Raw genomic sequence first — 142589 nt, 5'->3', positions numbered from 1 at the left:
TCCTGGGTGTGATTCTACCATTTTCGGGAATACTTTAAAATTATTCTTAATCAGACGTCACTGCCTCCTGTAAGTTAAAATATTATTTTCCAGGACTAGCATGAAAAGCGTGCAGGCTGCTGGTTAGGAAAAGTCAAATCTAAACAGTCCTTTTTCAGTTTTCACTGCCAAATAGGAGCAGTTTCTATACAATGATAGGATTTAAAATGCAGTGGAGCTAGAGGTCTGCTTCCTACAACTCTGCATAGCAATGATGACCTCTTAAATATAATCAAGAGCCCATGTTGCCCTTGGTCTGCTCCAGCTTTGGGTTTGAATTGCAAATGGGGAATGTGGGATTGACCTATTGAGAGGTCATTGCGATGTGTGTAAGGTTGTTCTTTAATATGATTGTGGAGATTGAATGGGGCTCTATTCCCGTCCCTTGTTCATTTGTGGTACAGTATTTCAAAGCAACAGAAATAGTTTTCAGAGGACCCTTATGACTGATAGCAAATAATTGTTAAGATACAGTGTGGTAGCTTTATTTTATACCTGCTACACACTTTTTTAAAATATAGCAGCTTTTTTTCATTTCCCAAATGGAGCAAGATGGTCAAGTCACTCTTGTTACTTGGCCTGCTTTGAAGCCTAACTGCATAGAATTAGGAAGAAGGAGGAATGTGGATGATACCATCCTCAACTCTCAGTAAGAAGAACATAATTTACTAGAGTATCTCAACATAGGCAAGACTGGACAATCCACAGCTTTAAATAAATGATCAGGCATTTCACAATCATCACTTATTCAACGTTATTTTATTTACTCGATCTGGCTGTGCTCACTAGCTAAAGATCTGTTATCCTGCCTATTGCAAATGCGACTTTTCAGGTTATAGAAAATAACTTAGTCCCTCTGGACAATGCCCTTATGGTCTATTGTATGTATTTATAATACATAGATTTTCTAGGCTATTAAATAAACAAATCATTAGAATAATAGGAAGGCATTCTGCTAGTTAAATATGCAGTTATTCAATCTAATGGATATATTTTACATCTCTTCCTCAGCCGAACATATAGTCTTAGCAAAATGTTATGTATTGAGCTACACTCTGTCATCTATAGATAAATGTCTATCAGGGATGGTCTAGACAGTATTTGGTCCTGCCATGAGGGCAGAGGACTGGACTCGATGACCTCTCGAGGACCCTTCCAGTCCTAGTATTCTATAATTCTATAGATCTGGCAGTGGGATAGCGAATTCATACTTCAATTTAGCAAAAGACATACGCAGATATTTATTAAATGGATGCCTTTCATCAGACATCACTGGAGTGTTTTTCCTCTGTGTTTTATTTCGTGTGGTATTTTAATTGCCTCTTCTTTCCATAAGCAACATCATGCGGTAATTTCTTTCTGATAGGGGTGTGTGTGTGTTATTTCAATCTTACGTGGATGATTTCTTGTTTTGAATACCATGCATAGGTATGGCTTGCTGGCTTCAGGAAACCTTCTGCCTCTAGTCTTGGCAAGTGTCATGGACAGCAATAGTATTTCAAAGTGAAATATGATGACAAAAGGCTGAGGAGATTTTAACTTTCCTTGACATTGCTCCACATTGGACGTCTTACATTTTTCTGAAAATTCTTGGGCCGGGGTAACGTATCTGAGACTGATTTGGTTACTTCAGAGTTGTGAGAAGGTTCAGTGTCCCAGCTTGTGGTATCCCTTTCTGGGCTTCCTCTTCCTTAGTGAGGGTATTGTCTCCTGTACAAGGCTGTTTGTGAACTGATGCTGCTACACACAGATGTGATAGGAGTTTAACCTTAATTGCTTAATGCCAGACACCTTACTAGTCAGTGTAGCCGGCCAGAGTAAGTCTAAGGTCTGACACTGGGTTCCCAAAGTACAAAGGATGCTACACAGGTATCTGTCAAACACAAACAGTTTATTTCTTGACAGCTAACAGCTGTGCCCCATAAATGGAAGAACAACATAACAAAGAAGCGGCATATCTTATGTCCCTTCCTGCAAGCCTGGGACCCCGGGTAGGCTGCGGACGAAGTGGGAGGTTGTCTCAGCTTCCAAGGCACCGGTACCCAAAGCCCATCGGTGAGGTCTTGATTTGCTAGGTTCTGAGGCAGCCTTAAATACAGTTTTCCTGTCCTGTTTGGCAGTTTGGAAATTTCCAGGGCTTACTCATTAGTGCTGATGTAGAGCTTAGCTCTTAGTTATTGATCTGGTTCTGATATGGATCTTCTTGTCCTTTGGTCCTGTTTACGTGATCAGTACATTAGGGTAAACAGAATTGTTTATGCATTCCTGCCCTTTACCTTTATCTTATACGTGTTCTTGCTGTACTGGCAACAATGCTTATCTTAAGTGGCGTATGTTCCCAAAGACTTGCTTCTGGTTCATCATATATAGGGAAAAGGGAAAGGGGGGAAACAATGCAGGCCTCACCACCCCCAAACTAGCACATACAAAATTCTTCCGCAATTGACCACTACAGTCAGTCATTTGTACCGCGAGCTCAGGGTCTAGGTTCCATGCGTAAAGAATCAGATTTCTTCAACTCTGGCACCTGTCATGAAGGCAGACACATTTTTCAGCCAAGTACGTTCTATTTGTGATGACCGAGAAAGTTTTGTTGACTTGTCTGCTTATTTGGGCACCTTTACAAATACTGAGGTCTCAGCCATTTGTTCACTGGTAACTGGACCGTGAGGGTGTATCTAGACTACAGGGTTTTTTCAAAAAAAGTAGCCTGCGTCTAGACTGCTGCCACGTTCTTTCGAAAGTAAATCGAAAGAATGCAGCAGGTTTTTTTGACCATGGAAAACCTAGTTTTCCGAGGAATAACGCCTTTTTTCAAAAGTGCTCTTTTGAAAAAAGGCACTATGTAATGCAAACTGTGCTTTTTTGAAAGAGAGCATCCAGACTGCCTGAGTGCTGTCTTTTGAAAAAGCGGCTTGCTTTTTCGAAAGTACTGGTTGTAGTCTACACGCTCTTTTTCGAAAGAATCGTTTTTGAAAGTATCTTTCGAAAAAGGCTTGCAGTCTAGATGTAGCCTGAGTCAAAACCTGATGATTTTCTCTCTAATGAAATCTGTAACAGGCCCCTTGGCCATGTCCTCAAACAGAAATATGTTAAAATTAAAGGCAAAATGTGGGCTAATGTATTCTCTAGCACTGGAGAGGATTCTTACTAAATACTTGTGTCTCTTCTAATGCAGTGCCATCAGCTGAGAACTGTAGCAGACCCATACAGGGGGAAAACTTCAGGGATTTGCAATAGTCTCACAGCTTTTATTATGATTTGCTCCATTAGTTAGGAGTCTTCCTTAAAGCTGCTTTTCCTTTGCTTTGTTTTTAGTTTGCATTTTGCTTTCATGTCCATTTTATGTTTCAAAATAATATATACTACATTATTGTGCGTTCTGGGACTCCAAAACTGATAAAGTCCCCTCTTGCTCACTTCTGTAAGTTGAGGTTCTGTGTCTTTTGCAGAAAGCTTTTTTTCTCGGAATAGTGTTTGTCGCTGGCCTTGTTCCTATATACAGGACTCGTGTTCTGTTTTACACCGAGAAGGTGGTATTGTGCACTCATAAAGAGTTTCCTTCTATGGTTTCATTTTAACAAGTTATTAATTTCCCCACCATTCTTATGCCCATGTTGGTGAACCATTGCTCCACCAGCTGGATCTAAAAAAAGTCTCACTTTCTGTGTGGAGCACAAAGCCCCTTAGAAAGTCCGTCCAGGTTTTTGTTTCACTTGACCTAAACCCGTTAGGTCAGTCTGTGTCCAAAAGAACCATTTCTAATTGGCCATCAGCTTGCATGTCTCATTATTGTACTTTAGCAATACTGAAACTTGAGGGGGCATGTCAAAGATCACTGCATCAAAGCACTGTCTATGTCAGCAGCCACCCTAAGGTCAGTCTTGCAAAGCTACAGTGTGTGGTGGTTTCCCTCTATATTTACCAGGCTTTATTTCCTTAACGTTGTTTCAAAGCGATTTAAGATTTGGATTCACTATGTTGCAGACTTTATTTCTCTACAGATTATACCAACTCTTTCAATCTTCTCTCTCTATAAGACGTCTGCATGTCTTTGTCTTTCTCAGGTCCATGCTTTATGTTCTCTTCCTATGTTATACACACCACACACACTCTCTCTCTCTTTCTCTCTCTCTCACCAAATCTTGCAACCTAGCTTGAGGTCCTAGATCAAGAAGAAACTGATATTAGGCACAGTTGTACATCACAGTTGTGATGCGTGTACTCTTCAAGGCATAATCAGCATTGGCCACACATGGGCTCAAAGGCAAAGCTCTTAACTAACAAAGCTGTGAATTTGCTTGTTGAATGCAACCACACCTGAGCTTGTTTCCACAGACACAGAATTCTGCGTAACAGAATATTTAAGTACATAACATGCTATTAAAGGTACCAATTAAATGTGCAAAATCCAGGGAAGCTCAGTTTCTTCAATTGCATTCGTACCTTTTTTTGTGGCGTAGTCTTTATTCTCACAGGGTATGTCTACACTACAGCGTTATTTCGAAATATCTTATTTCGAAATAGTTAATTCAAAATAAGTTACTTTGAAATAACATAGCTACACGCAAAATGCATTTCGAAATAGCGTTTTGCTATTTCAAAATAGCGTGTCCACACTGAGCAGACGCTGAATCGCATTTAAGGCCAGCCAGAACCAGGTCTGGCAGGACATCAGGTCAGGAATTACTTTGTGTGGCTGCCGCCTGAGGCTATCTGCGGCCTGTGCTTAAAGGGAGGACGCCTCCCCTTCCCTCCGGACAGCTGATTCTCAGCTTTCCCTGCTTGCTTGCCTCAATGAGGGACAGCAAAGCATTTTGTCTCTGCACGCTCTGGTTGCCCTCACTCAGGACACCACAGCACTCTGCAGCATGGAGCCAGAGCTGCCCCTGGGCACTCTGGTGCTTCTCGTGGATGTGTTGTTGTGAGCCTGGTTGCACTTTCTATGGGCTGCCATCCGGGAGGTCCATTGGGGGCTGTCTGTATCCAGGAGGCCCTGCGGGAGAGCTTCCACCCTGAGAAGCACTAAGAGCCTCCCTGGTTTACCCCACTGGGGGCTTGTGCCTCATTCCTCCCTCACGTATATCCAATTATCTCTCTCCCCCCTCCCCCCCCCCGGCGTAAGCCCCTTCCTGATGTCAGATAAAATACATGTATTTTCATGAACACAAACTCTCTTTATTTAACAAAACTGGAGGGGGTGGAATGAAACTCTGGTGAGACTGGGGAAAGGAGGCAGGAAAGGGGAGAAGAGAGGGTGGGAGAGCGGAGGGGGAAACCTGGGAGGAGGGAGCTGGAAGGGGAAAGCACGGGGAAGAAGGGGGAGGAGAAGTTCAGGGTTGGGGGTCTCACCAGACCAACTTGATTGTCATGCAAACGTGCTCCTGGGTTCGCATGTGGCCTTTGGTGGCCAAGCTGGCAGCTATCCTGCCATAGACGGCCGCGTTCCTCCGTCTAGTGCGGAGATCCTGGACGTTGGGGGCATCCTCCCCAAACTTGAATAAGGTCCATGATCTCCACCCTAGACCAGGAAGGCGCCCGCCTTCTCTGGGCCCTGGCAGGATCCTGGGAGGTGGCAGACTGCTCCTGGGGAGCGGTGGAGGGCTGGCTGCCAGTGGCTTGCTGGCTCGTGTTGGGGCCACTGAGTCAGGGGCAGTGACTGCTGGCTCTGGGCTGGCAGGCTTGGAGCTGGCACATGCACTGTGGCCAGAGTCAACCCCTTTAAGGACTCCTGGGAGGCGGGAGGGAGAGGAGTGTTCTTGGTTGAGGCTGAGTGGCCACCAGGGCACCCTGGGAAGGCTGGAGGCCCCCTATTGCGATATAAGTGTCTACACAGCACTTATTTCGAAATAGCTATTTTGAATTTGGCATTATTCCTCGTGGAATGAGGTTTACCAAATTCAAAATAAGCATTCCGCTATTTTGAATTAATTTCGAAATAGCGGTTTGGCTGTGTAGACACTAGTAAAGTTTTTTCAAAATAATGGCTGTTGTTTCGAAATAACTTTGCTGTGTAGACATACCCTCAGTGATGGAGTTAGAGCTACGTTAGCCCTGCCTTTCAAATTTCTGGCTTTTGTCCATATAAGTCAGACACATTTTGTTTAATATAGTTGGTAGTTAAAGTTTGTTTGCAGCATAATTATTTTATGGGGTTTTCTGCACATAGACTATGATAAAGAAAATACAATTAAATGTTTTTGCTTTTTAAAATTTTCCATACTTTTGGTCCTGACATCAAAATGCTTAATCAGTTTATGCTCTAGTATCTCCTTTCCGCCCCAACGGTTAATCAGGAATATTCCTGGCCATGAAATTCACCGTTTTCTACCACGCAGGACATTGCTGAGAATGGATGTTCTGCAGCACCAGAAGAGTCCCTACCAAGACCAGCTCCTTCCCCATTGGTTGAAAAGAAGGAACCTAAGCTTAGAGAAGATAGAAGACCAATCACAGTTCACTTTGGACAGGTATGTGGTGTTAGATTTGTTTAAATTATATGTGTTATAGATTGGCACAAATGTTTAATTGAAAGATTGTTGCAAGGTCACTTTAGTCTTTTCATTCATTTTCGCAGGTCGTTTTCGGAGTTGTGTTGGTTTTTTGCATTTCACCTACACATTTGGGAGACTATCATATTATGTGGTTTCGTTTGTGTATAAGATATTTTCCTGGGGCAAATTGTATTTTAGATGAATTTGCAAGATTTTGTACCATTTATTTACATCAATGTAATAACAAACTATTCGCTTGTTCCATTAGCGTGCAGCGTGCTACATCCCGTTAGTACAACAGAGTACATTATTTAAGGTGTCTTCAGTTATCTAAGCAGATCATTAGTGTTAGCACAAAACATCTAATTATTATCACTTCAGCAGACTTCAAAATTTAAAAGCAATGAACTCCAGTGGGGAAAAAATCAATTAATAATTCTTTAATAGTGCTCCATATTTCAATATCGACAGTTGAGCTCCAAATACTAGCTATCCTTATTATGTTTCTGACGATGTGTCTACAAAAAATAGCTGGTTTTATTCTATCTAATCGTGTAGAAAATGTTGTATTAAATCATTACAATTGGAATGGAAAAACATGTAGTATTCACAATCCACTTTCCAGCATAGCTTACATTAACGGTTTGTGTTTGTAAAAGATATTTTATAGTCACTTTATTCGGTGTGCCTGTTGTTTTGCCTTGTTTAATCTATGAGGCTTATTAGAGCACAGAAATGACTATCTGGTTTCTTTAACAAACACAAATTTAGAATTAATATGGTTAAAACAGTGATTTTTCAGAAAATGAAAGTTCTAAAATGACAGGAAGCCATATTTTTACATAAACAAGAGCAATAGTAGTAAAGCATATGCCTAGCAAGTTAATATAACTGATTTCTTACTATTTAGGTATTCAATCATATCTGCATATACTTAAGCAGTAATTTATTACAGCATCTACTTTTCAGTTTTCCTTTAGATCTTTCTTTTCCTTATTTTAGAATTTGATTGTACGCTTTTAGGACTTCGGCTGTTGTGCTAAATGCAGGTTGTAGGAGGTTTTCTCAAATAGATTCCATTGCAATTAATTTTTTGAAGTGATGATTTATCCTTTATTTTTCAGCTCTAATATAGTTGAGGGATTTGGAACTACTGAAGAAATGCAGCCATCTTTAGCCACCAGGAAAACATTGCCTTTCCTTAAAAACATTCTGAAATCCAGGCAAACCCTACATTTTTTTGTGTTTGGGAATTCCTTCCTCCCACCCCTCACATTTTACATTTCCATGAGCAGTGGATAATCCCAGCACTGTGGTGGATTACTGAAGTAGATAATCAGGTGAAAAGTGCTTACCCAAAGTCATAGGCGGGGAGGGGTATGATCAGTTTCAATTTTTTTTTTAAAGATCTCTTTCTCTTTGTCAAAAGAAACACGCATCAGGTTCAGTGAACCAGCAGTGGAGGCGAAAGTCTCACTTGCTAAGTGCATATTACTGTCATTACATTACAAATGTCCATTTCCAAAAAATTGTGTAACTTGATAGTGGTAGGTCTGTCTTGTTTGCTCAGACATTCCTTCTGATGATAGTGCCACACGCGATAGACAGATGAACAATTCTTCCCTTCAGGTGAAAGGTGTTCAGTTTTAGGAAATATAAATTAAGGCCTTGAAAAAAATCAACTTTTACTCTTTAAATGATAAATGAACTCTAACTGGTGATTAAAGGGGGAGATGTTAGTGTCACTTTTAACTCCTTGTAATATAAGTGAGGTGGGGAATCAATTAAAAAGGCATGAAAGCTGCTGGAATAAGAGCTGTTTGTGCATTCGCAGGCCTTATACACTGGAGAGGATGAAAGAGGCTTTTTTCTTATTGTCACTTGCTTTCCATGTCTGCTAGTATTATGCTAGTGAATGTGGTGAAGGCAGAATTTTTTAAAATGCATGCATGTGGATTAGGGTCAAGCCCTGTGTATCAGTAATGCAGTTGGCTCACCCATACCTCTGCAGCGCCAGAGCCTACCAACAGCAGCGAGATGCCTTAATTGAGACATGCTGTCAAAGTGACAAACACATTTGCATATAGTCTATTTATTTTCGTTGGAAAGGTCTGCAGTCTGCTGTTGGTTGAACATTCTTAATCAGCTTGCTGTAAGTGAGCCGGCAGCTAGCTGTCCTGTGCTGGGTGCTTCTCTTCATTACATGACAGATTAGCTAAGGGGGGATGGGCTAGGAAGCCAACAGCAACCCTTAATTTTAACTCATTGTGTCTCTTTCTATTTCGCGTTCGTTTCTTGCATTTTCTCATATAGTTTTGTGTCCATGCTGGCAGCTGTTGAATTGCAAAAACCAGAAGTAAAACATCATATGAATTCTATATATTAAATTCTCACCTGTTCAGTTCTGTTGAGAATTGATCCAGTCATATTATCGAGCATTGTAACTATTCGATTTTGCAGCGCAGTAATTTTTAAGATGTGTTTCATCTTGCTTTGCAGTTATGTTTCAGGTATCACCGGAAGGGGGGGGGGGCGTTTAATCTGAGTAGATACTTTGATTGAATTGTTGACTGCTGTTCCTATAATTGCCCAGAGATGGGAAGAAGCTGTCCTTAGTGCTCATATGAATGACAAAATTGTGTAATGGGTCAGGCTAGGATGGGACAGTTCCAATCCATTTCCTCTCATTTTATCTCGCCTGGCTTCTCTGTTGTGTTTAGGATTGTGGCCGTTGTCCTAACTCTGGGTGAGTCAGGTAAAAGGCACTGGGAGCCCGGACAGCTGCAAGAAATAGTCATGGCAATAATTGCAAAATTGCCAAGTGTTTAATCAGTGGAGAGAAGGGAGAATATGTTTTTAAAACACTTGAGGGATGCAAGAGAGTGGATCTTCGCCTTATTTCTTTAAATAGCTAAGAGTGTCTGCCTGATGTATCACTGCAGAATATTACCTCTATCAACAGCTTGCTGGCGTTGATGTTGACAGGAATTGCTTTCTCCCCCTGGCTTTAAAGCGTTAGCACAGACTGCATGGCCCATTCTAACATAAGTGGATGTGCCCCATTGCTGCCATGGCTGCAAATGGGATCGTTCGTTAAATGGATATGGCCCTCCGAATGCCTGTACTGCACCTAACAAAGCTTTGGAACAGGGCTGATGAGAGCAGCTGTAGCAAATAGCGTTCAGGGCAGGTTTGCTGACCTAGAAGTTGCAGTGTTCTCCCCCCGTCTCTCTCCAGGTAGATGGCACAGGCTTATCCTTTGCCCAGGTGGAGAATAAACACTGTGGCTACGTCGACACTGGCCTCTTCTTCGGAATAGCCATGCTAATTTAGAACTTTGGAATAGGGAAATGCGCGGGGGATTTAAATACCCCCCGCAGGATTTAAATAAACATGGCCGCCGCTTTTTTCCCGGCTTGGGGAAAAGCCGGAAAAGAGCGTCCAGACTGGCGCGATCCTCCGGAATAAAGCCCTATTTCGGAGGATCTCTTATTCCTACTTGAAAGGAAAGAAAAGCCGGGAAAAAAGCGGCGGCCATGTTTATTTAAATCCCGCGGGGGATATTTAAATCCCCCGTGCATTTCCCTATTCCAAAGTTCTAAATTAGCATGGCTATTCCGGAGAAGGGGCCAGTGTAGACACAGCCAATATGAAGTGGCAAATAATCATACAAACTCTTGAATTGTTCCTTGTGACTCATGTTGTCAGTTCATAACAGGTGACAGGTGTTGTTCCATTTGTCACCATGGTGTGTTCTCCACTTCTCTCTGCTATTCACACGGCAGTCTTGGGCGTTTGGCAAGACACAGACCTGGAAGCAGTTGGACGCCGTATGATACAGGATATGGTTAGAATGTCTGGGAAGAATTTTAACCAACTTTTGGTTTTCTCCCACATTGGATGCACTCTTGCCAGCAAAAGTACTGCTGGCTCTCTCTGGTGGCTCATAGAACTCATCCTTTTATGTTCCAAATAGGGAGTGCCAGCTGCATATTTTAGATTCTGAGTTTGTGTGTAATGATACTTGACTTGTGAGCTTTTGCTGGGGCTCCGCTTCCATCACTAGTGTCTTACTGTCGCAATGATCAGCACCATCTAGAACTTACTGCCGAACAGACATAGGGCTCTGCCACGTCACAATTTTCATAATTGATCAGCAGATGCGTTCAAGTCTGGGTGTCGATTCTGATGGATTTCGGACGATATGCTATGTGAGGAGCTTCTAATTCCCCTCCATCCTACACGCAGACCAATTTATGAAATGTCAGGCTACTGGGAAAAATTAAGTCACAGCAATAACTCCAGTAAAGACAGGGAAAGAATGCTGCACTTCCTTCCTTCCTTGGTGTGCGTTTGTCTGTACAAGGGGCATTGATTTGCAAGGATACCATGACCATATCAATGTGCCTCGTTGTACATGTATTGTTCTTGGCAGCAGAGATAGCTGAGTGCCTCCTGAGTTCTTTATGGCACTGCTGCAGGAGGTTAAAAATGATTGGCCTCATTTAGTACGGGGGGAGCAGTGGCCGAGAAGGGTTAAGTGACTTGCTTCAAGGCCACACGGCAGTCACTGGCCACGGGGAGCTGAACACACCTCTGAGTCCCACAGTGGGGCTCTCACCTCAAGGCCAGCCGCCTTCCTTGGCATGTCATTTGAAGTCTTAGAACACGCTCGTCTTGAATAGCCCAGTCTCGACAGTTGAGCTTATCACCTCGTGGCCACTGGGCGGTTAGGAAAAAACAAACTCAAGTTCGCAAAGTGACAGAGTTGCCACAGCATGAGCGAACAGCCAGCTGAGAGAGAAGTGAGAGTCACGACACGCTCCCAAGCACTGAGACACAAAAATCAGGCGATTCTGATTATGGATTCAGTGTTTCCTGAATGTGTTCTGCTTTTCGGTGACTACTAGTCTATTGTCAGAGAAAAGGGAGCAAGAGAAAATACCATTGCCAGTGACCGAGGAACTCTGTGTATATCCAGCATCATAAATATTTTGGACATACTTTTTGCGAGGGTGCTATTCTGTAATTACAGTATTGGTAGCTGACAGTGGGCAAACTTCATTCAACATTGGATTTGGTTTTACTCGATCAGCTTGACTGGAAAGGGAGTGCCCTTGCTCGCCCACAAAACGACCTTAGCTTCCCAAAGCTCCCCTCTCCTCCCCCTTTGCCATTCTTTCTACCCCTTTCAGGTTCTGGGAGTTTAGTGCTTTCTCATACCGCCAGGAGACAGCTGCTCCTGGGATGAGTGCTGCTGCCTCAAAGCCTGTTACATGGCTCCGAGGTACCTCACCACAGACGTTTGGTGCCATTTGTGTAATTAAGACCTGCGCTGTGGCATCCAATGGGGATGATGCTTTTCTTCCATCCCCTGTGAAATGGATTGATATCACCTGTTTGTTTCCTAGCCACGTTGCAGTGGTTTGTGGGAAGTTTCCACAACAGTTGCAGCTTGTCTTGCATGCTATACATATCAGGACTGCAGCTTATCCTAAGCCCGCCAGTGGTCGTTCGCTCTCCTGTCTATATCCTTGCGCTGAAATCCTTCAGGTCCCGTCTTCTGCAGATGTCAGCCAAGCAGTTAAACAGGCCTGCTCGTTTCTGTGCTTTGGGACAGCACACCCCATCTGAAGTAGCTGAGGCTTTGAGCAATCCAAGATTAGAGCTAGGACATCGCAGCGCCTCAGGAAATGGCTGAGGCACCAGCGCAGAGTAGCTCTGTGATGTGCTCTCACCGAACTGTTACCACCTACTAAAAGGGCTGTGACATACTTGCCCAGCTGAAAACTTCTGTGTGACCGTCACAGCCAGGCTCAGACTGTGTGAGACTCTCCTGGGTGGAAGGGCTACTCCAAAATTCATTTAAAATGGGCCTCTCTGAGTTATTATAAGGCGCTTTTAGTGAGCAACATACGTTGACAATTCTTTCGCACGTGTTTAACTTGGCACTGTGTGGAGGCTTTTGTTCCAAGGCAGAGGTGGCTCTGGAGCCTTCTTAGAGTCACTTTTCCATGTAGCGAAGCATTGCTCAGCCGCCATGCTGCGGGTGTGCCCGCGATTACTGGGATAAACACTCTGGGCCATAATCCCGCCGGGTGTCTCCAGCAGCTCAGCTGAGAGGATGGATGCTGCAGGCTTTCAATACTCTCCAATTGTTCCAAATGCTTCCAAATCCTTGCTTGCTTTGTGTCCAAATACATTGTGATCCGGGGCGGTTTCTAGGTAACTCTTATGTGGTGGGCCTGAAATGATTGGCACCTGAAGTTGAGCACCTGTCAGGATCCGCTATCTCCTCTGCAGCCGCGTTGGTTTACGTAGACCAACACAGCAGGGAGAGGGTGCCAAATCTGATAGCACAGCACAGTCAAACAAAACACCTCACAGCAGCCGACTTTGTCCCTTTCCTGAAGGATGGAGTTGTAACCCACGAAACTGTTACCCCAGACTGCTTCCTGCTACCCTTCTGCCCCCGCCCACAGCACACCTTCTGCCTGGCTGCTCTGGCTACCCCCAGCGCCTGCCCTGGCCCAGGGCCTCCCGCAGCTAATTGTCTGCTGCTTTGGTTGAGAGCCAGCTGACCTGCAGAGCTCACTCTTGTCCCCCGGTCTGAGCCGCTGGGGCGTATCTTAACTAGGCACAAGTGGGACTGTAAAGCACCAGCCTACTCGGGCAAAGTTCCTACCCTGCAGCGCTTACCCCATTCACAGCACCGCAGGGTACGGTACAGTGCAAACCCAGGCTGACGTGGCCAGTCAGACTAAACCATTGGCTGCTGGGGAAACGTTCGGCCCCTACTCCTTTCGTGCATCACTCCACCAGAAGCAAATTACCCTGGCAGTTCTAATCACATCGCCGATTGTTTGTAGCCAGTATGAATGTATTCAAGGCTGCATGGAATATTGTTGTTATCTGGGAATAGAATTATTCTTATTTCATTTCTGTTTTCAAAAGGTGGAATTCAATAAAATGGAGAGGGAGAAAAATGCAAAGGACTTTTGTCAAGTGCCCATTTGTTAAAGATTCAATTGTATTCCATTTCTCATGTAAATTAGGAAGAATTAACATTCTGGGGAACCAATTTTAACCGAATTTCAGGAACAGTGGAATAAATTGAAAGGGTATTCACATTACTAAAGCAGCCTATCTGTGAATCTAAATGGGCTTCCCACTTACCCAGAATGCTCTTCCGAGTTGGATTCTTATTGGCAATTAAACTTTAGCGGCATGTAGGCTCGGACGTTTCCAACTCATTTACTGTTCTGATTCTTTGGTCTAAGGGAGCTAGGCAGGCACGTTCCTTCCTCCTTTATGGCCTCCCTCTAGAGGTGCAGAAGGAGCGATGCTAGTGTGACAGGGCAGGTTTCTTCTTTGAGAAGATTAAACACCATAAGGAGGTCAGGGAGGGAAAAAGAGAACAAGGCAGCTACATTCCAGAAATGCAAAACTGGATCAAGACTGCCAGGGGCAAGCAGAAGGAGGGATTAGCGCCAGCGTAAAGGAGATCAAGTGAGGAGGGGACGAAGGCCGCTTTACTGGACCATATAGTCCCTTTCACACACAGGTGTACCGCAACAATAGCAGAGTTCCCCTTTGTCTCGGCAGGAATTCTATTGCAGTGAGAGAGCAATCATAGAGGGAAGCAAGTTCACTTTCTAATATTCAGGCAGTTGTTATGTTGTGGGTTTCAGAGCCAGGCTCCCCCTCTAACCACACAAGACTCTCCATTCTCTGATGGAATAGACAGCTTCATTAAGGAAGCAACCCTCCGTCTCCTCCCCACTGTGGACGATGTGGCCTCCCTCTTCCGTTCTCTTGTACTGGAGTGTGGGTCCCCTCTTCCCTGTCCCTGGTGCTTAGGGCAGGCTTAGACTAATGTGACACAGACAACGAGAAGTCCTGTGGCATCGTATAGACTCACAGATTTATTGGAGCATAAGCTTTCGTGGGCAAAGACCCACTTCGTCAGATGCATGACGAAATCTGTGGGTCTATAAGGTGCCACAGGACTTCTCGTTGTTTATGTAGATTCAGACTAACACGACTACCCATCTGATACGTGACACAGACAGTAGGACCCCATTCCTGCATTCAGATTAGCAGAGGCAAAGGTGTCTGTCCACGCACGTGCATATTCGGGATCAGGGCCCATCCAGTTTGCCAAGTTTGTTATTCCAGAGTCTTTAAATGAAGCTAGTCTATAGTGCTGTGCGGAATAAACGTACTTCCCTGGGTTCAATGTAAGTCAAATGCTATAACCCTTGAATCAGGATGGATGGAGGAACACAGTCATTTCGCAGCCTTCCTAGGGCTTTGACACAAGATATGGCAACTGTAACGTTTTTGTAGTCTCCTTGTTAGGCCTGTTACTCTGAGGGACCCCTAAATCACTTGCAGCGAGTAACTTGGTACATCACTGCTGGCGTGTGGAAATGTGTGTGCGTATGCATAAGCTCGTAAATCAGCATACAGGAGTTTCTCATGTGCAACTGATCAAGTGAGTATGTGTAGTTAGACCAGAATTGTCAAAATTGACCTCTGAGCCCCTGGATTGAATGGAAAGATTAAAAAGGGAGTATGTGAAATCTAACATGCAGTTCTTATGCTGAGCTCCCTGTGATTGCTTGTTTGGCCAGTTGTTTTTGGATTTGCCTTTCAGAGCCAGGGCGGATTAGCACAGAGTAAAACTGTTACCAGGCGCCATCCTAGACATTAGAAGTGACTTTTTTTGTGTGGTGCTGGTGGAAGGGATATTGCCCTAATAATACAGACTTCCTCAGCAAATGCTGGAGCCGACCCAGGCAGATAGGCACTGCGGCTTTTAGAACTCCTTAAATGAGAGGCCTGCTTATTTCAAGCATCCTGCCTGCTAGAGAGGAATGGCTTTTATAAAAATAATGAAGTATGTAGCCGTCTGCTGACATTCATTTAAAATCAGCTGGGCTGCATGGATTTCCTAGATTTGAATTCGGATATCAGGTCCATTGGTAGCCCTGTGAGAAGCTGACAAAGTGACCAGCTTAAAAAAAACCGCCCAGCCACAAAAAGAACTGTGTGGCTTTTTTCTTTAGTTTTAATACCACATTGCTGGATTTTCCACTATTTTAAATGAAAAATATATGCAGTTAGCTCTGCGTTGACAATGTCCTTGAGGATTTGACAGTGAGATTTTCCAGCAGTTGCTCTTCGTTAGAATCCTGGTGGTGTTTAATAAGGCAGCCGAACTGCTGGCACCTTCGGTTCCTGTTTGTTCTCCGAGGGCTCAGGGGCTGCTGCAGTAAGCACATCGACCAGAGCTGATCATTACAAGGGCGTACGCCACCATGAATAAAAATGTCACACGTTTTCCCATCTCACAGCGGTACAAAATGTCAGTCCTGTCAAACAGACATTGCAGGTAGCTGTGAGCAGTCAGTACAAATTGGGAAGCCGAACATTCCCCCAGCTTTCTGATATTCTTCATTTGAAGCAGAAGAAAAACAGTTGTTAACCTATTAGCTGTGATTTTAAACTCTGCTGAGACAGTGGATGGATAGACTTTCACACATGGGAATAAATGTATTCCGGGGGTCCGGGAATTTTGAAACCCTGCTTTTCATCCATTTGTATCGGAAGGCAGCTAAAAGAACACCGCTGTCCGTAGACACTTGTCTTATTTTGGAAGAGGCACATGGAAATTTGTGAAAAATGTTCATCACGCTCATACTTCAAACCCTTGCCCCACTTGTTTTACCTGAGCGCATGGCTTTAAAAAGCTCCTTACTGCTTTAGTTAATGACCTAGAATGGGAGCAGTTTGGTTAGCTAAGACTGTGTTCTCCCCAGACCATCTTCCCTGTCACTTGCCCCTGTATTGGCTTCCTCATATCTTCCATACTAATTGAAGTAAGTGAAAGTTCTGTTAGGTTTGAAATTGGAAGAAGGATGTTTGACTTGCCCTGATTCTAGGGTTACTCCCCTGTGCTCACATACAGCATCACAGGCTCCAATGCTGCGTTGATACCTAAGTGTAGGATTCAAATTTCACTGTGAGATCCAGAAGAAGCTGGACTGAGTCTGAGTGCCGAGGGGCACAGAGCCCTTATTATAACACCAACAACTACTGTAATAAGAGATGGGACACGGCAAACTGCTGTCAAAATCGATTTCTTCGAGTGAAGTGTTTGCTTTGTGCCAAAGTCCCTCTGTAATAGTGGATTCTCCTTTGTTTCACTGAGCTGTTTCACCATGACTGATGCACGCACATCCGTTAGTGCATTGTTGCAACCGTAATATCGGAAATGTATTAACAGCTCTAGCATGTTGCATGAGAGAGGCTTGGAGAACGGGACCTGTGCCAAAGCTCCTCAGAAACAAAACGGCCAGAAACTGGATGGCCATACCAAGGATGCACTTTCTGGGCTGAAGGTTTAGCTGCCTGGAATGTGACGCGTTTATCCTTCTGGTGTCACGCCTCTTTGCACGGGAACAAAACGAAAATCCATGGGGGGATAATTTGTGCATGTTGTAGGGTGTTTTGTGATAATGAAAGCCTGGGGTTCCGTGGGCACCTGTCACCCCTGCACTGGGGCTCGCACACAGAACTGCATCCTTCTCCACTGTCTGAGAAAAGCTATCGTTTGGCCATGCAGTGGGAAGAGACGTTTATAGTGTGCTGCTAGCTGCAGTCAAAAATACATTTAAAAAAAATAAACTACAGTAACCAAATGGCCAGAGACCCAAGTCACCTCTGCATCCTCTCCTCTGGTTTCTTTTGCTGCCTTTTTTTACACAGCATGTGAACTTTCCCATCACTGGAGCTGGTTGCATGGGAAGTAATCAGACATCTTGACAAGCCTTCAAACCACAAATGCCACTACAAATTAACCACTACCACTACAAAATACTCCTCCTGTCAACAGCGTATAAGAATATGTGCTACTTTAGGGGCATGCACTGAAAATGTCTGCTCAACACAGCTCACACATGAAAAACTATGCATGTGTAATTCTGTGAAACGTAACAAACTGCTCTCTTCTCTGGATCATTAAAACAGTATTTCATACGCTTCCTGCTGAACTCTAATGAAAGTGGTGTGCCTACTGTTTAAAATAGACTTGTGTTTTAAATACTGAATTGATTTTAAATCCGAATGCTCCATAGAAATAGTCTAAGCAATGCTCTTTGGATTTTCTGTCCCTGAATTCCGGCTCCCTCTCTCAGCCTAAAAGGGGGTATGTTAAATACTAAAACATGGAAATGTAAAAGAAACATCCAGCTATTCTGTGATGATTGGAAGAACGTGGGATTTATGGCTGTTGTTCGGGGTGGGCAATAATTTTTGAATGGCGGCCACTTCAGAAATGTTTGAAGTGGCCCTGGGCTGCCCCAGAGGGGATGGAACCAGGACCCATCCATGGTTCCTCGCCTACAGACCCTGATTGGTCTGTGGGTGGGGAAGTGTATAAAGTCTTTGCCCCGCTCCCTACCCCCCAGAGAACCCGAACAGCTGACTGTTCCTTCTAGGCACCCCTGGCATTGGGAGGAAACCTCATGCGCTTTCTCCCCTCTTACCCTCCCCCCCCCAGATCAATCGGGGCCTGAAGGGCGGGGGCAGCACACACAGTCTGCCTCTGCCTCTGCCCTGCAAGGGAACGCCGTGCTTAGTCACCCGCTGGCTGAGCAGCAGCTGGTGATTCACTCTCAGTGCCGAGCCCCTTGCAGGGTGGGAGGAGACTTCGTGCACTTCCCCTGCCTCCAAACCCTAATTGGCCTGGGGATGGGGGAGCGCAGAGTCTCTCGCTCCCTGCCCTCCAACATGTGGCACTTAGAGTCAACCCTGGCGGTTGGTTCTAAGAGCTGCATACTCCCGTCCCTAGGCTCTGATTGGCCTGGGGGTGGGAGAGTGGTAGGACCTCTGCGGGCTGAATCGCCCTTTTGCCCTCCCCGGTGTAGCTTGTGTGCTTTGCCATTGATTCCCCTGGGAACAGGCTTGTGACCCGCTCATCCTAGGAAACCACCGAGACGGGATACTTTGGCTTCCGCTGTTTCTGCGTTGTGGGGAAGATCGTTAATAAAAACAAGCTTCAAAAAACCCCGTTCTCTTGAGGGGGGAAATATCCCTCGTACGTATCTCAGTGAATGGGCTTGCAACACACTCATGATGGCTGGGGCCCTGCTGACATTGATTGAGGCCCCTCGTTCGGGAATAGGGAATATTCCCAAGCGCTTTATTGGTCACTATCACTGTGGAAGTACATCAGGACGTACCTGAGTTGGTTTCAGGCCAGGCACCCTTGCAGGCCCACAAAGTGTTGATCCTTTGTATTAAACGAAGGAGCAAGAGGTTTGTAGAAATGTTCACTTCCCTCTCCTATCCTCCTCCAGTTTTACATAGTGGGAGCTGCCTGGCTAGAAACCAAGGGAATTTTCTCAGTCCCTCTCATTAAGCTAATGAGAGAGTTTAATTGAGAGTCTTTCTCCTCCTCCTCATAGGTTCATAGCACATCTTTAGGACAAGCTAGGTGAAAAGGGAGGTGTCACCGTTTTTGGTATCTCTTTAGTTACTTGTGCTACCCTTCCTCTCCTTTAATGGGACTGAAGGAAGGAGATCGCTGTTTAAAACACAGATTCCTGTTCCTAACTTACGAATTAAAAATATTTATAGTCATGTCATCTTGATTTGTGAGCACTGCATACACTAGTATGTATAAAACTGTGCACGTGATACTGAGGATAAAGCAGCTGCCTCATAGATTCCACCTACTTTCCCTACTGAATCTTTTTGGCTTCAGTACATTTTTCAGTGTGATTATTGACTCCATTTTTATTGTGTTTAGTTAGTTCCAGAATCAACAGATTCAATCCCTTTGAAAGAGAGTAAGTATTGATAAATTCAGAACAGTCTCTCTCTTGCCCCTGTGTCGGTCTTTAAAATACATTAACATTTTTCAAAGGCATCCTGTGTTTTTGAGAGAGACACGATTTTCATTTAGAAAAACTCTGCAGTGGAGTCCTTTAAACATACCCCCACCACCTCTAGAAAGAGAACTTCTGTGATTATGATCAAATACTTCTTACTGCATGTGTCAGTAAGCAGAATTATTTTGTTAACAATTACACCCTGCCTTTGTCTATAGCTTTTTCTAGCCACACTTGTTGCTGCAAATGAAATAACACCTCTAATCTACTGATAAAGGCTCTGATTTCAATATTGTTTTTGAAGAATAACTGCTGTATCTCAACAAATATTCCCAGCTATAGTTTGAGATAATATTCTGTGCACCAGCTGTTACTTCACACATTGAAAATGATCTTTTATTTAAAAAAAAAAAAAAATTCCCTGGTGTGAGAAAATAAATAGCTATATTGTGAAAATTCCATGGATTTAATATAAGCTATTTTATTATCTGTTTGGTCATATCATTTTTAAATTTGTGCACTTTGCATTGTAAAAATTTCTAAGCATTATTTCCAGGCACCTTATGGTTTAAAATGACTTGTCCAATAATTAGTAAATCAACACCCATGATGCATCTTAGATTTCATTTTCTGTGAAGATGCTTACCGTCTTGTCCCTTCCAAAAGGTTTGGAAAAACAGATTTCAGAAAACATCCAAAATAAGAATGAGTTGGTAAATAGATATGAGTAAGAATGTCCTAATTTAGACTTTTTTCCCTTCAGAGAAAAGGCTGTACAGTAAATGCATTCCAGAATATGCCTCATATGGTAATTTAGCTGCTTTTAGCAATGCAGCCATGCACTGTATTGTACCCATTCATCCATGCAGCACAGGTAATTAAGTTGATATTCCAGCACTAGTTCCCCTACTGACCTTTTAGAAACAATGTGTTTTGCTGCATCAACAAATTAACTCCAATCAGATGCTATTCTAGTAAATATGATCTTCATATACTATGAATTTACTTACTTATCCCATCCTGGTGACACATACTAACATCAACATTGAAAATGAAGGTCTGGCAAAGGGCAAATTACAGTTATCTTCTGGTAGACCTCAGTGTCAGTTATTTCCTAGGGCATTTACCCTGGGTTTTGTGTGTGTGTGTATGTGTGTGTGTTGTGCTTTGTATCATTGATTTATCCATCATAGTTGCTCATAGAAGGTGCTTGATCCTGCTGTGAGGGCAAGAGACTGGACTCAATGCCCTCTCGAGGTCCCTCCTGTTCTAGTGTTCTAGGATTCATTGCTGTGAAAGTCTAGGGAACCTTGCTGCTGTAGACATGTGCTCTTGCCTTTTTATCAGAACACTGACCAGAGTAAAGGTCCAGAGATTAAAAGCCTGTTAACACAAAGCTTATTTGAGTTCAGGGTTGCGGTGTGCGAGAAGAACAGCTGTAGCATGCCACAGCGATCTGGTGTTCCAGCACCACTTAAGTGAAGATGATGAATTCAGGATCAGGCTGTTGGGCCTAGCTTTGAATTGCCATTACTTGGCAATAGGAAAAAATAGGAAAAAAACAAAAGCTTCTAAAGCTGACGTGACGTCTTCTTAAAGTGGCTTCATGTTTTAACAGTGCGCAGAATAGGCTGACCAGGAAAGCCTCATCAATGGGGCCATTTTAAACGAGATGAGATAAATCACTAAAAGTAGTATTGTACGGTGCAGTGGTGTATCTGCAAACGGATGGACTGATGGGCCAGTCTCTAATAGCTACGTGTGCATAGAGGTAAGCTTCGTCACTCAGCCCTGGAAAAGCTCTCCTCATAAGAGCTGGATGGCTATGAGGGTAAGCATGTGGTTAAAATGAAACTTTATAAATGAGATCTGGTTAGAAAATGGGTACTTTCCAACACAGGGCTCTGAGTGGAACAGTCATTTGTTGGTGGATCAAAAGTAAGTGGTACTTGAATTCAATCCAATCAATGTGCTTCTTTCTCCTACCAAAGTGCTCACAGAACTCCCAGCTCTCTGCTAGCACCCAGTTCGTGTGGTTCACTCCACCGCTGCTTGCAAGTCTCTCTACCACCCTGCCCCCTCAGTTGTTAGATCCAGACTTTGGGGTTCAGAGACACTCAGAACAAAGGAAGAATTCACATACCCGGTCTTAAGCCACCCTTGCAGGTGCTGTGGGAACTTTGTCACTTCCTCACTGCAGTGGGTGTTAGTCTGTTTTGTGGCTTTGTTATTCCTGGAATAAATACCCCTGGAAATAGAATTGCCACATATTGTTCTGCCTGTTCAGGAAACTCCATGTTTAAGGGAATGCATTGGTATATCTAAAGGGTATTTTCCTTAGAAGAGTACTTCTGTTGCTCCCTCCCCCAGTGTTCCAGCATACCATGTACTTTATATACTGGCTTGCACATAAGCAGGTCTCTAATTTCAGTTATATATCAGGGTACGTCTAAACTACATGGCTCCGTCGACGGAGCCATGTAGATTTGTTGTTTTGGCAAAGGCAAATGAAGCCACGATTTAAATGATCGCGGCTTCATTTACATTTACATGGCTGCCGCGCTGAGCCGACAAACAGCTGATCAGCTGTTTGTCCGCTCAGCACGCTAGTCTGGACGCTCCCCTGCCGACATCAAAGTCCTTTGTCGGCAGCCCCGGTAAACCTCATCCCACGAGGAATAACGGGGCTGCCGACAAAGGGCTTTGATGTCGGCAAGGGAGCGTCCAGACTAGCGCGCTGAGTGGACAAACAGCTGATCAGCTGTTTGTCGGCTCAGCGCGGCAGCCATGTAAATTTAAATGAAGCCGCGATCATTTAAATCGCGGCTTCATTTGCCTTTGCCTATGTGTCTAATCTACATGCCTCTGACAACAGAGGCATGTAGTCTAGACACAGCCTCAGTGTCCCGTAGACAAGCCAAATATGTGCTTTCCGAGTCTGTGCTTTAAACATCACGCGTGCATGCCAAGCGACTTTTCTCGTTTGCCATCAAGTTGATGCTTTTCTCCTTGCCCTCCTCTGCCACGCCTCTCTTCCTCCCCCTGTGGCCTCTGATTTTCAGCCTGCATCTCTTGGCTTATACAGCAGTATATATGGTAATTCTAGTGTTCACTTGCATGGATTTCATGCTTATCTCATGGAACAAAACTGATACTTGCACACAATGTGCATTGGCTTGTCTCAAATCAAGCCTTGTTCTAGCCTTAGGCAATTTGGAGCACTCTCAGAATACTTTCTGTGGCTAGGGAAAAAGCAACGCTTCCTCCCCTCCCCCAGGGCCGTGCATCTCCGCTCCCATCTTGACCAAGGAGTAGCTGGTTAAGATTTCCTATGGCATTCAGCCACGCTGCTGCTCATAGGGACATAAGAATTCTCATTCTGTTAGATCGGGGCCATCTTTACCAGTATCCTCCCATCAATATAGGCCAGTACTGGCTGCTTCAGACCAAGTGCAAGAAAGCTTATGGTAGGTCTGGGTAATAACGCTCGGGGAAAGTTTCATCCGAAGCTCCAATGGCAGTGAGGGGTTAGCTCCTCTTCCATTCCCTGCTCTGGTAATAGCGTATCACTCCATTCTGTGCTGCCTGCAATCCAGGCTGTCTCTACCTGTCAGTGAGCCTCTGCCTTGACTGGTGAGACCAACTCGAGAGGTGGGAGCGACAGTAAAGTTCTTGCAACCCATTCGGTGTGTTTCCTTTCATTGGTGAAACTGGCTACTAGAGGGTCCCCTGGAATGAGGATGTGTGTCTACTGGGGAGCTGGGCTGTGGCCACCAAATGCATTTCCCCATGCCAGTGAACAGCCATTTCATGGGAATGCTGTGATTAACCCGTCCTGGGTTGGCCTCCAGCAGTGACGTGAGATCACTATGCAGTATGGCCCTAATCTAGCAAAACGTTTGCACATGTGCATAATCTTAGCTCCTCTTCCCTTGTCTGCTGAAAGAATGCAGCGAGTGGAACAAAATAGCACCGAAAAGTAGCAGGGTGAATGAACAGAGAGCAAGGGGAAGACAGTATAAATAAGCGTTGCCAGATCTTGTGATTTTTTTATCATGATTCTTGCAATATTTGTCGGGGGGGAGGGTGTTTCTTAAAAACTCCAGCTCCTGAAATCGTATGATTTAGGTCAGAAGCTTGCTTTTATTTTTATAAAAGTAAGATTTTAGCCCTCCTAGCTGCTGAGAAGAGCTTGAAAATATGACCCAAGTTCCCCCTCAAGGTCCAGAGACCAGAGTGACAAATAAAAAAACCCCAACGTTTACTTTTTGTGTCTCGTAATTTTTAAGCCATTTGCACGAGTGTTGAGCTCTGACTGTTGAACGGGGCTGGCAATGCTGAAATAATGCTAAGTGATACATGAAAGACGGAAGAGTTAATTTTTTTGTGAATCGGGAAGAAGAAGAAGAAAAAATGAAATCATTTGTTATCCCCAACTACTTCAGTTACCGCTGCAGGGGAATATCTTGGGTGCTGTCATTCCTCGGTGTGCCTCCTTTCAGTGCCTTTTCTGCTGCATCTCTGATTTGTATGTGGAGATTTTGCAGCATCCGTTAATAATTCCTGGAGGGAAAAAGGGGGGGTGCAGAAACAGTGCGTCCTCCAGCATGATTGGAGGGATGGCTTTCAGGCCTCTATAAAAGGAATTAAACCTGCTTTTATTGCCATTGCCTTTCTTTGTTAGCAAGTGACAATATGAACAGGTAATATAATGAATCCCCTGTCACACATTCTTTCCAACAAAATCACCAAGTGAGTAATAAAGGTGGGCAAGTAATGTTCAGTTGTATGTATCTTTGCAATGGCTATGATCAATGTATTGATCATCTCAGTAGGAGGTAATCCTAGGATGCTGTGTGGTCAGTCTCTCTCCAAAGGTGTTGCCTGTTTTCGGAAGATTTAACAATATAACTGTTGTTCTGGCTCCTCGGCTGATGCTATTGATGCTTGCAGTGTTTTCTCCGAAACTTCCCTGGATTTTGCTGGTGCAAAGCAATTCAGATCCTAACCCAAAGAGGCTTTCTGTAGTAAAGAAAGGCACATTGTGCAATGAACTCATTCTGAAGAAGTGGTAGCATCGACTTGTATTGAAAATGTTGCCTAATATCATATTACTGGGGTTTTACTTGTGTTAGGTAAGAAATTTTAAACCTGTTTTGTTTTAAATTCGAACAGCTGTGGGAAATAAAATCACTGACCAGCCTAACCTGCTCAGTCCGTAACATCGGGGAATACACTACAGTTTCCTAAATCACTCCTCCTCCGTGGCAGTTCTGTCATGCACTACTCTTTACGTTTTCTACACAACGAAAAGCAAAACAGATCTACGGCAGGCACGCGGAAATGTAAACAGAAACACAGTTGCTAGTGATATAAAAAAATGCTGTAGCAATCACACAGTGCTGCTACTCTTCAGTGAGCTATAGGTTCGCTAACTAAGGTAGTAAACGCTGTGCCTATGAATAGGAAAATAGATTGCAGAAGGTCTGAAACTGCAGCAGCCTAATAAAAAATAAGTGTCCCAAGCTCCATGAAGAAAGTTAAATATAATATATATCTAGGCAGAACGTTGGCTCAGGCTGGACGGTGTAGGAAGAGGGATTGGAGCATGGGGCTCATCCCAAGGAGACGTGGGGTAGAGGGGAGGGATGATCAGTGATGGTTGGGGTAAGAAAGCTGCATGCACTTGGAGCCAGGTCACCTTACTGTGAGAATCTCTTGTTCCCATGGTGACTTTTGTTGGAGACGTTTCCAGGGATGGACTCTGACTTCAGCTCCCCTGTCCAGACTTCTCACTTGTCAGCGTACGGAGAGTTCGTGCTGCCTGGCATCTCGGAGCCACGAGTGCAGCCGTCTGGTCAACTGGGAAGGAAACGAGAAAGTAAAAACTTAGCGGCTGCAAAGAGTGTGTTTGACATATATTGACTAGGGGCAAGAGACCAGAACGGGCGCGTGTGGGTGATGGAAAGGGGCTGGATTGCAGAGCCAAGGCAGGGCAGCGTATGGGGAGAGGAGATGTCCATCTGCCAGCCAGAGCCAAGGGCACTCCAGCAGAAAGCTGAGAACTGCTGCCGAGTCAGTGATGGAAGCTATCCGGTGTGTGTCCTTTCTCTATACGGCTGCCAGAAGTCTCCACTGCAGTGTGTGTGGCGCTTTTTAAGGGGTGATGCAACTGTTGCTCTTCTCCCTGGCAAACATGCATAGAAATTCCCATATTCGCGTCATTGCCAGCTTGCAGTCACTAGAATGACATTCCAGTCTAGTTTTTTATCAAGTCCTCGGCACTAAAATGCACCTGGAATATGAAGAGTCTTTTTATTAAGCTTCCTCGCCCATGGCTGGCTTGAGTCTCAGTTCTACAGAACAGCCAAGTACATGCACAATCTTGCTTGTATGAAGGTGGTGGTTGTGCTACGTATAACCAGAGGCAGCAGAGTTGGGGGTATTTCTAGTAGATTGACATCAGCAAGGAATTGGCCACCACAAAACTGAAAGGACCAGAATAGTCCCCTTCAGTTAACACGCTGACCTTTCGCTTCTGGAGACGCGTGTCTTCATTCCAAAGTGCTCATGGCTCTGAGGGATTCCCGACCGTCCTTATTGCCCATCTCACTAAGCCAGCGCACAGGCTTGCCCTGGGGGCGTGTTGGCTCCAAGTTAGGCCCAGGATGGGGTGCAGCCGGCTGAACTGCCGTTGCAATGACAGAAGAGAGGAAGCTTGCACAGAGGCTGTCCACTCTGTCCCGGCTTTCGGCATTGCTCCAAGCCCCTGATGAGCAGAGCACTTGAGCTGCTCAGCTTAAGCAGGTGGAGAGTCCAGCTGATTTTAGCAGATTTACTGAGCCTTCAGCGTGTTACTGGTTCAGGGCCTTTGTCACATTAGGTCAATCTACACAGCAATTAATCACCCATGCTGGCCTGGATCAGGAATTAAGGCTTATGGAGCTTGGGCTATTGGGCTGTGTTGATGCTTGGGCTGGAGCCCGAACTCTGGGGCTTGTGAAGGCCTGGGCCAGTTATAGCCATGCCACCAGTCTCTTCTTCCAGTCAAGATGTTATGAGCGCTAAAATCGCTCGCAGACTCTGAGGGAAGCAAAGCGAAGTCTAGTGACCTCCTCCATTTTTCTTTCCCAAAATGTCATCCCGTGTATTCGAAATTCCCACCGATGCCGCACTTTGCTTGTCCTTGAATCACCGTCTTCGGACAGTCTACTCCAGAGAGCTTTGCGTGCTAAGCTTGATCTGATATAACTTTCATCTACCGAGGGAGCAGTCTGTGCCCTTACCAACGCAGAGCTCTTCTACTGTTGCTTTCTCTTTATCGGTCACGATAGCGTTCCTGTGTTTGAAAGGCCGTGGGACTCGCTGAGGTGAGTGTGGAGCAGAGGTTAAAGCACGTGCTGCTGCCCATCTGGACTGCTATTGATACAAACACAAAGGTATTTTCATGTCGGCTGATTATATTTTCATGTACTGATTACTAAGTTTCCACTTTGATACAGCAGCAAAGAGTCCGCCCGCCTCGGCCGCCTCCTCCAAAGATACAGCGTTCATCTAGGCCCGTGAGTAGCTGGTAGTTTTGCCTCCCTGCCGCCACTTAACACTGCCTGAATTGCGCTCTCAGTAGCATTACTAAATCTTGGTTGTCTGGACTGTTGAACCTTGCCAAAAGCAACGTGAGAATTATGCTCCTAAACTGCCTCCTTCTCTGCTGTGGCGCAACCTTGGGACCTGCATTTTATTCTGCTTTTCTTTGACAAGTTCTGCAGCTGCAGGTCAATTCTGCAGGTAGCTGATGCCACTGTTGTTTTTCCTCTTGTGGTAATTGTTTAAGCCAAAACTTCTTCTCGCCTGGCATAAGTTTTTAGCCAGTGAGCTTTTGAAGACTTGCATTAATCTCATAAATATGAAGGAAGCAAAAATCTGACACTGTTATTTGTTTTCCCCAGGTCTCGCTGTAAATGCATTGGGATAGATTGTTAAATTTTTCCTCCTAGAGTACATGAGTTGGATAGGTCTAAAGAAAAGGGAATCTGTGTCCGGGCAGTTCCACATTGTGTCCTGGATAGAAATGTGTATGATGCTCATTTTAAATACTAGCTGGAGATTCATTTAATTATATACAGTATAAAAAATTTCAGGCACCAACATCTTGATAAGACCAAATGCGTGTTTTACAGAAAAACTACACAGAAATCAGTGCGGCACCTGTGTTAGGCAAGGAAATGTTGTCTAAGCAGTTTTCTATTTTAAACACTGATTTGTAGCCATACTGTTGCATGTTAACTATTCCAGATGCCTTTAAAAATGGAGACTCTGCTAGATCTGAGGCAGTGACTGTTATTTACCAAAGGAAATAAGTGGGTGTCAGTTCAAGCTGACAGTTGTTTTTGCAAGAAACTAAGAGGGTACTTAATTCTATTTAGGTTTTTTGCCCAGGGAGCATAATTTCATCATAAGGCAAATGCTTTCTCTACTTGCTTCCTTATATAATTTTTTAAAGAACAACCTAGCAAGTTTTCAAATCTAGTCTTGCTAAAACTTGTTAAAGAGGTTTAATCTCTGTGATGTGCAGGCAAGCAGGTTAACCAGTGCACATGGGTGTGGGCTCACTTTTAACCTTCGGTGCATGTTCCTAGTTCAAACTTAAGCGGCATGATTTTTTCTTTGTGCCTGCGGGTGTTCAGCTTAAGAGTCATTGTTATGGATTTCTGCATTGTACACGTCCTTTCTACAGGTATAGACGGCAGTGCTAACTTGGCTTATGCATCTCCTTGGTTGTAATTGGTATCGGAGACCCTGCAAGATACACAGGAACACGTTTTCCCCTTTTTCCTTCTAAAACCAGCACTTTACATTTCTCTTGTTCTGTTCTAAGCTGGTGTATTGTCATCGGGCTATGCAGGGACTTCTGTGGACAAAACGCTACTGAACAATATTGCTTCCATTTGAATAGTGTTTTATATCAAATAAGATGTTGCCAAGTTTGTATAATTTCTCAAACGTAGAATGTTAGTCATCCTCGGCATGATGTGTTTGTGTCAACTGTCTTTTCTCCCAAAGTGATGGATAAAAAGTTGGGCAGTAAAACTAAAATCTCCTCTTGCATTCAACAGCCTGTGCTAACAAATGCCACTGGGATGCTGGGTTCGTTAGGATGAAAATCTAGATAGAATAGCTCTGGATAAATGTGTTTCTAGACCTTTTGTTCCAACAGCTATGCAAGTATGACTTACACATCGTATTTGCATGGACTGAGAATACAGAGCTGCTATACTTTGGCTTCGAGGGATAAGTGGCGGGGGGAAGAGATATCAAAATTAGTTTTTAAAGTTGATTAAATCCATAAATTACATGTTCATTGATACGGTTGTTCTGGTTTGAATACATAAAACACACTTTCTAGCCTGAAGCTAAAAGCTACAGCGTGCTTTTCCCTCCCTGTACTTAGATGTGTTGCAGAGGTAGGTATCAGGAAGTCACTTGTCCAGGGTGGGGACTCCAGTTACCCTGATTTCTGTGCCAAAGCCCCAGTACCACACAACACTCCCTCCCCTTGCCTGCTGCCAGGAGATACCTGTCCTCCGCAGGCCTCTGGGGGTCCGCAGAGTGGGTCTAAGTGGTTCGTGAAAGGTAGCTGTTTCCTTAGAAGTGCATTTCAACCTGTAGTTGGTTCACTGACCCTTGGGGTCCACAGGTTAAGATTTCCAAAGAGATGTGCACCTCTGTTCCAAATTTTTAGGGGTCTGGAAATGAAAAGAACTTGAAAGCCACTTCTTTATGCAGATGCTAGGTAATGGCATTTATGGGGAAGGAATGTCTGTAGCATGCGTCACTGGAGTAGTTTCAAATAAAAACACAGTAAGGAAATGTATAAGAAATAACCTTTTTCTATTTCACTGTTTGGGAATGAATGCTGCTCCCTGACAAAGGATCCATTGTTTATAGTGGATTGGAATGAAACTTCTGTCAATTAAAGAAAAGCACTTGAAATGTTGCATAATAATGTGTAAGGTGAAGTGGGGAGTATTCTGTGCAAATGTAACCCTTTTACAGTAGGTGTTTACCCTTTCTTTCATGGACACACACTTGGACAGTCGGATTTTCTAAATGCTTATGCATTCAGCACACATTTAACCCAGACTGCTTGGATAGATACAGCTTCAAATCCAACAAGGAATTGGCTTGTTTCCTGACTTTCCCCTTCAGCCTCCCTAGCGCAGCGCTCTAAATCCTTCTTAGCGTTTTTCCCCAGACACTGCTGGGCCGGTAACACTAGAGGAGCCATCCAAAGTCATCCCCCCCTTGAGTACCACCCAAAAGGTGAAAGTGTTCCCAGCGCGATGACAAGCCAGCTTTGCGCATCATCTTCCAGCTCAGGCTTAATTAAACAGCTTTCTTTCTTCCTTTCTCGCGTTCCCTCTCTCCTTCTCCCTCCCAGTACCCCTCTTGCTTGCCTCCCTCTCTCTCTCTTTCTCTGTTTTATCATCCCTAATGAAGCAGTCTTCTCCATCGATCCTGCTGATTGCCAGCCCATTCTTTTTGTTTGTTGGCACTGAGCCATTCAGCTGCACTCTGACAGCTCAGCTCGTCTAATTAGCTCTGTTGTTCTTTTCCCCATGTTTCACCACGTTGCAAGTTCAGTGGAAGTTGCCACAAACTTAATCCTTCTATTCCTGCCAGAAATTCACCTTCTTAAGTTGTCTTCATTGTGGAAAGGAATGGTCTTGTGTGGGGACTGATCTCAGAGACCTTCGCATCTGACCTTTCTCTAAACCCTTCCTCCACCCCCCACGAATAGCAGCGGTCCGTTGCTGAACTTCGCCATCATTCCTGCTGCGTGCCGTTACTTTGAAACGAAAATACCAAAGACAGTAATTTTCCTATTACCTTGTTTGTGTTTGCGTGGAGCTTGCAAACCCTACACACAGGATTCAGTGCTTCTTCCTGAGGTGCAACTGGGAGTTTTAAATTCCTACAACCACACTGGACAGCGGGGAGAGACCATCATCTCTCACTGCAAACCAATTCACCGGTCATCCAAAGAGCATTTAGGTTGCAGACTTTTGTCGGCCTCCTAGATGCAGAACTGCAGCTGTTACGAAAGCACAAGCTTAGGGAGGGCAGAAGTTTAGCTCTTGTTCCTTAACGTTATTTGAGGGCTTTGGAGATTCCTGCTGAAACCAATGTTAGGCTAAGTGAACAACATAGAGATTTGTTATGAAAACAATTGTTACCTTTGGAAAAACTCCCTTGGAGAAGGTGATCTGTACTGCCTGGCCCTGACCCTGCAAACACTTCGCTTGACACATGCAAGTGGTCACATCGACTCCAGCAATTCTGCTCACGCGAGAAAAGTTAGGTATGTGTAGAAACGGTTGCATGATTGGGGCCAGTGGTTTTCCATTCCCTAATTCGACGTTTGTATATTTCCTGTTCTGTGCCAACAAAAACAAAGCAGTGTTTCTCAGCATCAGAAGACGATAGTTAGGCAGCTCTTTCAGGGGCAGGGAACCATTTTCGGGTCGGGGACCACTGATCCACAGAAAAACGACACACAAGTGAGAAGCAAAAAATAAAAAAATAAAAACCCCTCACTGACATGGCCCCCAACTCAGAAGGAGAACGACACTCCCCACGTTCCCCTGGCACACCAGGGCCTAGGGGGAGCCAGCCTAGTAGATTTTGTGTGCTCCATCCCCACAGTGGGGCAATGGAGGGGCTGGAGCACCAGCGCAGGTTTCCTAATGCTGGGGATGCCCTGAGCTTCGGGGGCCAGATCCAGTCAAGCAGCCCCCTGGTCCTGAGGTTTCCCACCCCTGCTTCATGGCATTGTGGAAATGAGTAGTGATTTTCATGCTTTCACCCTTATTTTCTCTCCTTCACGTCTTTCAGCCCTTTCTTCTCTACACAGAAGCAATTGCTAAAGAAAGTCAGTCGGTTTATTACCAACAGGCAAACAAAAGGAGCATGGTTTTGGAGTTGAACCCTGGTCTTCAGTACAATGTGCCACAAAATACAAGACTTCCCCATTTTCAGCTGAGCGATTAAGCCTTTCCGTGGTGCACCCAATTTGGCGACTCAGTCAGATGATCTAGTATTTGTTCATTCATTGCACGGACAAGTGAAATAAACTTTTAGTACTTGGCTAATATCCATCAGTCAGTGTATTGACCTGACTTTCCAATTCCTCACATCTTCAGCATGATTCCAAACTGACAAAAGCATCTACAGAACATTTTTTTAAACATGCTTTTAAAAAAAAAAAAGTTGAACCATTTTAACCCTTATCCCAGACAGCTAAACTTAGATATACATTTGCACAACTCCCTGTATTTTAAAGTCCGTTAATGAGATGGACCGCTAGTTCTGTTTAATATAGATTTTAATTCTGATTTTAGTGTGGCACAGAAATTCATAAAATTGCAAGTGGGATTCTGAATGTCGAAGTTGGCAGTGGATCAATTTTTGCAGATTTGATGTGGATTGTGTCTGTTGTTTTGATGCTTGTCAGAGTATTTGATGAAATGTCTCCATTGTGTGTATATAATAGGTTCGTCCTCCAAGACCTCATGTCGTTAAGAGACCCAAGAGCAACATTGCCGTGGAAGGGCGAAGGACTTCAGTTTCCAGTCCAGAACAGTAAGTATTTTGTTGCTGCATTTCTCGACATCTGCTTGAGCATGTAAAGGGCCTGGCATTTGTTTATAATTAGCGCTGGTCAAAGATAGGAAACACTTTCACAAAAAAATTCTGAATTTTTATTACGAAACAGAATAGTTTTTCATTGTTTAAAAATTTGGGGCAACATTATAGATGAGAGAAACCTTTTTTTTTTTTTAAGTGCCAAAATATCTAATTGTTTTTAAAAAAAGTATTTTTTTTAAAAAAGCTTTTTGTGAAAGACGTTTTTTCATTTATAAAATTCAATCTACAATTCTGACCAGTTCTGTTTAGAACCTGCCATCATCGACTGGCCTTGCCTCGGAACCAGGAAGAGTTTTATGAGGAGAAATTTAAGGCTGGTTCTATGTGATTGTTGAAGGCCAGTTGAGGTTCTACAGAGAGCCTTATAGGGAAGGCTTTATAGTGTACAATGTGTGTTGGGTAGTTAACATTTCATAATCTCTGTAGATTTGATTGAAAACTTCTCTAAATCATTTTTATAAATAAGTTTCATTCCTGTAACTAAAGGATATCGCACACAAACAACCCACAGGCATTGCGTTCCAGCTTCTTTTGTTGTTCAAAACAATAATGCATCATCATCTGTTATCCCGAACAGAGAAGATTTTGCAGATTTGTCAATGAAAGCTACCAAACAAAGGACTTCATAGAAGATACAGATTTGTTGAGTAGTTTATTCAGTTGCAATAGCCTTTCCAACCTGTAGTTAAACTGTAGGCCACCAAGTATAAATCTGAAGAGAGAATATATATCCCTCTTTAGTAATGCAGCCTAAAGAACACTTACAATATCCAACAGATGTATTTCATGTAGCATCAATTTCCACCTTTTTTTATTATTTAGCAAATTATTTAGAATGTCAATGTTTACACTACCTCCGATTGCAAAAGAAGCGATCACATGGCACTTCTGTTTGCTTACCAAAGTAGTCTGCTAGTTTGCTGCACTCGAGTGTCTCAGTAAGTAGGTGGCCTTATTTCAGTTCAGAATTGGGAAGCCAGCTGCCAGGAACCACTGATCTTAGGCAGAAAACAGTGTTCTGAGCAGTACTGTTCATGTCATGAGAGAGGGGCTTGGCACTCGCCGGGTGAACATTCAGGCAGCAAGGTAAGAATAGTGGACACGAAAGTAAATATAAGTTGCCTGAACCAGACTTACAAAACTAAATGTATATTTTTTCCCTTGGAATGTCTTTAATTGAACGCTTGAAAAGTGAACTTACTTTCCATTTCTAAAATAGCCTTGATCTTAGCTTTCCTTTCCAGCCACTGTCCCAGTAAGCATCCATGTCCTGTCCAGGCCATGTTATTTGTTTGTTCTCTAATTTGAGATGATTGGTTATCATGGCAGTATTCTAGGTTGCAGATAACTGGTAAATCTGAAACTATTTGAAAACTTTGAACCTGAAAATACTTAGCTTCTGTGAACTTATTTGTTTTCAATTCTGAAGAGAGAGAGAGTGTCACTTGTAGTTTATATTCAGCTGGAAATAGCTGGTCACTTTTAAACCAATGCACAATCATCCTATATTTTTTATAGTGGAATCTGATTGCCCTCTTGTGGAATAGATTGCAAGTCAGTCCAACACAGGGGTTCGCGTGGCATATGGTGCTTTGTGGAAGGCTCTACTTGCATAAAGATTATAGTTTTCATTTTTACATAAGGAAATATATTTTGTGAATCATTTCATTAACATACTGATCCTTGAATTGTTGCATGACTAATAGACTGCAGGGATAGGATAAAGGAATTAGTGTAACTACCATTCATATTTTGTAGGAAGGATTACACATTTTTGGATTAAGCTGCCTGACTTGCTCCTAAACTTTATTTACCTTTCATGTTGAATGAAAATGATATAAGATCAGGAAATTTGGTTGAAAGAACTCACCAGTATTTGACGTTTATACCGACCAGTTAAATACAAATACCGTTTCCATTCCAAATGTTAATTTTTTACAGGTTAGTTTGCTAAGGATTCCTGAAAATTCACCAACTGAAACAACAAATCACTAAACTGCTGTATTGTGGAAATGGCTGTGAATGCAAAGTGTGTTGATGATTCTTTGCTGCCATAAACTGACTTGTTATTTAGGCTCATGCTCTGGCAAAAAAAAAAATCACATTTTGGCATTTCACTGCAAGAGGAGTTTTTTACATTTTATGTGACCATCAGGAGCTTGGAGGTGGGAAGGGAGTTGCTTCTGGTGCCAGTGACATTTGGTGTGTGGTGCCAGTATTTTTCTGAATCTTTCTGATCTGTCCCAGCTTCAGTGTTTCTCCAAATCCAGATGTCATGTCACAATAGCAGTTGGACGTATTTTCCTTCTCTCCTGTCATCAACTTTAACTGGCAGGATAAACTTTAGCAAACATAGGGAGCCTCCAGCCAGACAGTTAATCCTACAGTATATAATAGACTAGACACCTTGTAAAAATAATTCAAACAAAAACATGCTGGCACTGGGGAGATGAATGAGAAAAGAAAGAGGCGGCAGATGCCGCTTCAAGGTGTTGTGATAGAAGATGGCAATCTTCACCAGAGAGCATGATATGTGTGGCTCCCGAGCATCACCTCGGGCAAGATCTCAAGCCAGGATTAGTGGTGTGGTGGTGTCAGAAATATGCCGCATCTTCTGCTTAATAAGAAAGCTAATATAAATGGCTCGTGCCTTTGAAGCGTGGTTGGGCAGGTGCCTTTGACCAGGAGGAGACTCATTAATCCTAACCGCCCTCCTCACTATTTACCCCAGAACAGCATTTTAAATAAATGAAAAACATTTAAAAGAATAGCTGACCCTCGTTAAAAAGAGGACCTCATGGCCATTTCCTACAAGCCATTATCCTTTGCATTTCCCAGGAGGGGAGAGTGCTCTTGTGTCTCTCTGAAAGGAAACCACAAAGACAGGATTTCTTTCTAACAGCTTACACTGCTTTTCCCTCTTGCTTGGTTTTGGCCCATCTTTAGGTTTTGTCCTTCACGTTGCACTCAGGTGAAACTAGACTAATGCAGCCTTCTGCTATTATCATTCTAATGCACGCAGAAGAGTTCCTTGCTGGTCAGATTTCTCTTGAGGCCAGTTGTCGGCAGAGTTGAACAAAAGATTTGTTTCTTATCCTTTATCTGTAATTTTCCTCTGCCTTTGCCAATGATACAGATTTGTCTTCTGTTTCTCTCTTCAATGACCAGCCAGGCTGCCCTTCTTTTGTAAGGGTGAACCCTTGTTTCACCTGGCGGTGAAACCGAAGGGTTCCCAGGCACCAGCAGGAATTCTTTTTCCCCTCCTCAGGCAGATTCCATTTTGTTTTGAGTGTGTCCCCGTCAGCTCTATGAATGGGCTGAAGAGGAAATGAATTGCCTGTTAATGAAACCCACAGATGATACCGAATGGGCGGGAGGTGCAAACACCATTCAGGTCGGGGGAACAAAAACAACGGGATCGAGGCAGGCCAGAAATATGAATGGAATGTGACAAAATGAGAGTCGGCTTTAAAACATGGGAGTCTTTTGTCCAAAGATCATGCAAAGTCAGTGCGTGTGAGAAACCAGTAAGGCAATAATGCCTATGGAGACTCAGGGTGATACAGGACGGCTCACTAGATGTGAATTCGCATAGCGATGTGGCAGCAAAACGAGGCCGGTTCAGTTTTGGTGTGTAGCAAGTGGCGGGGCCCTGGATCTTACTGTACAAATCCCAATAGCCCCCTTGTTTGTGGAAGTGACTGTACGGCTCATGGCACGTTTGTGTTCCGCCCTGCAAGCCCCAGGGTTGGCTGGTCTCCCCTGTGGGCCCAGGAACGGAGAGTGCAGGGTCCTCTTCCAGGAGAATCGTGGTGTGTCAGGCAGGTGCTCGTTTAGCAGGGAGGGTTCAGCTTCAGCCAGAGACGCCCGACCCCCACTCGCCCCAGAGTTGGGACACTGGAGACAAGTCGTGACAGCCGCTGGAGCCCTGCTGAACCCGCGAGCTCCCGATTTCAGGAGCTGTTTTGTGGGCTGAGGAGACTGGTTGAATGGCAGGGGAGGAGGGAGACAGAGGGCAAAGAGCAGGGGGCTGAGCAACAAGAGGGGCCCAACTGCCCCATGGGAGCTCAGGAACTTCACAGAATGTACTGTGCAACTGGACAGACGTTCTCCTGCTGGGATTCATGCCTGTCCTTCACAGGCAGAACAGAAACACTCTGGGGTGCTGCTAACCTCGCAGTGGGGGCGGGGGGAAGGGCCTGTGTAGAGGAGCGGCCCATCGTCAACCCCGGAGGCCTTGTGGGGATAGCTCAGGTGCATTTCCAGAAGAACTAGGGACATTCAGGAGGAGAGACGACTGAGAGATGGTGGGCGGGAGCAGGCAAATAAATATGTTACCATCGAGCATGGACACTTTCTCCCAGGAAGGAGGAGATACCGTGAGAGGCCAAGCTCTGGAGTTAGTTATGGTTGATGGAGAACTTTCTAAAAATAACAATTGACGAAAAACCTTCCAGTGTTTCTGCCAAAGCTATCACAGTGTCACCCTGTGAAATGACCTGGTGCCGGGGATGGCTCCCTGTCTGTTTCCCCACCCACTGCCACCCTGTTCATAGCTTCTTGTTTTCCATCTTTAAGTGAGGCTCTCCACTTCTCAGATGGGACCCTGCAGTCCAGGAGCGTCACAGCGAGGCCCCAGGCTAGACGGAGGGAGATCTTTGGGTGTGACAGCGTCGTCAGCAATAGCTACAAATCATTCTGAGTCTCCTCAGAGTGAAAGCATTGCTTCTGCATTGTAGAATGTCCTCGTTCTTATTGCCAAGCAATAAATCGTTCCCGATGGCAGAACGACCCTTCCCCAGCAGCATCTTCCACACAGGGCCAAATGCTTCTCCCCTCGACACTGCCAGCTGGAAGGTGAGAGTGGGAAGGTCTGAGAGATGCAGGAGTAGGGACGTGAACGACTAGTCGACTAGTCGCTCCCCCCAAAGGAGGAGGAGCCCAGCTCGGAAGAGACAGTAGCTTAGTTTATGGGAAGAATGATTTGGATGCAGAAGGATTTGCATTTCCTCCTGATGACACGCGTAGCAGTTGGGTTGCCACTCCGTTCGCCAGGAGCACAACGCCGCCAGTGCTGACGTGTGCTTCCCGGCTCGTGGTGAGTGGTTCCGGTTTTGTGTTTCCCATCCCTTCTCTTCCACATCCCTTAACCAGTTCTGCTTTCCTGAGAACTTCCCCATCAGACGGACCCTTCCTCTCGCCCCAGCAATCCTGATGCGTGTGCTGCTGACTTTGCCTGTGAGCAGAGCTGTGATCTGCAGGTTTCCAACGTGTTTGGAAAGGGAGATTCTGCAGTAATAATACTCTGTGTTTCCATGGGAAGGGCAGAGTGCGTTTGGGACGCAGTAATGAAAGAAACCCAACCAGAACAAGGAAATCCCCCGTTTTTCTTTCCCGTCCCCCGGAGGCGTGCTCGTGAAGCCCAGTGGCGTCATTGGAAGTGACTTGGCCCTCAGACAAATAGGCCCATTTTGCCATGCGCATAGTACACTGGGAAAGCCCTCTCTTTCTCCAGGGCAGAGACCTGATCCTGAAAGCTGTGGGACCCTTGCCCGAGGAAGCTCTGGGGGAGCAGGTATTTGGTCCATTTGCTTCCTTCCTGCAGGTAGAGCCTGGTGTATTCTGTTTCTACTCTGCTTGGGCGCGTGCATTGTGCAGGACAATCTCCTCAGACTGACACTAAAACGAGCACCCTCCAAACCATGCCCAGAAATCTCTCTGCCCACAGCTGCCATTCATGTGACTGGTTAACAGCCAGAGCCCTGGGAATACTTACATGGGGGTACGAATACAGGTTGAACCTCTGTAAACCAGGACTTCCTGGTCGGGCAACACCCGTGGTCCAGCAGGTCCACAAATGTTCCAGGACCAGAGAATCCTGGTGTAGGGCTGGTGCCTTGCGGACTGGCAAGGTTGAGGGCTGCTGGCAGCTCACTGCCGGTGGGGCCAGAAGCCAAGAACACCGCAGCTGAGAAGCCAGGTGTGCCCCAGTGGGGCTGTCCGGCGGGGTTGGGAGCCTGGCATGCCACAGCAGGGCTGCCTGGAGGGGCTGGAAGCCAGACACGCTGCAGCAGAGTGGCTGGGAGCGTTGTGCTGCAGCTGGGCTGGTAGTCTAGGGTGCCAAGCGTGCCCCAGCTGGGCTGCTTGGTGGGGCGGGAGCCTGGTGTGCTATGAGCTGGGTTTCCCAGCAGGACAGGGAAGAGGGGGCTGGGACTGGCGGGGCGGGGGACCTGTGGCTGGTCTAGCACTGTGGAGGTCTGGTAGCTGGGGAGGCAGAAATACGATCCCACATCCGGGACGGGTCAGGTCCCGAAGGTGCTGGACCAGAGAGGTCCAACCTGTCCGTGAATCTACCTGGCTGCTTATCTGATCTAATTCAAGTCTCTTGTTCACTGGAAACTGGAAACGAGGGGGGATGGGAATCTTTCTGTGCGTAACTCCGTACACATGGCGTCCTTCCATGATGCACTGAAACAGCTGAATTTCCCAACCTGTGCCTGCCCCTCATCCCACTTCCTCCCCAGAGAGAAATGCAATGTCTTAGTTGTGCAGCACTAGTTACATTTCCCTTACTCTGTAGGGAGTGCGAGACCGCCGGGCCCAGGCATCTGCGGATAGGGTTAGGAAATGGACCAGGAGCAGGGGAGACCAGCTGGCTTCCTGCGGTCTTGTTTCCTTCTGCCAATTACAATTGTTTCATTTTACCAGTGCCCCCGGCAGCAGGTGTTTTTCTGCCACTACCCGCAGGGGGAATCTAGTCCCATGCATTCTCCTCTGCGATGCTGCTAAAGAGAACGACAAAGGGAAGCCCAAATCAGCATCCCGATAAATGTCAGTATGGAGAGGAGTGTGGCTGTTCCCTTCCATCAAACTCCACCAAAATAGCACTGACACTATGGCAAACGATTTACTAGACTGTGAATCTCCCTCCATGCTCGTATGTGGCAGGGCTTGTAAGGAGGAGCCTGTATTCAGTAGGAGGTTTTTGTTCTCTGGTATATTGGTTGTGAGTGACTCCGATAGCGGCATTGTCCAACATCTCCGAAATGCCAACCCAGTCTTTGAGCCTTGCATCTTCTTTCCAGTGGGAGGAGACGAAAAGTACAACGTTAAGGAGTCCGGCAAATAGAATCCCTCTGAGCCATCCTCTGAAAAGCCAGCTACCACTCAGGCATCCTTCTTCAACATTACGCTTCTCAGCGCACTTGTTTAACACGAAGGCATAAACTAGCTCTAGATTTGTGCGTTAGTATTTCCTGCCCAAGCAAAGAAAGTTATTTCCCGAGTGCATGTGTTCACTTTGTAGCGGATCATTGGTTACAATAAAAAGCTTGAAAAGGTTCTGATGCGAAGGTAGTGATGGCACCTTCCCAAAGCACATGAGTTGTTGCCGGACTGACAGTCTGTCGTTATGCCCCACGCATTATTAGAGTTTGTGGGAAGTTATTTCACCCATGAAAAAGTCAATGAAGTGATTTTATGTAAATGATGTTTTTCATTGGGATTTTCCAGATTTTTATATAAAATCAAAAAACTGAAAATATCTGTTTTCAGCCCCTGAAAAACTAAAGCTTTTAGATTTTCAGAAAAAAAACAACCTAACATTTTCATCAAAAAGAATTTTTAGACAAAAACAATGTTTCCTTTGGAAAAAAAATCTGGTTGATCCAAAAAGCCGATTATCATCAGAAATTGTTTTGATGGTAAATATTTAACCAGTTATTATGGAGGAACATCAGAAAGTTGGGTCGCTTTTAGAAAGGACTCTTAAGCACTCCCCTGCTTGACCTGGTAGGCTACAAGGAAAGCTCTGTAGCTAGGGGGGAACCTCAGAAGCCATCCCGTTTGAGTTTCCTTTGGCCCAGCAAAGAGACATAAAACAGGTGATTGTTGTGCAGCACTTGTCATCTTCAGAGCACTTTGCAAACAGCCCTCACGGCCCCTCCCCTGGCAGGAGATTCATGCAGAGAGGCTACTGAGCTAATTTTCAGAAGGGCTGAGCACCCCGAGCCTTGCATGGATTGCTTAGCATCTCGGACAGGCAGCCGTAAGTGTCTTATTCAAGGGCTGCAGTGAATCAGCGGAGAGGCAGCGCTACGATCGGGTACCACTAGCCCTTGGCATGTGCAAACCGAGGCCGTTTTGGCTCACCATTCTGGGGGGAGATGTGTGACCCATGACACTCTCTAAACACAAACCGAGATGTGTATAGAAATCACTAAGGGTGCATCTACACTACATTCCTCTTTCAAAAGAGAAACGCAAATGAGGGAAATTAAAAATGCAAATTAAGTGCTGATTTACAAATCTTGCGCTTCATTTGCATAATCTCTTCCGATTGCTTTTTCAGAAGAGATTTTTTTGAGGGGAGAAAAAAAACCAATCTAGATGGGGTTCTTTCTAGACTGCTTTTTTCCTGAAAACATCTCTTCCGAAAAAGTGATCGGATGAGATTATACAAATGAAGCACGAGATTTGTAAATCAACGCTTCATTTGTATTTTCGATTTTGCTCATTTGCATTCCTCTTTCGAAAGAGGAATGTAATCTAGACTCACCCTAAGGGGGGCAGCTGGCGAGACTGATATTTATTTCTTAAAACTTGATTCTAGTTTAATTATTTCTGTCTCTGACCCTGCAGTGCGGAGACCTGACATTAGCAGGGGTCTGGCTCGGGATAGGCCCTTTTCATTGCATGTCGACCTCTTTTGCCTCTGCCTGACCTGTCCAGGTGGCCTGCTGAGCACAGTGGGCTTCCAGGGAGAGCGCTAGGTTCTGCTTCCTTCACAGTAAATATTGACTCGCTGGCTTCCAGGGCACTCAGAGCGGGTGGAAATTAAAATGGAAAAGCAGAAGGTCAAGCTCACAATTAACAGCAAGTCCAGAGGCTCTTTGGCAGGCTAAACCAACATCACTGTCTCCGCAGCCGTTCGTTACGACTTTGAGAAATTATGCAGGACTAGCTGCACAAACCCGAACGCCTTTCCCATTGGTGCATGAATGAAACCTTTCTGCTCTGGGGTCGGGGGCTCACGGCACTGAAGTTAGCTTGACATCAGCAGGGCAGCTCAGTTAAACGGGGATAGTTTATCAAACGCGTGGCATTCCACTTGCTCTGGCCAGCTGCGTGGCGCCTCTGCCACGTGGAAGCCACTGGGTAGGATGCCGAGGTTTCGTGCTGCACCATTGTTAGCAAAGACCTCTCTTGGGGAGGGCGGTAGGCCAGCCTGCATCCCAACTGGGCAAATGCAACGGGACACAAATGAATAAATAAAATCACTGCAGAATATTTAGAAAGATCTGCAGCCTGCCGTCCTCCCCATCTGCATGGCAAACAGCTGTCCTGCAGGAAGCTAGGCGCAAAGAAGGTGGGGCCTTGAAAACAGAAGCCCATCTTGGGACTGAAGAAGACAAACGAAGGAAGAACCATGCCTCACTCTTAAGTGACCCTCTGCAGTAGTGGCTTTTCCCCTGTTGCACAGATTTTTACAGGGAGGACGAGGAGTGTGGGGCAAAGCTGTGTGCTTCAGACAAGCGAGTTCTGACCCGGCCATGAACATGAGGGACTCCTCAGGTCTGTTGCTCAACACAGTGACTCTGGAAAGGTGTTTGAAGGAACGTGGCAGGGAGTCCTTTTTGTGTTCACGTCTAGAGCATCAACTGTCCTTCACAGCTTTCTTGTGAGCACGCACAGCAAGTCTCAGGACTTGGTGGCATGCGTGTGATCTTACACACAAAACTTAAGCTTTTCTGTATTTTATATTTTCCTCTCCAAATTCTGAGTTGACTTCTGTGGCACAAAGACAGTTTGGGGCCATTGGCACTTGCACATGAGAAGAGATGGCTTTCTCTGGGACTCCAGCACAGCTGGGTCAGGGTCTAGCCAAAACCCAACATTTTTAAACTTAAAATGAAAACACCCTTAAAGCTTCCCAACTGGTATCTTTCCTCTGCTGTAGATAGAATTTGGTGGTCACTGGTATGTTCATGGCATGTTTTTCTTACGTGAGGCTAGTCTTGTTTAAAGGCCGGAGAGAAGCGGTAGCAATCAGAAGGAATGCCACAGGGGTTTGATGGCAATATCTGAAGGTGTAGATGCCATCCAGGGCCCTCCCCATCCAAAACTCTAATATGGAGGCTTAGTCTTTCAAAAGTCCCCTTACCTTCCTGTTGCTTAGTAAGAGAGCATGATCATGGAATCCGATGGGGTCTGGTTCCTGGTTCTGCCGCCAGCTTCCTATGTAACACTGGGCAAGTAACTGGAATTCTGGGCCTCCCTTTCTCTGTCTGTAAATTAGTGAGAATCTACCGAACATATAACCTGCCTTGGCAAAAAGATCTGATATTTGCAGTGGAAGTGTGCTCTGTGCAGGCTGGTATTGTTTGAGATAAGCAAACAATGTTAAACTAATATCTCCTGTTAATTGCAGTGCTGCATCTACACTATCGTAAATTCAGCCGTGCAAGATCAGGAATAGCGTTGCTCCTCGTGAAAAGTGGGAGTACTGAAATCAACATCAGTGGCCCCTAAGGACAACGCTACGGCTTGGTAGTGTGGACACATCACTTAGAAAATCAGCCATATAAGTCCTAGGGTAGACCAGGCCCAAATGTACACAGAATTCAAGTTGTTACCTCTCATTGGATGTTCAGGTCACATGCTATTGTTACTTGACTGGATGAGTGTAACTCTTTAGATTTAGATTTCTAGTAAGAATTTTTGTGTTTGTGAATGAAAAATATGCTTCTCAGATGCTTGTTCACTTAACATTCAATGCTCCTGGGATCATTCCCACCAGTAAACTCATGTAAAGGTGCCAGAAACTAATTACAAAAAAATCAAGCAACTATTGGAATTTTTTGGTAGTATGCATCCAGCCTGAATTATTTTCCATGCTCTGCAGATAAATATTTCAGGTGATGGATTTGTGCTTTGTTCGTAATCTCTGGTCTCCATTTCATATTGGTAACAAACAGCCTACACATCCAGACCCTTACTCTCTTCATATTTACTACACCTAAGAGGGACAGCATCTTTAATTTCCTTGAACAGCTGCACAGGAATTCCAAGAATCTAGAAATATGTGAAACGTGGGTAGCCCGGTGCATGGAAAGAACAATAAAAGTGGGTCCACACTGTTCAGTGTGATGTGTGTAATCAGAAAAAAAACCCAAATCGCTTACTACAATATATAAATTAAAGTTCCCTCTGTGTAAATGAAATAACCTTTTAAAATGATTATAGAATTCCCTTCATTAATTCCCAAACCCCAGTGCTCAGTGATTTTCTGTATTTTTATCTTAAGTACATTTAGGTGTCAATTAAATTTGAAATATCTACATTTGTCAGCATTTCATTTTTGGCCGGTATGATGTGCTGCTGATTTGTCCATGCATCCTGACACATGAAAAAAGCTCCTGAGATGCAGATCTTCCTCATTAAAAAATAAATCCATACTATCATAATGGTACGCAGAGCCATGGAGCGCATCCCTGGCTTTATTGCACTGTGTTTCTGACATGATATTTAAAAAGGAACAGCCACGGCTGTCAGTACTGTCATATGCTAGTGCTAACTGAAGACATGTTAAACTAAACATTAGAAAGAGATCAGCAAGTCATCTGCATGGTAACTCAGCTTAGAGATTAGGTAGGCAGGAGCGGGTGCAGTCATGTGGAGATGATGAGGGTTGTCGTCGTGACGGACAGGACCCTTTTTTCCCTCTAAGACTACAGCATTGCCTGCCTTGTAGCTGGGCTCGCTGTGACCTGCCTTTTCAGAGACAGCTCTTTGTGTATGAAATCCTAGCAAGTCGTGGGTGGTAGACTGCAGGATCGTCGCTGAATTGGGTTAATGAGGGAAAGGCGCTCTTTTTTTTGGATTCCGCTGCCTCAAGCTAATAAAAAATTTAAACTTGGACATTTTGGATTGTTTGTCCCTTGTCTTTGACAAAAATCTTTTATGGAGCAATAGCTGCAGCTGAATTTAAATAAGTTTTTATTATGAAATCCCACTATGCTGTGTAAGGTGCCTTGCAGCCCCCCAAAAAAGGGGGCTATTAACAATCATTAAAGCTTCCATCTTAGTTATATTGATCTCCATTGAAATGCAGTGTATTAGCTGGTCCACCAGTCTGTCTTTTGAACTGTCTCTTTCAAATTAAATATACTTCCATGTTGAATTCATTCCAATTTGAATTTCAACAGATCCTAGCCAAGCAAAGGGGATTATTAGTAACACTTTGGAAAGGAACTGAATGGGTGTATCTGAAATTCACAACCTCCAGCCTCTAACTGCACACAACCAAAAGGTTGAATTCCTCAGGAAAAGTCTGTGGAAATCCAGAGTTTCTTCTGGTTTCTGTGAAACCCTTGTAGGTTTGCTGGGATACTGTCAAATGGTAATTCACGTGCATGAAAGAGAAACCGGGGTTTATACATGAGTCAAGAAAGGATAAAGCATTTTTTTAAATGTCTTTGACTGTAAACGTCTGTAAGGTTAGCCCTTCCGCCAGCGTCAGTTGCAGTGTTCTTGGATATATAAAGGTAATGCCTGAAGGAATTTGTTTCAAACATTTTGTAGCATATGTAGCTTCAGCACCAGCCCTTGACTTTCCCTCAACTGTCCATTACCGCACGAGGAGGGGAAAAGCTCAAGTGACCATTCTAGCTGGAGTAATCTGACCACCCCAGGCCCAATGACTCTGGCCTAATTGTGAGTAAATGTTTATCGCAAAAATCACAGTGGCCTCTCAAACCGTCTTGAGATGCCCATAGATCCCAAGGTTCTGCCTCGCTTCGACGTGCTTTTAGCCCCTGTCTTTCATCTAGGGAAGCTTACTTTCAACAGAATAGTCCAGACAACAGTGCTAAGAAAGTACCGATGGCTAATCTCAAACACACGAGCCACCAGGCATTTAGGCATCTGTGCCGTAAGGCTAACAAGTGTTTCTCTTTCACCACTGCGTCCAGTTCTGATTTCTGCGTATTAACCTGTAACATCAACTGCTGTAATTTAATGTGCAAACATGGTTCCCTCATCTACGAGATTAAAAACCTGCTCCTCGCTGTACATGCTGGACCCTACTCTGCGCCCACTGAAGGAGCAGGGGTTTTGCTGGTTACTTCAGTGCCAGCAAGAACAGGCCCTGATCTTTTGATTTTTTGATACAGCTTTGTGCTCCTGACAGTGTCTCGCTATTCACGGAGATAGCTGGGATCTTTCTCCATTGTGTGCAGCAGATAAAATGAACATGGCTGGGCAGAGACCTCATGGGGATGGCTGAAAATGACGCATGCTTTCATAATCCTATATGATTTATCATCCCTTCCCTCGCCTCTCCCCTCTCTTTCATTGTTCAAGTCATCTGGGAATTAGAAGCAGACCTGAAAACAATGCTGTAAAATAAAGCTTATCAGTTGAAAATGCAGAGCTATGTGGTTCATATTTTAAAATTGAATCTTTTAAATGTTTCTTTTTGGGGCATATTTGTTCTTTAAAATGATTTACAAATATTTCCAAGCAGTCTTACATGTTTGTTTCATAAGTGGCTTAGCCTTGCAGGGAGGCATGGCAGATTTGTCCTGTTCTATGTACATGCACACTCTCATGTTTGCTGCTAATTTTTCATTGCTCTTTTCTCTGTTGCGTCCAGTGTATTTCCAACATGGGGGCACTCTACCATCTCCACTTTTCAACTGAGGATCACGTTGAATGTTCAAAGTACTAGTAGCCACTTCCGTTTGCCCGGGAGCATATTCAGTAAATTATTACTGCTTTATACTGAAAAGCATAATCTAGCTGCTTTAAGGTTAAATAAAAGAAAATAAAAAAGCCGTTGACAGCTACAATTATGAATGGAAAAGTATACACAAAATCAGTGTCCTTGAAATCTTCATTCTGTATCTTGTTCTCAGTCACGTGCTTTCTCTTTTCTCCATGTCCCCTCCTGACTATCAGCCCTGGGAGGTTTCTGCAATTTTACTATGGCTCCAAATGCAATAATTGCAGCATTCCCCCAGGGCATTTACTATCCAGGTAGCCAGCTATACATATGGAGACACAGTTATGAGATTTTCTTTGTAATGGGACTTTGTCATTTTCTTCCGGGGCAAAAATAGTGGGCCTGGAGCTCTGATCTGTGTACTGTTGTTAGTTTGATGACAGACATATACACTCACAATCTATATATCTACAAGCGCATAGACAGAGGTAGTGTATGTTTATGTGTAGGCACTGCACATGGGATCAGCTGGACAAGACATATATGTTTTTATAATAAATAATTATTTAAACCGCATCACAGAAAAAAGATTCAGTATAAAATCTTACTGGCAAAAACGGTAAGCCACCATCTCCAGCAGAAAGATTGTGCATTTATCACAGCATATAACTAATGGGGAGAGGGTAATATATCGTATGTGGACATGTGCTGTATAGTATGTGTATAATACATACCCCCTTCTGTAAAGCAGCACCTGGTAACAACAGTACTTCTAATATGAGCAATATTAAGACATTTAGCAGACAGCATTTCTGGGAAGACCATGATCTCAGGTAAGTAGTGCAGTGCAGCATGTACAATGAGTTGTGTGGCTTTGGGACAAGAAGGTTTGCCCTTGATCTGTCCTCCTGAACCCACTTTAGCAGTATTCTTCTGCTTATCCTGCTTGGTAGCTCAGAGTTAATGTCACTACATTGTACGGTGAACCTGAGAACAGCTCAATGGAATAATCTGGAAGGGAGTCGGATTGGTGGGTGGGAATTGTGGTGTGAATGTTGGTTTCCATCCTAGCTCCTCTTACTTTGGTGAGGGGTCTGCAGTCCCAGGACCTTTCCCCAAGGGGCAGCAGCACTGACTGTTGTAGAGGAACAGTATTTGCTGCCAGAAAAGTGAAGCGGTGCACTTCCTCCTTGGCTTTGGAAGTCAGTTGAGTTCAGAAATGATTGCACCCTGGGTAGCTTGGTTTTCCCTTCCTTCTGCAGCTTTGAATGTGACAACCTGATAACTTCCTTTTCTCTTCCTGTTTCCTTCAGCCTTGTAAAGCCCATGCGACACTATACAGTCTTCCTCTCTGAGGATTCTTCTGGTGATGAATTTCAGCAGGAAGAGGATCCTGTCTCTGCCTTCTCTGAAAACTTTTTCTTCTCTGCTCCTTTTGAATGGTCCAGTCTTTATTCTTTCATTGTATTAATTCAGGCTTTGAATGGCAATTTTGTCACCAGTACAGACTGCTGCTTCTGTGCTTGGATTTTTAGAGTTTTAGAACCTTTTGGGAACACGTGATGACTTTATTAATATTTCTCCTGCTAACTGTTCTGACACTCAGAGGCATGCAAGAGCATGGGTACTGCATGAAGCACTGTGCTGCTGTTGCCCACAATGTAGGTGCACAGCTTGTCCTAGCATTGGTGATTTGGGCTCTGTGGGAGGTAACCCGCCATCTAGCTCTTCCTTCCAGTGTGTTGCTTTCCCTCCTGTCTCCTGTTGCTCTTCTGCATCCAGGGCTGTTTGTCTGTTATGAGTTGTCTTGTGGGCTTCTTCTGCTTCTGTGCAGCCATCAGCCTCCTCCAGGTCCTCCCTCTTACTCCCCACATCTCTGTTCCATCCCATACCAAGTCCTCAGTGGCTGGCGGAGGAATTCCCCCTCGGTTCCTCCCAAAGCCACAGGATTTCCAAGGCTTCTCCATGCGTAGTGTGTTCTAAAATGACACCAGAAATAACCAAAGTAGTTAGTTGATTTTGTTGTTATTGTCTGTGACCTTAATGAAACTCCCGTTTTATTAACTTAATGTGAAGTACTTCATGGCAAGAACTTTTGACTTTAATGTTTTATAAATTCCATTTTCAAATACAGTCCCAGACATCATTTGTAAAGGTGATGACAGTTGTGATGCTTGGGGTTTCATAAATCAGCATTCAGTCTTATTTAACCTTAGTGTTTGTGGGTCTTGAGAAGTGTATTTGTGTGATACACCTTGTGTGTGCTTATTTATCTGTACCCTTCCAATGCTTCTGAGACCGATTTTCAAAGACTCCTACAGAGAATGTGTCAATCCTAAATGTAGAGAGCTAGTCAGCGTTTTGGGTTACAAATGCCTGCATGTGAATTTGGGCATCACCCCTGGGATTTTGAAATCATTCCAAATCACCCACGTTTGAAAACTAGCATGGCTGTCAGTGTCCATGGATTTAGTCCATGGACTAGAATGAAGCAGACCTGTGTAAAGTAGTCACACCTCTTCAAAACTGGAATGATCATGCAGAAAAAAGCTCAGGTGAGGTGAAGTGGAGACTCTCCTCCGTTTGTCATTGGCTTTTTGAAGGCACCTCCTGGGAGGGCAGGGAGCAGCAAAGCCTTGATCCAAGGGATTGATCCTCATGGGCCAGTGGGAACTAACTAACCTTTGTTGAGGGTTCAAAAAAAGACGTTGATTCCTACGAAATCGAGTCCTGTTCAGCCTTGCAGCTCCATGCACTTCCTGACTCTGCCCCAATCAAACAGTCAAGGGCAAGGTGTTGGAATATTGGGAGGCAGACTGTTCTTGGACTGTTTGACATCAAGAGCATGAAGTACCTGAAGTCGGGACAGTGCCTCATCACCAGCAGTTTCCCCTACGGAGAGATTGGCATGCAGTCAGATCTGAGCACGTCACCAAAACAAGTCTCCCTGTGACTAACAGCGGTGGTTTGTGCCTGGCCTGTGGGAAGAGGCTAACGTGGTGGTGTCCCGAAGATGGTGTGCTCTCAGAAATATTCTGATGTGTGGCCTGGGGACCTCACTGTTGCTGCACGTGTGGAAAAAGTCAAAACTTGGAGTAACAAGAACGTGACGGAGAATGTCAGCTTGCTCTCAAGTGGGCAGCTAGCACCACGGGGAGTTGGGAGGGACATAATGGAAGCCAGGGCAGCTGACTCTTTGAGGATTGGAGGTTGAATTCAAAGACCTCTAATAGTGGTTAAGATTACCCCATAATGACAGAGCAATGCAGGAAGACACTTCAGGCCCCCGTGAGTTGGCCATCTGAGGACAGAAAGGAAGATCCTGCATTGCTTTCGTGGGTAGGGAGAAGACCCTGGAAATATTTAATTCACAAAGGAGCCACTCTGCAGTATTTTACCAATAAGATCTGGTGTAAATGAGTTGTGGGGATGTTGTGCAGGAGATTCAAGATGGAAATCCCATTCACAACTGTAAAGTCCATGTTTCATGTGCCTCCACAATGGGCCTGATCCAAAGCCCACTGCCATCAGTGAACTTCTCTCCATGGACGTCAGTGGATTTTGGATCTGGACCTGAGTCATTGTAACCAATGCTGTGCTGCATTTCGACCCTCATAAATCCTTCCTGGTTGCCCCAGCTCCTCTTCATGCAAACCCGAACGTGCATTTCACAAGACATGGCATCAGTTCGTTCTTTATTGCTGCTCAGGAAATAGTTTCTTCCATAGAAGTCATTAGCTAGTGATGTGCACTATTGGGTGCCTCTGTCTTGTGCATCTTTTCCTGGCTGCACTGCTGGTTGGATGCCGGCATCTGTATAATGGTGAATGAAGCCTGGTGCACTTTGCTCAAAAATTTGCATGATGCGTTTTATGTAAAATGATATAGAATTGTTTTATATAACAGTGTAAAATATATTTTAAAAATGGAAAGAAAGAGACGGATTTTTCCCCATTACATTCTCCACACACCCATATATTTTCTCTTAATCCAAAGCCTTGTTTAAATGCCACCGAGACTGGCTGCTAATCAAATGCCAGTCAGCACAGAATTGCATGTCAGGTCTCATTATTAATTGGATGCACATTATACTGCTGTTCTCTCATACGCAGAACTGATATGCAAATCCAGTGGTGTTCAAGGGATGTTTTTCTGACGTACATATGAGAAGTGTATTCTAGTAACCCAGGGCTTGGCTGTAAATGTAAAATAGATTTCCCCATCATGGACTGCAGTGTCTCTTGATAAGATGACACCAGTATAATCATTGAAACTACACACAGTCCTCCCAATTACTGCAAGAAAACCCCATGAATTACAGCCGGTGCTGAGTTAGCTGGAATGCAGAGAATGTAACTGTGTGCAAAACACAAGAGTATTTGCAATTGAACTTTTTTACTGGGAATATCCAACTTCCTGCATAAAACAACTATGTTGGGCTGGCTCACAGCCAGTCACAATGAAAAGCTAGTGTCAGATAATACATGCTCAAAAGAGCTCTGCTTAGTGAGGTTTTAACCACATCATCGCTGCTTTTTCAGTCCACTTTCTTTTAAATACAAGTTGAGGAAAACTATTATTTTTTCTGAGGGGACAAATTGCATTTGACAGTATCCCTTTAACAGAGGGAGTGTGTATATACATTTCTTTCCATTTAAAAGCCTCTATTCTTAAAAGTAGTCTTCCTCCTCCCCCTTTACTCTAAACTCCAGTGGAAAGCGTTTTTAAAAAGCCAATCAAAAGTTACCCTACAAATGTTGCAGTGTTGCCACTGAAGTTTTGAGAACCTTTAAGTGATCCTGACTTGTCTAATTTATTTGTCCTAGCTCAGAGAAATGGAAAAAGTCAACAGCACGAATTGTGAAAAATGATTTTACTTTAAAAATTCAATGACTTTGTGAGCTAGGGCAAGGAAAATGATTTTTAACAGGGCAGTCAGTGTCCTCTGAAAACTGAACTTCTCTAAATTCCCTTCATTCCTGTGATCTGTTTTATGGTTTTTCGAGATGCAACATAATCATGACCACCTTTTCTTGATTGAATTGGGAGGACTGTCAGGAAAAGAGAAGGCAGTGGAGTTGCCAATCTTTCTTTGCTGCTGTTCATAGAAACGTATTTATTGAAAGATCAGTTAAAACAATTTGGATTTAAATTGTTTTCATCATCACAACGGTAATGGAAAAAGTCAACCAGCATCATGTGCAGTGAAAGTAAATGCCTTTGGATGTTCTATCGTGTTGATAGTATCTAAGCCTAAGCAGTAGTAATGATCCTTAGAAGCAAATCTTGCTTTTGAAACCCACGTGTCTCCTAATTGGGCCCGTGCTTACGTTCGTTTCAAAGTGCAACAAAAGAGAAATGAATCCAAAATGTTCAGAATCCAGCCCAATGCAATGGGCTCAAGCCAGCCCCTACAGGAGGCACCATAAAGGTCACATGGCAAGTGTCTTGTATCCATGTTGGTATCACTCTTCGGGAGTCATTCCCTCCTCTGCTATGTTGTGTACTTCAAAATGAGTTTTAAAGAAAATCATTCCAGATGTGAGGTGATTATGCATTTTTGTCTTGTAGGCCTCAGCCATACCGGGCCCTGAAAGAGTCTGATAGTGCCGATGGGGAAGAGGCTGTCAGTCCAGAGAAAGCAGAGGAGGCCCTGCCTCAAAACCCTCCTGCTCCTGACCAGATCACAGAAATTAACCTCCTGGAGGACATTTTCACCAATTTAGAGGTGGAAACGCAGCCTCAACTTCTCAGCCAAGCCAAGAGCTTGGAAGACCTAAGGACCCCAAAAGAGGAGAGTGCTCCACAATGTACGTTTGATTATCAGGTATGGGCAGGATTTTGTACAAGGTAAATGATAGAGATGGAAGGACGTTTGCAGAATTAAAGGGCCCTCCGTTGGCCAGCCGCCCGTAGGAAGGAATTCTGTATTTCACTGTCAGTGAATCCATTTGCCCCATCCTGTTCCAGTGTGTTTAGAAGATTCATTTCTGAACGAGAGACTCTGTCCATGGCATGGACCATAGTTAGAAGGCAGTGGTCTCTTGTTGCGACATAAAAGCAAGGTGAAACTAAAACCTTCATTTTCAAAGCAGGACTCCAAAGCCAGTGACAAAGGCTTTTCCCCAGAATCTGCCGTGTTCTGTAGCTGTCATACACGGAGATCCTTGGGGTTGGTGCTCAGCAGTGCAAATACCAAGCAGTTTAGAAAGTGAAAGGATGGTGCAGTGGTGAGCGCACTAACCTAGGCCTTGGGACCCCTGGTTCAAATCCCCACTGCCAGGTCACTTTGACCCTTTGTGCCTCAGTTCCCCTTCTGTACGCTGGGAATAACAGTCCGACACGCACACATGAGCCTAAATACAGACAAGCCTCTGAGGCACTCAGATATTACAGCAATGGGAGCCGATGGGGGATGTCAGGGTCTCTTCATTTCTGAGGTTGCTTGCACTCAAAGTGACCCTACCTCTGACCCACTTTGGGCCACAATGAGCCAAAACCGGGAATCGATTTGTAAAGTCTCCTCATTCTGCATGCGGCATGTTTTCTGAAGAGCCGCCTTAGCAAGTGCAAAACTAAAGCATAGACCCTTTGACAGTTTTGTGCAACACCAAGCAAAGGCAGGTAGCATCATTCCTGTAATGACACTTAGTGGCTTAAATCCAGGTGTTGCCGAGCATTTCCTGTATGCTAGTAAAGTTTTTTAGCCTGACCGCCTCTGCTTCCCCTGACTGCCTCCGCTTCCCCGTAAGTCGATCTCACTGTGTGCAGATTACGTTTGGCAACAGACGGTGCAGTGATATCCCCAGCGTCACACAACCCACCCACGACTGAGCCAGAACTCAGCCCTGACTCCTGACTTCTATCCTCGTGCCTACACCACGCTCTTTTCTCTGTCCCTCTGCATCCTTCTCCTATTGCTACCGCTTTGCTGTGCTCTTCCCATCTGTGATGGGCAGTGGATGTTAATCTGTCTTGTGCTCTCTGGCAGAGAATGGATCTTGGTGAATCCGAGAGGAGCAGGATCGTGCCAGCCATGAAACTCTCTCATCCCTACAACAAGTTGTGGAGTATGGGTCACGATGACATGGCCATTCCTACCAAATATTCCCAAAGCTCACCAGAGAGGCCCCTGACTTCTTTTGGGACCATCCCATCAATCCCACGGAGGCCCCGGAGCAAAGACAGCATCCTGGCCCCTGCAGAGAGGGAGGAAGGCAGCGCAACTGTTCACGGAAACATCACCATCCCTAGACCCCAGGGCAGAAAAACTCCAGAGCAAGGGATCGTCCCACCACCCCCGGTACCCCGACCCACCAAACAGCAGACTCCGGTGGGAGCAGCAGACACTGTGAACACCTGCCCTGCGGGACGCAGCGACTTGGCTTCGCAGCTCATGCAGGAGGCCTTTACAGCCGGGAACGTGTCCCTTGACCTGGAATTCAGACAGTCGGTAAATTATTCCCCTCGCCCCTCTCAGCTTCTGCCCAGTGCTAGCAGTGCTGCCGAGATGCTCCAGCCCGTCAGGGTTAGCGCCGACAGTGCCGAGCGTGAGAGTGACTACCTTCTCAGCCTGCTGGACCCCTTGAAAACCACCAGCTGGCAAAACACAGGACCCCAGCAAGGCGCTAGCAATGTGCAGAGCTCCGCCTCACCTGGCTCTGCTGCTGGCTTTGCTTCAGTGGGCGGGGAGTTTGCCTCTTCTCCGGCAGCACCGTTCACCCACCCGCTGGGATACCCTCCGTCAGCACCGCCGTTTCTGCAGCCCTCCCTCAACCCATTTACACAGACGGTGCCAGCATCCCTGACGATGTCTCTGGCCAGACCCCCAGGGGGACCCTTTACCCCGCCGTTAGGCCATGCTTATAGCACCAGCTTCATGACACCTAATTCTGGCTTTTACCAACCACAGCGACATCAGCCAGGCATTTCAGCTTTGTCCATGCCCCATCTGTTTGGCCAGGCTACACCACCAGCACAGGCTAGTTCCTTACTACCGCAGAACCATAGCCCTTCCCCAGCCAGCTCTCTGCTGCCAGCACGCGTAAGTGGGCCTTCTCAAATCCGAACCTTGCCAGCCGGCCGTTCTGGCTCAAAGATAGATGTCAAGCAAGGGTTGGCACGAAGTTCTAGTGACCGCCCTCTGATCCCCCCAAGGCCCGCTAAGAGCTCAGAGTCCGGTTTACTGCCCTCAAAGCCTGAGGAGACAAAAGATCCATTTGAAGATCTGTTAAAAAAGACAAAGCAGGAGGTTTCGGCCACCCCAGGTAAAGTAGATCAGCTCAGAAAGCGCTGGGAAACCTTTGAATAATGCTCCACACGACCGTATTCCTTTTGGGATTAGATTCTTCTTATTTGGTTGGCTTGTTTTGAGCCAACACAAAACCAAGTTTCTTTATATGGAAAGTTATGGACACAGGAAACACAACTGCTCTTCTAGAATTCACAAGCAAGTGCTACTGGCTGGAGTCCATTTTGTTGATGGAACCCCCATGTCGTCCCATTACCAGCTCTGGTTTTCACACTGGTAACCTAGCGGGCTCTTTGCCTGCAGTCGGTGAAACCTCCAATGACCCTTGCGCGGGCCAAAGCATTAAGGTTATTAGATTGTATTTTCTTTCCTTTTCCCACAAATGGCCTTCTCAAGATACTACTGAACCAGAAACTGCTCATTTCCTCCCTTGTATTCTCACAGCACGTTCAATTTCTTCAGTTATACATATTGCTTTGAATGTTTGCTTACGTACGTAGTGTGCAGCAACTAACCAAAACCGGTGGTTTGTATGGAGTTAATCCACTGGGCTTCCACTGAGTTTGTTCACTAGCCTGTTTAGCAATATATACATTTCACTGATTACACAATTGTATGAGCTTTTGTTGTAGGTTTTGGGTTTTTTTACACTCACCCCGTGACCATCACCCACAGAGCAGGGACTTCTTCAGTACAGACTCCATAGTATTCCCAGTTACAGCAAAACAACAGTACAGAGCGAAACATCCGTGGCTCAGGGCTCGATCTGCTGTCTCCGGTGGGAAAATGGAAGCACCAGCAATTTAATTTTTAAACAAAGACATTGGAAAGTGTCTTGTGATGGAGTCCTTAAACTATAGCCTACTTAATCTGTACCTGTGCATCAATATGATCGATCAGTGTTCTAGATGGCAGTATTTGAATGGATGTAAAAAAGAAAAAACAGCAGGACATAAGTATTCCAAGATCTTGAGTTCTCCAAGCCAAACCGCAGTCCATTGATGAGAAGGCCTGTTTTCAGATTGGTAAAGCCACAGTCCATGTCATACCCAGAAATCACAAGCTATAGCTATTCCCACGTCAACAACGTAACACTAAAATGTCAGGTGACAGCTGCCTGTCATTGCTGTATTTTTGGAAGCACTAAGTGCCACCTGGGCGCAGCTGAGATTTCGTCACCGTGTACAAGGTTCAGCATCCCTCATTCACACTTTCAGAAGTGTCGAGAACTTTGTTCCCACTTTTGCTGAGGTCACAAATGGAAGGTGGTGGGAACCAGGTGATGTACCATAAAGCAATGAACATGTGAAAGGATTTATTGATTTGGATTTTGCACGACATTTCTCTCCGGCGACCATGACCTCAAACATTTCAATGCTTAGGGTTGGCATTTCTGTAAGAACTGCTACCTGTACCAGGGTCATTTTTGTTTGTTACATAAGTATTGTTGGGCTTTGGCTTTTTTACTTTGAGACAGTTTGCTTTAAAACACCTACTCAGAAGTAATTTTGTCACAATTTTGTCTTTGTTTAAGCAAAAGAAGCAGTTGTAGACACATGGGAAATTCTTGTGAGACTCTGTCCAAATTCTCTCTGGTATATGTATTTTGTTCCTAGAATCTCCTTGCGGGCTCTCTTAATCTAGTGTATTAAAATGGCCATCTACATTGGAGCCTGTGCAATATAAGAAAATCTACTCTAATAACTGAATGCCAACAGTTTGAGGGAGACCTTAATGTTGCATTGGTGTTTCTGGAAAGTACTACTGTTTTTACACACCAGTCAATCAGTTTTGTATTTCTTTTCTTTGTGGGGAGCTAGAAGGTGAATGATTTTCATATTGCCTAGTTCTGTATAGTAAAATATTTAACATCTACAAGATTAGCAGCATTTTGTTCTAGACTGTACAGAATGTGAATTTCTGAGATACCAATTTGGTCTAGACACTCTGAACCCTTTAACTGCTGTATGCTCACTCATAAACCTTTCCCAGAGGTGTGTATGATAGAGGGAAGTATCTGAATTGCCATTTCATGTACATGTACGTCTCTTTTTTTCCTTTTGAATGCTATGCACTGGCTGTGTGGTGAATATTCGTTTTAAACTAAGTGGGAAAATGCTACGGTATTTCTGTATCGTTGCAAAGTATTTTCCAGCCTTATTTAATGTTTTATTCTGTTCACCCATTTGTCCAACAGATTGTCGTGAGCGGTCTGCTGCACTGTTCTTTTGAAACGCACAAACAAGTCTTGATGTTTAAAAAAAGCCAACCCTGAGACCCTGCAAAATATTCAAACACTTGATCGTCCTCTTCCCTTTCTTTTACATAAGGAAAAAAAGGTGGGCCCACTCGGGAGAGATCCATAGTAGGTAGGGAGCACTTTGCTAGTGCTTGTCTGGTCCCTCACTTCTTGGATTGGATCTGCAAAGGAGGAAATCCATCTCGCGTGTTCAGCAAAATAAAAGAATCAAACCATCACGGGTGCTATTGTTTGTCTCATTGAAACTGTTGAATACCTGACATGATCTGTGGCAGGGAATTTGGGACTCTGGGCTTTGCATTCACCTAACAGCTAGCAAGTTTTTAGCAATTTCCAAATGGCATTATACTCCGCACGGTGGGGGAGAGATTTTCATCTTAGCTGGTGTTGTCCATGTTTGCTTGTTTTTTATACTGCATCCCTTATTTACATTTGCTCTTATCCATCACAGTGTTCTTTTCCCTCTCGTTTTGAAAGCTGCTAAGTATATGGGCCAGAGCACAGCAATGCACCTCTTGGTAATCAAACTGTTGTTCTGATTTGTCTTGTTGAGCAAGTTGAGGTGTGGGGTTGGATATTTTGGGTAAAAAAAAAATCTGTTTGATTTCTGTGTCCTCAAGAAGCCTGTATAAAGTGTGAGTTCGTTACTTTGAATTTAGCTTCACAGATTTGTCAATGACATTTTATGGGACATAACTATTAATCTAGGTTGGGAGTTCTTGTGCTAAATGTTTTTCATAAGTCAAATGTCATTTGTCAGAAATCACACTTTTAATAGAAACCTCATTTTACAAGATGTTGTTGGGAAGGTTTCTCAGATCCGTGAGTAGGTGAGTGAGACTCCTGCTTCAGAATATGCAGCAACTCCATGGTTAGGGCACCCATCGGGCACTCACCTGGGAGGTGGGAGACCCAAGTCCAACTCCCTGCTGTCTTGGATTTGGAACCAAGTGGACCCCTGGCTATTCTGTTCTGGCATGATGGGCTGTGTGTATCCACTTTTTCATGGAAAAAATGTGACTTCTCATTCTGCATCCGAGGGTATGTCTACACTACAGAGTTTTGTTAGAAAAATGGCCGTTTTTCCGATAAAACTCGAGGAACATCCACACTGCAATTGCGTTCTTCCACAAGAAAATCAAAAGAACGGAGGGGTTTTTCTAGCATTGGTAATCCTCATTCTACGAGAAAGAAGCCTTTTTGCGAAAGAGCTCTTTCACAAAAAGTTGTGTGTGGACAGGGAAGAGGAAAAAGCACAAGTGCCCTGGTGGCCATTCCGTCCATAGCAATCACAGCTTACATGCGAGAGAACGTCCATTCAGTCTGGAGGCTCTCTTTCGAAAAAGCGGATTAATTTTTCGATGCACTTTTGCTGTACGGACCCTCTCTTTTGGAAGAAGTTTTTTTCAGAGGATCTCTTTTGAAAAAAGCTTCTTCTGAAAGAAGCCTATAGTCTAAATGTAGCCAGAATGAAAACAAATTCTTTTCTAGATGCTGTGAATTATTTGCGCTCTCCAAACTGCTGTATTCAGCATGCACCAGCTATGTATTTCCATCAATTGTGCTTTTTTGAAAGCTCAGCTGTTCCATAGCCCTGAGTGATGCCCCTTTTGGGTCACATGACATTGTATGTTTTGGTGTATGATGATCTTTGTTGTGCCCTGTAAGATACCAGCTACAGGAATGTGAATGTTGTTTCTGTATTTTGGTACGGTGGACGTAATGTGAACAAAAAGCCCCTGTCAGATTGCGGGTTTGAACAGTTAATTGATTACATTGAGCTCAGCCTTTATAAACCAGATACAGGAGATTTTTCCTCTTACTGAGTCCCCTTATGCACATGAGCGTATCTTGTATTCGATATGGGAAGCACAGATGAGGCCAGGGTCTCTTGGAATAAGCCATCTGTTCCGCTGAGTGTGGCGTGTGAATTCACTCCAATAATTTAAAGACATTTCCCAGTATGGTGCGCCTGTATGGTAGGCAGCAAAATAAGTGCATCCCCAAGCAGGATTTCTTTGTATCCTAGAAGTTAGATCTTTCCAGGCTTCTGAACATCAAATCGGTACCTGGCCTCGTCTCACTTCTCTTTTAGAACAGTGAACGCTCTGACTGGAAGACTGTGCGCCATGAAATTCTTAATTTGCATGCCCCAGATTTTTGGTATCTAAGTGACTGTGTTCCTTCGCTCTGGCCTCTGGGGTGTATCTACCAAGCACGGCGGCCTGGATCACCCAAAGCCCTCCACTAACGGGCTCTCATTGATTTGGCGGAAGGTCTCGGGTTTGTGAGTGCTTGCACTATGCTGTAGGTTATCCAGATTTATTACATACGGATGCTGTTTGGCATTCCTTGTGCTAAACACTAAATCTGTATCCAGCTGTTGTACCAACCAATTCTAATCTCATCAGCTAACATTCTAAAAAAAAAAATAATGGAGATGCCTATCTTGTAGAACTGGAAGGGACCTTGAAAGGTCATTGAGTCCAGTCCCCTGCCTTCACAGCAGGACCAAGTACCATCCCTGACCAATATTTGCCCCAAATGGCCTCTGCAAGGATTGAACTTACAACTCTGGGTTTAGGCCAATGCTCAAACCACTGAGCTATCCCTCCCCCCTAAGACTTCTCTCTCATGTTTAATGGACTTCCCCAGACAACACGAGTCTGCCTGTTAAGAGGCAGCCCTCCACAGAGACCGGCCTCCTTCAGAGAGAGGGCTAGAACCATGGGATTAACCATGCCAGGCAGTCTTCACAGCATGTGTAAAGGTGAAGGAAAGCGCTCTGAAAATCAGGCCGTTGGTCTTGGAAGGGAAGGCTCCTGGGTCTAGCCTCCCTACAGCGACAGGTTCATGGGATTGCATGGAGGAACCAGCCTTTCAGGCACACTCCCTCCCCACCATCCCATGTACCCCTTCTTCAGATCCACCCGCCTCTGCCACACCCAGCCCCTCTATTCCCCTCCATGAGAAGCTGCCACACTAAAATCTGTCCTGATTAAGGCTTCGAAGCTTGGTAGAAGATTTCACTTTTACTCCTCCTGTCCTGGCTGGCTGTGCCCTCTCTTCTAGAGGGAATTAAAAAAATGAAGTGTAAGGAAATCCCTCAGCCAGGCATGATGCACTTTGCCCTCATTTCACCCACAGTGTGCATATGGTTTATGAGCCAAGTTTGTGCGGAGGTTTTATTTGCATTATCATAGTGCCTACAAGCCCCAGTTGTGTTCATTATCCGCTACACATACAGAGGCAAGGCTCAGATGCATTTTTAACCTGCTTTTATTGTAAAGGAATGTATCTGACAGTCTAATCTTTACCCACCTATGCAATTCACATTTACAAAAACATCAACATTGAGGCTCATCATCTGTAGCAAATTGGTTTGTGAAAAAATATATTCAAAAATTCCATATCAAAAGACAGTTAAGTTCACAGTGGAAAAAAATGCTCCATAAATTAAATAGCAGAAATGTTTAAAATACCCAGCCCTTGTCTTGTATCCATTCACTAGCTGTGGTTTGAGGACACTTAAAGTCAGGCTGGTATACCTGCTTTAATAACCTCGTAAAGAAATTTGGATTTCCCGAGAAGAGGGATGTAAATGCACCTCTAGCTTTCAGCTTTCCGCAAGGCTGGTTTTTAGGTCTCTTGTTTTACGCTACTGTTTTGTTTCATTCTTACCGCCTTAGGGATTGTTGAATAGCTTTGTAATTAGTCATTCTGAGTAAGACCCAGCCATGTCCCAGCTCACGCTAGCAAAGGCTGGAATAGCAGCGTTTTGAGGGCCTGCTGCTGCGTTAGTTTTTTTGAATGTATACAACTTAGGTTTCTCTACTGCAAAGCGCAGCTGAAGAGGAAAGGTGCAAGTTCCAGCTGCACGTGAATGTGCCCCACCGGCTGTTCTAGCGTCGCTCTCTGGGGATTCAGAAATCCTACATATGCCTGCTGAGGATTTCTGGTGCGTCCTCATGGGATGAGCTCCCACTCGTTTCCCTTGGGCCCTAATCGAAGGTTTTATCCCATGTACCCTGAGGTAAGTAGGGATGATGGATAGCGGGTAACAGAACAGTTGACTAACCACATGAATTCTTAGCAGTTAGTCAACTATTCTAGAGACCCAGCCTGTGGTGGCAGCAGCCCCTGTCGGGGGGGGGGAGGCAGTCCAAGCTCCCTGTGGACAGAGGCTGCTCCGCCTCCCACAGAGCCATCAGCCTCTGTCCGCGGGGAACTTGGACAGAGGCTGCTGCTGCCAAGTAGCCTCTGCCCGTGGCAGGCCCAGGCTTGCCATGGACAGAGGCTACTTTGTGGCAGCCTTCCTGCTCCCCCTTCCCTGCTGCTGCCTCTGATAGAGGCAGCAGTGTGGGGTGGGAGCAGGCGGCACCGGGGAGCCAGTGCTGGGGGGGAACTGGCTTTTAAATTGGCTGCCCCCGCACCTGTTCTTGCTTCCTCCTCCCCTTGCTGCCTCTGACATAGAGGCAGCAAGGGGGGAGGGGATGTGAGTAGTCGACAGGATTAATCGATAAGCCTAAGCTAGTTGCCTACTCGTTAACATCCCTAGAGGTAAGCCCAGGGCACGATTCCATCTCACTCCAAGGAGCACTTGGGACATGGTTCAAGATTTATGGCTCCAGGGAGAGGCTCTGTCACTGTCTTCTGGTGGGAAGGGTCCCCTGGCCATGGTGGGCTCTTCCAACCTTAAGGCAGGAATAATAGGAAGTGAATTCATCCCCTTTCTCAAAGAGCCCCTGCGAGCATCACAGCTGTTAGGGCCTGCCTTGGAGGGCCTGTTTTCTCCACAAGGGTTCAAATGCTGCTGCCCACAAACAGTTTCATCATTTGCCAATTCCCTGCAGCCCGTGGGGTGTAACACAGGCACTTTCCTATTGCTAAAGGGTCTGGAAGCAGCGGTGTTAGACTTGAGTTAAACCTCAGTAGACAACCATTGAAGAACAGACAGAGCAGACCACTGGGCTCAAAGGTAAATTGCATTGGCATTAATACAAAATAATACGTCTATGGCAGTCTGTAGGTACTGACATCTCTTCTGTAAAGATCTTCCCAACGCCCTGCCCCTGAATGGTCAGCGCCTCATGCTTCTCCTCCTGCACTAGGGGAGGGATGGCATCTTGCTACCCTAATCCTACGTGCAAAAATCCAGATGCGTTTCACACTACAAGTGAAAGGTGTTTTCAAAATAGATGGTCTTCATTCAAACCCTTATTGGTGCCCCGGGGACTTGCCCTGAAGAGGACTGGCTGAATCTCTCATCGTAGACCTGTTCCCTTTAGTACAATTCCAGAAATATTTACAGCAAGAGTAAACAGACTAATACTTTCAAACACCGAAATGGTAGAGAGGGTGTCCTCCAAAGGCAGCCTGCTGTGGGGGGTGTGTGTGTGTGTGTGTGTGTGTGTGTGTGTGTGTGTGTGTGTGTGGATTCACACCTCTGCTTATTAAGGAGTCTTCTGTAGAGACGAGCAGACACTGTTTATTGTAAAGTATTTCTCACTGGTCTTTGTAATAATTATGATGAAATGCTAATGATTTTAGACCTCGGTTGGCCTGTGCTGTAGCAGGTGTTTGCACAGTGTCTGACACACGGTGACGATCAGGAAATACTGCATGCGACAGCTATTAAAAAGGGGGAACGGAGACACACAGGAAGGAGTGCATCCTTCACTGGGAAAAATCAATATCGTTTACCAAAGTGTAGCGCAGGATTATGTATTCATTGCGCAGGTCAGCACATTTCTTACATGGGGGGCGGGGAATTCTCCCCTGTGGAAAGGGCCAGCCAGGCCCGGCCAAAGAGCACATGGGGCCCAAGGCAGCACGCTGTGTTTGGCTGAGCCGCACGGCTCCCAGTCAGGGCAGTGTGTGGGCGGGCCCGGGAGCTGGGCAGCGCAGGCCTTGAATGCGCAGGCCCCAAGGCAACCACCTCACTCGCCTTACCCAAAGGCCCAGCCCCGCTCCCCATCATGCTAGATTACACACTGGCCCTCTGCATGCCGGTGACTTCCATCCTCAGTTACACGGTGGCCTGAAACTCTAGTGGAGCAGCACTAAGTCCAATCCACTTCTCTCCCTCAGGAATTCAGTTCCACTCGAGCTGAGTGTGCTTAGGTGGCAGACCCTACACCCAGGACATCCTTGCAAAACCCCTGTCTCCAGGCCACGAAGCTCATTCTCACTGTAAGTGCTGATCCACCTAAAAATTCTGTTAGAAAAAGTTAATACTGGAATTGGTGATTTGTTGTCACTAAGGCACTTGCAATACCCCACTGATTGAGTCATAAAACAATCAAGTGTCTTAACAGCCACACACATTTTAACGTTCTTCCAGTGTGGTGATTCTAGTCTGCCTCTGGGGAAGACGGAGTCATGGAAAACGTCTTCCACAAAGTCCAGTCGAGTGTTGGGGGGTGGGGAGGTGCCTCCCCCTTGCACTGGCAGGTTTCTTTGAATCGCACTCTGCATTAGGTGAGGAAATTAAATGCTTACTCTGTTAACTGGCTCTCCCTGAACTGTCTTTTTGCTGCTGTTTGCCATCTACTAGTGGTCAACATAATGTTGACGCTGACTTCATGGCACCGAGAGAATTATTGCTGACATGAACCGTCAAATGACAAAGGGAGGACAAGGGATACTGTACAGACGGGGAAAGGGAAGCGGCAGTGCCCAAGCGATCTAGCAATGTGGGCGACACATCAGTTTTGTATACAAATAACTTGCCCAATAACTGCCCCAGAAAGCTTCCTATGTTCCCCCGCCCTTCCCAGCTGAGCTGTTTTCACTGGGGTTAGGTCAACGCCCACAAGAAGGTTCACTGCCACCAATCACGAGTGGGCAGCTGCCCCATCCTGCAGAGAAATCAGCTGGTGAATGGAATTGCCCCACAGAGAGCATCTCTGGCTTTACCATGGACAACAGAACAGTGGCATTCAAGCGACTGTACCAGCTGAAAACTGCCGCCTGTAATCATACCTACTGCTCAGATCAGCCTCTCCGTTGGCGGCAGCTTGATCACGTTCCATAGCTCCACTCGTGCCCCATCTTTCTCCTGGCGGCTGGGACTGTATGTTCCCTGAGTGGCTCTTCTTCTCTTCATGGCGATCACAGAGGCTGCCACCAGGACCAGGAGCAAGGCGGCCCCGGCGGCACCGACTGCTCCCACAAGCGAGGAGTTGCTAAGATGCGCCCAGGCTGGCTGCTGGGGTGGAACATGGTGTTACTGACTTTACGCAGAGCTCATGGGTAGAAAAAGGTGCATATGTCATGAAAAATCAAAGCCAGCACAAGACCCGTCTAGGCCCCTCTCCCCTTTTTATTGCTGTTTTGCTCATTTTTATCATATGAGAATTTCTAGGCCCGAGAGAAGAACCAATCATTGTATCGGTTCCCAGTGCAGATTAAAACGGGTGCAAGGGTTGTGGCTCACAGCTTTTCTTTCATAGAGATGAAAACTGAGTTCTTAAGGCAAGTCCCAACTGCATCGCTCCCCCCCTTATTGCAAGTTGGATGATGCTGTCCCCATCCTTCTGTCTCAGGGAACAAAGAACAAACATTTGGCACCAAGAACTGGGCTTGCACAATCCTGCAGGTATCTCAGCCCCACCCCCTCGTAAACATGGTTATTGTTACACACTTCCTGTGCGGTACCCATGGGAATGGCTAACGTTCTATCCCAAATAGGGATTACTTGATAAAACGTGTTGATTGTTCAATGACTTCAGTAGCTCCCGACAGCTCCTTCGAAGGCTGTGTCTATCAGGAGGCAGGAGTTCACAGCTGCTGTTGCTGTTAAAGACTGCGTTGTGAAAACAGGTTTGGAAATGCTCTACCCTCAGCCCACCAGGGCTGCACAGAAGGCTGCAGTCGTTTTTGGGAAGTTAAACTATCACACAACTGATCATAAATATCCTCTATACATTTTAACTCAATATGTACCATTAAAGTAGAGTTGCTTTGCAACTCAAGGAAAATCTTCCCTGACAGTGGCAGTTTGTGTCTAATTTCTCCTTTTTCAGCTGTCTTTAAAAATGTGGCTGCCGTGGAAGAGGTGGACTCTGGAGCAAGGGACATCTCTTAGCTGGTGCAAATACGTACATCACCTTCCAGAACCCCCGTCTCACCAGGAGTCCAGCGGGGATGTGAAAGGAGGCAGGTCAAGGGATTCATTTTGAGCCACAATCCAGCAGTGTCTAGTTGACGTGACTAACATGTAACGTGCCAGAGCCGGAACAGTCTGCTGAGTACGTGTCAGTCCATGTCACCACCACCACCAGTGCCCTAAGGAGCTGAGCTAGAGGGGGCTCTGTTGCTGCAAGTGCTGGAAAAATCTCAAGGTCAAAGCAGACCTTGCAGGTACGTCTCCTTGCCAAGGTGCATCTCATGCCTAGATTAAGCGCTCTTCCGGTGGCACCTTTAGGACACTGTCCATCTCCAAGCGAGCTCCTGCCACCTCTTGTTGGCTTGGGCTGTAGGTCCCCTCTGATTGGCGCCTCTTCCTTGCCGTGAGAATCGTGAATATGAGACCAATACTAAGGAGCAGCAAACAGCCACAGGCTACAGGGACAGCTACTTCAATTAATGGGAATGGGAAGAAAGCACCTGGAGTCCCCTTCTGCAAAAGAAAGGAATGGAGAAACAATGAGACCCCGGCAGGTACAAGGACTCGCATGCACCAGGAGTCCAGGCGTTCTCAAGGAGGCCCGACTGGGCTAAGGTGTTAACCGAGACTAGTGAGCCAAGAGAATGGAGGCCCTGGGGGAGGAACCTGCACCCGGAATGAAAGTCAGAAGCCCAGAGCTTGAGGGGAGCTGCGGAGAGCAGAGCCTGGGTCAGCCTCGGTCTTGAATCTCTCCGTTGAGATTTCAATGGAAATAAAAGTCCATAGAGATTAGTGTTTTGTTTGCCTAAACAGAAACCAGCCAGCAGTGGCCTCTGCGTGTTTCCCCAGCTGCTCTGTCAAGCCAAGCCTAAAGCCCGTGCGCATAAAGAACATCGGTGCAGCATTTCCAGAGATGTCCGGGAGGCCGGCAGGTCCTGTGTCATACAGAGACTATTATCAATTAAGAGGTCAGGCCTGGTCACAGGACAGACTGATCCCAAGGAAGCGAAGGAGAAGAGCTCGTTAACGCCCGGAAGCAACGTCGTCCCACCCCAGCCTCAAAGCTGTCCCAAGCAGCAGGTGCAGCCTGCTCCGTCCTCCACATTACAGAAGGGGGAATGGCCCAAATAAGGTCACCTGCGCTGTATTCGTCACTAACGAGCTTGTATCTTATTTGTGGGTTTCCACAGCAGGGCTCATCCATTGAGATGCAGATGCCCCTCCATTCAGAGCCTGCAACAGGAACCTTGTACTGCAAGGCACCTCATTCACATACTTGCCAGGCTAAAATAGAGCAAGTTGGCGGGTGTTGTTAGCAAGGTACTAAAAAATGGGGGAAGAAAATCTAAGGTAACTAATCCCCAGTAACTCTAGCCCTCCCCTGCCCTAGTGAGGGATGTGGAGGGACGGCTGGCTTCTTTTAGGATGTCTCTCTGAGTGCATTGAAGAACTGATGTGGCTCATAAACTTTCATCTGCAGCAGGATTAAATGCATAGGCCCTTGTTTTGGTGCAGACGTGCAGAACCGCGCTTGGGACACGAGATTAACATAAGCTTTACTAAAAACAGATGTTTGCAGGCTCAGCACTTACTGCATCTGACAGCCAGCGGAACGGCTGTCTGGTACCAAACCAGCACAGCATGAGCATGGCTCCCTCCCCACAGGGCCTACGGGGGCTACTAAGGAACAAGACACTTTAAATTGTTTTCGTCGTGATTTCTGGGCTCTAAATCCCTACAAGTGGAGAGCTTGTCACTTGTGTGTTACCAAAGCCACTTATACGGGAATTGTGTTTATTAAAAACAGGTGGAATGGGCTCCAGCTTTAAGTGGTACCAGCTCAGAACAAGCCTAGTCAGGCATTAAAAGTGGGGCAGCTGGATTCACACTGTCTCCTTGGGCGGAGGGGGAAGAGCAAAAGGTATGATTTCCACAGGGCCCCCTTCGTGCTCCAAGCTCATCAGCTTTCATTAGCTGGGCAGGGTTGAGCTAGGTCAGGATGTGGATGGGAGATTTAAGAGGCAAGATGAGGTCGCTGGAAGACGTTAATGCTCAGTCCTTTGGCTCTTTTAAGATCAGAGGTGCCCTGAAAGAGATTAATGTGCAGACACACAGCATGGGGTCTTGAAAGTTGCTTCGTTTAAAAAAAAAGTTGGTGTTTACAATGAAAATTAGCCTTAAAAAATCCAAAATGCTGCCTACTCCTTCTTCCAAACAGCCAGTGTGTCTCCTGTAAAGCATCTGGCAGTGTTTTGTGTGCAGTCCGTGTCACCATTCTGCGTGTCCTGTCCCACGTGGGACTCTCTGTTTTTAAAACGAGGGAAATGTCAGTATTGAGACAGTGTGAGGCTGGAGATCGCGGGGCATTTGTGGGACCTGGATGGACCTTCAAATCGATTTCTAATTGGGCTTTTCCCTGTGCACTATTTGCTGCAGCATCCCCCACTGTACCTGGAGTTAATCACTGTGATAGGCGTTAGGCTCAGCATGCAGGTTAGTCGAATGTTGGCACTCCATACCTGCGGCTTCAGCTCAAGAGTGCAGCCCACCCCTGGAGCCTGCTCATTTAAAGGGCGCCTTGCCGCTCTATGAAAGGTACCGTTAGGTGTGCATTAGCAGCTGAGCAGCCACGTTGTTGCTCAAAGGAAATGCCCAGAATATTCCTTCCCCTTAGCCTCTGGGCAGGCCCCACCACAACCCCTAAAAAAGTACTAAGAGTTCCCAGACACTGCTCAGGGGAAAGGGGAAGAGCGTGAATGGGAAACGAGAGCCAAAAGCAGCACAGGAACGCCCCAGGCAGCATCCTGGCACAGCAGGAAGCTCGTGCGGGCTGGGAGTGGGCTTTGCACGTGGAGACTGGAAATGTACAAACGTCCTCAGTGTGGCGCATGCATTAAATCTCCCCAAGATCACCAACAGCAACAGCAGTGAACCCCACCCTGACACAGGCACTGCTTGTTAGCCAGCGGACCATGCATTGTGGGTTAGTGCATTCCCAAGTTACCGACACCCTACCTACCCATGCAAATGGCTTCCGAACCACAAAAGAGCATGAACCTGCCTTCCCAGAAGCTTGTTAAAGCAAACTGCTCGCCTTCTCTCCCAGGCCGGGCTAGTTTAGGTAGAAACAGCCGGGCTTCCTGGATCCTGTCCATCATGCTCTCCGCGGGCTGAGTAAGAGGATTTTCTCCGTAGCTAGACTGCCTGGTATTTTTTACTTTAATCACATTTACCTTTGATTTTATCTAATTCCTTCCTCCAGACTCCAGGCACACACAGCTCAACCTAGCAAATGAGCTCGGAAGGGGAAATGCCTGCTCCTTAACCCTTTGGCACGTGCTAAAATGCCTGCTGAAGTTCCAGTCTGGTTGGGTGGGTGGGGGCAGGAGCTGGTGGTGGGGAAACCAGGGAGGATGATCCCCCTTTATTCTGCTTCATCAGAGACCTAGCTCAGAGCATGGCAATGGAAGTACCCTCACTGTTGGCGTGGATGACATTTCAGCCATTGCCTTACGGCTAGCTGTACCAGAGACGATGCCTCGGGCCTGTGGACTGGCTGCACCTGTCACACCCTGGAATCCAGCTGGTTACCAGACTTTCTCCCCTGGGACATGGGGATAACTTTTGACTAAGCAGCCAGCTGCTACTGAGTGGCTGGCGAAAACCCCTTTCAGTTGTTAGCATCCTGCTAGACTATCACCAGCTCGAAGAACTGACTTCATTTTTCCTTCGAAGCCAACATGTTTGGCTTTCCTAGAACTTTGGTTCGGTTTCTTTGAATCAGACCTGTCCCGTTGTAATGGAAATGCCAGTCATTTTCCATTTCGAGTCTTGTCAGATTTATCCTCTCTGGACAACCTGAAGTGCATTTTGGAATCTGTACAAAGGTACAGTCTTGAAGGTTTACGCACATCAGCTTGACTATGATCTAGCTTCGTTTGACTTTACATTTAATTGGGTTTCTTTTTGAACAGCTGCAATTAAGGACTTTGGGTTGCCATTTTGCAGCAGTAGTTATGGGAAAGCAGATGCATCAGTAACACACACAACAACCCTCCCTCTTTGGGTCCAGCTACTCTGAGTTGCTGCCCAGGGATTGGTGCAAGCTGAAGAGGGGCCACTGTCTAGATCAATGGCCACCAGGACAGACTCAAACGTATTTGCTCCATTGATTTAGCAATAAACTAGAACCCCAGAGTGTGTAACATTCATCACTCTCCAGCCTGCTCCGTGTGTGTGTCGGTTGAATTTCCTTTCATTGGATTCAGAGGGGCATATGAAATGTGTCAGGGAATGAAGGAAATTCCACTGATCGATGCCTGCCTGACACTGACCAGTCTGCCTCTCCTGCTCCTCACAGCCTAAGCCGCTGACACAGCAAGAGAGAATAGCCCTGTCATGGGCAAGAGAGGGAGAGGATCTGCTTACGTCAACGTCACAGCGCTCCCCGGTGTAGCTGGCGCTGCACACACACTCGTACTTGTTCACCGAGTCCTGGCACGTCCCTCCATTCTGGCACGGGTTTGGCTCACACTCATTGATGTTAATTTGACAACTGGCGGGGGAAAAAGGCATTCGAGTTACCTGAATGCATGGGCACCAAGACACACTTTGGCCCTAGAGAATTGTCCTTTGGTGCAAGAGCAGGTGTCCCCAAGCCTGCCAGACAACTGTGCTCCTTCCAGGCCGCAGCGGCACACAGAATAAAAATACACAGGTGCCACAGCAGCCTGTTACTGACGAGTGGCTCCCTTTCTCATTTTCACCATATAACCCAGGGGTGAAAGCAACTTCAGTTTCTTACGAGTACTGTTGTATTGCAGGAACTTGGGGGCGCCTGACATGTTAGTTTGCCCTGACGGCACTAGTGCCTTTTAGGTAGCCTGTCGCAAAATGAGGCTAAAGTCTAGGTGAGCTGATGGAAGAACTCTGCCCACCCCCAGGAGTACACCTGTCCCTGGTTGAGAACCACTGGTCCAGAGGGCCTTGCAGCAATTCCTTCCAAAAGGCACAAAAGGGTGACTAATCCACCCGGTCACACTAATTTCCGTCCACTACCTCCCACTGAGAGGAAGCCGGGGAGCAAACTCCAGTGAGGCGAGCAGCCGTCGAGGTCGGCATTTAACAGCATGGGAACTGGACAGATATTTGCTGTTTTCAGTGGTGAAATGGTGAGGTTCTGGTTTGTGGCAGTTCCCTGTGATTGGGGGCCCATGCTGGGTTGCCCCTCTAACAAGGAGTTAGTATCCCCAGATGCCCGAACCAATGTCACCATTATCACTGCATGTGCCAACTCTCACCTACAGCCCATGTGTTAGGCATTTAAAACCGTGAAGGAAGAGCCACCCTCACGGCGGCCTCTTCCATAGGGTGGCTGGATGAAAATGAGGAGTAATCGTTTTGATAGCGGAAGCGGGAGGGAGACGAGTAACTGCAATTAATAGTATTTTCCAGCCTGTGCCACCAGTCTCCAGGGTGAGACAGGTGAAGCTTTGGTGGTAGCAGCATCCTGGAACGGCCCTTCTTTCTTACTTCCTTCCAGTGAATCCCGGCTTGCAGGTGCAGTTGGCGCCCCACGTCCCACTGGTACATTTGCCTCCATTCAAGCAGGTGAAGTTTTTGCCGCACTGTTGAGGTGGGAATGGCCATCTGGAAAAAGCACAAGCACACACGTCAAAACTCCTACTCAAAGGAAGGGGAACAGCCATTCATCCTGAGAGCAGACCCATCGTGCTCTGGGCAGGAGACCAGCCGTTTGGAAAACGCCCATTCCTGGCTTCACTCTGAGCCCAGAGAATGCCTGGGGTAGGGCTTGTCCCTAACAGTTTGTGGTCATTACTGTAGATGCTGATGTGTTTCAAGGAATGAGCTACTGTTTTACACAGTGGAGATACGTACGGTACACACATAGGAGAAAACATGCAAAACGTAGACTTCGCTATGTAATCTCCATAGGGGAGATGGACACACACACTCATGCTGGCAATAGTCCTGTGAAAAATTGCGTTCTCCATGCAACACAGCCTGCCTTGCCTACACTCTGCCCACGGGAGGAGCTCTCACTTTGCAGCCCATTTCAATAGACTTGCAAAACTCCAAGCTGGGGAAGCTGGACTACGTGGTGGTGGTACTGCTGAAAGGGTCTAAGTCCTGACTAAGCGTCAGCAGTGTGATGCAGGGGCAAAATAGGCCAATATTATTTGGAGTGTCTCGATGGGAGGGTTGTCTCAGGCGGCAGCTGTCCAACTCCATGAATCTATGATGAGATCTGGAGTGCTGCCTCCAGTTGTGAGCGCCACACTCTAGGAACGAGGCAGACAGAAGAGTTCAGCAGAAACGTTAAATGTAACAGGGCACATTTAGGCTATGTCTACACTGGCGGCTTCTTGCGCAAGAACTTCTTGTGCAAGAAGTCTTGCGCAAGAAAACGTCCACACTCCCATGTGCGCGCTGTGTTTTTGTGCAAGCGCTCCCATGGCAGTGTGGATGCTCTCTTGCGCAAGAATACTCTGATGGCCATTTTAGCCATAGGGCTTTCTTGCCCAGAAATCCCTGCCGAGCATCCACACTGCCCTCTTGCGCAAGAGCACCTGCGCAAGAGGGCTTACACCTGATAAAAAAGAGCGTAAATTTTGTGCAAGGAACCCTCTCTTACCACACCGTACTGTAAATTTCCTTGCGCAAGAGCGGGCGGGCAGTGTGGACGCTGTGCAGATTCTTGCTCAAGAACGGCCGTACTTGCACAAAAAGCTTCAAGTGTAGACATAGCCTGGGTCATGAGAAGACAAATGAGGGTGGATCCACTAACAGTCAACAAATATGTTGAGTGCTTATCAGAGATTCAGAGAATCCCAGTGCTGGAAGAGACCTCAGGAGTCATTGAGCCCAGCCCCCTGCCCAAAGCAGACCCCAACCAAACCATCCCAGCCAGGGCTTTGTCAGGCTGTGACTTAAAAACCTCTAAGGATGGAGATTCCACCCTCTCCTCAGGTAACCCATCCCAGTGCTTCCCCACCTGCCTAGGGAAATAGGGTTTTTTTCTAATCTCCAACCTATACCTCCCTCAATAAGCCCAAATCCCTCAGCTTCTCCTCGTAGGTCATGTGCTTCAGCCCCTAATCATAGAATCATAGAATACTAGGACTGGAAGGGACCTCGAGAGGTCATCGAGTCCAGTCCCCTGCCCCATGGTAGGACATTTTGGTTGCCCTCCGCTGGACCCTCTCCAATGCGTCTATATCCTTTCTGTAGTGGGGGCCCAGAATTGGATGCAATACTCCAGATGTGGCCTTAACAGTGCCAAATAAAGGGGAATAATCACTTCTTTAGATCTGCTGGCAATGCTCCTTCTAATGCACCCTAATATGCCATTAACCTTCTTGGCTACCGGGGCACACTGTTGTTACATATCCAGCTTCTCATCCACTCTAATCCCCAGGTCCTTGTCTGCTGAACTGCTACCTAGCTAGTCAGTCCCCAGCCTGTAACAGTGCTTGGGATTCTTCTGTCCCAAGGGCAGGACCCTAATAAAGATGTTGAACAAACCAGCCCTAGAACCGATCCTTGGGGCACTCCACTTGAAACCAACTGCCAACCTGACATCGAGCCATTGATCATTGATCCTTATAACAGGACAGCGACCAATTGTTGTCCATGACTACTGCTGATGAGACAAGCAGCAGTGGGTTTCTTCTGCAGCAAGAAAGCTTTAGGTTATCTAGGAGGAAAACCTTTTGAAGGGTAGTTAAGCTCTGGCATAGGCCACTAAGACACATTGTGGAATCCCCCCCATTGCAGTTTTTTAAAGAACAGGTTGGACAACCACCCACCAGGGATCGTCTAGATTTATAGGGTCCTGCTTCAATCCTGGTGGTTGGACTTGGTGACCCTTTGAGATCCATGCTCCATCTACGTTTCTAGGATTCTAGAACCTGTTCCTGCTGCAAAACGGGGTACTGTGTGCCTTGTGCCTTGGACTCGTGGAATTGGAGAGCTGAGAGGGGGAGCTGACTTTTTGAGGAAAGAGAGAGGTTTCCTGCCAGGAGGCTGTTCTACTTCGTTAACTCCCCAGACAGCTGTTTGAAGCTGCTCTGAGATGTGGAATGCCAGGGTAAGCCAGGCAGGAGATGGATTTGTAGGCAGAACGCAGGCGAGGTGGTAAGACAAGCAGGATAAAAGCTGTTTACCACGTGGTTCTGCCATTTACTGCAGAGATGTCGCTACTGAAGAAGAGCCCCTGTTGCCACAAGATGCTGAGCAGCCTTCACCAGGATTGGAGGTTGCTTAGCACCCTTGAAATGTCAATAAGCACCTGACCAGTTCAGAGCCTCCATAAGCAAAACATGCCCAGCGAGCCCTGCCGGCCGCAGACTCACAATACATCTCAGACATCCGCGACCTTTCAGACCCAGAATTCTTTTTTGACATCTTGCTAAGAGAAAATCCAAGACACCTGGAAGCTACTTTATCCACAGGCGAACCGAGAAGGGTACCTACTCGCAGCGAGGTCCTGAGTACTGAGGGGGGCACTTGCAGGAGTAGCTGTAAACCCCATCGACGCAGGTCGCACCGTTTAAGCACTGGTGCCGCACGCAATCATCCACGTTGATGTGACACCTCTTCCCAATGTAGCCCCGGTGACAGTCGCACTGAAAATCGGCCACTGAGTCCATACAGTCCCCATGGACGCAGGGGCTGGACTTACAGTCATCTATGTTAGACTCACACAGAGGCCCCTCCCAGCCAGCACTGCAGGCACACTGGAAGGAATTGAACAAGTCCTCACACGTGCCTGCGTGGAGGCAGGGGCTCGAGGTGCAGACATCCGCCCCTGTGCAGCCCAGCTGGACACGCCCACTGCTAGACTGCAGAAATTGCTCTGGCTGAGGGTAAGCGAGATGCCCAGTGAAGGGCAGATACACCCCCCCCACGTTCACATGTCCGAGGCAGCCTGTGTAATTCTCAGCTAGCACGATCAGCGCATTGCTCTTCAAGAAGTCCAGGTTTCCAGCGCTCCCCTGGAGGGTGCCATTCACAGACCCATCCAAAAGAACCAGCCACCTTGAAGACAGCACCGAAGGTTCTTCCATAGACAGAGACACCCTGTGCCAGGAGCCGTCTGCAATGGGTGTTTGGCTCAGGAAGCTGACCCCCTCGATGCTGTTCCCGCTTCGGAGCGCCACCAGCAGAGTGGAGTTCTGAATGGTGATTTGGAGGGAGTCCACCTCTTCGGTGGCCCAAAGCAAAAAGGCGTCTTTGTCCCTAGTTTTGAAGTCGAGGTGGAGGCTGGTAAGCGCTCTGGTGACAGAAGCATTGGTGGTGAATTCAACGGATGTGTTACCATGGAACGTTGCATTGGCCAGACCTGAAATTAAAAGTAAGATAGCGTTAGGAGTCTGAAGGATGTTAAGGGTCATGTTTGATAAGGCATCATCCTGGAAGACACAGTCTCATTAGTAGCTGGGAAGCGTGGGGATCGGTGGGGTTTGCTCCTCATCCTGTACTTTAAAGCCTTGGCAGCCGGCGTTATTAAAGCTCTTAGCTACGACTGGCCTCCTGTCTAGGAAATCGTTCGTGAGGCCAAGATGATCTCCGCTGACCTCCTCCAACTTGCCACTGTGGTTATCTCCCAGCTGCCAACCCAGAAGCTGCTGTCGCACACAGGTGTAAGAGACCTGCTCTGTGAAATAACCCAACATTCTGGACTTGGATCAGCCCTTTTCATGCCTTTCACGGATATTGCACCTTAGCGTCCTTAGAATCCCTGCCAGAAATGGACAATTCTCTCTCTTCCCTACCCGGGTGAAAGTTAAAAGTAGCAAAAGCAGGCTGCTTATGCACCGTCTCTTCACAGTTACATTCTGGGTGCCAAATGCAGCTGGAGCACAGACCGGAGACGGCACGCGGCACTCCTCTCACTGCATTGCGTTAGGTTCCCAAGTGCCTACGGCAGTGACGGCAACAGTGCTAACAGGAAACACTGACGTGCGGAAGAGTCAGCGCAAAGCCTTTTCCTGCACACACCCAGGCAGGCAGCACTTACACACGTATCCTGCTGGAACGTCCACGCAGAAGGTGGCTTTGGGGCATGGATCACCTGCACACCAGACTCGTTCCTCACAGGTTTTCCCAGTGAAGTTGGCTGGACAGTGGCAATGGAAGTCGTTCCAGGTGACCGTGCATGTGCCACCATTGTGACATGGCCCAGACTGAAAAACAGGAGAGCATTCAGTTAGGAGGAGGATGGTTCATCGGTCAATAAAAGAAGTGGAGTATGGTGGAAGGAAATGGAACATTCAACACTTGCACAAATGGCATTTGAATCAGGGAGGACAGGTATTACAGTAAAGCTGTACTGAGAGAGGGACAACAGAAACATTCTCTGAAACACACCTAGCTGGGGTCTTTCCTCTCACTGCCCCATCCCCTGCCACAGCGGTGATGACTCAAAAATGAGTTTCCTCAGAGAATTGAGAAAACAGCTGGTGGTCTCAGTGGGGATCACGTCACTTCAACTCCCTCCCTCCTTTGACACAAAATAGCCTGAATTTACTGATCTTCAGGAGATGTTGCAAATCTCACCTACCTGAACAGGTGTTTGGAGATGATGCAAGTACGTTGTGCTTTGGAGTTTGGATTTGGGGGGAGCATTGGGTCTGACACAATTGGGTTTCGTTATTTGAGGGTGGGGAGAAACAACTCTGATCTACTGTTCTTTGCTGTTGATTACCAGCCACCTTTCAACAGGCATCGTTTTTAGCATGGTCTTTGTTGGTTCAAATTAAAGCAAACAGCTACTTAGCTCAGATGAGGGAGGGCTCCCTGCAGCGTAATTCCTACAGAAACCTCACCATTCTTGGTTTTCAAAAGCCACCCTGTGAAATCAATGCACTAGGGAGCAGAGATGAGAAAAACAATACGGAGTAGGACCTGGATGAACTCATGGTTACAGATCACACACAAACAGAGGCAAGACACGTTCCATACTACACCTCTCATTGGAAATTAGGGCCTTCTCTTCTGACACAGCCTCTCCTTTGCTGCCCAGTCCTTTGGTAGCATGAAGATTGCAAGGAAACATTGGCTATTGGAGGAGCAGGAAACCTCACAGTGCTTGGTAATTGCTGATTAATTACATGCAGTTGAGAATAGTCATCATGAGCTAAAGGCCAATTCTAAGTCATTTAAAACAAATAGAGAAGGTGCCAATCCCTGCAGGTTCCATTAAAACTCCTTTAATTGAAACGTTGATGTTGGGTGGCATCTGAACACAGCACATCATAATAATAACCCTTCGCACTTACATAGCGCATTCCCTTTCCAAAGTGCGGCGTGAAGAGTGGCTAATTATAATCAACTAAAATAACTTGGCTGGAGTTCACAGGTGCAGGTGAAAACCAAACTGTGAGGCACAGAAGGGAGCGTGAGAAACATCAGAGACAAGTTGCAAAAGTCCCTGAAAACAACACAGGCAGCTGTTTCCAGGGTGACACTCCCACCAGCCAAAGCAGAGGCGAGAGAAGTGGAGATAGCGCCGTATAACAGGTGCAACGAAGGCAGGCAGAGCTGGCAGAAGCAGCAATGAAAGCACAACCTAGCACCTGTCTCGTACATCGGGGAGGACAGAGAGCCCCTCTCATCAGACAGACCCTGCCTCCCCTAATGGTTGCGATAGTGCTCCATCACTTTAACAGCAGTTGAGCATGTGTGCCGGAGGTGAGAGTGTTTCTGGAGGGTGACTGAGAAGGTTAAAGGAGAGGGTGAGTGTTGGCAGAGATGTGGTGTTTGGGTGCACAAAGCGGGTGTGGGGATGACAAAGTGGACAAGACAGTGTGTTTGCAGGAAGGAGGTGGTTTGGGGATGTTGTACGCATTGGGTGTGTCTGTCCTCTCTGGAGGGAGCAGGAGGTAGAGGTATCTGAAGGAGGTGGAGTGTTTAGGGGCTGTGCACTTTCTCCTTCAACAATTAAACACTCCCGTTTTTCCCGAAATCACACCAGTACAACAGCTAAACTGCTGTAGAGCCATGGAGGCTGGCTTGTAAGAAACAACCATGCACACGTGCCGAGAGCAGCGAGTCCCTACCTTGCAGGTGTCATCAGAGATGCAGCCCTGTGTGAGGTTTGTGGTTTGTCCCATGTACACCTTTTGTGGCCGACTGTAGTTCTCAGCCTGTGAAGGAAAGAACTCCATTTGGCGGTTGTTGAGCTGGACATCTTGAAGACAGCCTTTAAAATATCCTCCCCATGGGCTCACGTGGTCATGGTGAGGAAGTCCACCAACGTACACCTCATAACCAGCTAGCAGAGGCACCACTGCCAGTGGTCCTAGCACCACGGCTCTGTCGGAATGGCTGGAATAGACAACTCCTCCTTGGAGGGTGAGAGTTACCAGATGTCTCCTCCCATCAGCCAGGTTCTCTGCAAAAGTCACGGTGTTTGTGGACAGTGTTGCTATCTGGAGCTGCCCATTCTTTAGGTACACCACGAGGCAAGGGGCAGTCCCATTGCTGATTTGCAGCACGAGGCCACTTGGCTTCCGAGTGCGGATAAAAAAGGAGACGTTGAAGTTTGCACCAGGGTTATCCACAATTGTGAAGGAAGCAAAGCTGGAGGAATCCTCCAGGCCAAAGGTTCCTGCTGGGTACTCTAGAAGGGAAAGGAAAGACACGTCAGTTCCGTGAGGCAGGGCACTGCAGGTGTCTAAAAGACATTTTGAGCTCCAGCCGTAACCTGACGAGAGCCAAATCCCTGCAAGCTGCATGGAAACTTTTCAAAGACATCATGATAGAGGCCCAACTTAAATGTACACCCCAAATTAAAAAACATAGTAAGAGAGCTAAAAAAGAGTCACCATGGCTTAACCACCGTGTAAAAGAAGCAGTGAGGGACAAAAAGGCATCTTTCAAGAAATGGAAGTCCAATCCCAGTGAGATAAATAGAAAGGAACATAAACACTGTCAAATCAAGTGTAAAAATGTAATAAGAAAAGCAAAAAAAGATTTTGAGGAACAGCTGGCCAAAAACTCAAAAAACAATAACAAAATGTTTTTTAAGTACATTAGAAACAGGAAGCCTGCTAAAAAGCCAATGGGTCCCCTAGACAATCGAGATACAAAAGGAGAAATCAAGGACAATAAAGCCATTGCGGAGAAGCTAAATGATTTCTTTGCATCAGTCTTCACGGCTGTGGATGTTGGGGAGATTCCCAAACCTGCACTGTCCTTTGTGGGAAATGAATCTGAGGAGCTGTCCTGTATTGAAGTGTCATTAGAGGTGGTTTTGGAACAAATAAAAAAACTTAACGTTAACAAATCACCGGGACCTGATGGCATTCATCCAAGGGTTCTAAAAGAACTCAAATGGGAAATTGCAGGACTGTTAAGTGTAGTTTGTAATCTATCCTTTAAATCAGCTTCCGTACCTACTGACTGGAAGATAGCTAACGTGACACCAATATTTAAAAAGGGCTCTAGAGGTGATCCTGGCAATTACAGATCGGTAAGTGTAACATCAGTACGGGGCAAGTTAGTCAAAAGAATAGTTAAGAATAAAATGGTTAGGTACGTAGAAGAACATAATTTGTTGGGCAAAAGTCAACCTGGTTTTTGTAAAGGGAAATCCTGTCTTACTAATCTATTAGAGTTCTTTGAAGGGGTTAACAAACATGCAGACAAGGGGGATCCAGTAGATATAGTATACTTAGATTTTCTGAAAGCCTTTGACAAGGTCCCTCACCAAAGGCTCTTGTGTAAATTACATTGTCATGGAATAAGAGGGAAGGTTCTTTCATGGATTGAGAACTGGTTAAAAGACAGGAAACAAAGGGTAGGAATAAATGGTACATTTTCAGAATGGAGAGGGGTAACTAGTGGTGTCTCCAAGGGTCAGTCCTGGGACCAATCCTTTTCAACTTATTCATAAATGATCTAGAGAAAGGGGCAAGCAGTGAGGTGGTAAAGTTTGCGGATGATACTAAACTGTTCAAGATAGTCAAGTCAGAAGCAGATTGTGAAGAACTTCAAAAAGATCTCACAAAACTCAGTGATTGGGCAACAAAATGGCAAATGAAATTTAATGTGGATAAGTGTAAAGTAATGCACGTTGGAAAAAATAACCCCAACTATACATATAGTACGATGGAGGCTAATTTGGCTACAACAAATCAGGAAAGAGATCTTTGAGTTATTGTGGATAGTTCTCTGAAAACATCCACACACTGTGCAGTAGCGGTCAAAAAGGCAAATAGAATGTTAGGAATTATTAAGAAAGGGATAGAAAATAAGACACAGAATATCTTACTGCCCCTATATAAAACTATAGTATGCCCACATCTTGAGTACTATGTACAGATGTGGTCTCCTCACCTCAAAAAAGATATTTTGGCCTTGGAAAGGGTTCAGAAAACGGCAACTAAAATTATTAGGGGTTTGGAACAGGTCCAATATGAAGAGAGGCTAAAGCAACTGGGACTTTTCATTTTAGAAAAGAGAAGACTGATGTGGGATATGATAGAGGTGTATATAAAATCATGAGTGATGTGGAGAGAGTGAATAAAGAAAGTTATTCATTAGTTCCCTTAATATAAGGACTAGAGGACACCAAATGAAATTAATGGGTAGCAGGTTTAAAACTAATAAAAGAAAGTTCTTCACACAGCGTGTAGTCAACCTGTGGAACTCCTTGCCAGAGGAGGCTGTGAAGGCTAGAACTATAACAGAGTTTAAAGAGAAGCTAGATAAATTCATGGAGGTTAGGTCCATAAAAGGCTATTAGCCAGAGAGTAGGAATGGTGTCCCTGGCCTCTGTTTGTCAGAGGCTGGAGATGGATGGCAGGAGACAAATCGCTTGATCATTGTCTTCGGTCCATCCTCTCTGGGGCACGTGGCCACTGTCGGCAGACAGGCTACTGGGCTAGATGGACCTTTGGTCTGACCCAGTACGGCCGTTCTTATGACTTCTCCTCTTCCAAACTTGCTGTCACCTGTGTCTCAGGACTGGACCCAGCTCCTAGCAACTCTGGGCAAGGAAAGTGCCAAAAGCTTCTGCTGTGAACTATTGACAGAAAAACAGCGAGTGTCTCTCCTGCCTCCGGATAGTAAGTCAGGCGTGCACGGCACACCAAGGGAGAGCTCATGTAGCATGGCCCCTGAGGCATGGCAGATCGCTTTGGGAAATGTTAAACGGCAGCGCTGCTTTCCAAATTCCTCTCCCCCACAATATTACGGAAGCTTTTGTACTTGCTACCATTAGCGAGACTGGGAGTGAAACCAGCAACTGACACCAGTCTTAATACAAGCCCTGCAGGGCTGTGAAAATGCATCAGGCATCATCTCAGCTCAGACTTCCATAAACCAGTTTCCTTTAACACCGAGCATTTGCTCTACAAAAACAGCACCTTCCTTTTCACCCGGAACTGGAGATGGGCACGTTACAGTTTTCCTACTGAAATGACTTCACTGCCCTTCTGGAATTGCTGTGATCTGGTGCCAAAAGGTCAGGGCATCTGGCTCTAGCTGCAGTATTTACACCGTGTAACTGACAGTCATTCTAGCAGGGGCCAGCTCTGCGTAGTCACAACATACAGAGGGGTTGATAGAAAATCTATTTGCAGAGGACTCCGTTTCAGGGCTGACTCTGGTTAAGCAGAAAACACTGGGGCGTCCAAAGTCAGCATCTCACTAGGTGTCTAGATGGCTGAGCCCCACAGAAGTAGGCAGAGGTCATACTTTGGCACTTACCGTGGGAACAAGTCTGGCCTTCGTAAGGCCTAGCGCAGTCACACCTAAAGGTCACCCAGAGGTCTACACACTGGCCTCTTTGAGAACAGGGCTTGGAGTGGCACCATTCTGTCCTGTTGCAGCCCAGCTCCACTGGGGAGGACTCGTGGTGGGGGATATCAAAGGGAAGGATAATCTGATCATCAATCTCCAGGTCCTCCAGGCAGCCAATGAAACTCTCCCGGCTCCTGGTGGTATTAGTCAAATCTCCATCTACTCCCCCGATGTAGGTGTTCAGGAATGCAGGGAAGGGTGCAGCAGCACTGTTTCCAGTAGGAATGTCCTGCAGGCAGACTCCTGTCTTGCAAGCCCCATGCCAGAGCCGTAACTCCAGGGAATCCTGCAGCAGAACCTCAGCCTTGTGCCACTGGCCATCATCAACCCTCAGCCCCTTCAAGTCCAAAGAGGATTCAGCATCGTCTCGCCTCAGCCCCGCATGCAGCATGCCATCGGAGAGCTCCAGGAACAGGTACTCTGCTTCATTCCCTCGGTAGACGAGGATGGCATTGGGCAAGGTGGTTCGGAACCGGAGTGACACCCTAGTCACATCCCCTGCCACGTCTTTACTGCTCCCATTATTCTTCAGGGGCAGTTGGAGAAGGTGGTACCCAGGGGAACTGAAGGAGAACGTTGTTGACGTGGAGCATGTGGCATCATAGAAGCCCGGCTGGCACTGGCAAAGGCGTCCATGGGTCTCAGCGTGGTAAGTTGGGATGCACAAGGCCTCGTTTTGGCAGTCGTGAGTCTGGCACCCCATAAGCGCCACAGAGCAGTTCTTCCCTCCCCATTGGATGCCATCCTGACCAGGGGCACAGTAGCAGAAATAGTCAGCAATGGCATCCTCACAGGTGGCCCCATTCTGACAGGGCCCATCCTTGCACTCGTCGATGTCAACAGCACATTCTACACCTAGGACACAGAGGAAGAAACAAGATGTTACTATAGGCGATTAGAAGATTAACAAGACTGGGGACATTTCCCCTGGGACAAGAGAGGGCTGAGGAAAACAGAGGCCTGTAACATCGTGACTGGCTGGAGACGGTGAGAAGGAGTGTTATTTAGTCCTTCTCATAACACAAAAAACAGGGGTCTCCAAATGACATTAATAGGCAGCAGCTTTACACCAAACATAAAGGAATATTCATACAACACACAGTGCGTGGCTCCTGCAGCCGGCTGCTTTGAGCAGCGTGCAGGGGCGTGGCAATAAGGGAGCTTGCCTGAGGCTCCCTCTTTGACCACCGCACACTGGTGGGCCGGATCCAGTGGTTTGGTGAATCAGATCTGGGCCCCCGGACTGTATTTTGCCTGCCCCTGGACTAGCCAATTGCCATAGAGATCAGTTAACAAAATTAAAGTATTTGGACCTTTCCTCCTCCCCTGCCTTCCGGTGTAAACATATAACCACTGAAAAATTCAGCGGTTATACATTTACACAAATAAATGCATTTTAACATGCCTACTATGCAGCTAATTAAATGGAAACAAAATGGAAGTGTCAGTCCAATAATTTCTAAAACAACCCTTGGCAGCCATGGTCATAGCCTTCTCATGAAGCTCAATTCATCACCGAAGAAGAAATATATGCCCCAACTGCACATGTTGGGCTAAATTCAACACTACAGTCTCCCTGATGTTAGCAGGGTAAAAAGCCATTGCACTTTATCCTACAGACACTGACCTCATCCCAGTAGAACCTGGGGAGTGAGATGGGATGTGCTCACAGAAGACCCCTTGGGATTGTTCCCCAATGTGTTGATCATGCCCCTGAAACCCGCCTTCTTGCTCTGCCTCCTCCCCATCACCCTGTCCTATTGGGTCACATCCTCTGGTCTCTCCCAGACAAGGCACAGAGTAGAGGTAAGTCCCCCACCCCCCGGAAGAGCAATGCAGGCACTACGCCACCTCAGCTCTGGGAGAATGCAGTTCTAGGGCAGAGCGCCCAGGGAACCAACCCTTGAAAGGAATCAAAACTCCAAACAAATCTGTCTTTCTCTGTTAAAATGTTACACAGTGAAAGCTCATTCAGGCAGGTCCCCTTTATCAATGAAAGAGAGAGATGCGCACTGGTTGTTCCCCCAGGTAACAATTAGTTACACTGGGCTCAATAGACAAAACTGTTTTTATTAAGTACAAACAGTGGGATTTAAGTGATTGCAAGTCAAAACAGACAGATCAAAGTAAGTTACAAAATTAAAATGAAAAGAAAATGCATAGCTGCTTCTAATACACTAAAACTTATTGCAAACAGATTCTTACCTAAAGAGCTGTTCTTTTCCTACTCATAATCTTCAGGTCAGAGAGTCTTTATCTTGACCCAGATCCCCAGCTGTCTTTTCGCATCTGCTATTGCCAGCCAAAGACAAAGACCTGATAACTTCCCCTTGCTTAAATAGTCTTTCCCCTGGGGCAGGAATCCTTTGTTCTCCATTCCCCCTTCCACTGAAAATTACCTGGTCAAAATAGAATCCCAGTACCAGGTGGTATGGTCACATGTCCAATCACCTTTTGACTTACAGGGCTAACAAGGCTGTTTACAAGTTGTTAAGTTGATCACCCAGTCACTTGGAAGGGGGCATCAGTAATGGCTCTCATTAGTACATTTAGAACAATAAACAGTCTCATACGTCATATTTATAACTCTACATACAAGAATGACACATGCATCAAAATAGAACATACAGAACAGCAGATTGCAACATTAAAATGGATAGGTTACAGGAGGCATTTTGTCCAAAGCATCTCCGAGTTATGCATATTTATATTCATAAGCCAATTTCATAAAGCACTGAGGGGGCGTCACAGGGAGGTTAGGAGATATTACAAGAAGATCTGCCATGATAGCGTCTTCAGACGGATGAATTAAAAACAACACTCTGATTAGCTGCCAGTCCACTGTTCATCCAGCCCTTCACATTGGTTTCTACTAATCTTCAGAGACAGTTACACGGATATGCCAAGCCGGATTATCCAGATCTAAAAGCATTACATAGAGTCCTGCTAGCAAGGATGGGAACGAGGAAGAGAAGGAATCCAAGCACAAAGGAAATGAATGAAACCAAAAGACACGTCAAAGGAAGAAAAGCCCCTAGGCCACTAGGGCAAACAGGATGGAGAACGTAGTAGCCTGAGGGTGTGCGTTGAGGGGGGCTGGAGGTGTTGCATTAGGTGCAGAGGAGCTGGACTTGATGACCTGCAATATGAATCTTGGAAAAGAAATGGAGCTTCTTGAATCCATGTGACATGGGTTCGTCCCCAGCAGTGTCTGGCAGTGAACCTCAAAACACGTAGGGTCCCGCAAACTAGCTGAGTGCGTTTGGTCCCTGCAGGCATCACCATGTGTCCTGTGGCCGTTCAGCCTGAGCATTAAGCTGCTGCTGAAGAGGTGCCAACCCACCAAACTTCAGATTTATCATAAGAGCGGCCAGACTGGGTCAGACCAAAGGTCCATCCAGCCCAGTGTCCTGTCTGTCGACAGTGGCCAATGCCAGGTGCCCCCGAGGGAGTGAACAGAACTGGGAATCATCAAGTGATCCCTCTCCCGTCACACATTGCTAGCCTCTGGCAGAGGTTAGGGAAACCATTCCTACTCCTCCTGGCTAATAGCCATTGATGGACCTAAGGTCCGTGAATTTATCTAGTTCTTTTTTGAATCCTGTTAAAGTCCTGGCCTTCACAACATCCTCTGGCAAGGAGTTCCACAGGATGACTGTGCGCTGCGTAAAGAAAAACTTCCTTTTGTTTTAAACCTTATTGTCATCTTCCATATGGTACTTCAGCGGTCCAAGGGCCCAGACCAGACAGGCCTGGAAAGCTCAGTTCTGTTCAGCTTAACTGCTTCCGTGCTGTGGTCACCACCAAGGCAGCACTGATCCCCCATTCCCAGCCAGCGTTCTCCAAGGCACTGCCCAGGGGGAACTGCGGGCAGGAGCTGCTTTGCTCATGCCCACTGCCCTGCCGAGGAGCTAACTCGGGGGCCAGATTCCGCACCGAGATGGCCACTAGTATCAGAAGTGCTTCTCTCGATACAGGCCTGCACCCTTCCCTCCTGGGGCTGACGGAGCGACGGCTGGGCCATGCCGGGCTCAGGGGCTTCTGCTACAGAGCCAGATGGAGCGTGTGTGTGTTGGGAGGGGGGTGAATCAACACCCACCTGCGAGGATTAAACTGAGCGTTGTCGCAGGAGCTGAGTGGAATGAACCAGCACAAAGCAGGGTGTGGTGGGGAGCCCAAAGGGAGTCTTTGGTCTGGGTTAGGGTGCAGGCTCAGGACAGGATGTGGGACACCAGCATGGGGGGGACTCAGGGCCTGCCAACGGCTACAGTCCGGATTCGGAATAATTAGTGTAAGGGGGCCCCCCTACCCCAGCACGGGGCACAGGCTGTTGCCCATCACAAGTTACAAGGGGCGCTCGAGCCAGTCCCCACCGGCTGGTGGCAGGCTGCCCAATGGCTACCGGGCTGTGGCTGGTGGAGAGCCATGTTGCAGGCAGCGGCCGGAGCTGCAGGGAGGGCGGGACACTGAGAAGCAGAGCACGGGGAGAAAGGGCTGCGTGGGAGAGAGCTCCGTGTCCCCGTGCAGAACGCTCCCTCTCCTCACTCGCCTCTTGGAGCTGGGGACCCCGAACAAGGGACCTTCCTGTCCCATTCCACGAGGAGCAGGACGGCCTGTTTGTGCTCGCTGCTGGGCTCCCAGCGGGCACCTCTGGCGGGAGCGCTCCACAGCAGGCGGCAAGTGATTCCCGCAGGCCCCACGTTTGCGGCTCACCAGATGCCGAGCGCTCCCCCAGGTCCCGTGTTTTGATTCCTGGTCTGTTTTGTTGAAGGAGAAGTTGCCACGTCAGCTTTTGAGAGCTCGTGGCTGGATCTGCCTGGTGCTCCTGGCAGACCTAGTACTGCATGTGCAGAGAGAGAGATCGGGGGGGAGGGGGTTTGCTGGCTGCGGAGTCAGGGGTTACAAAAGGAACAAAAAAAGGAACAAGAGGAACAAAAAGCCCAGACCGTCGACGTCGTGCCTGCTCGCGAACCGGCTCTAGCAGGGGAGGGAAAAGGCCTGCGAGATCTTGTCTATTCATCTCTCCCAGGGGCGAATGGAGCATTTGGGGGGTGCTTTGGCCCATCTAGTTTTACATAATAGGGGAGACTGTGCCAGAGCTCCCTACGGCTCAATGGCAGGCAGAGGCAAATATTTCCTGGGAACCAGTGTACCCCCTGGCCCTTTGGTCCTACCATTGGTCCTACTCTCCCTCCACATACACAAAGTAACTCCTCTCCAGTGTTCCCTGTACTGAGCACGGCGGCCCCCCAGGAGAGATTCAGGTGCCACTCAGTTGATTAGCAGAGCGCCCGCAGCAGGCAGCATTTGTTTCTACTGGTGGTGCACATCTGCATATGCCTTGGTGCACAGAACAAAATTTATTCTGTACATAGGTGGAAAACATTAGAGGGAACATTGCTCTCTCCATCGGTGTTTATACACTCAGCCAATGCTACTCTGCCCATCCACTGTCTCATTAGAGGAGGGTCTGGCTATGTCGTCCTCTCCAGTCTGCTGATACATGTCGTCATTCCTGAACATCCTGCTAGTGGTCAGACTCTGCCGACGCCAGATTTAAAGAACACCGTCAGCTGCAGAGGAAAGTATTCCCATGTAGGCTTCTTCCTAGATGCTAACTGCAGGTCAGCAGAAGGGCTCGAGTGTTGTGTTTTGCTGTGAACAATTCAGTGTTCATGCAGCCAGGAACGCAAAGTAACAAAGAGAAGGAAATCGCCCTTCTCCGGAAATAACAAGGTGTTTGCTTTGGGCCATTACACCAGCAAGAAAGATGCAGACCATTTCCTGGACTTGTACCTGGAATCCCGGATCTCTCCGAACAAGGGTTGATTGTGTGTCTTCACAATCCATCTGGAAAGGGCTTTTTCAGAATTCTGTTGTAAAAACTTTCAGTTGCACTTTTAAAGGAGGAGCACAGGAACCCATCAGTATAAATGTTCCATTTCAGGTGTTAAAAGAACAGGCCTTAATGCCTCGCGACACTTCTGGTGCAAAAAAAAGGAACTTTTTACACTTGCCAATTTTGCTGTGTTGTTTCTGAGTACCCAAAACCCAGAACAATCCGCAGATATTAAAGAGAAAGACAACGAATTCTAAAATACACTCGGCTCTTGTAGTTCTCTTAAATTAGCTAAGAAAATCACGAATATAAATAAACGGGCCAACTAGCAAACATCAGAGGAAGCAGCCATTGGAAAATCACTGACTTTGGAACTTATTGTTAGGACATTGACCACTATTTTAAACTACTTTGGTTAATTCAAGAATGTGCAAGGTAACAAATGCATTCCCCAGCGACTGTAAACTCCCGCAGCCTTAGAAGTCTTCAATCCAGTGCTTTCAAAGGGCCAAGCCCTCTCCCCCTCCACCCCGCTCCAGCATGAGCCACTTAAGTATGTCTAAAGCACCATTGTCATGATAGCTGATAAATGCTTGTGCTTTTCCGTCCCCGGGGTTACTAAATCAGGCAGAGCTGACCAGTGCTACTGTCTCAGTGAGAGCGAATTCTAAATGAGGCTTTGTTATCTGTGCTAATGTTATATTGCCCCCTGAGAGACAAAGTGGAGGAAAGAATAGCTTCTCCCCCAATGAAAGATGTGATCTCTCCCACCTTGTCCTTCTAACGCCCCGGGACCGAGAGGGCGACAGCCACACAGCATACATCATACCTGTATGCAAGCAGACACGCGGCCCCACACTCACAGCAAGAGAGATTCTAACTCGGCGATCGCATGTCTAGGATCGCCAAAGTCAGAGATCTGTTCGCTGGCCCTTTCTGTCCATGAAGGGTAGGAGCATCCCAGCCCGCCTGGAAGCACCGTGCAGTGATCTTTCCTAGCCGGCACTGCCTTGCCCTCTCCCCAGCAGGCAGCTGCCCTCCTAGTAGCCATTCCCCGGCGTAGCCTAATTAAAGCATCTGCTATTCCAATGCAACATAAAACAGAGACTTAGCTGCAGCTAGTAGGCCTTGCAAGGACAATTACGTTTGCATCATTACTGCCGTCTCCATAGCAATGCACTCTTTGGCTGCCCCCTCTCCCATCTTGCATTTCTAGCCAGGAAGTCTGGGCGTGGAGGGAGTGCAGGGGGCAGCGGTCAGCGGCGTTTTTCTTTGAATCAAAAGTCGCACGCTTTTCCGTAATGGAATTAAAATCGCAGCGGCGGCAAGGAGAGAGAGGCTGCGATTTCACAGGGGGTGGGCGAGCGGTGCTGTGAGATTGCAAAGGGCGCTGAGCACGAAGGGCGTGCCGGCGTTCTGCAGGGACAGCCCAACCTCCGTCACTCCCAGCACAAGGAGGAACCTGGGTTACGGCACAGACCCGCACAGAACCCCCAGCCTCGTGCTCAGCCTGGTCGCCACCAGCAGCACCGCCCGTGGGCCATAGCGGGTCCTACACAAACACGTGGGTCCCGACTAAACAAACCCAGGTGCCTGTCACCCTGGATTGATTCTCTTTGGTTAGTTCTTGCCCCCGCGGTCCAACGCCCCCAGCTGCCTCGAACACCACCACCTGAGGGGTCCCCCCGCGCACGCCTCACGGTGCACTGGCTTCATTACCTGCTAGCAGATAAATTCCACCCACGATCGCTCCAACCAGTGCAGATTTCATTGCAGATTCCTCGCTGACATTTGTGACTGGGATGGAAGAGAGGTGGGGGTGGGGTGGGGTGGCGTAGGGAGAGGAGAATAAAAGGCTGCCCTGGAAGGACACAGTATCTGTGAGCTCGCTCTCCGTGCCGGGCAGGGGAACGGGGATTGGAGAGGAAACCAGCCAATATAAAGAGACCTGCGCCGGGGTAAGACCTAATCCAGCTCTGTCTAACCCTCCCCAGCTGGCTTCTGTCAGTGCTGACAAGAAGAATGTGTCTACCGTGTTGTCTTACTCTGTGCCTGCTGGTAATGCCCTGCAGGGCCCACGGCGTTCGCTCTGACAATGGGAGACCACAGGCCAGACCCCGGCCCTCCCTCGTGCCCCGGGCTCTCCCTGCATGGGAATGGCACCACTGGAGCCCAAATAAGGATTAGGAGGAAAAGCTGGGTAGCTACCGCTGGCTCGTAGCCAGGAAACAACAAGTGGAGTTGAAAATCAACGGTAGTTCTGCAAAACCCCCATTGACTTCTACGGGGCTCACAATTTGGTCCATCTGTATTCCTGCGCTTGCCCTGTTCCCACATTGCGTGGGGGCCTGCTGCAAGATTTGCCAAGCTGGAGGGGCTGCCACCTTTTCCCTCCACAGCAGGATACTGAAAAAAGTGGATAACAATGAAAGTGGTTTCTGAACGCCAAGGAGCAGCTCCCACAAAGCCAGTCCCTCGCCCTGTCCGTGCAGCTTACATCAAGGGGCCTCATCCCAACCGCTGCCTCTGTGCCAATATCGCAGCCCAGGAACAGCTTTTGCTAGTCACCCGCCTAATAGACGCTGCCAGTCACCACTGACACGAGAGACCACATCCTGTAGCCAAGACGTTGGGGTACGAAAGCCAAGGATCCCTCTTTCCCCATACGCGCTCATAGAGATCGAGCTATCAGTCTCATTGCTTCCGAGTTCAGGAGTTTAGGCAGATCATGAGGGTTTCTCCCCACCTAGCAACAGGGCAAGTTCTTAGTTCTGTGGAGAAAGATGATTTACAACCGGGAGCTTCTCCTAAAATATCTGAAGCTTCCTCTGTTTGAAATCCCACATCCTATGTCCTGAAGTCACCAGGGCCACCTCCGGCCATGCCAATAGAATTCCAACACGTCATCCTGCTGGCTTACTATCTGCATGTCCCCCAGCTTAATCTAGCCAGACTAGTCAGTTTCACATTGATCTGATGTGGGGGGCATGTCAGGAGTCAGCTGGATTTGGAGTGTTAGAATTTATCTTCTCAGAGTAATCTGTGTTGATTGCATGTTGAGTCCCCTTAGAAAGCACAGAGTTTGAATGGTTAACTCGCAAGATTAAGCCCTGATCCAGCAATTTTTATCAGTGGGGGCTATATAAGGGCACATCTACACAGCAGGGCAAAAGTCAAACATAGCAACTTCAGCTATGTTAATTGCGTAGCTGAAGTCGAAATAGCTTCACTCGGCTTTTGGCGCTGTCTACACAGCAGGAAGTCGAAGGAAGAACACTCTTCCTTTGACTCCCCTTCCTCCTCGTGAAATCAGGGTTACGGGAGTCGAAGTAAGAAGTCCTCCAGCTTGACATTATTTCGAAATAAAGGCTTGCCGTGTAGACGCTCTGTCTGTTGTTCCGAAATAACGCTGCTGCATCCATGTACCCTAAGTGAACAGTTGCAAGAAAAGATGCCCGGGGATGGCAGGCAAGAATACGTAGCAGTGTTTGTAAGCTACGTGGAAGCAATTGGTTGTTTGCTGTGCGCTGCAGATGGCCCTGGACGGCTCTTTCCATCCTCTTTTCACAGGATGGGAGAAATTAATTTCCTCCATTCTGCCTTGTGGCTGTCGAGTCAGGGGCATTCTTGCAATGGCTGCAAGCAACGTTCCCCTCCCAGTTCTTCTTTGCGTCTGCGCAACAAGCCTCTGGCGGCACGTGACCAGGATTTGTTGCCGAATTTGGCCCCCTGGTTGTCTCATTAGTTGATCCAGCTTGGACTGGGGCCTGGTGACGTGCAATGGGAACACTGATCCATGCCTGTCTGCAAGACAGCTCATTGAGATTTTCTTTGACCCTTTTAGTGGAACACTCACACCTGCGTCCCGGCACAGGGCTCCGTCCGGTGCAGTGAACTGCAGGATCAGAGCCTAAAATAGTTTGGGACCATCACAGCATCTCTCCAATGCATTACATGACATGCAGCTACATAGTCACAATAACTCCTTCACTCCCAAAGCAAATACAAGTTAGGAGCACTACTCTGTAGAATGCTATTACATGACTCCTAGGAAGAGGACCGGCCCAGATTCCACATGTTGCTTCTTGGATGGAAGTTAGTGATTCCTTGACATAGTTGTCAATTTATCCCACAAGTTTAGAAATTACCATCAAGGCTCTGACTGAGCGAGGCCACGTCTGCACTGCGGGGGGAGGATCGGCTTAAGGTACACAATTCCAGCTACATAAATAATATAGCTGGAGTTGACGTACCTTAAGCCAAGCTTGGTGCCATCTCCACAGCAGGAGGTCAACAGGAGAAACACACTTGCGCTGATGTGGATGCCCTCAGCTTTCGATTTAGCGGGTCTTTACTAGACCCACTAAATCAAATCCCGGAAGATCGATCACCAGATTGTCAATCCTCCAGTAAGTGAAGATGTGGCCTGAGAGAGTTCCTGAGAGCATCGGGGTCTAGACAGCAAATCCCACTGCACTTGTCTCTCAAATAAATCTTGTTACAAAGCCTCCTCCCTGGGAGGGAAGGCGCTCTGCGGTATGTACCGTTGGCAGGGAAGCTCACACTGTTAACTCTCATTACAGATGGAGATGACGCATTTGGCATAGGAGCTGCCACACTGATCTAGCCTGCAGTCTACCCTCCCACAGTAGCCTCCCCTCGTAAGACGCCCTTGGAGACTAACAGCAGCAGGCCCAAGAGCTCTCTGTAGCTGCTGGAGCATTGCTGTTCCTGTGCACAGCAAGTCCTGCTCATCTGTCCCTTTGAGTTGCTGTTCTGCTCCCATCGTCGCCTGGCCTGATTTTGGAGGGCACGTTAAGCCAGGCTTCACCCATTTTCATTGAGGGAAGCCTGTGTTAATACTTCACCGTGGCTCCACCTTTACTAATCCTCTAAACCCTTTAACCAGAGCGAGGCAGAAGTAACTAGCGTCTCTCACGCCGCCCTCTGCTCAGACAGTCTGCTGCGACAGGCGGGTCCAAAGTGCACGTCCAAATCCCAGGGGCTGCGTTGGCTCACAGGCGCTGTGGGCGGTTCAAACCACAGTTGACACCAGGCCCTCATGCCGTGGAAACTCTGACCGGGCTGGGTTAGCGGGCTGCAAGCCGAGCCGGTCTGAGTAACAATGGAGCCCTCATGCAGTAGGGTGTGGGTTCAATTCTCCCCCCCCCCTCCCCCCCGGTAAGTGTTGCTGCTATTTTTGTTTCTTGGTCCTGGTCAGTTCCTTTTTTTTGCTCAACAAGTTTTGATGCTATTGGGGGGGCGGGGCATGAGGGTTTCTCAAAAATCAGAAAGGGGACGTGATGCCAAAAAGTTTGGGAGCCACTGCAGTAGAGAGACAGAGTGGAGTGAACACTACAAAGCTCACTGTAGCCTCATCCAGGACCAGCTAATTCCCCCGCTGTAAGAATCCAAAACCCAGTAAGCCTCTGTTTGAGCCTTTCCCCGCCAGCCAGTCTGCTACCGCCATGGCGTATGCACAGAGGTCATGTACCTTCCAGGTAACAGGAAGGCAGCCCCAGGAAACACCTGCCAGCTCCAGTCTGCAGCATTTGCTGAAAGGGCTTCCCCTTTCGATGGGTTATAGTATTTCGAGTCACGTTAGCCTCTTCCCGGACTACAGGAGAGGTCATGAGCTGAGGCACCGAGCAGACACCTGGGAAACGTCTGTGCAAACAAACCACCCGTCCGATCGGGGAATGCCACGGACTCTTCCCCTGAGTCATGGCACTGGGTGGTGTGTGGAACGAGTAACACCACCCGGCAAGCGTGCCAGGGTTGGGGCTGAGCTCTCGCACACGCAGCTCCTGGGAGACGCCAAGGCTGTGAACACCACAGAGAAGTTTCCTGCTTCCTGCAAGAGGACGGGGAGGACCCGCACGGTAGATCCGCACTGCAGTTAAAAACCCGCGGCTGGCCTGTGCCGGCTGGCTCAAGCTCATGGGTTGGACTAAGGTGTCATTTAACGGGTGTAAACGTTCTGGGTCAGGCAGCCCCGGGCTGTAGGACACTTGGCCCGAACATCTACACTGCAATTAAACAGCCCCTTAGCCTGAGCCCCACGAGTGCCAATCGGGGGGCCTGCTGCAGGTGCCTGACCACAGCACAGACACCCTCTACGGCTGACCTCTCGCGGGCGGACTCAGTGCCTCCGCGTGATGCTAGAGGGCAGACCGCTTTCTTCAGGAGCAGACCGACACCCGTATCATCAAAACGCCTCCTGTACGCTGCCTCTGCCCGGGTTAACCAGCCTAACCCTGGTTCAGCCATTACATTCTGCCAACCTACATGCAGTTCCCACGTCAACTGCATCCCCTGATCTGCCTCACGTCCGGTCCTAGACCGCTGGCCAGTGGAAACATGGGCCCCGTTGCCACCAAAAGACAATTCTGACCGAGTGGCAGCCGGAGCCAGCCCTTAAGCAGCGACCCGGTGAAGGAAGACGGTTTCTGCTGATTCACACGGTCCTCCCCCAACACTCCCCACATTCCAGAGCCTGAGGAACAGGCTGCAGGAGAGCACGTGAGAAAAAGCAGCCTACAGCCGTGGAACAAGCTCACTTTAATCATGGGAGGCCGCTTAAGCCCAAGCTCATGGCAGCGCTAAGCTGCCCCAGAAATGTGTTTTGAACAGAAACATTACGGGAAGCTTCATGAAGTTCCTCTGTGATCCTAATATGAAGTAATAAGCTGCTCACCCGGCAGGACTAGACTGGGATTAATTGACAGAGCAGGGGAGATTAATTGCTCTTGTTTCCCTGTCAGCTTCGCTCCTCCCCGAGCTCAGACAGAGCAGAATGTGACTTCCCCCCCGATCTCACCGTTACCTCTTGGAACCACCCCAAAGGAGACACGGGGATTTCACAAAGGCAGGAACGAGAACTGCAACCTGCCTCTAACCGCCTGGGAGGACTAACAAACCCCACGCAGATGCCACAGAAGGAAAACTCCTGCGCCGTCTCTTCCCACACCAGCTCGTGTCAGCGTTTCTGCCCACGAGCAGGCTCAGGGCCTTGGGAAAATTAGGTAACCCTACAGTTTGGGGAAGCGAAAGGAAATGCCCCGCACCCTGGCCCGCCAAGAGAGGTGCCGGGGCACTGAGGGAAGGAGGCGGCCCTAGAGGCACAACCCGACGAATTAGTGTGGAGACATTTCATGAACTTTACAACAATCTGTTGAGAAGAGGCCTGTATCTGCAGGTGCCGTACCGTAGGCTCAGGCCCTGCTAGAGTCTGGAATAAAGTCTACTTCTATAGCCTTGTCTACACGGACTTTTCATTGAGAACCACGTACGGTGCACGTTCACACGGAGGTAGCTCGTGTGGACACAGTCTGGCAGAGGAGCACTGATCTCAGTTCAGCTTTTGTCTCGAGAGGGGTTTAAGCCGAACTGAAGATACGTGTGTTGGAATAAATTGTCCACATGGGGGGTTGTATTGATCTAATTAAACCAGTATGACTATATTGGCATAATGGGCGCTACAAAATGCCCAGTGCGGACTCAAACATATTGCTACCTGCCACCTCCTGAGAAGAGTTAAAAACTCTCTTGTAGCCTCAAGTCTCAGAGGGGTAGCGGTGTTAGTCGAAATAACTCCTGTTGTTCTGAAATAACAAGGTGAGCATCCTCGCGCAAGCCTGTTAGTTCAAAATTATTTTGAACTAACAGGCTTGTTATTTTGAAATAGTAACCCCTGAATTGACAAGGAGTAATGCCTATTTCGAAATAGGGTTCGTGTGGACGGTCCGCTGCTGTTTCAAAACAGCTACCCCCCTGAGTCATTCAAAGTCATTAATCCCCAGTGCTTCCTGGGGTCTCAGTCAAGGTAGCACATCTCATTAAGGGAGCCTGCCTCGGGCTCATCTCGAGGCTGCCCTGTATGTGGATGTGCTATTTTGGAAATTATCATTTCAAAACAATCTTGTAGTGTGGATGTAGCCTTGGAGCCTAACAGATTTACTAGAGCGTAAGCTTTTGAGGGTAAAACCCACTTCATGAGGTTTTACCTACGAAAGCTTACACCCTAATAAATCTCTAAGGCTGTGTCTACACAGCAGCGTTATGTGGGAATAACTGATGTTATTCTGAAATAACATAGTCCGTGTCCACATGGCAAGCCGTTATTTCGAAATACTGTTGAGCTGGAGAATTTCTTACTCCCACTCCTGTAACCTCATTGTACGAGGCATAAGGGAAGTCGGAGGAAGCGTGCTCTTTCCAGGACATGCTGCCGTGTAGACAGCGCCAAACGCCAAAATAAGCTATTTTGGTTTCAGCTAAGCAATTGACGTAGCTCACGCTGGGTAGCTTATTTCAGCTTTAGCCCTGCTGTGGAGATGTGTCCAAAGGTGCCACAGGACTCCTCGTTGTTTCTGTAGCTTCAAGTTTTTCCTTTCTTAGTGTTACCATACTTGAACTTTCAAAAAAGAGCCCCCCCCCAAGAGGGAGTGTATCTGTATCTGTATCTACCAACTCATGTTGTATTAACGTGTTGTGTGGATTGTATTATATAGCACATTAACGCAACGTGAGTTGGTAGATACTGATACAGATTCGCTCCCTCTCAGGGGTGTCGTCTTGTTTGAACGTTCTAATGTGGTAACCCTACCTTTCTCCCACAAGGTGGCAGGCTTCTAGCATTTCCTGCAGGACACACGTTACTCTTGAAGGGCTGGAAGATGCAAGCCGGTTCTGGAGAATGTCTTTCACAGAACTGCCCTTTCTCAGGATCAGGCTGTTCGATCGCAGGGGGAGATGAAAGATAACCGGGAAAGGAGACAAGGTTTTCCTCGGAGATGAGGTGGATTGGCCACAAGGCACCAAAATGAAGGGTCGGGCCACACGAGCATTTTGCTAGGAGTTAGGAAGGGTGCGATAAAAAACGCAACTTTTTTCTTCGTGAAGACAAGGCCAAAGTGGCACCAGCTGATGCTGCCAGCCGGGGCAGTGACATGGGCCTAGCAAGCCTTTCTGTACTCCTGTTTTTTCTGGTACCTACCAGGCATCTGGGACAGGTGGTGCTCAGAGGGTCTAAGATGCTGCTGAATTTACACCGAACAGTGTTTTAGCAGCACCAGCCTCAGCGACCATCCCTCCACCCCGAAGGGTACAAAAAGGATTGTACTGAGCCTCACAAGGGCCTTGGGCAAGCTAGTCTCACTGTTTCACAGATGGGGAAACTGAGGCACAGCAGGGTTGGTGCAACCTACCCAGGGCCATACAGGACATCTGCAGCAGAACGCAGGCCCTAGCCTCCCAAGCAAATTCTTCTTCCCTAGCAAGCAGAAAGAGCCATGCTGTATTTTCTCACCACTCCAAGAACCTCCAATGTACCTAACTAAGAACATTGTGGTCTCCAGACTCCTGGCTCAGCACTCAGAGGGGAGCAGGAGAGGGATCCTCGTGTGATGGGCTGGTGAGCACCTGCCCCAAATGGCTCCCGCTTGTAGGAAATGTCGACCATTCCCACTGCAGCCTCTCAGGGAGAGAAATTCCTGCCTTGGAGCTCTGGCCCCAACCCCCAAAGTGCCTCCTCCTTTGGGGTTCACACGTCGTCCTCCCAAAGCCTGTCTTCCTGCCCGCGGCAGGCCCGCCGAGGGCCCTACGGCGTTGGGCCATACCCGTCTGCCAGCGCCCAAGATGGACGATCCCTTTCACTTCTGGTGCTGGACTCCTTCCCACCGACCCCTTGCCTCGTCAAGTCACAGCACGGCCAATGTGCCCTGGCCCGGGAGTCCAGTCCCCCAGCTCCGCCTGTGCGCTCGGCCCGACTCTGGAAGCCCCAGTCTGGGGTCTCCTCAGCTCGGGTCCCATTCATCTCAGTCCCACGCAGCAGCCGCCGGGAGCCAGCGCTAGCCTCCGGTTACGCCCCCCACCCCCCAATGGCAAATCAGCGACTCAACAAGCATCAGCTCCCCTGGCTCGCCCAGTGCCCCCTCCCCCGCCAGCATTACCTGCGTAGCCCGGCAGACAACGGCAAAGGAAGCTGTTCGCCAGGTCCATGCAGCTCCCCCCGTTCTGGCAGGGCTGGGACGCGCACTCGTCCACGTTCACAGAGCAGCTCTCCCCTGCGGAAGGGAACACGCGGCCCCAGGGGGGGCAGTTAGTTCAGCCAGGCCAAGCCGGGGATGCGCCCGCCCTGTGGGAGGGTGGGGGGAAGGCTGGGCTGACCCCTTCCCCCAAGTCTCTCCCTGGGAGCTTTTGGCCAGAGATGCAAAGTGCCCATTGGAAGTGCCCCTCGGTCCCCGCCTGGCAGGCCGGTATCGCCGCCCCAAGACTAAAGCACCGGAAGGGTAAGTGTTGCGCCCCAGGCCACAAGCCAGCGGCAGACGCGTGATCACAGCCCAGGAAGCCTGCTCTAACCACTAGAGGACACTCCCTCCCATAGCGCCAATGCCCCCCCAAAAGGGCGCTTCCCCTCCCCCCACTCCGGTTCGCTCTCGGAAGCCCACTGAACGGGTTCTCTCTCTCTCGAGCGGCCCTGGAGTCTGGCGCGTGCAGGGAAACAGCAGGCGACCCAACCGGCCCCCTTCTGCCTGCCCAGCCCGGCCTCGCGACTGGACGCGCCAGAGGCTGCCTGGGTCTTCCTCACGGGGGTGCCCCCATTCAGACAGTGCAGAGCCAACGTTGGGGTTTTGCACGTGGGAGGGGCCAGCAGGGCTCTCGTCATGCCCCAGCCGCAGGGCACCGGGCAGAACACGGGCAGGGGATGGGCTATCGCCCCCGCCAGGAACTCAGAGCCAGGTGGGCCACGGCCTTCCCAACGGGAGGCGCTGGTTCCAGGCCGCCTGCCCCCGCAATAGGCACCTCCGCCAAAGGAGAGCCGTGCAGCCAGAGCCCCCTGGCTCCCCCCCTCCTTGTGGCCCAAGCGGGGTAGCTCCCCCCGGGGGCACAGGGCGCTCACCTGAGAAGCCTGGCTGGCACCGGCAGAGGAACCCGGCGGCGTGGCTGTAGCCGAAAGCGGGGGGGAAGTCGGGCTGGGTCCCGTAGTAGGTTCGGTTGGATCGCTCCAGGCACACGCCGCCGTTGTGGCACGGCTGGGAAGCACACTCGTCCACGTCCTCCTCGCAGCGCTGCCCCGCGTAACCTGCCAGGCCAACCGCAGAGCTGGCACCACACGGCCCTTCCCCGGAAGGGAGGCCGCCAGCACCCACAGCCCCAAGGAGGGAGCCGCAGGAGGGGCGCCTGCCAGGGACACCGTGGGGCGGGGAGCACAAGGCAGCCGGGTGTGGCGCATGGCACTCGTGTGAGGCTAGAGCCAGTCCACCGACGGCGCCCCCGACAGGCGCACGGGGTGGGGAAGGGCTGGCAGTAGGAAAAGGGGAACCTCCGGCTTTGCAGCTGGACACGTTTCCCAGCTGTGAGCCCTGCATGCCAGTGGCAAACTGGGGGAGCCCAGGACACTGGACTGGACCACCCCGTGTCCAGCCAGCATGGCTCAGGGCAATGGCAGGTCCCCTCGGCTGCTCTGGAGCCCGACTCGGGGAGAATGGGGCCGTGGCCCTTCTCACCTGGCCAGCAGGCACAGCTGTACTCCCTGACCCCCTCCAGGCAGGTGGCCCCGTTCCAGCAGGGCTGGGAGGCGCACTCCAGGATGTCCAGCTCGCAGTGCTCCCCTTCGAAGCCGGTGTCGCCGCAGTCACACTGGTAGCTGGGGGGACACACAGCCCCACCAGAGCCCTTCAGTCCAGTGGCCCAGCTCCTCCGTGGCAAAAGCAAACAAGCCCGTGGGCCAGCCTGCTAGCCCCCGTGTCCGCCCGGCCGCGTTCCTCCCCCACGGACGGAGATGCGACGGTCCCATCTCCCTCCACAGAGCGCCCTCGCTGGAAATCCGTGGCGACGCAGGCCAGCCTCGGTGCCGGCATGCGGCCCAGGCAAGGCCAGGCTCAGAGGCCAAGGGGGGTGGCTGCTTCTGACACTTGTGGTCCTACATGTCAGCTGCAAATAATTCTCCCTGGGACGTGACGGAGCAGCTAGAGGCTGCCACAGGAATCCTTTCACGTGGCTCTGGGCACTCTGCTTGGGGGGGGCCCCCTGGCATTAACCCCCCCCCTCCATGCCCCCACGCACACTGCTCTTAGGACTACTTCAGTTTAACAAAACAATAATTGGGGGGGAGGAGAGAAGTCATCAAGAGCCCTGCAGTCAATGGATCCACGTCAAGTAACCGCGGCAATGCAAGGGGCCGTTGTGCTGTGCCCCTCTCACCTGCCCACACGGTCGTGACAGATCCCTCCGTTGCTACAGGGCTGGCTGGCGCATTCGTCTATGTCCACCTGACACTGAGGCCCCTCATAACCTGGGGCGCAGGCGCAGGCGTAGAATGCGACGTGGTCCGTGCAGGTGCCCCCGTTCTGGCACGGGTCCGAGTTGCATTCGTCGATCTCAGCCTCACAGTTGACACCTGCGGGACAAGAGCGAAGCGTTCCTGTGAGCCCTGTAGTTGGAGATCTGAGCGGGGATCACAACACCCGGGAGACCCACTCGCTAGAGTACAGACAAGGCGATGTATCAGTTCCGGGGCAGCAGACAGACCTGCGAATACGTAAGTGCTTCGTTCCACGGCTGTTTTGGGGCGACTGCGGGGCTTTGCTTTTAAATCAACAAAACTGAGCACAGTTTGGAACGTTTGTGAGTCTCCGGCATAAACTCTCATTTGCTTCCAGTGACTTAGTCAATTCCGTCGGCATTTAGCAAATGAAATACGCTTCCTAGTGCTGGGGTATGTAGAATGAATATGGGTCTGGAATGGTGGTAAGGATTTCAGCCACAGAGAGATAATAGGGTGTAATTATAGGAAATTGATGATTCAATTAGAAATCATATAAATAAATAGTAATTAGGGGTGGGTACAATTGTATTCATTGTTTGCTTATTAATAATCATTATGGTCAGGCTCTGGAGGGTGGGATCTGGTTTGGGTAATTTTTCCCTGCAATTTGGACACAAATTTGCAGACAGTTCAGTTGCTAATCGGAACACATTCGTCCCTTGGGTGGGCCGGGCTTCCAGGATTCGCACTTGGAGTTGTTCAGCTTGGAGCTGTTTTAACAAGTGTGCCAAAGTGAGCATGGCGGAAAGGGATCTAGGGGTCATAGTGGACCACAAGTTGAATATGAGTCAACAGTTGATGCTGTTGCAAAAAAAGCAAATATGATTCTAGGTTGTATCAACAGGTGTGTTGTGAGCAAAACTTGTGAAGTCATTCTGCCGCTCTGCTCTGCACTAGTTAGGCCTCAGCTGGAGTACTGTGTCCAGTTCTGGGCGCCACATTTCAAGAAAGATGTGGAGAAATTGGAAAGGGTACAGAGAAGAGCGACAAGAATGATTAAAGGTTTAGAGAACATGACCTATGAAGCCAGGCTTCATGAACTGGGCTTGTTTAGTTTGGAAAAAAGAAGATTAAGGGGGGACATGATAGCGGTTTTCAAATATCTAAAAGGGTGTCACAAGGAGGAAGGAGAAAATTTGTTCCTCTTGGTTTCTGAGGACAGGACAAGGAGTAATGGGCTTAAAGTGCAGCAGGGGAGGTTTAGATTGGACATTAGGAAAAAATTCCTAACTGTCAGGGTGGTCAAATATTGGAATAAATTGCCAAGGGAGGTGGTGGAATCTCCCTCTCTGGAGATATTTAAGAACGGGTTAGATAGACATCTGTCAGGGATGGTGTAGACGGAGCTTGGTCCTGCCTTGAGGGCGGGGGGCTGGACTCGATGACCTCTCGAGGTCCCTTCCAGTCCTATGATTCTATGATTCTATGAAAGTGTCCCAGTTTATCCAGGTAGGCTCAGGCATTGCTGTAGTCCAATGAGTTGGCACCATTAGGTGTCTGGTCAGGTTAAGTTTTCTTCTCTAACAGCTGGGTGCTACAAAACCCCAAGATCCTGCTCACTTCCATGCACTACAAAAATCGTATCAAGCCTTATTCGGGAGGGGAGTAGCAGGGTGCTTACTGCTCCGTTGATATTCACACGCTGCAACCCAGTGTCCCCGTGAGTTTGGATGCATGTGATATTTGTTCTTCGCTGCTGCATAGCCGCTGTGCTCCACTACAGAAGTGGTTGCATTGTAGGGGTCAATGCAGTGATCACTGTGCATCCTTTATCCACCTCCCAAAATGATATTGGGGGTTTGTAAGTTGCTTTGAGGTCCTCCGAAGGGAGGTGCTGGCGAAGTACAAGGTATTTGTGCTAGCAACAATACGGGTCTTAGTCACTGAGTATTAATCAGAGGAGAAACGTATCCGTTAGCTTTGTCTCAACGTCGCTTCGTCAGGCGATCAATGAGATGCTAGGACCCAGCCTGCCCGTGGCCTGACATCACCCCTCGAGTGGCACCTGCCAATCCATCTCTGACAGAAAGGAGGATTAGGCTCCCGCTGCAGGGGATGTGGCTGCCCTAATCCTAAAGGAATGCGGGCCCCATAATCTGCCAGATCAAAACCTGTCAAGCCTCCTGTCAAAACTTCCTTCGCCCACATTCCGGCGGCGAGGGCCGGGCAACGCTCAGCCTGGAAGGACCAGCGGCCCTAGGAGGCTGCCGGCCCAGCTGGGATGCAAACTCTTGTGTCCGGCTTCAGCGTCCCCGGGAACAGAGCAGGCTGCAAGGAAGTGGGGGCGCTCGGGGCACAGCTCCGGCGAGAGCTGGCTGAGCTGCAGCAAAAGCCAGCAGGGAGCTATTGAAAGAGGTGGCAGGGACAGGACCGCACCTGTAACAAATTTAAGTTCCTTTCACCCCTGCTGCTGCTCCCCAGGCTGTTTTACACCTTATTGACACCCCCAGCCCCTTCCGGGGGACCCCCCCAGCCCTGAGCTAGGGCTGTGGCAGGGAAGTGACTGGGAAACAGGCGGACAACACTCGCACGGCCATTGTGAGTTCTAAACAGAGCCGGTTCTGGAGGGGGGTGTTTCCCCCCAGCTCGAGTGACTCAGTGCATGCCTGGCAGGCAACACCTCCCCCCTCCGCTTGCAATCGGCAGTGGAGTGACCCCACATTCCTTTTTAGCAACATCATTCCCGCAAGGCCCGTGGCTGGGCCCAGCGTGCCGGCTGGTACCGGGGGAGGTGGCTGCAGCCTGAGCTGCATTCCAGTGGGGGAGCGGAGCCCCCGGGGCCCCTGCCTCTGCAGATAACTCGCAGGTGCCGATTACGCAGTGAGTCATCCCCCCGGAGTCGCATGCCAAACGCTCTCTGGTGTGAGAGCTGGAGAAACAAAGCCCCAGCTAATCCCTGCTCCACTCCGGAGCTCCCGGAGCACGCCGGGAAGGCAGGACAGAGAGCCCCTGGGCAGCCTGGCCGAGGCTAGTCACACCCCTGAGAAACGCGTCTCTCTCTGCGCTGCCCCGGAACGGTGCCATCGCCAAAGCCCATCCCTTCAGCATCGCTGCTGGGAATCCGCATCCCATCCCCCCAGGAGTCCAAACCACGCCCCAGCCGCCGCCTCAGCCCGGCGGGTCCAAGCCTCCGGCGTCTCTTGGGACCCGTGCCCGCCCGAGCGAGGACGCATGCGCTCCCCAGCCCCCTTGCTCGGCCGCGGTCGCTGAAAGCCCAAGCTGAGAAGCTCTTTGGGGCAAGGACGGTGTCCGGTGCCGGTTCGCCCACAGGCAGGCGCGTTGATGGCGCAGTGCAGACACCACAGGGGCAGCTGGTGCCAGGGGGCCAGCTGGAGGGACATGGGAAGCCCCCCATTTAGCAATTAGAATGGTGGTGGGAGCATGGGGGCGGGGCAGCGCGCCTCCCCCGTCCTATGGAAGCCGGCGCCCAGAGAGAGGCTCGGGGGGAGCCGGCAAGGTACCTGCGTAGCCGGGGACACACGTGCACACGTAGTGATCCCTCTCGTTCCGGCAGGTGCCGTTGTGCTCGCAGGGCCGGGATGCGCACTCGTCGATGTCGATTTCGCAGCGGTGTCCTTGGAAGCCCGGCACACAGAAACACTGATACTCGGCCGCCCCGTCCAGGCAGATGGCGCCGTTCTGACAGGGGCTGGAGGCGCACTCGTCAACGTCCTCTTCGCAGTGCGGCCCGGCGTGGCCGGCGTGGCAGCGGCAGGCGTATCCCCCGGCCCCCTCCGTGCAGGTCCCGTTATTTTGGCAGGGGCGGCTGGAGCACCAAGACCCTTCCAGGCGGCAGCCGTCTCCGGATGGTGCGGTGGGGCACTGGCAGATGTAGCCACGGGCACTCGCGACACACTCCCAGGGAGGCCCGTGGCAGGGGTTGCTCTCGCACGCATGTGCGGCCATGGGACACTCCGTGCCGGGGAGGTCAGGCCCACAGGTGCATTCGTAACCCTGGTGTCCCGCCGTTTCCGTGCACAGCCAGTCGGGGGGGCAGTTGTGCACAGAGCACACGGAGGAGAGGAGTTCGCAGTTGGCGCCCCTGTATGCCACTGGCTGCTGGGGGCAGAGGCACCGGTAGCCCCCCTCCAGGTCCTCGCAGCTCCCCCCGTTCTGGCACGGAGACGGCGAGCAACTGCCGGCAGCGTCGGAGCTTGACGGTCCTGTTGAGAAAGGAGACGTCCTGTTAGTCCGGGCAGCAGCACCCAACGGCCTTCTCCCGTCATCGCGGTACATACGAGGGGGCTCCGTCTTCACAGGGCTGCGCTGGCCACTGGTCGCCAATGTCCAACCCCCCCATGGACCTTGGATAAATTCTGTGGGGTGGGGGGAGATAATTCCCCCCCCCTCGCCCAGAGGCCTTTAGCCCCGCTCACGGCTGAGGGGTGCTGTTACAGCAGCGAACAAAAGGGCTTTTCGCCCATCGGGGCCTGGCCAGGAGCAGCCACAGACGTGGCTCCGGCTCCTCCCCCCCCAGCCTGCGTCACCTCCAGATTAGAGACCATTGCAAGACGCTCAACTGAAACCCACCCCCGGGAGGAAGCTGGTGCCGACTCAGTGGCCACCACGGGCCTTACTGGCCACACGCTGCCGAGTGGTTTCGGGGGGTTGGGTTTGATCTTCAGAGGCTAAAAGGGCTTGTGACCGTCGTACCTGGAAGCTGCCCCCTCGCTGGGGCCTTGCTCCCTCCTCCTCCTCCTCTTTCCTCTCCCGCAGCCCCACCTCCACCTCTGCTCATTTGGCCAACTGATCCCTGGCTCATGCGCACCCTTCAGCCAGTCGGCTGGCGCTCTGCTCACACTCGTCTACGTCCTTCCCGGGTTTCTTTCCATAGATAAACGGGGGGCGACTCCCCTTCGCACGAAGGGGCTCTGTCACCCAAAGTAAGTGGCCGAAGCTACCTGCCAAGTGAATGAACCCAGGCCAGCTGGCCTTCTCGAGCCAGCTCCGGTCGGCAGCCCCGCTCCCTACTCCAGCCATCCCGCTCTCCCAAGGAGCGAGTCGGTCTCGCCCGGGCCCCGGGGAGCAGAAGCGAGAGCTATCGATGGTCCAAACTGGCCTATTTCCCACACGGCCGTTGGCCACCAGACGAGCAAGCCTCTGACCCTGGCCAAGGCCGCTACGCCTCTAGGGAAGGGAGGGATTCCTCGCTGCAGGGAGGCCAGCGCTGGGGGAGGAAGCGAGGGGCAGCAGACAGTGCTGAAGACATGCCGTGGGCTTGGGGTCTTCTGGGAGCAAGGTCCAGGGCTTCCCAGAGCCTGGGCAGGCGCAGATTCGGCTCTTGGGTTGTTCCATCCAACCTCCCGGACTGCGGGGGGAGGTTGTGTTGGTTCCCTTTCCCGAGACCTTGCTGCCCCAACAGCCAGGGTTTCTGGGTCGCTGTGCCTTTAAATTCCTGCGCTCCCCACCCCCACCAGATGCGGCAGGGGAAAAATGTCCCCGCCGGCCTTCCGTCCGAGAAAAACAGAAAACGTTACGTGTCCGGTATTTTCTGGTTGGTTGGTTGTTTTACCGGACAGAAGACATAATTACTGGACTGTCCAGGCGAAAACCGGACACCTGGCAACCCTACCACCAGCACCAGCCTGGTGTGGCTAAGAGCAAGGTCCTTCCTAGGAGAAGGGCCAAGTCCCAGGGTGGGCGAGGCCCGCAGACCTGCCACGCTAGCGACCGAGATGCGGTTCCCCGGTGCACCGGGCAAGGAGGGGGCGAAGGGGTGCTGGCTTTACTACTCAAAAACCAGGCGTCGCTTGGTGGTTTCCCTCACTCGCCACCCAGACATGGGACACTGCTCGTTGAACAATGCAGGGGAGTCCCCATTTGTCTCCCCTCCGCCCCCCACACACTTCCCCGGCCCCTTCCCACTGAGCAATCAGACTGCAGATGGAAGGGGGAGGGGACTGGTGGGCATGAGACTTGCCCGGCCGGGGGAGCTGCACAGGAGGCTGCCAAGAGACAGGAAGGGGGAAGCCAGGTGACTTCCCTCTGGCCCCCTCTCCTCCCCCCTCCCAGAAGGCTGTGTGACGCCGGGGGAGGGGACTCTCCGAGCTTGGTGCAACTCACCTTTCACGCTTGGCACCACCCAGAAGCCCCTGGCTGCCAAGCCCAGGGCCAGACACTGGGTGCAGCGAGAGCCCCCTCCCGGCTGGGCACGCACAGTCATTTACCAGATGTGTTGCTGTATTTATGGGTGCCCCCCTCCCAAGGCCTCCATGCTGAAAGCCCAGATAGCGCCGTCGGCAGGAGAACGAAAGGAGGCAGGAAACCAGGCTGCTGAGCTGGGCATTGCTCTGCATTGACAATAAGCACATTAGTGCATTAGCGACGCCTCAGGTGAGATGTCACAGGGCAGCGCCAAGCTAGCCGGCCGTGGACAGGCGCCGGAAGCGCGAGCTAGTGGTCAGAGCAGAGGCCTGGACTTGGCCAACACTCCCTGTTGGCGACGTCTCTGGCCAACACTCCCTGTGGCTGTTCCTGGCTCTGCTACCCCCTCGCTGCCTACGATTCCCTGACCCCGCCGTGCACTGGGAAGGCGCCAGCGACGTCTGCACGTTCCGAGGTGGGCGGCGAACGCTTGTGGAGGGGGGTGTAAACGCAGCTTTTTCGTAACGAGCGAGGCTGGCGGTGCTGGTGCTGCTCCCCGGCCCTACCCTTCCCGCGTGCTCCCAGCCGGGCGCAGCAGTAACCGCAGGACTGACCTTTACAGGAAACCTCTCCGTCCTCGGGCAGGCTTACGGAGAGTGGACAGCGCCAGCACCCTGCGGATTAGCCCAACCCGTTTTATTTCCGGTGCCGCTGAACTCCTTTACGGGAGACAGTCGCTGCCTAAGCTGAGGTTTCCATAAGGGGCCCTGTACCAGATGGGAACAAGCTAGTCCGGGATCCGGTAAGACAGAGCAGCATAGAAACGCAACACAGTCGTTCACTCCCAAGAAATCCCCACTACTCCATCCTGCCGGCCAACGCCCAGACAGCGCTGGCTACGGCCTTCTAGCTTTAATTACATGCCGGGGTAAAGCCTCGGCAGCTGAAACGGCAGGTCAGATCCCTCAGAGCTATGCTCCACGGTGCAGCAGGTGAAAGGGCAGGAAGTTAGCTGGGAGCAGACGATTCGAATGTGATTTTGCTTCCGTACTCGGCGTCTGAGGGTTGCTTTCACGGGGGGGAGACAGCCCACTCTGCAGCCCCTCAGGGATATTGGGTGGTTGTCTGCGAGAGAAACCAGGCTGCTGCACTTGGAGAAAGCTGGGCAGGATGTGCTTGATTCACCAACCAAAGTAGCTTCGTGCGCAGCGTGAAATAAAAGGAGAAGAGTGCACGAGCACACGCAGTTGCTGCTTTGGATGAACAAATGATGGATGTTGAGGAGCGGGTATTCGGCTGATCGTGTAGTCGATACACGGTGAGTCGATAAGGGGAGGCGCTGGGACCGCTGCGGCTCTGCCACTTAAATGTAGTAAGAGGCGGGCAGCAGAGGGGCAGTGGTCCCAGACCAGTGTGAGCCAGGACTGCTCGGTCCTGGCTTGCGCCGGGTCCAGCAACACCGTTCATGGCAGTCCAGGCTGGCCGCGGGCAGAGGCTGCTCCAGCAGCGACCCCTGTCCATGACCAGCCTGGGACCCACTGTAGACAGGGGCTGCTGCCAGCACAGCTTCTCCCACGGTGAGCCTGGGCCTGCTGCGGGCAGAGGCTGCTTTGTAGAAGCCTCCCCCCCCCCTTGCTGCCTCTGATACAGAGGCAGCAAGGGAGGTGAGGAAGCGAGTAGTTGCATGCTCACAGCCCTAGAACAAATCTTCATTCGCCACCAGATCTCAGCTGGCAGAATTTTCCGCAGCCCAGAGGTTGGAAAAGCCAGGCACCTGCAGCCTGGTTTCACGCAGGTGGGATTCACAGGCTATTTTGCACCAGAAAAGTGGGTCGGCGGGAAGTGACCTTCTGTGTGAGAAGTGGCCTCCCAGGCAGACTCAAAACTCGCGCCGCAGGGAGCCAAAGCAGAGGAGGAACTGCCGTTCCTGCAGAGACGGTTCCCCCGTCGCCTAGCGCTGTCCGCCCGGGATCCCTGGTGTTTTCGGGGCCAGTGTGTCTGGCTCTCCGTCCGGTCACTCTCTTTTAAACAGCGCGCTGCCCTGGGCTGCTGGGAGGAGGAGACCTCCAAGAAACTCCAGCAGTTGCCGCTAGGGAGGAGCCTGCACCCAAGTTACCAGCAGATTTGCCCAGCCCGGCGGCCATGCTTTGCTTGCTACCCGAGTCCTCCGGCCTCACTGCCGCCAGCCCAAGGAGACTCACTTGAAGGCATCGTGCCCCTTGCTGGGGATCGGCTGGGTGCAAACCCCGGGCTCTCCTGTCCCTGCGGCCCCTCACGCGCTCGTCCCTCCGCGCCATCCGTAGCAGAGCCCGTCGCCGGTCGGCTCTGCCTCGCTCCCGTGTGTTTTACACGCGCCTGCTAGTGACCGGTCCGAGGATGTCTAGCACCTCGCCGCCCCAGCAGCGCCCCACTCCCTAGGCTGCCGGACGGGCCCAAGAGCGATTTAGCCCAGACCTGCACCCACAAGAGCCTGCTGCAGCCCTGCCCCCCTGTAATTGCTCCCTGGCGAGGCCCCCGGGAGGAGCTTGCGCACCGGGGGTGCTCGGGAATTGACCAGGTTCCTTCTCATTCCAAACACGTCGACCGCCCCCCTCCCGCCGCCTCGCTCGTGATGCTGCAGCAGGCTGCTGTGCCTGGCACTGTCCAGCGGGCCCATTCTTCTGCCCTCGGCCCCTTTATTGACCAATTCCCAGTCAGGCGGAAACCAGGGATGACGAAATCCGCCTGGAATCTGCTGGCGCAATTAGCGCAGGGATGGGGGGGCTGTTCTGCACCGAGGCCTCAGCAGGCGGGAGCCGGGAGCTGTGTTGCCTCTAATGAGCAGCCAGGCTTGACCGGCACCTTCCCGAGGCCGGGCCGAGACAGGCTGAGGCCCTCGGCACAACACGCTGCTCTGCTGGCAGGACCGGTGGCTGGCCTGGGCGGGATAGAATCATAGAATAATAGGACTGGAAGGGACCTCAAGAGGTCATCGAGTCCAGCCCCCCGCCCTCAAGGCAGGACCAAGCTCCGTCTACACCATCCCTGACAGATGTCTATCTAACCTGTTCTTAAATATCTCCAGAGAGGGAGATTCCACCACCTCCCTTGGCAATTTATTCCAATATTTGACCACCCTGACAGTTAGGAATTTTTTCCTAATGTCCAATCTAAAGCTCCCCTGCTGCACTTTAAGCCCATTACTCCTTGTCCTGTCCTCAGAAACCAAGAGGAACAAATTTTCTCCTTCCTCCTTGTGACACCCTTTTAGATATTTGAAAACCGCTATCATGTCCCCCCTTAATCTTCTTTTTTCCAAACTAAACAAGCCCAGTTTATGAAGCCTGGCTTCATAGGTCATGTTCTCTAAACCTTTAATCATTCTTGTCGCTCTTCTCTGTACCCTTTCCAATTTCTCCACATCTTTCTTGAAAGATGGATCCCCCTCTGCATGCAGAGACACCGCTGCCGGGAGCGAAAGCCGCCGAGCAGAGCTGCCCTGCTGCAGGCCAGAGGGGACGTACCCCAACGCTGATGCGGCCAGGGCGAGCCCGGCGCCTGAGGGCTGTGACGGCCGCGCCGACACACACAGGCAGCTCGGGACCGGTGCCGCCGCAACACAGCCAGCGAGGGTTGGCAGCAGACCAGGCGCTCTGCAAGCCCCGGCCGGGGGGCTGCGCTTGTGTGCCTGCGGGAACTCTACCCGCAGCAGAGTTAGGAGACACGTGCTCTCGCTTTCCCGACCTCGGCCCCTCCGAGAGCCTTCCCCACCCTCTGCTTTGGCTCCCGGGGGCGGGGCTGCTCATGAGTGTTCGTGGCTCACGAAGGCTCACTTGGCCCCAGAGAACAGTTTCCATGACAAGTGCGGGGCCTCGTGGCCGCACACCAGGGCGGTGAGCACGGGGCACAACCCACGTGCAGACAGGGAGGGAGACAGACCCTGCGTGGAGTTTCATGAAGGAGCGGGAAGGCCCCAGTGACCCAGCACAGAAAGGCAGGGAGGTTCTACGTGGCCATAACAAGCTGCGAACTCTTCCCTGCTCATGCTGCTCGGTGTCACCATGGCCTAGGGCCCCGCTTGCATAGAGGGCCCTCAGCACTAGAGTTGCCAGATATTTTCACAAAAAATCCCGAATATGACCGGGAGAAAAAATTGGTTGAGAACAAAAAAAAAAAAAAAAAAAAAAGTTGCCGTGCCTTTAAATCCCCCCGCGAGACGCAGCAGGAAAAGAATGTCCCTCCCGACCTTCCATCCGAGAAAAACAGAAAATACCAGACATGTAAAATTTTCAATTTTTTTTTTACCAGACAGGTGAAAACCGGCAACCCTGTTCAGCACCAGCTGTTGTGCTGGGCCCTTTAACCAGTGATGGCCTGTAGCTGTTCCCAGGCCCACTGATGGGGGGGCCATTGCCCTGGGTCAGCGATTCAAAGGGGCCCTTTAAATCGCTGCTGGAGGGCTGTCCCACATGGCTCTGAAGGGGGAGGGCAGCACCATCGTCCGGACCACCCTGATGGCTGACGGTCCCCAGCCCCGCGCCTTCCACCTGAGGCCTGGCTCCTTCTGGGGGCGTGGAGCCAGGCCCCCCCATGCACCTCTGGCCCAGGGTCCATGGAAGCTGTCAGCCCCCCGGCTGTCCCAGTACTAGTATTAACCTGCTGATTTAACTCTACCTAAGAGCGATCGCTCCCTCCCCGGCCAAGAGTTTGGGGAACGCTGCCTCCGTTGAGCAGCGGCTGGGCTCGACTCCTTAGATGTAACGTCGAAACGAATTATGTAGTTCATCGCCTTTGCCGGAACCGATCAGCTCTGCGCCATAGGCGTGAACCACGATCAGCAATTCCCCCTCCCACTTTCCCGGCCTTGTCTCCTCGCGGCCCAAGTGGCTGCACGCCAGGTTCCAGGCAGCAGAGGAAACTGGCCACCTCAGAAGCCCACCCGGGGGTCAGAGAGGCCAAATGCTGCACGGAGACATGATACCCGCTGCGATGGACCACTGAGAAGCTGAGGCTGCATCTACACTGGCATGATTTTGCGCAAATACTTTCAACGGAAAAGTTTTTCCTTAAAAGTATTTGCGCAAGAGAGCGTCTACACTGGCATGTGCCTTTGCGCAAAAGCATCCGTGCCAGTGTAGACGCTCTCTTGCGCAAGAAAGCTCCCATCGCCATTTTAGCCATCGGACTTTCTTGCGCAAGAAATTAACATTGCTGTCTACACTGGCCCTCTTAGATCATGAGACTATAAGAACGGCCGTACTGGGTCAGACCAAAGGTCCATCTAGCCCAGTAGCCTGTCTGCCGACAGTGCGCAAGAGGGCTTATCCCTGAGCGGGAGCATCAGAGTATTTGCGCAAGAACCACTGATTTTGTCCATTACAAAGTCAGCGTTCTTGCGCAAATACTAGCGGCCAGTGTAGACAGGCGGCAAGATTTTGCAAAAAAGCGGCTGCTTTTGCGCAAAATCTTGCCAATGTAGAAACAGCCTGAGTGTCTGGAAGAACTTCCATTCCTGTGTCAGTGCTCCTGGGGACATGGGCAACGCTTGGGTCTGGGCAGCACCGAGCTCTTACGGGAGAAACTGTTCAAGTATCACGCTGGGACCCTCACTTTCCTGCCGAGAAATGGATCCTGAAAACATCTCGGAACGCTCCCGCTCCTGGACTCCAGGACCTGCCGATTCAGTTCCTCTCGCGGCTATCTCGGTTATTGCCGCACACGTTGCAGATGCTAAGTGAAAGGTGAAAAAACACATCCAGGAGGCTATGGCCAAGGCCGGGGCTTTGTGCACTAGCAACAGCCTTCATATGCAAGAGCCCTAGCCAATGCAACGAATAATTCGAGACTCAAGCCTGAACAACGTGTCCAGGCACAAAAGAAACGGCTCCTTGTTCGTTCACTCGATTCAGATCAATCGTACACGTACAATAATGAGCCACAATCTGCTCTTGGTTCCACCGGCACCAGGCTGAAATAACGCCAGCGCGCCAGCCTAACGGAGCCGCAATTGGCACAATAAACGCAGGAGGTGAAGTATCTGGGAGCTAATTGTTGACTTTGAGGCCCTTAACTGGGAAACCCATTGGAGGAAAGTCTTTTTGCTGCATGTGTTGGGACAGTGGCCAGCACTATGGGACCCTGAGCCACATTTGGAGTCCCAGGTGCTCCAGCACCACAAATAAGTCCACGTAATTAACCACCAGCTGCTCCGAATGATACGGAGCTAATGGATTTAGAGAGTGTGGAACAGCCATTTCACACATCACAGCCAAACCTTGGTTGGTTGTCGCTCTAATCCATCACTCCTGGGCGCGAGGCTGCTGGTCAAGGATACAATAATTACCTGGTAAACAGAGACAATTAACAGAGCGCAAATTCTCCAGGCCCAGAAGAAATGGATTTCCTATCTCGTCTCTCTCAAACCACTAGCTCCCAGACGCAGCTCAGGGGGTCCCCTTTGCGGGACTCAACCGCTGATGAGAATTCTGTACGAGTGTCCCGTGTTGATGGTTAAGCACCCACAAATCGCACTAGCTCGGAGAGTAAGTACCTGGGATGTGCCATGCCCACGGCTGTGCTTCCGCATTTCCTATGAACACTGCCTGTTCCTCTTGTGCACACACCGCTGTCTCACACTTGCTTTTCGACTACAAGCGTCCAAGTGACCCAACAGGGCTATTCCTGAGACTGATTAGTATTAAAGGAGCCAGCTCAGACGACGGGATTCCAGCAGGGCGTGAGCCCCTGAGCATATCCCCTCTGCCAGCTCCGGGGAAGTTCTCTGACAATTGCACAGATGACTTGCCGCATTAGCAATGCGCCGAGAAGGAATCCGAATGCTCGTTAGCCTCCTGGGGAAAGGTCACGTCGCAGCCTGTCAGAGACTCCACACATGTGAGCGTCAAGAACGTGCCCCTGTTTAACTCTGCATTTGGTCTTTTCGTTGATCAGTGCCAGGGACATGCACGGTATTTCTTTTCTGTTTTGGTAAGGGATGAGTATGCATATGCATGAGTTAATTACCATAGTGAATAAATTAGCCTTCACTGCTGCATCTTACAGCCACTGAAAACATGCTCCAAACCAAGCTGCTCCAGTTTACAGACTGGGGAGATCCAGATGCAGAAGCCAACAGGACACACACATTTGATGCCTGTCTACGGAAGACACGGTTGCTAGATTAAAAAGGGCCATTTTCCCGTCTTCTGATGCAGCGCAGGCGGAACACACTGATCATCAGAAAGTGAAACGAGGTACAAAGCCGGGCGCACCCCACCTGCCAGCCAGGCACCCTGCTCTGAAATGAAACTGGGGGAAGCAACCTTCAGACGTAGGTTCCTCTCAGTTAGGGCTGGGCTACAATGAATTTCAAAGCGTAACACAGAGTAGGAGTCGGATATAAAGCGCTTCTCGAACTCCTTCAGTGCAAAGCGTGTGGTGGTCTTCTGCCCTCCCCCCCTCCCCTGTGCAAAGCTTCACTTCAGTTTTGCAACCAGACTAGGAATCTCCAGCAGCCAAGCCTGGTTTGCCCAGCTGCCTGTTTCTCTCCATCTCCTTCTCTCCTGGTACAAGTCTAAGAGATCTGGTTTTGAATATAAATGTCTCTTTCAAAGGAAGTTTTTTTTTAATGGAGTTTGCAGCCTGTTCTCTTTCTTTGGGATAAGAGGACTCCTCCTGATGGGATATCTTTGTATTATTCTTCTATTCTGCTTGGTTTTTCCACTTGAGCAATATTAGGAATAGCAAGTTGGAGTTTGCAGGACAACTTTCGGGCGGGGGGGGGGGTCTTAGAGGTGTGCACTGTCCAGCCTGAACTGGAGGGGTTGGAGAACGTTTAACAATTTTTTTCTCTCTCCAAAATGTTCTTTTGTCTTTGGAATCAAATGGGTATTAATCCTCTCCCTACCAAACAAAAAACCACACCCTGATTTTAAAATCTGATTAAAAGTCTCTTACTCTCACAATTTGCCAGGTATCAGTGCCTGGTCTCTCGGGCAGTCGTGATTACACTAGTTCAGAAATCCCTAGGGAGTGTCTTCCAAGCCTGAATTTCCACTATAAAAAGCAGAAGAGACATTTCAGGCTTTATTACCTCCCATACAGACGGGAACAGGGAAACTGCCCCGTATTCTCTCCCGCACTTACGCAGGTCACTGTGTGTAGCAGAGAACACGCCAAGGTACTTGCACATTTAGTCTCTTTCCACAGGAGGAGGCTGGGGTCACGGGCCTGTCGTTCACATGCAAAGCAAGACGGGTGGAATCTGAGGAAGTTGCAAAGACCGGCAAGGGAGTGACAGAAAAGAATGCAGCGAAGTGTCTTTTTAAAAATAGCATTTAAATGTCATTAGCCCTCCCATTGTCTGCAAAGCCCTATTAGCTGTTGGAAAATAACTCGGTGCCTGGCCAGGTTCTTTCTAGTCAACAAACATCCCCCACAGCCAGCCCGTCTGGGGCAGAGGTGAAATAAATACAGTTTAACTTTGGGGGCTGAGATCTCCCTCTGCTCCGATATCGTGCTAGCAAGGCTGGAGAAAAAGGGCTCTATGGGAGATTACCCCCCGCAAATCCTTGTGCACTCTGGAAGGAAGGGGCCATTCAAAGCCTTGCTCCCTGTCCCAGAGGTAAGGAGGGGCCCGGTGGCACCTTAACGACTCAGGACACGTCTACACTGCGGGCTAAAGTGGAGTTAAGCGACGCCACTCCAGCTACGTTAATTGCATCGCTGAAGTCGAAGTAGCTTCCCTCTGCTTTTGGCGCTGCCGACTCAGCAGGACGTCAAAGGAAGAGCACTCCCTCCGAGTTCCCGTCCTCCTCGGGACGTGAGGGTATGGGAGTTGGAGTAAGAAGCCCGTTATTTCAAAATGATTTCAAAATAATGGGCTTGTGCGCTCTGCTATTTCAAAATAAGCGTGCAGCGCGGACAGCCCCGCCGATTTGGGCACGTGCTTTCGTGGTTATACCCCACTGCCTCGGATGCATGGCCGACCACGTGTATTTTGCCCACGAAAGCTGATGCCCATATAAATCTGTTTGTCTCTAAGGGGCCCCAGGACGCCGCGTTGGTTTTGCAGATACAGACTAACATGGCGCCCCTCAGAGACGTGTCCTGGAGATGTTTCTTTCCACAGTGCTCATCCCCAGCGTCTTCTGAGCAGGCTGGCCTGCCCCCAAATGGCCCTGCCGCCTCTCCAGGGTCGGGGGCTCCTCCTGCCTCACTTTGCCTGCAAATGAGCTACTGGAAACGGGAGGGCGCGCAGGCCGGAATACCCCTCAAGCGTCGTTTCCGTCCAGCAGCTCCGTTCACAGGAAGGAGGCCGGTTACCCAGAAGCCTGCACACGGACACGGAGCGTCTGAGGGTAGGTTGGTTAGCCAAGGAGGAAGCAATTTCAAACCCAAGGATGCGAGACTTTTGGAAAAAGTCCCTCCGTGTTCCAGCACCTCACCACCGGCAGGCACCATCCTGGCGCTGAGGCGTCCCCCTTCCACTTTGCCACAGGAATGATGCTCCAGGGGCCCTGCTAAGCTTTGTTAAGCAGGCTCCAGGCTCACGTTGCCCGGAGGTGCCCTAGACCTAGAAACGGGCCAGCTTAGAGTTGCTATACAGGCACCATAGTGACGACATACGGAATACGGTCCCCATCGTGCCCTTGAGAAACATTGGCTAGTTTTGTAGCGCCCCGTGAGGGGAGCACTACCCTTACTCTGCAGCAGGGAAAGGAAGGCAGGCAGCAGCTAAGGGACTTGCCCAAGGTCATTGGAGCAGTTTGTGGCAGAGTCAGGAAAAGAGTCCAGGAGGGTTGATCCTCAGTCCCCGACTTGAATCACTTGAACTGCCATTCTCCCCCATTAGAGATGAAGCACCATCCGGCGCTGGGGCGGGCTCCTTGGCCCCTCTACACCCGGGGTCTCCCACCTTTCTGAGCATCAGATCACTTTGAATTTAGGTGCAATCCAGGATCTACCTCAAATATAAACACCCTGGCCCCGCCTCCTTCCCGCCCCTTCTCACTTCATCCTCCCTCCCTTTCACCAGGCAGGGGCAGGGGGTTGGGGGGCAGGCTCTGGTCTCAGATTAAGGGATTGGGGGGGGGGCTCTGAGCTGACCTTGGGGCAGGCAGTTGGGGTGCCGAGGAGGTTCTAGGTGCAGACTCTGGGAGGGTGTTTGGATTGGGGTGCTCGGGGCTAGGACAAGGCCTTGGGGTGCAGGAGGGGTTCGTGACTGGCGTAGGGGTTTGGGATGTGGGCTCTAGCTGGGCCCTGCTGGGGGCTCCTGGGTGGTGGTGCAGTGGGGCTAAGGCAGGTTCCCCCCGCCCTGGCCCTGCACCACGCCCTAAAGCAGCCAGCAAACTCCCTCCTAAGTCCCGCTGCGCCCCCGCCCTGCTCTGTGGGGAGGGGGGCACCTTGACATCAGCGCCCTCCAATCCCTCCCCTGCCCCGCACAGCAAGCAGGAGGCTCCCGGGGAGGCAGCTCCGAGGCAGAGGGCAGGAGGTGCCCAGCAGTGCGAGGGGAGGCAGAGGAAGTGCCTCTTGGCTCCCCGATCTACCAGTAGACCCCGAGCGAGTGGTTGGTGACGGCTGCCCTACGCCGCGTCCGTCCACCCAACCACCATCGTTTCTGGGCTGCCAGCCCTGGGCGCTGCGAGGCCAGAGCCGGTACCGCTTAGGAGGCACTTGGCTGCGGTGGGGAGGGAGCCAGAGACGTCCCTTTGGGGTCAGGACTCGGTTTCCTCGCCCCGCAAAGTGCTAACGGGAAGGGATGAGTCACTGGCCGTGGCAGGCTGGTCTCCCTGGGAACAGAGCGGCTGAGTAGGCAGCAGCGTGCTTGCGTGGGCCGGCGCTGTGCTGAGCTGGCCCCCGCCCGTGCGGAGGGGGCGGGGTGGGAAAGGCAGCAGGTGACAGGCTGGGGAGAGGGCGGGATGCAAGCCCCTCACTCTCTGCTCCCGGGGTGGAGGCGAAGGCCCATTCGCGTGGGGCGGGGAATGGCTCTGGACAAATGTTTCAGGATCAGAGAACCTCTCCCCTCACTGGGCGGGGGCCGCCGGACACTGTAGGAGCCGGAATGGGTTTGATTTCCAGCACGGAATAAGGGAATTATCTTAGTGATGTAGGGAGAGGCGCGAATCGCCTACCTCGCCCGCATCACGCACCCGTAATTAGAGGGTAACTCGCGGGAGGTGCTGGGAAGAAACGTGGCCACCTCCCAACACAGGGCGAGGTACGGAAACGTCGGCTCTCCATCACGGGGCCAGGTCTCCAGCTGCAAGAACCCCTGAGATCAGCTCCCAGGGCACAGACGAAGTTCAACTCTGGGATTGTGCCCATGGGTACGTCGCATGTGGCTCTACGTCCAGTCCAGCCTCCATTCAAGGAACGCCGAGCACTTTTCAGACACCCATTCATAACCCTCTGTAAATGGGTCTTCTCCCCGGCTTACAAATAGGGAAACTGAGGCAGAAAGTGCCAAAGAGACTGACATTCCCACGGTCACGTGGGGCTTGCCCCAGAGCCAAGGCAAAATACCACAGGAGGAGGATGGGGTCATGGGCCTGTCATTCACATGCAAAGCAAGACGGGTGGAATCTGAGGAAGTTGCAAAGACCGGCAAGGGAGTGACAGAAAAGAATGCAGCGAAGTGTCTTTTTAAAAATAGCATTTAAATGTCATTAGCCCTCCCATTGTCTGCAAAGCCCTATTAGCTGTTGGAAAATAACTCGAACGTCAGCCCAACGTCCAAGGCCTCTGCAGGCGCCACTCACACCCTTCACCACGGCACGTGCCATGCAACAAATCCATAAATACACGACCAAAACTGTCTGCCCCTCTGCACTGGGGAAAGAGCGTTTTTCATAGTCTTGTCTTAGCCACCTGGTGCCAAATCACACAGCCTCGTCACAGCCAACGGGAGTGGTTGGGATTGGTCCTGCCTTGGGCAGGGGGCTGGACTTGATGACTCCTGAGTTCTCTTCCAGCCCTATAGTTCTATGATTCTAACATCGGTCTCCTTTTGAGCCTCGAGCGGTGACGCTAAGAAAGTTTTCCCCTCCTTTGGGCATCTCCGAAAGAGTTCCCACCCTGGGCAAGCCTGGCTCAAGCCAGGGCTTTATCCTGGCAGTTCTCGCACTGCAGCCTGGCCCCTATCATGTCCATTAGGTGTGGATTTGAAGTTACCCAATTTTTTGAACACCCCTCTGCGTTTTACAATTCCGGGGGCTGACTCTCCTGGAAGCTGTGCACTTGGGCTGCCCTGCTGATTAGCAGGTGCTAATCACCGGTGCCCACCGCCAGCAGCAAGTGTTTCTATGGGTGGTGCACATCCACACATGCCTCAGGGCACCGCACAAAATTTATTCTGCACATGGGTGGAAAAATTAAAGGGGACCTTGCTGAGCCCCTCTGGAAATTGTTGGACGGCCTCCAATTGCGTCTCTGCGCACCCCAGGCTGACATGCAGGCAAGCACCCCCTTTCTGTGACACGTCCCAATTGTCAGGGCTCGCCAAGCAGCAGCGAGCCCCACTCGCCAGCCACACGGTTTTGCGCAGTTCTGCGCTCTGTGCATGTGCGGATCACTCTGTGCCGGCTCTTCTGGGTTGTATTCTACTCGCTATGGGCAAGTAGATTACATTATTTGTCGAGCCCTGCCAATTGTAAAGGCTGTTGTTTCCTTTGGCTTATTAAAATGTCACCCTAACATTAACCATGCACCCGGTACCTGCCGCTTCCAGCTCCTCCAGACAGCTCCCCTGATCAATGCCGGCCTCAAACACTCCTTTCACATTCCAGCAGGGCACTGGCAGACCTTGGGGTTATCAGCCCAGCCGGCACCTTGCTCCCTTCACGGTGCCGGGCACCTTCGACGTGGGCGCTGTGTGGAGCGTTGAACGTTCCACGTCACCACGCGCAGCGGGACATTACGGCGGAGTCGCGGGGCTTACGGAGAGCGGCGTTCAGCCAGAGAGCTCAGAATTTTCCCTGTGCACATGCCCCGCAAGTGAGGCTACTTATCGGCTGCTTTGTGGCCTGGAATCTCCCAGCAAAGAGACACAAATATCCAGAGACAGATAAGGAACGGGACCCGGAGTCCGAACGGCTGGGGCCTACTCCCAGGCCTGACAGTAACCATGCGACCTTTGGCAAATCTGTGTTCTTTTGTAACTCAGTTTACCCAGAAAAAACAGCTACATCAGCTCCCGCTGGGGTTGGGAGGTTTAATTAACCTGTGTAAAGAACTTGGAGTACTTAAGATGAAAGGTTTTATAGAAGTAGGGAGCTTGATATGAAATACATATCCACGATGCAGGCTCGCACTCATGCGCTCGACGTTTTACAGCTATTAGCCCAGCGCGCTCCAACCTTCTGAAGCACGAGATTGCTTTTTGAATGTAAGTGCAATCCAGGATCTACCTCAAATATTAACACCCCTGCCCCATCTCCCTCCTGCTCCTTCTCCAAGGCCCCGCCCCTCTCACTCCATCCTCCCTCTCTTGTCCATCCTCACTCACTTTCATCAGGCTGGGGCAGAGGGTTGGGGGGCAGGCTCTGGTCTTGGGTTAAGGGATCTGGAGTGGGGGGGGGGGCAGTTAGGATGTAGGAGGGGTCTAGGTGCAGGCTCCGGGAGGGTGTTTGTGCAAGAAACTTCTTGCACTAGTGCGCATCCACACTGCAAAAGCACATCGGAAAAGCGATGTGCTTTTGTGCAAGAGAGCGTCCCCACTGCACGGGCGCTCTCTCGCAAGAAAGCTCTGATGGCCACTCACAGGAGGGCCACCAGGGCATCTGTGCGTCTTTCGATAGGCTGTTTTTGTGCAAAAAAACCCGTTTTCCGTCCACGCACACCTTTTGGTGCAAGAGCTCTTCTGCAAAAAGGAGTTATTCCTCGTAGAACGAAGAATACCTACATCGCAAAACCCCCCTCTGTTCTGTCGATTCGCTGTCAATTTTCTTGCACAAAAATGCGCTTGAGGTGCGGCCACTCCGTGAGTTTTTGCGCAGAAACTCTGCAGTGTAGACAGCCTCAGAGTCTATGCAGCATTGGTCTGAGTTCTTCTCCCTCTTCCTGCGTCTCCCCGCCAGCAAGTCACTGAGCTCAGACAGCACAATGCCAAGCACCCAGGGGAGACAGCCAGAAGAAACAACACCATGCACCCGGCTCAGACTGCGATGCTGTTTTTAACTGCTGCACACTGGAGAGCATCTCCACGTGACAGGAGCCTGAAGAGCGCCGAGTAAGGGAATGCACGCTCTCCCTCCCGCTGCAAAGCTTTCCCGAGGGAAGTGGACAGGGGGTTTATATGCGCCCAGTTTCGACACCTTTGTTACTCCGCGGGCACAGTCCTACGAAGGTTCTAGCCATCTGCCACTCCATGTTTTAACACGATCTTTTAGGTAACGATTACTGGATTCTTAAAAAGGTCTCATCAGTGCTGCAAAAAACTATTTAACCTGTGGGATACCAGGGCGTGGGGAGTAAATACCTTGCAGGTGTGGAATGGCCGCCGTCATAGCTGTGGATTTTGTGATATTTAATTTCCGCTTTCCACTATCACTGGCTTGCAGGACACAAGCTACAAGGCGGCGGGTTTTATAGTCCCTCAGGGATATTTCCCCTGCCCGGTTTGTTTCCAAAAAGCCCTGGCACAACCAGGAGGAGCAGGCTTCGAGGGGCAAAGGGACAGCAGACGTGCCAGGTGAAACCTGGGAGCAACAGGCACGAACAATCATGGTGATCACTCGGGGCAACTTCTGCCCGTGACGACGGCACCTACTGCTCTACCCGGCATGTCTCCTGCTACCGTAAGAAGCCAAGGCTGACGGCAGACAGGCAAACTGCCCAGGTACCAAAGCCACAGTCCCCACAAACACAACAGCCGCAGAACCCTTCAATAAACGAACGGAAAGAGCTGTTTCCATGGCAACAGAAAGGCATGTGCTTATATTAGTAAATCCCGGCTGACCTCCCATTGATCTTCCCCTGGCCTGGTCAGCGCGAGGGATTAGCAGGAGCGAACGCTCTGGCCAGTTCCCAGGATTCGCTCCCCAGGAGGGAAACATGGCAGCCAGGCAGAGCATTCATCCGGACGAGCTCCCCGCTGCTCTGACGAGTCAGCCACGGGCACCACGAAACCCCGCTAGCCACGCGAGACTTGCAGCCGCCACGCGGGCTGTGCTGAGAGCCACGTGGGAGTTGCTCCCATCCTGGGCTCTCCCCGATTTCCGTGGCACTGGTGACCCAGTGGTGGGGACTCGGGAAACCCAGGCCACTGCTAACCTGCCCGATAAACGTTGCGGGCGTTACAAACGTCATGCTGTGAGTATGTTAACACGGCCTGGCAAAGCCTTCTGGTGCCGATTTGGCCTTGCCTAACCTATACCCTGAGCTCTTCCTCCGCCAACCATCCCAGGGGTGTCCATGGGGAGCTTGTGTTCAGGCTGTGCACACGGGGGGCCGTCTTTCCAGAAAGGCCAGTGCTTGCATGGAAACCCACCAACCAGCCGAGGCGCTGGGGGCGGGGGCTGCTTTGCCCAGGGAGGAGAGTTTGGGCAGGGCACCTGGAGCGGAACAGAGCGCTCCGATCGTCCGCTGGTTCCCCCAGGCCCAGGAGAGCTGCGGCTGAGCGAGCGTCATGTGACGGGCTTATTCGTGTGTCGTGACTGCCAGAGCCTGGAGGATTCATCCCCCTGGGTCCCCGGAGCTGGGCGGCCTGGTTGGCGGAGGGTTACCGGGCACGTAGGACAGATCGCAAGGGAGAGAAATGAAAAGGGTTGAGAGCTGCAAAGAGGAGGAGGGCTGGTTACAACGCTTCCTCCACATTTGGCAGGGCTGGGTTCAGGGGGCGAGTAGCCGGGCAGCTGCCCAGGGCGCCTGATGGCAGCTGTAAGGGGCACTGTGCGCCTGGCCACGTGGTGCCCCCTAGAGCTGCCATCAGGCACCGCGCCCGATTGCAGCTGGAAGGTGCGCAGCGCAGCGCACCGGGGGGCGGGGCCGCGCATGAGCCTGGGGGCAGAGCTGCGGATGCGTCGTGAGCCCGCTGCCCGGGGCACAGGAATGGCTCGAACCAGCCCTGCCCCCAGCAGCCATCGGGCGTTGATACAGCGGTTCAAGCAGCCTCCAAGGCTACACCTACACCGCAAAGCGCGCGTCTACGCAACACGCCGCTATTTCGAAATACTGGCGCGCTGGGGGACTGTTTACTCCGGCTCCTGTAGCCCGCGTTGCACGAGGAGGGAGGGTGGAGACGGCGCCTACAGCCGAGGGAAGCTATGTCGACTTCAGCTGCGTCATTGCCGTGGCTGACGCTGCGTCGCTTCGCTCGACGTGAGCCCTGCCGTGGAGACGTGCCCTGGAGAGACTCCGCGGTGAAGCAGAGGCAGCGGGAGCGTGGCAAGGCCCCCCCCCCGGCTGTGCTAAGCGGTGGACAGACCCTCTCCCGTCGGGGTCTTGGCAGAGCTCGCACACTCTGGGCACGGCAGGACGCCGATCGCCAGGAAGCTCGGAGATCCAGATGCAGTGCCGGCCAGTCAGCGCGCAGTTGCTCTCAGATGGCACCTCCCTGGTCCGGCACCCTTGGGATCCGACTGATCCCGCACAAGGGAGTCTGCCGGACCAGGGGAGGCCTGGGAAGGGAGGTCACCAGCCTCCCTGCTGGGCACGTGTCCCCTGCCACTTGCCACTGCTGCTCCTGCAGTCCCGTGAGCTCCTGCGCCCCCCGCCCTGCCAGTGCTCGTGGCCCCGCTGGGCCCCCCACTCTGCCAGCTGCCGGCTCTGGTGCCCCGTAGGCGCTGATGCCCCACTGGCCATGCCGGCCGGCTCCCAGCCACCGGCGACCTCTCCCCTGGGGCTCTCCAGTCCGGACACAGGTCTCTGGATGTTGCCCGAACAGAGCAGTTCAGCCTGTACTAACTCAGTGGCCCAGCATGCTGCTCGACAGCCTTGTGCAGCTCCAGGCACCCTTCAGCGGCGCCAGCAAACAGGCCTGGCTACGTGTGGCCTTTGAAAGGTCCCAGGGCCTTTTGGCAAATCTCCGCGCGAGTGCTCACGAAAATCCGGTGGGCGTGTTGCTGCGGCTCAGTGCGGTCCCCTGTGCCGCCAACAGCGCGAAACCCCTGTCAGATCAGACCTGAGTCTTGCTTAGCTGGATATAGCTTCTCCACTCCCTGGCTGCACTGCCGGGCCCTTTAAACAACTGACAGGTTCAGAGGTGGCTGCATTTTAATGGCGGGCGAATCAGCCACGATTCCAGTTTCTTGTATTTGTAGAGTGCTGCTTTAGGGCCAAGGCATCGGACTCTGCACTGGGACGTCTGGGCTGAATCCCCAGCTCCGCCACAGCCTCGCTTAAGGTGCCTCAGTTTCCCCTTGCAGAATGGGAGCCCTATTTGCCTACTTGGAAGGAGACGAGTGATCACTCCAGGCTTTCTGCCTCCTGATGTGTGATAAATTCCTGAGCAGCCGTGCCCAGCGCCAAGCAAGAATCCGCAGGGCAGACCAGGGCCAGAAGTATGGCTCAAAATATTAATAAGGTTAATCAGAGCTACCGCACTGCAGGGAATTAAACCCACCGTTAGCACAGAACCAGAGAGCCAGACAGGTCGCTGCTGTCTGTCTAGTGGTTAATGTAACGTCTTCTGTTACAGAGTTCCAGGGTTTGCGGGAGGATGCGAGAGCTGTAAATCCATGGTTTACGGGAGTTTTGCATATACGGCCCCTGGACCGCTTTGATCTTCCAGTTCCTATTGCACCCCTGTATTTCCCCTTCATAAACACACCTCTGGGCTGACCTTCCTGGGTTACACAGTCTCTGATCTCTCAGCCATTGCCACAGATCAAACGCGGGAATCGGGGCGTCCCTGGAGATTGAGTGAACCAAAGTGGCTCACGAGCTTTCGTTTCTAATTCCAATGTAAAGACGTCGGCCGTCAACAGACAGCGGGGAGACTGCAAAGGGGGCGCTGCTCTGAACAGCATTTTGAGACGCCCGTTCTGTGTGTGGGTCAGAACTAATCGCAAGAGCCCCCTGGAGAAGGGATGTTTGCCTGCCTGTGTGTTTACAATCCGTGTCCCAAGCCTTGGCGGGACAGGAGGTCTGAGCAGCAGGGCTGGATTAAGGGGGGGGGGGGCTAGCCAGGCAGCTCCCCGGGGTGCCAACCTATGGGGGTCGCCTGATGGCAGCTGTAAGGGGCGCACAGTGCCCCTTATAGCTGCCATCAGGTGCCACGCGCCCAGCACCCGGATCGCAGGCAGCAGCAGCTCCCAGCAGCCACCCTGCAGCGGCCACCCAGGGCGGGGGGCCGTGTTAACCCCCGCAGTGCCCCAACCTGCAGCGCAATTAAACTGTCTGCCCGGGTGCCGGAATGGCTCGGTTCGGCCCTGCTGGGCAATAAGGTGCCTGCTTACGTGCATGGAGGCTGAGCAACATGGAAGTTCGGTTTAAAAGCCGCTTTCCGGCAGGTGCTCGTCGAGGGACCAAAATGAACTAGACCAGCGTTGGCCGAGAACTCCTGGCTCTGCCCCTGCTCCAGCAAGCCGCAGACTGGGACTTGTGTAGACAGCCCCAGAGTTTATTCCACACTTGAGAACCTGAAGCTAATGGGGGTCTAATGGCTTCACCGCATGGCTGTATAGTGACGGCTAGACACTGGACATCTACACCCCAGGGTGGTTCCCCATGACTCATTCACTCTGGAAGTCGCTCTGTGCCTCAGTTTCCCATAGCTGTAAAACGAGGCTAACAATACTTACCTGCCTCACAAGGGCAGGCCTTTTTAACAAAGTGCGTGGAAACCTTGCGGGGAGTGGGGTTACAGAAATGTAAACCCCGTACTACTCAGTCTTCTGGCAGAATTCCCCCTGAACATGAACGCGGGCGTCTGTGGAAACGTTAGCGTGTGGTGCGCTTTACAAGTGGATTGGTAAATAGGACACCCACTCCAACCCCAACCTGTCGCTTGTGCCCGAGAGAGAGACGCTAGCCAGGCACTGCTGAGGCAAAGCGCCATCTGCCCCCAACGAGCAGCCATCCCCTTTCTGAGCTCCACTGTCACACGGGGCGGTGGGCCTTCCTTCTGCACCACACAAAGCCCGGGGAATTGCTTCACACTTGCAACCGGTCGCTATGGTGACGGGATACAAAAGACAGCCCCACTGCGTCCCTGTGGCCAGAGGAATTCCAGGCACTTGGAGCCAACGGGTCGGACAAAGAAGTCAGGACGGAACACAGACAAATTCAGGGGGAAAAACTAAACCCGACCGTTCAACCCAAGCGCTGAGCTGCCCGACAATAGCCGAGCGGGGTCGGATTCTGAAAGGAATGGAAGGAAGTTCTGAGGTTTCCACAACTTGAAATAGGACCGAGAGCTTGGACAGAACTAGTTCTATAGACTATGGCACAAAATCTGAATCAATATCTGTGTTTAACAGTCTTAGCTGCCTATAGTTTACCCTCACTTCTGGGCGTCTTTGTCACTGGCTGCACTGCCCTAGCAGAGAGAGGCCCCATCCACGCATTGGCCTGGCACTACTAGGGGAGACACAGGAGGTGAGTTGAATCCCTGTGTTCCTTCCCAGGGAAGGCCGGGCATGCTCCTGACATGACCTTATAATCCCTAGATGACTAAACCAGATGTCTAGGCCCAGTAGATCCCCAGACACCCATTTTAGAAGACACACGGGGAAGCCTATTTTCCAGAGCATGCAAGAAATTAGATGCCGGCGTGTGTGTCTTTTAAGCCCAGATGCAAAGACACTCGCAGGCTGCTAGAGGCTCCCTCTGGCTGTAAAAGTGTATTCCCCACAGCTCGGAAAGTTTCAGGCATGAAAGAAAGTCCAAAGAGCCCCACCAAAATGATACAAACTTGGGGCATCTCCTAACTCTGCATCTTACAGCACACACCATGTTTCTTAAAGGCTTCTAAAATAGCTTCGCCTCCCACCCACCTCCTCCCACAGTCTGTACCAGAACTACCAGCCAACATAGCATATTACTCATCTCCCGGGATGCCCCACTACTGCCAAATGGACTTATAAATGGAAAGTAAAAGCTATTCCTGGGCGTTTGTTCTGCGGGAGTAAAAGCCTGAAGTTCGGGAGAACTTTACTCCTGAGGTTTTCAGCTCCCTGTCTGGTAGGGAGAACAGCTACTGCAATCGCTGGTGGGTGAATTACACATCACACCACAGGGTCTCATTTTTGTGTATAAACACCCCCCACCCCCCGCTAAGCTGTGAAATGCCTTTATATCTCCGAGATGAGATGTCCCCACGCTCCACAGCTACCGAATGTGTAAGCAACACTGTGGTGGTCTCAAGTAACAGAAGGACAAGCAACTCCAGGCTCTTAAGCCAACGTCCGGACGTAGTAACTGTGTAAGAGGCAGACACAGAAAATGAAAACTTACCCCACAGCAGAAGGGAGAAGGGCAGCAGGAGCACAGCATGATACACACTGGCTAGAATTCCCTTTAACTCCATGGCAAGCATCAAAGAAGGGCAGCTCAGGACAGATGCAGGGGCTGGGAACTGGTAAATGCCGGTTCTCCCACCATCCCGGACTTCAGCACAGCGGTGCGATGCGTGGCCCTGGCTCCATGCTTTGGCGACTTCGGGACTAGCACTAACACAGTGGACAGAGTCGCTGTCCACTTTGAAATGCTGCACTCACGCTGGGGGAGTGCACGGAAAACCCGGCCTGGATCCCACGGACCGGAGTGGACCACGGCAGAGGGATTGCGTTGCCCACATTAGCCAAGGGCAGCCGGGTGGCCAAGCAAGAGGTGGCTGTTCGTGGAGGAGACGCGTGTCGGGGAGCAGAGGACAATGAGGGAGGGGCTGGTGTTTTATTCACTTCCTCCCCTGCCCCAAAGAGAGAACATCAGTCTGGGCTGTTTTCTGTTTGCCCAGCAATAGAGGGAGCCGTGTTAGTCTGATCTTGCTAAAACAAAAGGGAAAACGATGGAGCACTTTAAAGACTAACAGGATGGTTTAATAGGTGATGAGGATCTATTCCTGAGGCCCAGGAAACCAGACGGCCCCATGTCTCCTGCAGAGGAGTGAAGTCCCCCCTCCCCCCCTACTCACAAGCTGGGAATCAAAGATAGGACTCCAGTTTCTTCATCAATGATTGTCTAAGAACAAAGCCCAGATGGGGATGAATCACAAGTTTCCCACAGAGGCTGCTTTGTTCAGTGGGGCAATTTGATTAGCGCAAGGCGCTGACCCTAAACCCAGCTATAGCAGTGCTTGCTGCGGCTCGGATACTCGGTCTTCTTGGCGGGGTTCAATGAAAATGGGAGGCCATGCAAGAAAGGGCCCAGAGACCAGGCACCCCAAACGCTCCTCCCAACTTGGATACCGGCTTCTTCTGTGGCCTTGGGTAGGTCACTTAATCTCTGAACCTTAGTGTCCTCAGCTGTAAAGTAAGGCCAGTTATTAGCCTGCCTACCCCAGACGGGCACTACAAGAACGTATTAGCCATCGGGTCATACACGCTCATATGATACCCGCAGAGATTCAGGAATGCAAAACCCATCCCTGATTTGATGCTTTCCTAGGACCACACGTTCCAGTTGCACAATGGGGCTCAGTCTACCCAGCAGCGTTATTTGGGAATAACAAAGAGCGTCTACACCACCAGTCTTTATTTTGCAATAATGTGGAGCTGGAGGTCGTTTTACTCCGACTCCTGTGACCCTCGTTGCACGAGGAGGAAGGGAAGTCAGAAGACGAGTGCTCTTCCTTCGACTTCTTTGGGGCTGTCTTTGTGGAGACAGCCCCAAAAGCCGAGTGAAGCTATTTTAACTTCAGCTACGCAACTGACGTAACTCAAGTTGCGTGGCTTAATTCGCCTGTAGCCCTGCTGCGTAGACGTGCCCTGAGGGAGTTTGCATTCACACTCCTGGTGAAAGGAAAGGCAGTTGCCTGTACGGGGTCTGTGATTTGCTAACCCAACAATCAGCACCAGTGTAAACTATGATGCAAGAGAACCAGAGTGAAACAAGAGAGGAGCTGCAGACTTTCCCATCAGCGCTGCTGTATCGAAACCCTTTCTCCTCCTGACCCAGCATGATGCACCCTGCAGGGGGGATTTCCTGGTCTCAATGAAGTCAGCAGGCATTGGGGGATTTCACAGCAGATGCTTAAGAAGAAAGCGGGGGAAGCCTCTAGCCAGAGTATCTGGGTGCTCGCAGAACAATTGTGCAGCATTCTCCACCCCTCCCTTTAACTCCACCGTTTGAGCATGTGAGAAAGGGCCGTGGGTGGGTTTTCACAGCACCGCCTGTCCTGCTTCTCTGCCAGTACAAAGATACAGGCGCGTTCTGATTTTCAGTGGCATCCCGAATTCCTAGCCGGGCTCCTGGTGGAGAAAAAGTGGATGTCCTGACACCTCTGGTTGTCAAGCGTGTGTTGGAATCGGAGCAATGTCACAGAGGAACCAGGGGGGTGCTGAGAGATGGAATCAGTGCAGGTCTGGAAAGTGACCTGAGAGCCGGCAGAGAAAGGTCCCACAGGAGGACGACAGCACAGCAGGGCTGCGTGCCGATGATGGAGGAAGTGAACCTGGGCTATAGAGCACTTGAGCTTTAAGACCAGGGCTGGGCAAAAGGGCCTCCGCAGGCTGGATCCAGCCCATGGAGGCCCTGCTGCTTCCCTGCCCCCAGGCTAATTAGGGCCTGGGGGCAAGGGAGCGCCCGAAGCGCCATGTGCTGCTGGCAGGGTGGGGGCAGAGCGGAGAAGGCTTTGTCCACTCCCTCGCCCCCAGGCCCTGATTGTGGGGCAGCATGCCAAGCCTCTTCCAGGGCATGGGTGCCTAGTGGGGGGGGGAGTAAAGGGGCTCCCCCACCCCCGGACCAATCATGGTCTGAGAGTGGGGTAGCCCCGCCCCTTCCTGTTTAGGCCCCGCCCCTTCCAGGGCAGCCCGGGGCTACTTCAAAAATTTTTGAATTGGCACCTGAGCAAAAATTATTGCCCACCCCTGTTGAAGACCATTCATTAAAATAGTATTTCTGTCCTGCATGTGATCCCTCGCTGGGGCGGGTATCCCTTCTGGGCTTCAGGGGAGACCTGTCCCGTTCGTTTCCCTTGGCCCCGTCTGTCCCCCTTCGGCATGAAATAGCAAAGACTTGAAAAACGCTATTTAATGAGCATTAGCAAGTGGGAGACATTGTCGTGCGGGTTCAACACCCGTCCGCTGCTGGACATTTAATGACACGTCTCTCGGGCCCAGCAGTTGGCAAACGTCATGCACCACCAGCTCCTTCTAACAACTCAAAGTACCCCATGACGCTAGGGGGCGGGGACCAGCGCCTGAGCCCGGCCTAGCCCTACCACCCTGGGCAGGAGGGCCGAAGCCGAAACCTGAGCGCTGCCACTCAGGGCTTTCGCCCTTCGGCCCTGGGTCCCAGCAAGTGCAGTTCAAATGGGGTCCCTGCCCTCTTGGGGGTCCTGCCCCTCCATTTGCGAACCTGGTGAAATACAGAGACTAGCCAATTGCTCCAAGGAAGTCTGCAAGAGATTGGCTTCTCAGGGCCGCCCAGGCAACTTCTGCCGAAGTCAGTGAAAGTTGCACCTGTGTGACCCAAGACCAGCCTCCGTGTCTGCGAAGGGTTCATCCGCCTTCCGGAGGGGGGGCAAAAAAAATCTGCTTGTGTCCTGTGCTTCACGGAGAACGGAAGCAGCCAGAAAGATCCTGCTTACCTGTGACCTTTCAGTGTCTTCAAATCCAAACTGTAATTGGATTAAATTAATGCGAAGGGGAGTTACGCAGACGGCCCCCCGCCTCCTCCCAAGAGCGGAACAGACAGGGCAGAGGGGGGCCCTGCTAGCTCAGCCCGGCCAGGAATCGGGGCAGCCTCCCGTAGAAATACCCCTCGTGGCGAGTGCAAGGGACTTCCCTTCCTTCCAACTGAAATACCTGGCCTGGTTTTCAAACGCCCACATCTCAGGGGCTTCCTTTGGCACTGGGGCAGCTCAGAATCTCGGGGCAGGGACGGGGGGAGGAATCAGGCTAGAAACCTTTTGTATCTTCTCCTCTGTGCCTACTGCAGACGGGGCGTTCCCAGGCAGAATCCGTCTCCTCAGGCCTCTTCTTGCCCTGGCCTGGTTTAACACACCCTGGGCCAGGGCCTCTCCAACTCCGGCTGCTGGGGTGACAGCAGAATTTAGCCTCCTCCGACATGCGAGGCTCACTACACCCCCCGCGGAGGGTGGGAAGAGCCAGACTGCAGAGACACAGGAGGCGCCCAGGAAAGCGGGGCTAAGACCCACTGACGCAGAGGAAGTCTCTCCCAGCTTGCTGGCCTAATTGGCTGAACAGATAAACGCAGTATCAGGGAAGAGCGTCGCCCGGGGTCATTCCAGAAGCCACAGCAGGATGAATCCAGTCCAGGTTTTCACATGGCTGGGGCCTGGCTGATGCAGAGTGAGAACCGTGGGGGGGAGGCGGGAGGCTGATGGAAGGGGTAAAGAGAAACCCTTATCAAAGACACATCATGGAACTGGACAAGAACCAGGACTCCCACAGACTGTCCCTGGATTTAGACGAGCCAACAACAAACAGACTCCCCGAGTCCTTAGGGGCCGTTCTACCAGGTCTCTCACACACGTCGGATGAGAAACAAACTCCGAATACAGCACCTGCGTCGGTTCCGGCGCGATTAGACTCGGGACCACGTTTCCCTAATTGGCAACTCTAACAGCATCTTTCCTGACATGCGGTGCCCAGAACGGGACACAAGACTCCAGCTGAGGCCTCAGCAGCGCAGAGTGGAGCAGAAGAACGACGCCTCGTGTCTTGCTCACCACACTCCTGTAAATCACATTTGATTTTTTTCCAGCAGTGTTATGCTGTTGGCTCCTATTTAGTTTGTGATCCACTATGACCCCTAGATCCAATTGCAGGCCTGGCGTCCTCCTGGCCAGCAGCCCAGGCCAGCGGGTTCTGAGCTTGTCATGGCTCAAAACCTGAGGAAACCTCAGGCTCTGAGTTTTCCCAAAGAAATTGGGGAAGCCTCTGGCTTAAAATTTCAGAACATTCGAAACACCCGACAAAACGCCTCTGAGGAAGTGGGTTTTGCCTACAAAAGCTCTTGATTCTCTGTCTCACACCTGCCCTTCTTTCTTTCTTTTTCTCCCCCCTCTACTTTCCATTTTGAGTTTTCATATCCCCTACTCATAACTCCGGTCATCTGAAGAAGTGGGCTGTGCCCACGAAAGCTCATGATCCCATCGACATGTTTTGTTCGTCTATAAAGTGCTACCAGACCTTTTGTTGGTTTTTTCTGTAACAGACTAACTTGGCTACCCCCTGAAGCTCTCTAGATTGTCAGTCTCTAAGGTGCCACAGGACTCCTCGTTGTTGTTATCTGGTGACCCCTCAGACTAAAAAACCTGATGTTTATCTAAGAAGCCCTTCATATGTCCTCTCTACAAGCCTCTCCTGGCTTATCTAATCAATGGGCCCTCACCCTCTCTTCTTACACACCCCTGCGGTGCCGAACAGAGAGGAGGCAGGCTGTGCGAGTGGGAACAGGCTCTGAGACACCCAAACTTCTGAGAATGAAAAGCCAGGCAGGTTGTATCTGGCGAGGGTCTGCAATCCTGCCTCCCACGTGCGGTCTCAGAGGGTATGTCTAGACTACATGCCTCTGTCGGAAGAGGCCTGTAAAACAGGCTACCCGACATAGTCAATGGAGCCAGGATTTAAATATCCCCGGCTTCATTAAAATAAAATGGCCGCCGCCCTGTGCCGGCTCAGCTGATTATCGGCACAGCGCGGCAGTCAAGACGGGGATTGGTCAACAGGGGAAGCCTTTGTCGACCGCTCCCTTATGCCTCGTGAAACGAGGTTTACAAGAGTGAGCGACAAAGGCGTCCCCTGTCGACCGATCCACGTCTTAACTACTGCGCCGTGCCGACGATCAGCAGAGCCGGCACAGCGCGGCGGCCATTTTTATTTTAATGAAGCGGCGGATATTTAAATCCTCTGTAGACATACCCTGAGATCCACACGGCTGCAGCCTCCCCTTGTCTCACAAGAAATGGAGATGGAGAATAGACTTGAGGAATGCCCATTCCTACACACACACACCCGTTTACCTGACAGGCCACCTCCCCTCTCCTAGAATGAAGAACAAAATCCAGGATCTCTGACTTGAAGGCCGTAAACTCCAGCCACGAGCTGTGACTCTCTCAGATCAAACACCAAGTGCTTCTCACGTCTATCAAGGGGGAAACGCCCAAGTAACCTGCCATGAAGCGTAAACTGTGGGTTATTTACTGCTGGATGAGCTGCACACACTAAAAAGGGACACTGGCCATTACAGCAGAGGGCTTTCGGGGAGCATAAGACCACCTGCTCTGGGTACGGAGCTAGCAGCAGACAGGATGCTCCTGAAAGGGCCTCTCTCAATGTAAGTGTGCAAGGTTAGGGCGAAAGCAATGGCCACCCTTAGGGGATCCAGACAGCCTTTAGAAAGTGACTGCCGTGCTCTCCAGGGAACGTGGAAGTGGCTGGAAGCCGTCACCGATGGAAGAGAGTCCAGTGCCCATCCCCTCCAAGTGTGGAACATGCAACCCCAGGCCTGGAGAGAATGGATGTCCTGAAAGCGGTCGCTGGAATCTCCCAAAAACATGGTGCAGCCAAGAATTTGGCCCAGCATCAAAGGTCCCCCAGGAAGATTCCATGTTGTCTAGTGAAGGCACTTACATGACTCCCGCTACGCTAGTATCTGAGCCCCTTGCCAGTGCAGGGCAAATTCAGCCTCACAACCACCTGCCCATTTCACAGAGGCGAACACTGAGGCACAGAGAAACTGAGAGAGTTGCCCAGTAAGGGAGTCCAGGACAGAGCCGGTAAGTGAACCTAGCTCTCCCAAGTCCCAGGCTAGTCCCCTAAATCATTAGGCCATCCTTCCTGTGGGGAGGATAATGTCCTCTGGGTACATTCTGGGAAGCCTGCTGCCCCAATTCCGCATGTGGTTGCCTGCAAGGGACACACACATTGGAGGCTCTCGTGCCCCAAGAGGCAGTTGCCTGGGCTCGCAGATGCTCCTTGCTCCAAACACCCCAAAGGCTCAAGCAAAAGGGACAATTTCTGATGTGCCGGGAATCTACCAGCTTCTTCTTTTCAGCCCTTGGACACTAACGTACCATTCTCTCTCAGCCATCAGCAGTCGATTTAGCAGGTCCTTAGTAGACCCGCTAAATCGAACCCCGGGAGATCGATCTCCAGAGTCTCGATCTAGGATGTAAGTGCAGAGGAGCCCTGGGAACAATGCCAAAGAGCCCCGTGAATTGCCTTTTGGTATGTTCCAACTGTGAAAACTTTAATGCAGGGGCGGGCAATCATTTTTGTAGGGGGGGGGGGCCACTTCACCACTGTTAATGGTGGTTGCAGGGGCGGGGCCTCAGCCAGATGGGGCGTTCCCTCTAGGCACCACACGTACAGGAGGAAGGGGGAGGAGACTTTGCGCGCTTCCCCATAGGGCAGGCGAACTCAGGAGGTGTGTGGGGCCCAAAGGGAACCAGCGATTCCCTCTGGTGCCACATGTCCCTGGTGGGAGGAGGAGACGTCACATGCTCCCCAGACCCCAATTGGCCTGGGGGCTGGGGGACATGTGACGTCTCTCCCTGCGGCCCTGCCCCGCCCAGCCAGGGCGTGCGATGCCTAGAGGGAACCGCCAGCCAGTTTGAACAGCTGGAGGGTCCCTCTGGCACCAGGCACCTCTGGCAGGGCGAGGAGCCTTTGAGCACTCCCCCGCCCCCGGGGTCTTGATTGGCCAGGGGCACAACAGGGCATCCTTATCTGGCCCGCCCTGCCCCCGCTCTGGCTCTGGTACCCTGGCTCTGCTCGACCTCAGGATTCGGTTCTTCCCAGTTACCAGAACCATCTAGAGCTCATTGTGCGTCCTTTGAAATCTTGTTTCGCTGCCCGGTTACTTCCCCCCAGCGCTACATGATGCAGCCAGTCAGATTCAGCCTGGGGGGGCACCATTTTCACGGCGAGGAAAAACTTTGCTCACGTGCATCAAAGTGGTAACGAGGACCCTGGCATGGCGTGCACGTCTACTTCCTCGTGCACACAAATCCGGGCGGAGGGGCCAAGATCTTGGGGCCTCTGAACACACAATCTGTGTACGTGCGTCGTGGCAACCTGTTCTTCTAGTCTAGTACTTAAATGCCCCGGGAAAGGGCAGAAAACAAACCCCCCAGACACAGGGACTCACCCATGACACTTCCAGTGCTGCCCTTGAGCTGGGGGGCTGGGGATGCTGGGAACTGCCAGAGTCTGAAACTCTGGGGGCAGCTGCACCCGAACGAGCAGGCGCCTCCGTCCCTGTCAGACCCAGCTGGGCAGGGGCTCTAGGGGAGATGCCCCACGACTGGCTCTCCCAGCGGAAGGGCACAGGCACACAGATCCCCCAGGTGCCTTGGAACCGCGATCACCATTCCCCCGGGGCTGAGCAAACGCTTGTCTATGTCCGGTTCACGGCGTCCCCCTGCGGACGGCACGAGAGGGAGCAGGCAGGAGGCAAACTCAAGAACACCCCGGACCTGTGCTGTGGCCAGTTCCCCCTGCAGGGGGGGCGACACCCTGCTGCACCACGTAGCGTCCTATCGCAAGGGGTGAGCTGCGAGCGGTCGCCCACCCGGCCTCTCCGCGTGGAACGGCACCACAAGCTGCACGGGGCAGAGATCGGAAGACGGGCGCTGAGGGAGCTGCAGACTGGCCACGCCTGGTGTTGCTCGTGGTACAAAGTGCCACTCCACCCCCCCCCCCCCCCGTGGTGCTGAGTACAGTAGCGGGGCCGGTCCCAGCCCTCTGGGCTGTTCCAGCATGAGACCAGAAGAGAAGCCTTGTGGGAGAAGGCCACAGCGAGTGGGACAATTACGTTTCCTAGCAGCTGCCGCCGGAGGGTTTGTTTCTCTCCTGTCCCAAGTCCCCTGTGCTCCCCTGCACCATGTTTCATGCTTACGGATCAGTACCATCCCCAGCATGTAGACAGGGAAACCGAGGCACAGAGCAGCACAGGAGTTTGCCCAAGAAGCCAGCAGCAAAGCCAGGTCTAAAATCCAGGTCTCTTGACTCCGGGAGCAGCCAGTCATGTCTGTCCCAGACTGGGGAGAACAAGCCACTGCCCAGTCGTGTGCTGCCCAAAGGGGCCAGGACCTCCCTGTGTCCATGGCCCACCCACCTAGCACAGCTCTCTCTGCACCGCAGCTTGCGGCCGGGGAAGCTCGGATTCCGGGTCATGCACTGCAGGGAGACGGGCTCTTGCCTGCTCATTCATCCCAGCCATGCACCGGCCATTGTGGCAGGGGGCTGGCTGGCAATCGTCAATGTGACACGGACAGCTGGGGACACGCCCGCCTGGCAGGCAAGAATCTATCACAAGCCGGAGCTCTCACGGCTCAGACCTCTGGAAATTAGGGTCGTTCTGTCTCCAGATGCCTAAGGAGAGACCATGCTGCACTCTGCCCTGCCCGAGGGCGCTCGGGGATAGCCCGAGTCTTCCAGGTCCAGGTCTTGGGGTGAGGCTGCATCGCTACACCGTTTCTCCCCCTCCTCGGGTTTGGCTACAGGCTTCCTTGCAAGGCCAGCGAAACGGATCCTCTCTTACTACCAGCCACAAAACAAGCCGGCGGCAGAGTCCGGCCCAGAAAGATGGTGCACCTGGAATCCAGTCCTGTCTACAGACCACTCCCCGCTGCTTCTCGCTACAGGCCGCTTCTCACCTGCGAGACAAGCAAGCCAGGAGCACAACCCTACGCCATGACGGTGACAAATTCCAGGCTGCCACAAGGTGATCTGAGTCTGACATGCCTGTTCCACATCTGAGCTCAGTGAGCCGGGAAAGGACAGGACCCGTTATGCAGAAGGCTCTTTACGGTGCAAGACATGAAGTTCTCCGGACCAAGCAGGAGGCCGAGAGAGAGACCCCTTCGATTTTCTGTACTGTTCATTCGGATCACCGGACCAGATCATCTTCCTCAGATGCTCAACCCTCAGCCATAGCCACTGCTGAGTGACTTCCTACAGGACTACGTAGCACTTTAAAGAATAACAAGATGGTTTATTAGGTGATGAGCTTTCGTGGGCCAGACCCACTTCCTCAGAGCAATATTCCCTGGCCTCCCCGCCTGCTTTCCCCGACCCCTGGCCAGATTGACTCAATGGAAGGGCTCACTTCTGTTCACCAGGGAGAGGAATTCTCCGCCTGGCTGTCTCTGCAGGAGTTTGAGGGGCCGTGTTAGTCTGTAACTGAGAAAAACAGCAAACAGCCCTGCCGCACCATAGGGTGTGTCCACACTGCACCTAACTGCAAGTAACGAGCATTATTTCAGAATAACAATGCGAGCGTCTACACAGCCAATCCGTCATTTTGAAATAATTTCAAAATAACGGGCGGCTTATTCCGAAATCTGTGAGCCTCATTCCGTGAGGAATAACGCCTCTTCTGAAACAGTTGTTTCAAAATAAGGGGGGAGGGATAGCTCAGTGGTTTGAGCATTGGCCTGCTAAACCCAGGGTTGTGAGTTCAATCCTTGCAGAGGCCGTTTAGGGATTTGGGGCAAAAATTTGTCAGGGATGGTACTTGGTCCTGCTGCAAAGGCAGGGGACTGGACTCAATGACCTTTCAAAGTCCCTTCTAGTTCTAGGAGATAAGTAATCTCCATTATTATTATAAGGTGTGTGTAGATGCTCCACAGCCCCTCCCTGGCACCATTCTAAGTTGTTCCTTCCCAGTGCTCCCTGGGGCTCTAAGTCGAGGTAGCGCGTCTACATTAGGGGAGCCTGCCTCAGACTGATTTGGAGGTGTCCCTGCAGTGTAGACGTGCTATTTCAGAATAACTATTCCGGAGTTGTTTATTTGGAAAGAAGCGTGCTGTGTGCACGGACCCTTAGAGACTAACAAACCATGTAGATGGGAACATGAGCTTTCGTGGGCACAGCCCACTTCTTCAGATGAACAGAGTTAGGGGGTCCAGGTACCAATAAATAGCAGAGAAAGAGAGGAGATAGGGAGGGGGAGCAGGAAAAATGGGGGAAAAGTTTTCAATTAGTGTCCAGGCTAAATGAGGCTTAGCTACCCGGAGCTTAGCTTTTTATGTCACTAAGGTATGGAATGTAGGGGCCCATCCACACCCTAATGACATAAAGAGCTAAGCACTAGATACTCAGGGCCCACGCCATTAGCTTCACTTCAGCCTGGACACTCCAACTGACATTTGTTCCCCTTTTTTTCCCCTTCTCTTTCCCTTCCCCTCCCCTCTCTCGCTGCTACTTATTGGTACCGTCTCTCCAAAGTTCTGCTGTTGGGCTGACAGTGGAGCATCCATTTCTGGACGTGCTGATGAGACTCAGGGCTTGGTGTCCACTGGGAACGTGCCCCACGCCGGAGCAAAGGGGCACTCCCACGCCGTTAGTGGGAACGCCTCTCTCACCGAAGTCCAGGACAATCACCCTGGAGAGTGCCCTCTGTCAGGCCCAACCCACGGGCAAACCACAACCAGCGGGGGCTGGTTATAAAACCCCACCAGTCCTGCTCTCCATGGAGTGTTTACCACAGGACCCGTTACTGCCAAGACTGGGCTAAGGCGCAGCTACAAAGCGCTACGAGGGGAGCGTGTCTTTTATATGCAAGTGCCGGTCACAGGGACGCCAGGCTGACAGCAGAGAGCAAAGCCAGGCCTGGGGCACCTTCCCCCGCCCTGAGTCAGTACAGGGCTGCCGCAGTCCCCTCCGTTTTAGGGAAGTTGCGTGCAGCAGACAGATCCCAGCCATGGACATGCACGGCCTGGGAAAGGGAAGCAGGTACTTGCTCTACAGCCCAAGCCTCTGCAAAGGGAGCCAAGCCGCACCTGTTCCTCTGCGACCCAGAGAACGGGAGGAGGGGCTGACATGCCTTGCAGACGGTGAACCTGCCATCGGCGGCCGCAGGGGAAGAGGAGGATGGTGCGTCTGATTGGCCCACTGGGACCGAGGGCTAGTTTAAGGTCACGCTGGGCCCAGGCGAATGAAGCGTGCTCAGGTCGGGCCATCTGCTTCCTTTATTAGAATAATCAAAGGGCCTTAATCCGGTGCCTGCCTCGGAGGGTGTCAGACGTGAATTTTTCAGCAATCTGGATGGAAACGGCATTGGGCTCTACCAACGGAAACAGCAGCCCAGCCCCACGTGGGTCCCCAGGGCACGCCAACAGCTTAGTCCAATGAAAGGACCTTCACGTAAGTCTGTTCGAGCGCTGATTTGGGAGGCTCGGCCACGTTGCCAGAGGAGGAAACCAACTGGGAGGATCTTTCATCTGAGGCGCAAGCTCCATGCTCTTAGTCCTCCTCCCTGGACCGGCCCACTGCTACCGCCCAGCTCCAGTCTAATCGGCTCTTTTCCATGGTATTACAATTGGCGCCAAGGGCACAGCTGCTCTGCTCTGGGTGCCGCTAATTATGAGCGACTTAAAACCCAGCCTAACGGCAAAGCCTCTATTCCCGGCAGGCAGGAAATCCCTGGAGCCAGAGAGGCAGGCCAGGAAAACAGGCCACGTGGATCAAACGGAGGGGCTGGCACTGAGTATCCCCTTTTGCTTGTCATTCGCCGCAGAGCACGTTCCCCAAAGAGCTCTGCTCACCACGTTTCTGCGAGCGAACAAATACCCAGCTCGCCCTTTCCTTATTCGAACGGACTCACCTGCCCGAATTCCAAACCTGCCGGGGCTGGAAGCTCAGCCAGGCCGGGAAGCCGGCGTTGGTCCCGCAAATTCCCTCGTTTGGGACCCATCAGGTCCCAGAGGTGCCGGACCGGGGTGGTCCGACCTGTACAAAAAGCAGCAGGGGTTGTAGAATTTCCAGCCTGACCCCTAGCAGCAGCAGTGCCAGAAATCTCTGTCAGCCCCGTCGGGAGGCACCGCCAGCCAGCTGTGGACAAGCCCTAGATCCGCTGGGCGCCCCTGAAGAATGCAGAACCATCCTGTTTCTAACTGGCCACCAGATGTCCCCTTTGCACCATCTAAACTCAACCAGCCAGGCTGAGTTCGGACGGCGCTGCAAAGAAAGTCCGACTCTTGCAACACCCCTGACTGAACTTAGGAAACAGACTCGGTCCGTTGTAACCAGCCAGCACCAGGCACCGTGGACGCCTCCTTTCCTGCAATCCTCACTGCCCGCGAGCCAAGCAAAAATGTTGCCAGTTTGAGAGCTAAAGGCTCTGAGCAAGGGTTGAAACCTGGCCCATCCTACCAGGCTCTGATTTGGACACTCGGAGGAAGCCATAACGCACTCCCCAGGCACTTGGCATTCTGATTTCCCCGCTGCTGTGGATTAGCCCATCAGTGTGTAAATCCACGCAGCTCCCTCCCTGGACCGGACACAGCCTGAGACTGCAGAATGCCTGGTGCATGACCCCAGAGGCGGGCTGGCACAGTGGCCGAGTCAACGGGCCAGCAGGCACAGGCCAATTGGAGTCTCATAAGCCAGGGAGCCTAGAGAGAGATGGGCTGGAGAGGCAGAGCTCAGATCCAGCTTTCCTGGCCACAGGGGTTTGATTTCACACAGGACTCTCGGGTTTAGGAGCAAAGAGGGCAGGACCAGTCCAGTTGGAGCTTGTTCTTAGCCCTGGGTAGTAAGAGTTGCCTGGAATACATCTGCCCAGGTCAGCGCTTGGTGCAGTGTCCCCGGGGCACACAGAGCCGGAGGATTCACATGGGCCTCTCCCCAGCAGGGCACCCAGGCCTGGGAAAAGACAGCTACCAGGTGCCATCTTGTGGCCGGCAACCAGAGTTTTCTTGGCCTGCAGCAGCGCCAGGCCTCAAAAGCGCATCACCGCAAGAGGGTTTCTTCTTGTCAGCCGGGAACAGGCTGTTTCTGGGACTGTCCGCGTTAACCCAGGCACAGGGGGCGCTGCGGGTGCTGCTACAGCACGATTATCACCACCGAGAAACCAGCCCTCCAAGCAAAACATCCTCCAATCAAACCCCCCTCCTCATGGCGAATCCTGAGACATGGCCTTGTTGCAGATGGAGAATCGCCATCTCTGGCAAGCTCCGGCTAAGGCGGGCCGGCGTTACGCTCCCCATTCGTGTCCATCCGTGGCCACCCGATCACATCACATATGTTTCCGGAGCCCACGTGTTTCCTCTCAGCACCCATGTTCCGCCTCGTCCTCGTGACAAATGCCCCGACCCCAGAGGGCTTCTTCTGATCAAACAGCCCCAGGGATAACAGGGAACAATCCCACACTGGCCTCCGGTGGCCGGGGAGTTGGACTAGAGAGGACACCAATGAACCAGAGCCTGCCAACCTGCCCTTCCTGGCCCCCACCATGCACGTGTCCATGTGCAGGCCCCAACGACCCACTTCGTCCACGTGGAACAAGAGTGTCTGACCGGTAACAAGAGACCCATCTCTTTTTAGCTCTCCTGATCGTACAGCACCTGCCTTAGTTGAGCACATGCTGTGGCAACCCTATGGGGGCAGCTCACAGCTAGGGTTGCCAGATGGTTTCAACAAAAATACCGGACACACTTGACATTAGATCACAAAGTACGTCTTATTGAGAACATACCCGACATTTCTATTTTCTCAATTTGTTTCCTGAACAGAAAACTCAAATACTGGACTGTCCGGTTCAAAACCAGACACTTGGCAACCCTATTCACAACCCGTCTGCCCAGCACACGGGCGATGGAGCTGCCCTCTGGCTGAGTTATCTTCCTTTTGGCCTACATGCAACCCTACTAGAGCGTACCGGGCCATCCCTAAGCCCCCCCGGGCCACTTCCACCGCCTACAACCTTCCCCTGGGGGCAAAGCCTTCCAAGGGGCCACTCTGGAGAGACAGGAGGCAGTGAATATGGGCTGGCTAACGGGAGCAAGGCCTAACAGGGGGCAGGAGAATTTCCTCACTCAGGAGTTAAGAGAACACAAGAGGCATCTGACATGTGGCCTTGGCCTAAGAGGGTATTTCAGAGTTGGGTTGACTCTGGGAATTTGTGGCTGTTTTATTTGCTCGGAAGTGCCCGTCATTAGCCTTCTTCCTTTTATACGGGCCTGTCGTCACGGGAGAGACCTCGCTCGGAGCCACGAGAGGGCACTGCTGGGTAGCTGTCTGATCCAACCGCAGGGCCCGACTAATTGGCATGTGCAGTGCTATTCGCAGCACTGCAGGCAGCCCCACAATCACACCGGAGAAGGGAAACCATCACCATGAAAGGCACCGAGCCACTGCCCACGGGCGCCCAGCAGAGAGCGCGGAACTGCGGGTGCTGTGCCCTGACGTGTGGCAGGCCGAGGCCCAGCTGGTGTTATATGCTATGTGTGTTCAAGCTTTGGGGGAGGGGGGGACCTGGGGTTCTCCCCCAGTCAGAAAGGAGGAACAAATGCATTGAACTGGGGCCCGGGATCAGAGAGCCGTCACCGTGCGCCCTGCCGACAAAGCCCAGCCCTCCGCGTGCTGCGACACACGGCTTGTGGCTGGCTAAGTCTTCGCCGCAGAGCTGTGGCTCTATGGAAATGCACAGCCCGGTGTGCATTGTTCTGGTATCTTCTGCCATCGCCACAGGCCTCTCTCTTACTAAGGGGGGATAGTAAACAGGGCCTCTCGCTCAAAGCTTATTGATGACATCAAGCAGATTTGGCCTTCTTCCCCGGGTAGCAAGTTCAGCAAAGTGGGGCACAATATGGCGCAGGAGGTGCGTTCCTATTTCTGAGTCGGTCTCATTTCTAAATGCTCCCGGACAGCATTCCTCAGCCTTTTTCGTTTAAAGTGCCCCTTTTTCCAAACAAATTGTAAGGACCCCCAGCCCCGACAGTTTTCAAAGACTTTTTTTTCTACTGCAACACATTTGTTTAAACAATTTCATCGTAGCCAGGTGGGTGATAAAATGTTTGGGGTGTGAAAAGTACAAAAATAATCAAGCGCCGTAAAACAAACATTGAGTTTTCTCCAAATGTCCGTTGCGCTGACGTACCCCCCAGATGTCTCTCGGGTACCCCGAAGGGTACTCGGACCACTGGTTGAGAAACACTGCTCCAGGACACATGTCCATTTCTCTGGCCACGTCACCCGGCTGAGTTCTGTCCCGCCGGGGCACACAGCTATTGCTCACGCAACCGGCTCACGTGAGTCAGAGTGTCGCTCCGAGGCCAGGCCAATAGAAACAAGCAATCCCTCGCCCACTTCTAGAATCAGAGAATGGCAGACCATGACCACCTGCAGACACAGCACAGAAAATGGTGCATTGGAACCAGCCTGTCCGAAATGCACGGGTGCAGTCGATGGTTCGAGAACACGGCACACGTAACGCACCCCTTGTCTGTGGCTAGGCAAGCCATTAAATGGCACAGCAGGTGGAGATTATTACCAGAAGGAACTGATTTGGAAATCAGCCTCAAGGACCCTTCAAGGTCATGTCTGGAAAAGCGAGTTCCAAATCTCCCCGTTTCTCTAACTGGCCAGCGTCCAGAGGGCTGCACCTTCTCTTTTTGTGCCTGCTGCCAAGGAATGATTGGGAATGCGGAGCGGGGGACAGCCCTGAAGCCCTCCCAGCTAACTCGCCAAGTGGTTACATTTCCAAAGGGCTCGCAACAAAAAGCACCAGTCCAGGTGTTCCTGAAAACCGGAGCTGTTAGTGCCATGCTGCCAAGAACAGCAGTTTCCGTGCTGAGAAACGGACGGTTTTGTGTCTGGCTCACACAGGAGAATCCAGCCCAGCCTGGTAGTGGCCAGAAGTTAATGTGACGGCTGTTTGATGCCCCTTCATGCAGTGAACTGGTAAGTGTCCTAAGGTAGCTAAGCTCTCATCACAAAGTCTCAGAAACGTGTGCATACAGCAGGGGTGGGCTATAATTTTTGATGCGGGCGGGGCCACTCCAAGATTTTGGAAAGTGGTTGAGGGCCACACTCTTCCAGGATATTCATGGGTCTGGGATGGAGGTTGGGTGCAGAAGGGAGCTTGGGATAAGGGACTGGGGTATAGGACAGAGTCTGGGAGGGAGCTGGGATGAAGCAGGCGATTGTGACCCTAGGGCAGGGGATGTAGTGCAGGGGTTTAGGATGTGACCTAGGGTAGGAAGGGATTGTGACCTGGGGCAGGAGATTGGGGTGCCAGATCTGGGAGGGGATCTGGATGCAAGAGGGGGACAGAGGGTTTGAGTATGTTGACTGGGGGGCCAATGGGTTGCGTCAGGAAAGGGCGGGGGGGCCAGAGGCAGGCTCTGGTCAGGAGACTTACCAGCCAGCAACCAGTCTGCCTGCCTTCAGAGCTTAAAATGTTTCCCAGCCTGCTTGCCTGGCCATGTGCTTCAGTGAATAACTGAGCCCAGGAGAGGGGACATGGTTCTTCCTGTTATTCAAACAAGCAGCTCCCATTGGCTGGTTTCTGGCCAGAAACCGGCCAATGAGATTATGCTGAGGGTGGGGCAGCTCCTGAAACTCTTCCTCCCCCTTCCTGCCTGAGGCTCCCTGCTCAGGAGTGTCCTGAGGCCGGCTGCAGCAGCTGGCGCCCCAGGCGGAACGCACAATTGACGCCCCCACCTGCACGGCCGTCAATGGTGTGACGTCATCACTTGAAGGAGGCACCCTAGGCGACCGCCGAGTCTGCCTATACTGATAGGCCGCCCCTGTCCCCGCAGCCTCCGCAGGCCAGATTCAGTTGGTGGCTTGGCCAGCTGGCTTCAGCCCGCGGGCGGTATTTTGCCCAGGCCTGGTCTACAGATTTGGACACCACTTCAATACATGTCCATAAATCCTGCAAGCCCCCTCCCCACCAAAACATCAGACACCCAAGGGCCAGAAGGATTTTCAGAGGCTGCTGGGCACCATACAGCTAGTGTCCAGGGCTGGGCTCGTACCAGTCCTTGCAGTCCAGGACAGATGTGCCCCAAACACACCGAGCAGCGGGGTCTGGGCAGGCAGAAGTTATATGACAAAGCTCTGTGCAAGTAACGCTCAGCAGTCCTGCGTTGCCCTGGGGCTGCTAATGTGGAGGCTCTCTGCTCTCCCCTTTCTCTGGTGAAACACGCTGCCCTGTTCCAAGAGGCGGCGGGATGGAGCGT

The 142589-nt window shown here is 50.2% G+C and overlaps 2 protein-coding genes across 8 annotated transcripts in view; one reads left to right on the top strand and one right to left on the bottom strand.

The window, feature by feature from the left end:
* DENND1A (DENN domain containing 1A) overlaps positions 1 to 56592 on the top strand; it is a 361801-nt gene extending 305209 nt beyond the window's left edge. Inside the window, exons 19-24 of one of the 7 annotated variants that reach the window (XM_075905650.1) lie at positions 6378 to 6509; positions 26938 to 26994; positions 31986 to 32074; positions 47177 to 47305; positions 51435 to 51690; positions 52855 to 56592. In XM_075905650.1, the coding sequence (XP_075761765.1) occupies positions 6378 to 6509; positions 26938 to 26994; positions 31986 to 32074; positions 47177 to 47305; positions 51435 to 51690; positions 52855 to 54174 (1983 nt within the window). In that variant the 3' untranslated portion in view covers positions 54175 to 56592. Of the gene's footprint in view, positions 1 to 6377; positions 6510 to 26934; positions 26995 to 31985; positions 32075 to 47176; positions 47306 to 51434; positions 51691 to 52854 lie in introns of all 7 variants that reach the window. The other 6 variants (XM_075905649.1, XM_075905656.1, XM_075905651.1 and 3 more) reach the window with 6 other exon arrangements.
* A 7086-nt stretch (positions 56593 to 63678) lies between these two features.
* Positions 63679 to 125328, bottom strand: CRB2 (crumbs cell polarity complex component 2). Its single transcript, XM_006121946.4, has 13 exons — positions 124943 to 125328; positions 101947 to 102648; positions 98362 to 98557; positions 97665 to 97804; positions 97058 to 97240; positions 96108 to 96221; positions 80223 to 81170; positions 76568 to 77130; positions 74527 to 74692; positions 72981 to 73848; positions 70017 to 70133; positions 68913 to 69039; positions 63679 to 64997 (listed from the first exon to the last, which is right to left on the bottom strand). The coding sequence occupies exons 1-13, from the start codon at positions 125022 to 125024 to the stop codon at positions 64770 to 64772; spliced, it is 4434 nt and encodes a 1477-aa protein (XP_006122008.2). The 5' UTR covers positions 125025 to 125328; the 3' UTR covers positions 63679 to 64769.
* Positions 125329 to 142589: the final 17261 nt, after the last annotated feature.

Source organism: Pelodiscus sinensis, chromosome 22 (assembly GCF_049634645.1).
Source record: "Pelodiscus sinensis isolate JC-2024 chromosome 22, ASM4963464v1, whole genome shotgun sequence".
Classification (NCBI taxonomy): Eukaryota; Metazoa; Chordata; order Testudines; family Trionychidae; genus Pelodiscus; species Pelodiscus sinensis.
The sequence above is the reverse complement of the archived record's forward strand: the minus strand, read 5'-3'. Positions and strand labels throughout refer to the sequence as shown.

Excerpts from the sequence above, each read along its gene's own strand:
- CRB2 (XM_006121946.4), bottom strand. The coding sequence starts at position 125,024 with ATGCTTGCCATGGAGTTAAAGGGAATTCTAGCCAGTGTGTATCATGCT. Across the intron at positions 98,558-101,946 it reads GTGTGTCCCCGGCTACGCAG|GTGTCAACTGTGAGGCTGAG; the intron begins GTACCTTGCCGG and ends CTTGTCCCGCAG. Across the intron at positions 74,693-76,567 it reads TCTCTGATGACACCTGCAAG|TCTGGGCCATGTCACAATGG; the intron begins GTAGGGACTCGC and ends CCTGTTTTTCAG.